This window comes from Pectinophora gossypiella, chromosome 8 (assembly GCF_024362695.1).
Source record: "Pectinophora gossypiella chromosome 8, ilPecGoss1.1, whole genome shotgun sequence".
In the NCBI taxonomy this organism is placed as follows: Eukaryota; Metazoa; Arthropoda; class Insecta; order Lepidoptera; family Gelechiidae; genus Pectinophora; species Pectinophora gossypiella.
In genome coordinates, this window is record NC_065411.1 from 3,082,191 (window position 1) to 3,226,369 (window position 144,179).

At 38.4% G+C, this 144,179-nt stretch overlaps 3 protein-coding genes across 6 annotated transcripts; 1 reads left to right on the plus strand and 2 right to left on the minus strand.

Moving 5' to 3' along the window:
* Positions 1-7,375: 7,375 nt before the first annotated feature.
* On the plus strand, positions 7,376-24,781 carry LOC126368889 (nucleolin-like). Of its 2 annotated transcripts, XM_050013100.1 has the most exons (8): positions 7,376-7,476; positions 7,640-7,869; positions 8,996-9,097; positions 9,178-9,609; positions 15,676-15,877; positions 20,597-21,077; positions 21,921-22,055; positions 24,123-24,781. In XM_050013100.1, the coding sequence occupies exons 2-8, from the start codon at positions 7,647-7,649 to the stop codon at positions 24,258-24,260; spliced, it is 1,713 nt and encodes a 570-aa protein (XP_049869057.1). In that variant the 5' UTR covers positions 7,376-7,476; positions 7,640-7,646; the 3' UTR covers positions 24,261-24,781. The 2 variants fall into 2 exon arrangements, with proteins under 2 accessions (XP_049869057.1, XP_049869058.1); XM_050013101.1 differs by lacking the exon at positions 8,996-9,097 and having other exon boundaries at positions 9,184-9,609.
* Positions 23,907-76,794, minus strand: LOC126368881 (sodium-independent sulfate anion transporter-like). Of its 3 annotated transcripts, XR_007566640.1 has the most exons (16): positions 76,637-76,794; positions 52,930-53,144; positions 50,310-50,505; positions 45,494-45,633; positions 41,832-41,912; positions 40,766-40,932; positions 38,443-38,597; positions 37,558-37,719; positions 35,892-36,004; positions 33,150-33,323; positions 32,474-32,624; positions 30,229-30,402; positions 29,452-29,636; positions 29,013-29,167; positions 24,105-24,254; positions 23,907-23,961 (listed from the first exon to the last, which is right to left on the minus strand). XR_007566640.1 is itself a non-coding variant. In XM_050013085.1 (14 exons), the coding sequence occupies exons 2-14, from the start codon at positions 53,128-53,130 to the stop codon at positions 29,132-29,134; spliced, it is 1,935 nt and encodes a 644-aa protein (XP_049869042.1). In that variant the 5' UTR covers positions 53,131-53,144; positions 76,637-76,794; the 3' UTR covers positions 26,266-29,131. The 3 variants fall into 3 exon arrangements, 2 of the variants coding, with proteins under 2 accessions (XP_049869042.1, XP_049869043.1); XM_050013085.1 differs by lacking the exons at positions 23,907-23,961; positions 24,105-24,254 and having other exon boundaries at positions 26,266-29,167; XM_050013086.1 differs by lacking the exons at positions 23,907-23,961; positions 24,105-24,254; positions 76,637-76,794 and adding an exon at positions 70,881-71,000 and having other exon boundaries at positions 26,266-29,167.
* A 9,745-nt stretch (positions 76,795-86,539) lies between these two features.
* On the minus strand, positions 86,540-107,434 carry LOC126369098 (uncharacterized). Its single transcript, XM_050013390.1, has 2 exons — positions 105,910-107,434; positions 86,540-86,624 (listed from the first exon to the last, which is right to left on the minus strand). The coding sequence occupies exon 1, from the start codon at positions 107,432-107,434 to the stop codon at positions 105,917-105,919; it is 1,518 nt and encodes a 505-aa protein (XP_049869347.1). The 3' UTR covers positions 86,540-86,624; positions 105,910-105,916.
* Between the last annotated feature and the right edge of the window lie 36,745 nt (positions 107,435-144,179).

Below are 144,179 nucleotides of genomic sequence, written 5' to 3' on the forward strand. Positions count from 1 at the left end.
GATGGGTGACCACAAAAAAAAAATTCATCTCGAGCTCCTCCGTGCTTCGGAAGGCACGTTAAGCCGTTGGTCCCGGCTGCATTAGCAGTCGTTAATAACCATCAATCCGCACTGGGCCCGCGTGATGGTTTAAGGCCCGTTCTCCCTATCCATCCATAGGGAAGGCCCGTGCCCCAGCAGTGGGGACGTTAATGGGCTGATGATGATGATGTTATATTGACATTATGTGTTTGTTGTTTTGTTGATTTGCCACAATGTAAGTCATGTGTTTCGTTTGTAAATACACGTATGTATGTAGAAAGAATATGGAAGAAAAGCAAATAAACAGTGATAATTTATTAACACAGGTGTCTTATAATAAGTAGGTAGTGTTACCTGAGAATTGACTGTTGACATGGGTTACATGACAAACAGTCTGTAACAGTTATAACTGCGTGTGATTGACAGAACTGTGCACCGGAATTATGACCCACATGCATACACTAACATTTCGCGCCGTCGCTATGTCATTCGCTCACTAGGTCCGATGGCGGTGGTGGATGGTAGCGGTGAAGGAAAACATCGTGAGGAAACCCACATACCCGATAAATGCATTTTCGGAGGTATGTGACCTAACCTGTATTGGGCTGGTTTTCCTTTCGCGGGTTGGAAGGTCAGACAGGCAGTCGCTTCTGTAAAAAAATCGGACCTGTCAAATCTTCAGGTTAGGTAAGAAGACCATGTGAAAAACGGGATAATGTTAGAGAGATGATGTGGTACGATGGTGTATAGTAGGTTGGATTGCGGAGTACAGGAGTCCTAGTACGGCTTTGAAATAGACTAAACTGGGCGCCAACCCACTCGCGTCAGATAGAGTACAGCGGGGCGGAAGGCAAGAGGGAAACCACTGCGCTATTTTTCGCTAAAAAGTAGCATGGATAATGTTACACCGACAAGAGCGTGGCATTTAAATCAGTGATGATGATTTTTAAAATTAAAAAAAGAAAAATAAATAAAAGTAAAAGAAAAAGAAGTAAGTAAGTAACAAGAAGTAAGTAAGTAGTAAGTATATAAAGTATATTTGATTTGATTTGAAATAAAATAGACACAAAGATTATGATAAACACACGCATCTAGCGTGTCGAATGTAACCGTGAATGGTTTTTTGTTTACATTTCTATCTACTCGTGATTTACATGAATAGTTATGATCATTTGTTACTACTGTTACTTTTTATATGCGTCCGATTGACGCTATCATGCTTTATATTTATCAGTCGTAGATATAGTCTGTGAGATCCAAACAATGTATAAAACTCATACAACGCTATATGTTACAGCTATGGGATCTACAGATAAGCTCTCTGGAATTTATTGATACACGAGCATTGTATGGAAAGCACAGTGAGACGTGGGTACTTAGTTCATCTTGCAATGGATGTTCCCCTGACTATGTTAGAATAAGTCACGTCCAAAAAATAAGGTAAATCCAAGCCAAGCAAGTTGCGAAAAAGGTGGTAGTGGTGTGGTAAGCAAGGTGTTGAGTGTACTGTATCTTTCGTCCATGTGTGTAAAACTTGTATTGTATGTTATGTGCAATAAAGTATATTTGTATTGTATTGTATAAATCCCTTTTTTATCAGCAAAAACATCGCGCAAACAAAATGAAAACGCCTCAGTCAATCAATGCGATTTAAATCGATTAATTGATCGAGTTTCAATTCTTTCCACAAATTCTCAATCATTAACCAAAACTCTAAACGGTGTTACTTTCTTTTTCAATACCTGCTGTTTTACATAATTAGCTGACAACATTTTGAGCTTTTTTAGTCCTTTCCTTTTAAGCAGTGAGCGCGCAAGACAGTTGTAATTTGTCACAACCAATTCAAAAGCTTACGGGCATTTCCAAAAGTTATGCAATGACTATACTTTCAGACGTTTCGCTTTTACTTCTTCTGTCGTGTGGGTTGTGACGTCATTACCGACCTTCTCAACCCTGGTGTCAGGGTTGCGATAGAGCTGCCATAGGTCCCTGACGCGGCTCATGTAATGACTACATACTCACTTAGGTAAATTAGTTGCCAGGACCGACGGCTTAACATTTTACTTTAAGCCCGCTGAGTGAACCAAACTCAAAATCATAAAGTGATTTTTGTGATATGTCCCCACCGGGAATTGAACTCGGAATCTCTGGATCGTTAGCCTAACGCTCAACCACGGGACTACAGAGGTTCGCTTTTACTCAGAACGGGCGATTAAGTTTCGACTTTGGGTGGTAGCGAGAAAGTCCACCTTGAGTCTAAGGAGGTCTAGCACAAATATTCAGTGGATCTGTGCCGAGTTGCGAATACATTGACCTTAAGACAAGTGCCGCGATTTGGGCGCGTTTCTGTTGACAGTGCGCTAGTGTTGATGTAGGCTGCGCTGTGAGGCCTTTGGAGAAATGACTGGAGATTAGGTGCTTTTATACCGCACTTGTATATACGTATTGTACCTACTTGTATACTCATAAATGTGGACTCGATACCAACCCAGCTGGCGTGCTCGAATATTTCTCTCATTGAGAGCTTATAGTTATATAAGCCCATTATTTTTTTTAATATAATTCCCTCACACGACGTCTTTTACGCCCAACTGGGCAGGCCTGTTATGTCTTCAATTTTGAACCGTTAGAAAGCCATCGGCGCTCCCCATTTGTCCGGCCAAGTAGTTAATACCATATGCGGCAAATACGGTGATGTACGGTGATGCGCGTCTATAACATAAAGGGATATTCGCAAGAAAACACGAATTTTCACTTTGGTAAAATACGAGTTGCTCTTCATCTGATTCAGCAATTATTATTCAAGCAAGGAAGAATTCACCGAAAAGATTGTTACTAATCAATTGGTAATACTTTTACTCTTGCTCGTAAGCAGTACTTGTAACTTATTCCGATATAATAATCACCATTTATTTAAGAGCCACGCTCTTGTAGGTGGAGCATTCTCCATTCTTGTCTATCAAAGGCCAATTCTTTGACTTCTATATTCGTTCCATGTAAGCTCTTTTTCGTTCTTGGTCTTTTTAGTTGGTTGTTTTTCGATAAACATTCCAATTTTAAAAATAATAACATTAATTTAACTCTCTACATACAATTTATTACATAATAGTATTTAAAAAAATTGAAACTGATATCTTACAAGGCATTATTTGTCGAACTAGCAGCAACATAAGCATGGATGCGTGTGTATGTGTGAGCGTGCGCGTGCGCCGGTGTGAGTGTTAGAGTCGGTCGAGAGAAAGTCCTCGAGGCCCATTCACAGGCCGCATACAAATATTTGTGGACACTTACAATACCAAAAACAGGTTTAGACCTTTCTTGGGTTGGACACTTGCTCATCGCCCCTAAGTAACTAGCTAACGGCCTCGGTGGTTCAGTGGTTAAGCGTTGGGTTCACGATTCGAGGGTCCCGCGTTCGAATCCCAGTGAGGACATATCACAAAAATCACTTGATCCTTAATTTGGTTAGGACATTCCAGGCTGCTCATCCGATTACCATAAAAAAAATATTTATTTATAAAAGAGTATTTTCCATACTCCCTTCGGTTGTTCAGGGGAGTATCCACTAGTATCCAGTAGTGGGACATATATAGGCTGTTTGTGTGTTTGTTAAATACTAAAGAATAAAGAAAACAAGCATTTTTCGCTGAAAAACTTCCAACTATGTCTACCGGCATTGCGCTTGCGCTTGTTAACATGTAAACATGCGTGACAGATCGTATTGTGGTTACACACCAGTATATTTACAAGGGGAAAAGGGAAATTTGTCGTAAGAGTTATGTGCAAGAGTTGGGTGTTTTGTAGCAGTAATAACTTTGGAAATACAGAGAGGATAAACTTGGGAATACCTACTGTATTTTGAAGGCGGTATAGGTACTTACATAATAACACATATAACGTAGCCAAATACTGGGAGTCTGAAAGCCATCGGCTCGAAAAGAAGAAGAAGAACATAATCATTACTAATTTAAGAGCCACGCTCTTTTCAGTGTAGCATTCACCATTCTTGTCTATCAAAGACCAATTCCTTCACCTCCTTATAAGACACGACGTTCGCCTTCTCTTTAATCTGTTCCATGTAAGTTCTTCTTGGTCTTTCCCTTCCTCTCTTTCATTGTAGCTTCCCTTCTATGATGTTTTTAATAAACAACATAGAATATAAGAAAAAAACATAACAACAACATAGATATCACGCCTGTATTCTCGATGGGATTGGGTGAGGTGGGTATATACACCCACTTCTCACCAGCTACGTTTAACCCCCATGTCATAGAGGGCGAACCTATTGCCAATTGCCGCTTATTCTTCTATCGTGTGGGTTGTGAGGTGGATTACCAACCCCATCAACCCTAGTGTCAGTACCTCTATTTAGTCGCCAACGGCCCCTGACATGGCTCATGTAACGACTACGTACATACATCAGTAAGTAGTAACCGGGACCATCGGCTTAACGTGCCTGCCGAAGCACGGGTCTTCTTACTTTCGGACAATCAGGTGATCAGCCTGTAATGTCCTAACCATACTAGGGATCACAGAGTGATTTGTGATTTGTCCCCACCTTGATTCGAACCCGGGACCTCCGGATCGTGAGCCCAACGCTCAACCACTAGACCACGGAGGCCGTTAATAACAGTCAGTAATTGGTTTGGATGAGACGTCTCGGAACAAATATATTTTTATAAGAATCTGAGAAGTAGAATTTCAATAGACTCATATAAAGCTGCTTTTCTCAGAAGGTCTAAAAAGACCACATTGAGACAATTCCTCAAAGAGTAATATTATTGATGACTCGTACAGTGATGTGTCGTTCCAAGGAATGTTTCTCAAGTGGGAATGTTCCCATTGTAAGAGGGAAGTCATGAATTTTGCGACGAAAATTCCACTTGATATTAACTCAGAATCGTGGTCTGAATCATCCCTCTCAGTATTCGTTACGATGTCACTAACACTGTATATGATCCAAATATGAATTCGAACTTATAAAGTCGAATACACGGTGGGATACTTATATTACTAGATTGCCCTCTAAAGGCATTATGCAAAGGTATTATATACGTTATTACGTTGTAGGTAAGTAGTTAAGTATATTATGTGTACCTATATGCAAAACAGGGACAACGGATCAAAAGAGGTTTTGATATTTTATATATCGTCGAATTTAAAGCTCATGTGAAGCTTACTTTATGTAAAAAAGCTTATTATAAGATTAATGCTTAATAAAAATGCCTGGTATTAAATGTGTTTTTCTAGTTATTAAATAACTTGTAATGTATATATACATTGATTTAAAAGATGTGTTGCTGTTGCAGTGTCTTGTCATTTCTTCTCCTCAGCCATAACACCTTGCGAAATAGAAAAAAGGTAATAGAAATATTGATGAGCGAATAATACTTACTTCAAATTAAACCAATAAAAAAAGTCTTGAAACGTAGGTCCTTACACTTTTTTGTTTATGTGTTTTTGTATAAGTTTGTTAGCATAAATAATAATAAAAAGAAACATAGTATTGATTTGGTTCTATGATTGAATAAAGTTACTATGTAAGTATTTATTAATTAGAAATGCTTTAAATTACATTTAGGTAAAGCACTGTCCGGAAGGACTGGCCGGAGTACGCACAGGACCACGAAAAATATTAGGTAAATCACTTAATAATCATCTAATCTAAACTATGTATGTAACGTAAAGCACATTTATTCAATAAAATACAATACTTACTACGTTTATTAAATAAAATTAAATAAAATGTTTACTTACTTCAAAATTATAAATACAAATAAATATGAATAATGAATATAAACAGCAATCAATGGGGTTTTCCTTATCATATTGCAGTATTTGGAAGCTGGGTACATTTTAAACGAGGTGTTTTGAAACGATTCTTGTGAATTAAATAGTGTCATCTGCGTTTATGAAAAACCAAAAACATGTTAATAAATATGATGAAATCTAAGAGGTTTTACTTTAGGAGTCGCGGTAGCCCAGGTGAGGTCGCAGGTTTGTTCCCAACACAGGGCTAAACCAATGATTTTCGAATTGATGTTTGGATCATAAACGATTAACCTAACCTAACCATAACTTGGTTTTCCTTTTAAATTGGAAAGCCAGACAGGCAGTCATTTTTGTAAAATTCCGGACTGTCAAACGCTCCGGTTAGGTAAGCAGACTGTGAAAAACGGGATAACGCTAGTTGATGAAATATGATAAAAACTTTATATAGCTGCAAGGCTAAGGGTAATTATTTATTATGTTAAAATGCACTAACCCTCTACTACTATTATATTTGTAATTTCTTTCCTGTACCCAAAGGTTGCCTGGAAGAAATTGCTGCATGAGCAATAAAGGCGCCTGTTGTCCTTTTCTGTATATGTTGTCCTTATCTCTGTATTTTATGTCGATTGTGGTCAATAAAGTATTTTATCTATCTATCTATCTAAGATACATATTTAGGATAACTTAAAGAAAGTGACAGCGGTTCGCTCGCGTTCCTTCACTTATAATAATAACGCAATTTCATTATCGACTGTCTTCGTTTTACGTCACGTTATCGCTTGCTTTGGGCAAATTTACATACATAACCTCTAGTGAAAGTATGGGGCTAGTGCTCACATACTAATGCTCAAAATGTTTAAAGATTCAGGCTTACTACCGCTGGCCATACATTTCTCCGACGGCATATGCCGCGACGGTAAATATGTAGAATAAATTAATCAATCGAACCTAACCAACCCCTCTTCGACTGTCATAGATTAAGAATAAATAAAACCGGACGATATTTATCTCCATTTTTTATTTTATCTATTATTAAAGAGTTAGAGGATACACTCTACTAGGTTGATAACGATTTATGTTGCGTTTATGCTGTGTTATTGTGTTGATTTATGTTGTTGTTGGTAATAAATGTTGAATATCTCTCTCTTCACATCATCACCACCTCCACCTCTTCGTCTCATTTTCATAAACTTGGGATCAGCCGTCGAATTAATATTGAGTCCAGGAGTAAAAAGAAACTGTGTTGTTAAAGTGTGTCTTCTCTTTCTTCTTCTCAGCCATAATAAGAAGGTTGTAGATTACTAGATAGAACTAAACTAGAATTTTATACTTGTCTGTTTTTGTATCTTTGCTTTCCTGTGGGTGTGCGTGCAATAAAATATTTATAATGTTATATTCTCTGTAGATCCTATATTGGAAAAGAAGGAATCTTGATTTATTTAGGAAGCGCGCGCGAGTCGCTTCTGCGCGTCGGTGATCTGTGCCAGCGGCGACTGCCATCACTACTTTCCTTCCCTGCGTGTGTGACGTAACTCTATAAAAGAGAGCGCGGTGAAGACGCCGCCGCTATACCGTTTCCGCTCGCCAGGCCCGGCATAGCGTCCCTAACGACCGGCAACGAAGGACGCGAGCGGAACCTCTTCCGCTGGAGCCACACGGACTCAGTGACTAGTTCAACTAAAGGTGAAGTGTCAAGGATACCAGTGCACGTGCTCTAGTGTTCGTGATAGTGTTGTGATGTCGTGATAGCAACAGTGGCCACGTGATAACTAGTGTTGGATCGGGATTGGCACTGTCGCGATCGCGGTGTTGTGGCGGTGGTACTAAAGGCCTCTGTTTGTTTCAGATACGAGATGAGGTCGTTATTCTTGTTAGCGGCGCTGTGCTGCTTAGTGTTGTCGGCATGCGGGGGTCCCATCGCGCGACCTGAGGAGACCGAGGTCAAGGAGGTCTCGGAGGGTAGGCAGCAGGCGCCGGCCGCGGCAGCCCCGGCTGCTGCTGACGACGATGACGACGACGACGACGACGACGATGATGATGATGATGACGACGTAGACCTTGGAGACCCTCTCACAGGTACGAGAAAAAAACATTTGTAATCATACAAAGATTTCTAGCAGACGTCACGATTCGGGGGTCGTCAAAGTCTAAGAATTATCTCGATTCACATTATCCAAATCATATCAACAGTTGAGTGATAGAACGTTAACCTACCTTGGAAAGTACACACAACTGAATTATGTTATGAATGTATAAGTCCTACTTTGATGTGCAGTTCTAGTTACAACTGGGGATAGTAACCTATTGATGTGTTTTACCGTTCGGATGATCGACTCTAACGGTAGATTTAACACCTATGTGTCGTGGGATCTTCGCCTATCAATATGTTTGCTATTTTGCGTCTAACGTCTATCAGCTAACTCAATATGTAAAGAGTCTATTGCGTTGCAAGGACCAGGGTAATTACATCGCATAAGGCAATGGATGATGATCCACATTCCGCGTCGATGATTTACGACATTTTTCTCATCGATTTGCATCATAAATAAGATGTAATAACTCTGGTATTACATTTATTGCTACGGATCAATAGATCAATGAAGATAATAAGAACGTTTTATGTCATATTACAGTCCATTTAAGTTGGAATTAGGTCTTAGGAACTTAAAGTACTTATCGTGTTTGTCAAAAAAAAGTTTGAGATAGTTTGAGATTGAAAAACTTTCTATACCTGAAACAGAATCTAAGTGTAGTGCGCCATAATTAAAGATATTAAAGAAACTTAACTCGTGTTGGCCGACGAAAGTGTTACGTTTCATCGATAAAAATTCCTAAGAATCAGGACGCGGGCGGAATGTGAGGCGGCCAGCGTGACAGCGCTCTCAATCGCTAATTAATTCAAACAGAAAGACTCAATCAGAGAAATTGACGCTCCCCTGCTTTCTACCGGCGCCGGCGGCTCCGTCACGCACGGCCAGCAACTCTGATTAACTGTTTGTCGTACGGTTTATTTGCGTTTACTCGATAATCGTGCTAATAACTTCCATATTCAAAACCAGTTTACTCAGATCCATCTCCACAAAAGTAGGTCGCGAGCATAAATCCAACCAGTAAAATAACCGTCACTTATTAGCAGGTTACACCATTGTGTAAGATGACGGCAATTGTAGATAAAGAAGTTAAATTATAGGGGTTTTTGCAGATGATGATGACGATGACGACGATGACGACGACGATGATGAGGAAGAAGGTGATGACGACGATGACGACTACCTGGAGAGGTTCTTGGATGACATCCTTGGAGGTAAGAACAGTTTCAAAAGCAGAGAAGTCTATAGCTTGTCGGAGAATAAGCGAGTATTAGAATGATATTTTTTTGTTCAGGAGGAGATGATGATGACGATGATGACGGGCCATCAGCCGTGCAACCTGTGGTCGCGCCCGCTGACACTGTTGCCGCTGCCGCTGCTCCGGCCGCGCCCGCCGCCGCTGCCGCCTCTGAGGAACAAGTGGCCGCTGCTTCCGAAGAAGTTGCCGAAGCGGCTGAAGGCGAAGCCGCTGTTGACGGAGAAGAGCCCGAAGCCGGACAGAAAGAGCCCGCGAGCGCTGAAGTGGAGACCGCGGCGGTGGCCAGCCAGGAGGCGGCGGCGCCCGCTGAGGCCGAGGACGACGAGGATGAGGATGACGACATCACAGATGCGCTCGACCCCGAGGAGGACGACGACGAGGAGGACGAGGACGACGAGGAGGAGGACGACGACGATGACGACGACATCACCGACGCGCTCGGCAGGAACATCTCCGCCAAGCACTCACGTGAGTCAAAAAAGCTGAAGGCGAGCGTGGCGCACGCGAAAAAGACCGGCAAAAAAGCAAACTACATCGGCAAAATAAAGAAAACCAAAGCGACATCCGCCGCGGCAGCCGTCCCTGAACACAAAAAGTTCAGATAGTGAGATGGCGGCCCCTGGCCGGCCCGCCAGCCAGCTGCCTGCTACCCTCCGTCCACCTGAGAGACCTCCGAGGTCCCCCCTCCTTTAGCTTAACTATTTATTGACTATTTATTTATTTAATTTTATTTAATTTATTTTTATTTATTAAGTGAGTGTGTTTGATGTGTGAAAGTGTAAGTATGGAACCGAGAGAGTTAAAGTTAAATTAATGTCTAGATCATGTCACACCGGTCTCGTGGCAATTTATTTGAAATAAATCTGTTGTTCTAAATTGTTGTGTGAAATTTATTGTCTCACCTTTAAGATGATTTGTGCGTATCTAGCAATTTGTCGTCTGTAAGTCGAAATACAGCTGTTAGATCGGTCAGAACTCTAGTTGACTCAAACTTCGCCCCACCTCTATCTGGTAATTGAGTGACATTATCTAGTGATATTAATTTAATTTTACTTGTAACAATAAAAGTGTACTAGTCAACATCAAGTATTTATGAAATCCTTCTTATCCTTAACCCGTCAGTATTAAGTACGTATATATATGTCTGTAGATGAATGTTTTACTATACTTATTATTCATATAATCTATAAATTCCCATATATTTCTATAGTACAGTTACGTAACAGTATTGTTTATGTAGAGATTAAACCGTAGATATAATTATAACTAGCTTTTTGACCGATTTATCTATGTAATCTAACGCACAAACCATTCTGATCCCTTTCCCCACATCCTGTGTCGGGCCGCGTATGGTTCGGAGCGAGATTCCACTCGTGCGCCGGGAGTGGTGCCGCGAGCGAGCAGGCGGCGGCGCAGGCGCGGCTCTTGAGGAGGAACTAGTTTGTCGCGATGTATGTCAAGGGGTCGGCCGGCCGCGGCGGCGTCCGCTTACTTTCCCAACTGGCAGTGCGATGAACCCACCGCACGATTTCTTCTCCAGCCTTGACACTTTCTTTGACCTTGCTCGCCCCCCACCAGGACCGACCTTGACGCTTCTCGCTCTTCCGACACCAACGATAGAAAGTAAATCGCACCAAATATTTACTCTCACTAAAGACAAAATCACCGCGAATTTTGCGCGAGTCCGGTGTCCGGCTCAGTGAAAACGAGATAATTAGATGCGAAAAGAGAAATTTTAAATGTTTGCCGTCGTGAAATGTTGGGAGAGTAGCGAGGAGTCACTCGACCCAAATGGAACTTGTTTGGTGCCGGCACGCCTACCGCTACACCTGGCTCTCGCCGCTTCCTTTCACGGATACCAAACATTTTTATGGACATAACAGGTCCGAAAATTTCGCAGTGAAATGGCTCTAGTGCAATAATAGAATATTCATGTGGATCTTCGAACTGCCGTTGCGTAACGATGACATGAAAACAAATCGTGGGATGATACGGTGAAGGTTATTTACGAGCGTTTAGATGTCCAACATCCGTTTACCGATAGTGATCGCATATCTAAGTAATTGGGACTGGGTTGTTTCTGTCCACTATGTATGCCGCAATTAGATTTCTTCGAATGTGCGCTGCCCGGCACGCAGTTTCTTTTACGTGTGGAAAATAGAAAATCCACCGTTGAGTGGTCGTATTAATTGTAACCGGCCATTAGAATTCAACGGGGGCCCGCGGTGTCCGATACAGTTAGGCGATCGCGTGCTCGCACATCGTGATTAGAATTAGGTGTATTTGCCACATGAATTATGTACCAATTGAATAATTATGATGTGCCATACGATATAAGTGCGTGATGTTATGTAAATAAGCCATTTGAGAAGTAAACATTTGCGTATGCGACTAACGAGAATAGCATCTGTTGAAAGAGAAATTGTTTGTCAATGAAGTTTCTACCGAAGTTTTGTGACCTCAATCTTCGAGTTTCAAAAAGTCGATAAAAGATTTTATTGGCCATGCATTCATAGCTTAGGACGCACAATCGACGCGTTTTCCCATTCATCAAGAATTGAATTGAATCGACGCGTTTTCGGACGAACCCAACTTATGTATAATATACGTACGAACTCTAATGGTTTATGACAACCAACTCGCATGCAATGTATAAGCAAAATGCTTGGAAGGTCGGAATCGTTTCTGCGTGTTCATGAATCGAATTCGAATCGAATCGAATTCGTACGAAAAAGAGTCCAGAATGGACAGCCTTACAATATGAATTCAACAAGTTCAGTTCAATTAGTGAATGGATGTAAACACGCCATTTTAACATAAAAGCGTACAGGCAATGTTGCATGGGTATAATGTAACAAAAAATCTCGTTAAAAACAAAAATAGCTGCACAATATTAACGTGGATACATGAACCTGTGCTATGATACTAGGAAGCAGACAGTGACAGTGAAATCGTGGGTTCGAGATGGAAAGAAAACCTGACAATTAATCAAGTCTCTTATTAATCCATTGCCTCCCTAATATTATCCCGTTTTCATAAGGTCCGATTACCTAACGTGAAGGTTTGACAAGTTCTTTTTACAGCAGCGACTTCTTGGCTGACTTTCCAACCTGAAGGGAAAACCAACCTAATACAAGTTACGTTACACGTCTTAAGTTAGGTTATTAATCCATATCACTGAATATAAATGCACGTGTTTCTAGGCGCCTATAAGAGGTAATAACACAATGGCATGCTGTGCTGTGTAGATAAAGCGAGGATAACTACTAGAAGCTCAAATGTAGGCGGCAGCACTGTTGAGTGTTCTTAAATTTTGACAGTTCTCCATACTGTCCAGCTAAAAGTCGTGATAAATTGCTATAAAATATGAAGCAACGTGGATCCCGTCTGCAGGATGAGTTACGAAAAAGAAAAACCATCAGTTGGAAAAGGGCAGTCTTTTGAAAAGAAGTTTACCTAAGTTTTCTTTTCCGATCTTTAGGAAATGGTTTAACACTATGATTTTGCAGTTGAACGCCGCGCAAAGGGCTATAGCCCTTTGTAAAAATATAACCAAAACAATTATGTTTGTTTACTCAAATAATATGGGAAACTGTCAAAAGAACACTAAACAGTAGCGACACCTGATGGGGGAAAGAAGCTGTTTTTATCATCATTACACCACTTTTTAAATACAAACCAACAGTTACAAGATTCCTTCTGATGATACAATAGCGTACATCGTTTCTCAATCTTTTTAGTGTTGTCTGAAAGTTAAGTGAAAGACTTGGGGATCCTCACTTCACCACAATTTGACGTTTACTTCAATAGCCAATAATAATTAGAAAAAACCTATCATCTTCAACTTCAACTTTGTGGTTGTATGGCAACCAGTCGTCATAAACTATCATCTATTTGCTTGTCTATTAAGTGACGAATTGTAAATGACGGCTCTAATTTTCAAATTTTTAAATGCAGATCCTAGTTTAAAAAACCATGGTTTTTATTCAACCTGTCAATTTTCTTCAGTTTGTTATCTGATCACTTCGATACTGGCAGAACAGTCGCATTTCTAAGCGACCCATTGCTGTAATCTAAAAAAAAAACATGGTTTGGAAGACATGAATATCACGGTCGTTTCAAAAATAGCTTTCTCGTTAGGCAGGCCACCGTACATTTCATCATAGCCAACGATAGTGAATCAAACAGATGTAAATGAAAGTCGTTAACCTATACATCGACAGTCCTATTACATGGTCAATGACTCGATCAACCTTAACATTGAGAAGACGCATAGCGCGGCAGTGGAACCAATTTCATAGTGCTGTACTTTAATATGATTTCTTAATTATTTATGTTGCTTTTTGTGGACGAAGCAAGAGAAGTGTGTCAGGATCGAAGCAAATGTAATTCCATAGTCTCTGCTTACTCCGGTGAGAAATAGGCGTGAGTTTTTATCCTTTTTTATCCTTTTTTACCTTTGATGGGTATATTAGATCTTGTGAAAGAACATTAGATAGTTTTTATATTATCTATTAAAAGTAACTCTAACCATCTTCCGACATCCTTCAGTATACAAAATAATGGTTACGAGCTTCCGTAGTTACTTACGATCACGAGTTTATTGATGGGATTGTTCTTGGCCCCAGACTTGCCCGAAGGCATTGACGAGGCCTAAGATGGAGCGAGCTCGCCCAGAAGGTGCCTGTTCACTTTAGCCTTAAAAGCACCCGGGTTATATGCATTCGGAAATATAGAAGACGGCAGAGAATTTCAATCCCTAGCAGTGCGCATAATGAAGGACGATGCGAAGCGCTTTGTGCGAATAGTTGGGATATCCACCAAATAGGAATGGAACCCGGCCGTACGTGTGGAAGTCCGAAAATAAAAGGGGGATGGTGGAATGAGCCCTATTAATGTTATAAATGCGAAAGTAACTCTGTTATTTATTCTAAATACTACTTAAATAACATATATTATGATATCTGAATTCGCACCACATTTAAAGCAAATAAAGAATTCATCCATTCCTTCACTCTTTCACGTTAAAATGGCAAAACCGATTATGATGTGGTACAGAGATATATTAGACCTTGTGAAAGAACATTCGATAGTTTTTATATTATCTATTAAAAGTAACTAGCCATCTTCCGACATCCTTCAGTACTTATACAAAATAATAGTCACGAGCTTCCGTAGTTACGATCACGATTTTTTGTTAATACTTAGTTAATCTTAGATTCGAGACAGTTAATTAAAGATAATTGTGCAAAACGAATGATTTTGAAATACACGACTTTAGCTGTTAGAAGCTAATGCGAAAAATAAATTAACATTGATTGAAAATATTTAAATAGAGTGAAATAATTATTTATATTCTCGCAGTGTTCTTACCGCTTGAATAAATGCGGCAATTTACTGTTATGATGCTAACTACTACCATAGAAAAAGGAATAATACTAATAAGTAGTGGAGTCAATAAAACCGAATTTTTTTTTCATTTTTTTTTGATCGAAATATTTATGATATAAAAATATAAAAACCTTCCCCTACAAAAGAAAAAAATTCATAATCGGACCTGTCCGTGGCATGTTAGAAGTGAAACCCTTCCATTGATTTTACTAAACGTACCTACTATTACATCATAATAAATGAGCGAAACTAATTTTGACTAGGTTTAAAGATAATAAATATTATAATAATAGAACATACGTGTCCCTTCTATATAATACGTAGTATTATTGTTTAGTCTTTGACCGCAATGTCTACTTAGGCTACTTGACAACCTAGTCATATGAGATACTTTTTGCGAAACGTCAAAACGAAAGTTTTCTTCGGAGTTTATATGCAAATAATGTCCTGTGACGTCGTCAATGAAAGTGGTTTTTTTTTGACGTGACTTATTGTAGATTTGCCGCAGATGGCATTAACTACTTGGCCGAAAATGAAAGTGGTCAAATGTCGTACTTATTGTTACTAAATTTATAAATAAAATTCGGCAATAAGTCGAAAAGTAAGATGAGAATGATTTTTGATCTTCTCAGACTGGTTGCTATTTCTAAATTAGCATTTTATAATTTATCTTTGAATCAGTCAAATATCATATTTAAGAGATGGGTTGACAACATGTTGCCTCACGGTTCATCATGTCTATCTTCCCAGGATAATCACACTAGAGATACAGGCGTAAAGACAATTATGTAACAGACAGATCAGAGAGGTAAAAACCCCACATCGGAGCAATTCGCCTAAAAAAGCAATATTGCTATTTGACATTTGTTGACTTTACGCACTTATTTTTATATGCGCAAATATCAAATCGCAATACTGCTTTTTAGATGAATTGCTTTGAAGTGGCCTTACAATTAGAGATTATATTTCAATGAAGATAACATTTTACAATAGCCTCAATGCGCGATAATAATGACATCTGTCAAAGTACAGAAGCTAGTGTTGTGACGTCCACTAGCATAGTGATGAATCAATCGAGATTAGGCTGATCGATTCTTTTCTATCTAACAGTGTGCATTAATAACATAAAGATATTAAACATAGGTGCTCTGGAGGAGCCAGCGAAGAAGCCTCCGGTACCAGCGGTCTACATCATCAAGTACAACCGGTTCGTGGACAATATCTTGGAGAAGATGAACGACGTCCTACGCCGCTCATACGATCCTGTCAGCGTGAAGTTGCAGCCTATTGATGCCAGCAAGAAGAGTACCAAGCCAAAGAAGAATAAGACGAAGTCTAACAAGAGGTAAGATCACTATGTATTATCATTAGATATTATATACCCCTTTCAACGTACCACGAAAAGTGCGACATATCTCTCGTCTTTTTCGTACTAAGCTGTACACCGTTAGTGTGAAAGAGACATTATATCTCATATCTTTTGCTCTAGTAGTACATCACTGTCCTACTATCATTCTAATCAAGTTAACTAGTTTATAATTTGGGTAATCTGGGAACGAATAGAAAACAGAACGCGTTCAGCTACTTATCTTGCCTGTACTCTCCTCAACTCTGTTCTTGCGTCCGCACCACATTGCGACTTGTTTGGAAGTGCGATTGTATGTTTGTTGAGTGAATGTGTAAAAGTATTTGAACCTTTGATGCCTGTTAGTACTGTCCAATAATATATCGTCACTGGAAAGGCAAAATTACGTAAGCGCCAAAAGGCCATTTCGAGAAAAAGCCGTTTAAAGTTTCATTTTTTCGTTTTTTTATCATAACTTTTTACCCAATTATCCAATTTAGATGATGTCAAAGTAAGGTTACATTGTTTTTTAATTTTCTTTGTCCAGCAATACATATTATAACTGTTGGATTGCTATTTTAGGATATAGTGGCGCTTACGTAAAAATGACTTCAGTTTACAGTAAAGCAAATTTACTTAACCGCCATCTGGTTAAAATATTATTTGGAAGCAAAATTACTTACAGCTCTTACGACAATGCATACGAGAACGACAATATTTCTTTAAATATAATAATACTGTAATGTTAGCGGAGTAAAAGTTACTGTAACGACTTTTACACATCTGCTCTCATTATGTAAAAATTGCCTACAAAGTGATCGATTGATTATGTCAGTTCACCAAAAATTCTTTAAAGTAAGTTTTTGTAATATCTTACATGGGTAAAAAGACGTAAGAGACAAATAATTATTCTTAATGCCTCTTTAAACTACTTATTACTTCAATTGATTTATAAAAATGGCTATTAAAATACTGAAGTGCCAGAAATAAAGTTTCATAAAATATAAATAATAGCGTACAACCCGTTATCTGTTTGTAAAAGTTTCTTTTTAACACTTTCAAAGACAGAACGTATACGGACGTTCCGATTCCAAGGTGCCATACTACCTATTATGAACCACCAATGACCCATGGTCTCTGTCCGTGAAAGGGTTAAACGGTTTTATTTAGCTAAACCCGTACGGTATATTTGTATCAAAATTAGATATTGCAATTTAAGTACCTTCCTGTTGTCAGATTGATCTGAAATTTGGTACGCACCTTTAATTCCGATGTCAATACAATATAGTAAAATCAATAACATTATAAATCTAAGATGGCAGCCGGTACATAATGGGGGATTACATATTTTTCCACAACACCTTCAATATGGGTATCAAAGATAGGACTACACTAGTAGAATACTGTCATTATGTCAAAATTTCAAATCCAAGATGGACGATATTACGACTGAAAGAAGGATGTTGCCCTTAATTTTGTCATTGTCATCCACCGTCCATAATATGCAGGGCAGCACAGTGGATCGCTGGGTGGGGTCGCTCCGCGAAGCCTGTGAAATCCCCAGGAGGCTTCTGAGCTTCTGGAAGGAGATAGGTTGGCTTACGTAGTCAACAATTACACGCATAATGGGCCACCTTAGAGTCTAAATGCGGAAAACAGAGCCCACTAACATAACATAACATATGCAGGGCAGCACAGTCGACCATGCAGTAGTATATTTGGGCTCAAAATTGTTTGAATTAGGACAAGCATACGTGGCTCTAAGTCGAGTCAAGTCTCTGGAAGGGTCAAGTCTTTTTAATTCCTCAATAATTCCCCTTATTGTTTTTAAGAGTATTTACCACGAAGTTTAATACACTTTTCCATTCGCTCGAACCAGGTATTATTTAACATTTATTCCACTCCAAAGTAGAAGTGTTCAAAATGGCTGACTTGAAAGCGTTGGCCGCTTCTTCACCGCACTGGAACCTTTGACCGCGAAGAGTTTCTTTTTTAATTTTAGGAAATGTAAAGAAATCATTGGAGCTTAGGTCAGGACTGTATGGAGGATGGTCAAGAATTTCTACGTTTTCCTGCTTCAAATATACGTATACATCTTTGCGATAATATTTGTCTATGTACACTCTAATTCTATTAAAATAATTTGGTATATATTATAATGTATATTTTTGAATTGAATTTGAATATACACACCATTAACACATGTTTATGGAATACGATGTTCGTGCGTCACCTAACAGGGTCCACATAATACCAGCGTCGTGGTTCACGCCGCGACTTGTGCTGAGTGAGGCCCTTTTATCTCAGGACGTCCACCACCACCTTATGGTCATTTCGACAAACATCCGTCTTGCTTTTTTGTAATTGTTTTAGTGGAAATTTGATATGATGTTGTTGACTTTTTTTTGTGTGTGGCGTCCTTTTATAATAAACTTTTTCTATTCTATTCTATTCTATTCTATTCTATTCTATAAATAATCGTTTGACGAGCGGTGTGTGAGCTTGCGTTGTCATGGTGCAGCATCCTGCACTCCTGCGCATCATCATGCGTCGCTTTGGGTTAGATTTTCGAAGTTCGGCGATGACTTGTGGTAAACAAATTGTGGTATACCAATCTGCATTAACCGTCCTACGATCTTCAAGTGCAATTGTCGCAACATGACCGATTTTCTCCACGAAGGTAGCCACCATCTTCTTTGAAGTGCTTCGAGAGCGAACAACTTTAGTCGGCTTTGACTCGTTTTGGAAGACCCAAACTGTGGATTGTTGTTTGGAATCAGGATAATAGCATAAATCCAAGATTCGTCACCACTGATGATGTCGTACACGTGATTTGACTCTCCTCGGTTGAACCTCTGAAGAGTTTTCTTACACCATCTGACGCGGGCTACCTTATGATCGTCAGAAAATGCGGGATGCAACGGCAAACTAGTTTTCTCACACCAAGTGCCTCATTCAATATCGTTTAAATGGTTGTCCCTGAAATGCCTAATAACGCCTCTATTCTCGGTATGTCACATGACGATTTTTGAGGATTAGTTGTCTCACAGCAACGATATTATCTTCAGTGAAGGCGGATATCCACGCTCGAATTCTAAATACCAGCGTTCGATGGCTCGCAGACATGGCACTTCATCGTGGAATAGAGATTTTAACTGTTTGAAACACTGAAGTCGCAGTAGGCCTCTTCGAAAGTTATAGAAAATTTTTCTTTGTAAGATTCATTTTCGGACATGATCTGACAGATTCAAACCAACGCTGTGACTAAACAATTGCATTAATCCTAATGCTTTCAATTGTTTTGATATTCGAAATTCCAACAAATTTGAATTTAGAGTTCTCAATTCAAAATTGGCGCTAAATATGCAAACGACTGAACTTAAAAAGTATAACAAAGTCGCTTTTTCTGTCCCTATATCCCTATGTACGCTTAAATCTTTAAAATTGCGCAACGGATTTTTGATGCAATTTTCTTTAGTAGATAGAGTGATTCAAGAGGAAAGTTTATAGGTATGTATAATAACATCCAATAAATAGTGTATAAATACTGTTATTTTTGAGGATTTTAATGTGATGTCGTAAATAATTTCATTTTTCCTCAGCATTGCATCCGAGCGAAGCCGGGTCGCTAATAAATTATAAAATCAATTCTAAATAAAATAGTTTTACTTTTAGATCTATTGTTAAAAAATAACTTCCTGGGAAACTTACTGCTAGCCCACAAACTTGCTTAATAACAGCATAAAAATGCGAAGGCAAATTTACGTACACGCCTTACTTATTCTAAATACTGTAAGTCAAAATTACTTATTCGCCATTCACTGCATAAACATGCTAAGACATTTTTTTCTTATACGCCTTACTTATTTTAAAAGCTGTAAATAAAAATGACTTATACATAGTCAATTTTTTATTTTCAGTAGTCCAAAATTACTAATAAAATGATACTTTTCAAACTATAGAATGCCAAATTTACTTAAAGTTAATATGTAGTTATTATATAGGACCACAATATTACTTATACACCAGTCACGAAAAAAACACCAAAATCTTGTCGTTTAAGAAACTGGAATTGAAAAAAGTCGACTATTTTCAAATTTACGTAAGCGCCAAAAAAGTGCTCGTATCGCAATGCTACCCAGACAGATCGACGCAGAATGAAACGCTGATTCCGAATATATAAAAAACCCAAAATACCTATTTTGGCGCTTACGTAATTTTGCCTTTCCAGTGACGATATAATAATATAAATATTAATCTGTAGTAGTTTTAAGTTCTTGTGATATGAATATTGTTTGTAACGCAATGGATATATATCTGTAATGTTGCAAATGTAGTGTAATATTAAATAAATAAATAAATAAATAAATCTTCCCGGGGATGTCGTAAAAACCGACATAGGGATGTGTCGTTTATAATGTCATGAAGCCTTATTGGATGATGACCTGATCCATTGTCGCTATACGGTTCATTACTGTACTTCGTATCTGCAAGTTGTCTTTAGTACTCAGGCTGTCTCCTTCTCGCATCCCATCGAAGTATGGCAGCCACGTTATGTACTCTATCACGCACATACTCGTTGTATTGCCCGTCATGTATGATGACCAGGATAAAAAAAAAGAAAATACGATGAGGACGAGAGCGTTCAAGATTATTCTTTTGGGCTTTTTGTGTAGTAGAGTAGCAATCTTCTTTTCTAATCTTACGAAACTGTCTCAGGAAAACATCGACTAAAAAGAAGAACACCGCTCGAGGCAGCTCTGACAAACCCAAGGACCAACTCAAAGACCAGCCCGCATCCACTGAGATCCCGGACAAAATCAACAAGATCGAAGACACCAAACCAGTAGAAGAGAAACCTGTTGCAGCAGAGCAGGTCCAAAACGAGGCTTCACAATCTAGAGCGTTGAAAGAGAAAGCTGACAGCGGCAAGGCTAAGCCACCGACTAAGCCCAAACCTACAAAAACCACCAAGCCTAAGCCAAAACCACCAACCAAAACCACGACGAAGAAACCTGTGGTTACTAAGAACAAGGTGAAGACTTCGAGTGAGAAGAGCAAACCCAGAGCTAAAGGAACGTTGTACGGGCTGTCGTCTTTGAGGAGGGTTGGTGATGTCGCTGTCAACATTATGACTGATCATACTACAATCAAGAGCAATTTTGCTGTTGGACCTTTGATTTTGAGAGTGGAGAAAGAGGTACGTACTTACAACACACACACGCACGCACGCACGCACGCACCCACACACACACACACACCTCGCAGCTACCACGCGGACGCATTAGCGAGCAGATAGCTAGTAAAGACATATTTTTTTAACAAATAGATTCACTTACCATCTGATGGTATGTGAAGATAGGGTCTAAGAATAATGACTATTTACTGTAACTTTGAAGATTCTAAAAGTTCGATTGGAGATAATTTTACTATACTTAGTCCTTTGTTAGCAGGAACGCTAGTTTAAATTAGCTGATAGGAGTAGAAAGTGGTTAAAGTTAGTTTCTAGTTGGTCACCGTTACTGCAATTAATTGGTTCCATTGTAGTCAATAAGACCAAACAATACTATTCATTCTACACTCTTTAGACATTGTATAGAAAATAACAGATTAAAGTAACAGACTTATAATACTCTCTTTATTTTGGTGTTACATAACAGATTGCTTCTTTTTTTCTGACATGACTTATTGTAGATTTGCCCTACCGGCCAGCATGTCAGTTGGAACAGCTGAACACTATCTCTAATACACACCCTCATACAAAACAATACACACATCTCTGAATCAACACATACACATCTCAGGAAAGTTTGTGCCCATGTAAAATCTACATCAATCATACATGATCCGTGCTTCGGAAGACTGGTTAAGCTGTTGGTCCCGGTTACTACTTACTGATGTATGTAAGTAGTCGTTACATGAGCCATGTCAGGGGCCTTTAGCGGCTCAATAATAACCTTGACACTAGGGTTGATGAAGTTGATAATCCACCTCTTAACCCACACGATAAGAAAAAGATCAATCATATTATTATATGTTTCAGGTCGGTCGTGGAGCTAAGAAGGAGATCAAATCGGCGACAGCGACTACAGCTGAGATGACTGGGAAGATCAGCCTGCGTGTAAACAACCAGGGTGTCGCCACTTTACATTCTATCAAGGTTCTACAGCCTAAACAGGTAAGCTGGTTCTAACAAGAGAATTAAAAATATACTTACGTCTCATCACTAAAATCGAGACACTTCCAAATTATTGTTCAACAACAACATACATAAACTCATGCCTATTTCCCAAGAGGTAAGCAGAGACTATGGAATTCCATTTGCGTCGATCCTGACACACTTCTCTTGCTTCCTCCACATTCATCAATCGTTTCATACACGCACGCCGGTTCAGAGTAGATCGTACTAAACTTTTTCTAAGGACATCATCAATTTGGTCAATGTACGTCCTTCTAGATAGGTATTGCTCAACAAAACACGACTTTAATACATATAGAATGATAAACTTGAACTTGGAACATTTGACTTATAAGAATTCAAATTTAAGTACAGTTCCGTGGTCACTGCCTACCCCTATGGGAAACAAGCGGGATCCTATGTATATAAATAGAAGCTACAAATATGCAATCGGATTTACTTACCTAACTTCATATCTCGTACTGGCTGTCTGTCTTCAATAGTTTTATTTTTCTTTTCGAATATCTAGAACAAAATTATTGCAAGCGCGTCAAAGTGCAATGAAGAAAGAAAATGTAATAAAAAAATAATTACCTTCTCTTTTCTCTCTTCTTTTCTCTTATTTATCACGACGAAGATTCAGCTGCGTCGCAGCGAGTGTGCTCGTGAGGTAGTTACTACTCCTTTTCTATGCTCGCGGAGGCTCGAGTGCTTGGAGCAATATTACATCTTTCAATCATTCGTCAATCATAACTTACGATTTAAAGAAAAATCGACCTTATTATTACTTTACCGTGATCGTTATTTGTAGGGTCATGATAATATACTGTTTGTCAAAATATTGACCACTAACCAAGGTTTTTTGGCAAACAAAATATAGGCCGTTCAAATTATGATCGTTGTAAGTAGTAATAATAAGGTCGATTTTTTTAAACTAATTCTGTGAGCACTAATTCTGTCGGTAGTTTGTGGTCAATATTTTGTCAATCTTCTGACAAACAGTATATGACCCTACAAATAACGATCACAGTACAGTATAAAAAGGTCGATTTTTGTTTGAATAAAAAGTATTAATCATTCGTCATGATTGACGAATGATTGGTGGATAGATGTAATACCCCTCTTACAATGATACGTTGTGGGTGAAACTACCCTCACTTCGCTGTTATTTTTGTCGGATGCCGGCACACATGCACAACACCCACAGATACGTCAGACCAGGGTTTCCCAAACTATAGGTCGCGACCCGCTGGTGGATCGGAAGCCAATGTAGACTGGACCCTGTATGTAGAACGACAAGCGAATCGACCAAGCCAACTGCGAGTATGTTTGTTATTTGGAAAGTTCTTTATACGTATCGGTAACGATAAAATTTCCTAGAGGTGGGTCCAGAGTTTGTAAACTTGTATTAAATGGGTCGTAGCTAAGAAAACTTTGGGAATCACTGCGTAGACGTTAAAGCACGGGATTATATTATAAGGATTTGAATTAATAGTCACTGGATTCCATGCTGCCGAAAATTAAATGCAGATTGCTCATTGTTTTTTTGTGCTTTGTAAAATATATAGGCCATTTAGTTTTACCATCGGACTATTGGCTCATCGGGAGAAAAAATCCCTACGGTGTACCATTTACCAAGCGATTGTACCACGGGTCGCGCAGGGCGGTACGACTTTTGGTACGTCGTCGAGTTGTTGCAACGAGTTGTACGGTCACGAGCATTAATATGTATACAGTTTGGTACCATGTCACAATAACTTTTTTGGCAAATTGAACTGTAAATCTCACTAAATGTCAAATAGTTAGTGCGACAGAGTCCTTAAGTGGGTACATTATATTGCTTATGACTGTACGTTGGGAGTACTATTACTGTTTAGTACGGGTAGAACAATTTGTACCGTGAGATCTGAAAAGAAAGGTGAATTAAGATTAACATAACAAAGGGCTACAGAACAGGACTCCCACCTGTCACATTGTGCACTTAGTTCATACCCCTACCTCTGACTACCCCAAAAATATTATAGTCTATTTACATAGCAATAAGTTTACTTATTGCATTTTGTCCAGGTTCGCGTTGACAGTAACCACGAGCGTACCAGGGAGCTGGTGTGGCGACGTAGCGCCAGGATCGCCCACGTGGTGTCTGAGAAGCTGCTCTCTGCATCCAAGCCCATGTTCCACCAGCAAACTGTCGATAAGCTGTAAGTCCAAGGTATTGGAATAGAAATGCATTTGAAAGGTATATTTTTAGTGCGGTGGTTGTGAACCGAGTCATCTGCCCTCATCATCTTCCTAGCGTTATCCCGTTTTTCACAGGGTCCGTTTACCTAACCTGAAGATTTGACAGGTCCGGTCTTTTGCTTTTATGTTTTTAAAGCACATTTTTGTTAACATGCCATTTTAGAGCAAGAGACAAGAATGGTAACATAACATAAACATAAACAGCCTATATACGTCCCACTGCTGGGCACAGGCCTCCCCTCAATCAACCAACAACAAGAATACAATAATGGTAATTCTTACTTATTAAAACTAGTAAAAATAGTTTTATTTTTGGGCTGATTTAGAATTATTTTGTAACTGAAACGAAACGAATGAAGCACAAATGATTTCTGCAGATTCAGATTTATTTCTTTAAGCTTATGATTTAGTTTCGAAAACTGCAGTAAGTACGTATTTGAATGCATTTCTATTTATAATAAAGCACGCCTTTATAGGCCGACTGATTGTAGTTTACTTACATAAAACATAATAATCAAAGAAAAACGAATAGCAAAAAGTATTAAATATTCAGTTTTCGGATTTTTTATGAAAGTTATTGATTAAATTATTGTATTGTTAACGATAACAGAATGTTGCATTTATACTGGTTAAGGTGTTATGATACTCATTAAATAATTAGTCAGAAAGTGCATTTATTATGTGTAATTTTATGGTGCTATAGTATTTTATGCAACAGTTGTATAAGAAGGGTCAAAAAATGCGAGTGGCGTGAGTTGCGATGTGAGCCTTGGCGAACATCGCAATAAGAGACGCCACGAGCATTTTTTGACCTAGTTATACAACGTTGCATACAATACTTTTTCTACGACGACATAATTTTAAATGAAACAAAAATTATACAAAGAAAAATTTTATTTATAAAAATGAAGATGTAAATTTTGAATGGTATGGGAAAATGGCGGCAAATGTATACTTTTTTTTTATAGTATGCACCAAACAAAGTAAAGGTGCCAGTTTCCAGGTCAAAAAAAAAAAACAACAACAATGCTTTTTTGGCGACATTATAGTACAGTTACACTTTGTAAACAATGCTTTTATAGGCCATAGAGCGTACACTTTTTCAAAGAGTTTAATTATGTATGTACTTATATTAGACTTTTTGGTTATTTAAATGCCAGATTAAAGTAGAGGAGTAGAAAAAGATATTTAGATATTAGTTTTATTCTGTAGATGTAAGGAATATGTTTACTTGAAGGAAAATAAATATTTTTCATTAAATTACATGTTCATTATTGCTTCCCAATGCGTTTATTTTCGGACTTCTCTATATATTTTTTACGTAAGCGGCACTTACGTACATATTTATGATCTATACACACACAATGAAAGCAAGTGTGTCGGGATCAAAGAAGATGGTATTCCTTAGTATCTGCTTACCCTGGTGGGTAATAGGTTACGGCCAAGTTGTTAATGCCATCTGCGGCATATCGAAAAAAAAAAGAATATAGGCGTGAGTTTATGAACACATTATGTATTGACACACAGAATATAGATTATGATATAAAAAATTGCGCCATTCAAGAAAAAAAAAGTATATTTGCGTGTTGGCGTCAGATCTGGCAACCCCCATTGCCTAGGTATGTTGATTATATGGCGTAAAGCAACGTCTGTGATAAGTTACTTCTTCTTAATATTTTTCTTTCTCTTTATTAATATTAGGTTATGTTCGCTAACATTATGTATACACATATACATTAATAAAAATAAACGAAACATTTTTCGATGATGTAGTGTGTACCTCCACACCCATATTATATACAAGTGCTCTATATCTCTCTATGTTACCCAGACAGACAATAAACGACCGTTTTAGAAGTGACACACTCTCTTATTTAACTACACAACTCCGGCGTTCCACAGTGCAATGATATATTTGGTTAAAACCAACACGAATTACCATTTATCAAATGAAATAAAAACACTGAAATGTCATTCACAAATCGTGCAGTTTTAATATAAAATAAGCACTTAAGGTAATAGGTAACATTTCAACTTAATATTTAATGCTTAAGAAATAATATTGGGCTTCTATTCACCGTGTACTTTCCACGGCATATTTGAGATTTTCTTTTCAATACAAGTTTTAGACCTGACAGAGGGCAGTAGAAAAAGTCAGTACTATACAGATGCGGAGGACAGGAGTCCTAGTACGGCTTTGAAATAGACTAACCTGGGCGCTATCCCATTCGCATCACGCTGAGTACTGTGGGGCGGAAGGCAGGATCAACCACTGCCTAATTTTTCCCTAAAAAAGTAGCATGGATAATAATGCTACACCGACAAGAGCGTGGTTCTTAAATTAGAGATGACATGTTTTAGAGTTGTCATGTGGGAAACCTTTATAAATATTATAATTAGGCCGCCTATTCTGCTTATTTTATCCGTTTGAATTGTCCTAGCGTTGTCCCGTTTTCACGGGTAGACCTGTAGATTTGACAGGTCCGGTTTGGTACAGAAGCGACTGCCTGTCTGACCTTCCAACCGCGAAGAAAAGGGAAATAATGCCAGCTCAATACAGGTTAGATCACAGACATACCTCCAAAGCACATTGTCTTATAATGTTATATGTGCAATAAATAATTATTAATTGATTAGTTGACAACTTATTGATCAAAAATGTGCGTTGATGTCTTAAGATAGTATATATTTTTGTCTAATCTTGTGCTAGCTTCATAAGTTTCTGACTATTGACTGTCTTAATGCTTAAACAAAGTGTCATTCTCTCATATATAAAATAAATAATAACAATACGTACAGGGACACTTCTAACGGCCTCCATGGCCCAGTGGTTTAGCGTTCGGCTCACAATTCAGAGGTCCCGGGTTCAAATCCCGGTGGGGATATATCACAAAAATCACTTTGTGATCCCTAGTATTGTTAGGACATTACAGGCTGATCATCTGATTGTTCGAAAGTAATATAATATGATCCGTGCTTCCGAAGGCACGTTAAGCCGTTGATCCCGGTTACTACTTACTGGTGCAAGTTATTAGCCTTTACGGGTCAATAGTAACCCTGACACCAGGGTTGATGGGGTTGGTAATCCACCTCACAACCCACACGATAGAAGAAGGGACACTCCGCCTATAACTCTGGTCCGTGCCGATACGAGCTTGGCGCGCGCTTGATTCACCTCAACCAATCATGAGTATTCCATAAATTTTATGCCTGTCGATTGCCCGTCTCTTTCCTTATCGGCGGGTAAGAAAATGACAGATATAACTTAAAATAAAATTAGATGGTATGTACTCCATATATGTAATCCATCAGCACCAATATGCAGTTTAATTTTAAAATGTTTCTAATTTCCGGTACCGGACTTGCACCAATGAGTTATTAATTCACTAACACAGTTAGCACGACGATTATAGACGGCGATACGGCTCACCTATTCACGTTGGTCTAACTGAAACTGAAAGCTCGGTGAGGTGTGGGTACCTAGTTCATTCTTCAAAGTTGGTCCGGTTTCATTGAAATCGAACTATAAGATCTATTGTATTTTGAGAAAATCCATACTAAAGATGTACCTCTGCCTACCTCAATTGGGACATAGTCGTGAGCTTATACAGAATGTTAGTGACATCGTAACGAAAACTTGAGGGATGATTTAGGCCATGATTCTGACTTGATATCAAGTGGAATTTTCCGTCGCATAAGTATGGAACGGAAATTTAAAAAGCACAAAAAAAATCAGGAGTTATGTCCTGAACCATCCCCTTTAGTATTCGTTACGATGTGACCAACACCCTGTATTATGTTCTTAAATCCAATTACCTATATTATGTTATATATAAGCTACATCACACGTACCACTAACCACATTTATTTTTATCTTTGCACAAGAAAAATGTCGACAAGAATTATTTTAGTTCATATTTAGCAATTATTTTTTATCTAATTACTGCCCATCACTTGAACAGTATATAGAGAAAATACCATCGGAGACATATTCGTCATATAGGGAAAACAGTAAGCGTCTTTCTAAAATTCAGGACTTTCCAGAATAAGTTCCTCAAAATCAATATAGATGGCGCTGTACTTCGTTTCTATTTCTTCGTTTAACCTTCTAATGTCATGGATAACACACATATGCAATTTTATCTTTGTTTTTGGATATAAATGATGATCCTTTTTTATTACACCCAGGCACAATTACATCTTCCACCAATTATTATTCTGATCAAAATAAAGAGAAGCGACATAGGTAGCAACTTAGTTAATAATATATAATAATACTAGATTTCGCGTGGTTCGCTCGCTGCTGAAGCTTTGTATGGCGGCCATCTTGTTTGTCCGCCATTTTGTTTTTTATTACCGGCGATCGAATTTGACCAAGACTTGAATAGGTCTTGTGAAAACAAAAAAGTTCCAGGTGCGATAAATAATAATCTGCCTAAAACGACGTGACTGACGTAATTGACGGGTCGATCACCCGCCCCTTACCTTCTCGGCGGATAAGTAAATGACAGATCTAACTTTAAATAAACATTATTGTGTGTACTGGAATCAGAAAAATTGTGTATCGTCCTTTTTAAAGAGAAATAATTTCTTTCTTTAAATGTTTCTGTTGGAATGTGAGCCTCTTTTATAGTATGGCGAGTATTGGCGAGGGATGCTCTGTTTACATAGTATGTAATAGCGTAACACCATTATATAAGTAGGAATGGTACTTACCTATCATGGTATAAGAAAACCAGGTATGCTCAAAAGTGACAGCTAACACTTCAAAGTTGTTGTTGTAACATTCTAGCTGACGTCATTCCACCCAGCGTTGCCATTTCGTAAAAAATAATTCACCCACGACCAATGTTTTTAATGTTTAATTTACTCTGCAAGGAAATTTTGAACTTTTTGTAAAAGATTTACTTATAATTTTAATGATATTTACGTATGTGACATGTTACAGTGTTAATAATTTTCAATAATTTACGTCCTTAGAATGTTGGAGAAACCAATTTAATGGTAACACTTACGTCATCAAAGAGGTACTTGGTTTTGTTATACCGTGGTACCTACAACGTACAGTCTCTATAAACTAGTCAAGCGACAGTACAGTCAAATAATACAAATTCCTAATAACCTAAATCAGATCTAGTTACTAAGTGTCATTGACCTCGGTCGAGAGAGATTTTGACAGTCCATTTTTACAGCTATGGTTCAGCAGAGGCTGCCTGTTCGGTTCCTCGGCTATGACGACTTCTGGTACGTCGTCGAGTTGTTGTAACGAGTCGTAAGTTGGGGGCGGTGTGCCGTTACCTTTGCTATTTAGTACTGGCAGGGCAATTTGTCCCGTGAGATCTGGAAAGAAAAATGAATTAAGATTAACATACATAAACCTGGGCCAGGCTACCTTACGTATATAGGCTACGTAGGGTTGCCAGGCCTTAAAATCACCTATCGTGTGGGTTGCGAGGTGGATTACCAACCTCATTAACCCTGGTGTCAGGGTTATTATTTAGCCGCCGAAGGCCCCTGGCATGGCTAATGTAACGACTACTTACTTACATCAGTAAGTAGTAACCGAGACCAACGGCTTACGTGCCTTCCGAAGCACGGATTATCTTACTTTTTGGACAATCAGGTGATCAGCCTGTAATGTCCTAATCAAACTAGGGATCACAAAGTGATTTTTGTGATTATAGACATATGCGCGAGGCGGTGTCAGCTGTCACACAGTGTGACTAGGGATCGACGATCCGACGGTGTAACGTTGGAAGTTGTATATATGCGTCGCGCTGTGTAAACTTCGATAGCGCGTTTCAGGCCATCTGCGTAGCATGATTAACGTCATTTGTGTAATATGGAATATGGAGCAAAGAAATCTGCGCTAGGCGGTATCAGCTGGTCTGTGTACATTAGGCTTAAGTGCTAAATTGAGTAATCTATATACCTTGTAGTGTGGTGTCGAGATCGCTCGCAGAGAGCACGATGACGACACTGGAGCCGGCTCCACTGAACACTGACGTCACACTGTCGCGCGGAGCGAGCAAGACGAGCGGCTGTCCACGGGATGATAGCGAGTTGGACAACGCGCAAATGCCTTTCGCTGCTGTGAAGTCTGCGCCTGGATGGACGATAAAAAATATGAAGAATGAGATAAGCTGCTACCAAACCTGAAGATTGAACACAACCGGTTTTTTACAGAAGCGACTGCCTGTCCGACCTTCTAACTCGCAAAGGGAAGCCAGCCCAATACAGGTTAGGTCACATACCTCCGAAAATGCATTTCTCGGGAATGTGGGTTTCCCCAGGATGTTTTCCTTCACCGCCGAGCACGTGATAATCATTTATGATCCAAACATGAATTCAAAAACAAATTCGTCATTGCAACTTTTGCCTGCAACCTTTAAGAGAGAGGCAAGCGTTGGTAGAAACCAACTGGGCTTCAACTGGGCTGGAATTTTATTAAAACCTTTTGTAAAATACTGCTCATAAAAGTATTGCTTTGATAAATAGCCGATCATAAGGTTTCAGCTTTCCTGTGACAAGGAGGAATTTCCTTGCATGATAGTCGACATTTGATTATTTGCCTTGCAGGTTATAATGCATAAGACGCCCTTTTAATATATTATCGCACAGCTCCGTGAGTCGTAAAGTTTGCGGACGAGCAAAATGTACAGTTGAAGTATAAATAGTTTGCTCCGTTTGCTCATACTTATATGGTGCGCATTTCTCGCGCACTTCGCCCTTCCAACCTCTTTCTTCTTTTCCGTGATCATAACATAGCATCATACGTGACAGTACAGTAGTACACGTGAGACCAAATATCTATGATCCGAAGATAAATTAAAACTCAATGTTGAGTTTTCCCATTAACGTCCCCACTGCTGGGGCACGGGCCTTCCCTATGGATGGATAGGGAGATCGGGCCTTAAACCATCACGCGGGCCCAGTGCGGATTGATGGTTATTAACGACTGCTAATGCAGCCGGGACCAACGGCTTAACGTGCCTTCCGAAGCACGGGGGAGCTCGAGATGAAAACTTTTTTTTTTGTGGTCACCCATCCTATGACCGGCCTTTGCGAAAGTTGCTTAACTGCAACAATCGCAGACCAAGCGCGTTAACCGCTACGCCACCGAGCTCCTCCTGAAACGACTACAAAAAATATATAATACTTAATAAAAATATAATAAAATTATAATGAAAAATATTGTAATTATATTTATTTGGTGTTGTTTTCAGGCATCTGGCCTAACTAGCAGGCTGGTTTTCCTTACGGTTTGGTACAGTCGCTTCTTGAAAAAACGGAGGTGTAGCTAAGCGGATTCCGTGATAAACGGAACAAACGCCTGAGATATGACGACGCCTACTTAGGCGACCCGCCTACTTGGCGGGTCTCAATAATCGTAATGCACGTGGCAATATTGATTACTTACGAGAAATAATCTAATCTGTTTTGACTCACAAATGTACTGGGGTTGATTATAACGATAATATCAAAGTTCACAATCTCGTAAAATGATATTGAATGTCAGGACGCGTGAACTAAATGAATGAAGATAAAATTCATGAAAACAGTTCGATAAACGATATCAATTCAATGCAGTATCAAGACGCTAAACGTAATATTATTTTAGGAATAGAACAAAGAGATTGAGAAGCTTTTGTTTTTGTGACTTATTGTAGATTTGCCGCAGACGGCATTAACTAATTGGCCGGACAAATGGGGAGCGCTGAAGGCTCTCACCCGGTACAACGTTTAAGACAACAGGCCTGAGGGTACCCAGTTGGGCGCGAACCTCGGCTCAGGTCGTCATTTGAGAGGAAAAATATTTGAAAGAGGTAATTGACCCTAGTGGGTCGGTAGCGATAAGCACTGATTGAGGGAAATCGTCGACCATGCCGGCGGGGTCGGTATCGGAGTCCTGAAGTGTAGATTGAGAAGCCCTAACGCGCATTTTGTAAGAGAACCGCTGTCGCCGGTTCACCCCCCTCTATTTTACTACTACTCCTGCAATCAGATAACTTCGATAGCTCTACTGCTTCTCGGATTCCATAGCCAATTTACCACCAATGTATATTTTATATAATAGGCTGCAATTTTATCATAATCTTTTGTAAAATACTGCATACAATTTTTTTTTTTTTTTTGATAAATAGCCGATCATACTAAAAGTGTATTGTATAACTCACCAAGTACATATCGGCAATCGATGACGACGGGCATACTGCAGCCGCCTTGCTTCTTGGCAGCTCTCTCCACATATTGCCTGATGTACTCCACCCCTGGGAAGTACAGGCTGTTGCCCACCGTCACTAGGAGATAGCTGAAGCCTGAGCTCGTCTGAAACGTTAGTGACTATTTAAAGTATTTATTAACCCTTTCACGGACAGAAACCATGGGTCATTGATGGTTCATAATAGGTAGTAAGAGAGTATGACAACTTGGAATCGGAACTTCATTAGACGTTCTGTACTTGAAAGTGTTAAGACGGGGAAACTGCCCGTGAAAGGGTTAATGTAGACTAAAGTAGGACCCAGAGGGGATGAGATATATATAGTTCGGCAGCGGAGAGTTAATCTCTATTCTGTGATGTCCATAGAAAAGGTTTCGTACGATCTACTCTGAACCGGCGTGCGAGTATGAAACGATGAATGTGCAGGAAGCAAGAAAAGTATGTCAGGATCGAAACAAATGGAATTCCATAGTCTCTGCTCACCCCGGTGGGAAATAGGCGTGAGTATATGCATGTACCTGACGTTAAATAACATCCACATAAATAAAATATATAAACGATATAACCGGAATCCACGCAAAAGAACTCGCGTAAAGTTAATGTAAAATAAAATACAGAAGGAAGTTACTTACCGTGACTGTCTCAGCATCAAGTTGGGGCCTTGCACTGGGGTACAGCAGCAGTATGACGTTGACAGCGACCCCTGCAAGGATGCCTAGCTCGACGCCCACGATGAGGCATGTCGCGAACGTAGCGAACGCCGGGACAAGATCGGCGCGGCGGGACCGCCACATTGGTTTTACCACCTGAAAATTTGATATGGAAGTTTTAATCTTCTCTTCTTCTATCGTGTGGGTTGTGAGGTGTAGTACCAACCTCATCAACCCTGGTGTCAGGGTCACTATTGAGCCGCCAAAGGCCCCTGACATGGCTCATGTAACGACTACTTACATCAGTAAGTAGTAATCGGGACCAACGACTTAACGTGCCTTCCGAAGCACGGATCATCTTACTTTTTGGACGATCAGGTGATCAGCCTGTAATGTCCTAACCAAACTAGGGATCACAAAGTGATTTTTGTGATATGTCCCCACCGGGATTCCACTGGGAAGTTTTAATTACGGGATAGAAGAAAGAGGTTGGAAGCGAGCGATAGATAGATAAAATCTTTATTTAGGTTTAAGAAGTTACATCAACTTCGTAATATTAAAATTTTAAACTAAAAAGGGTAAATAGTACCAGCTCGGCAAAGGGTACTAGAGAGAAACGCGCGCCATACAAGTATGAGCAAATAATTCATACTTTAACTCTGCACTCGTCTGCAAACTTAACGGCCCACGGAGCTCCGCCATAGTATATTAAAAGGTCGTCTTGTGCATTATAACCTGCAGGGATAAAATCTAATATCGACTATCATGCAAGGAGATCCCTCCTTATCACGGGAAAGCTAAAAATCTTAGTCATCATCATCATCAGCCCATTAACGTCCCCACTGCTGGGGCACGGGCCTTCCCTATGGATGGATAGGGAGATCGGGCCTTAAACCATCACGCGGACCCAGTGCGGATTGATGGTTATTAACGACTGCTAATGCAGCCGGGACCAACTGCTTAACGTGCCTTCCGAAGCACGGAGGAGCTCGAGATGAAAACTTTTTTTTTGTGGTCACCCATCCTATGACCGGCCTTTGCGAAAGTTGCTTTACTTCAACAATCGCAGGCCGAGCGCGTCAACCGCTGCGCCACCGAGCTCAAAATCTTAGTATGATCGGCTATTTATCAAATAAATACTTTTGTATGCACTATCTGTTTATGATCAAGTCAACCATAAATATTTTTATACTACAATAGTTTTGATAGTCTATGGTTAGTTAAGAAAAACTCAATGTAAAAAATGGTGTAAGTTTTTTCGAGCCACAAAATAAATATCGTGATTCTATAAATCCGCCTTTTTTCTATGTTGCCCTCATCAAGCTACTCGAAGGACTTAAAATTATATATTATGTAGGGCACAGTATCTAACCAAAAGTAATGATAAAATTGCAGTTTATCACATAAAATATTCATTACTTCTTAGCAACTTATGGCCATTTAAGAAAATAGTAAAACCCAGAGGGGGAATGGAGGGTGAATCGGCGCCCGATACGTTTTAGTGCGGGGCGATGAGTTACCTACCGTTCTATGCGTAGTATTTTATTTTATATTCATTATTTTATGCCTACGTGCGCGAGTTAATTATCATTAAGAATTTTCGGAACACAGATTCTGGGTATCAAAGTCCAAGCCAAGATTCCAACCCGTGACCCTACAGTTACATGCAAAGTTACGTATGATGTTAATGTCATGTTATCAAGTCTGCGGAATGTATGACGTAATACGTCTACACTACGGTAGAGTACGCTAATCTACAGAACATCTGGACAAATATTTGTCACATTTTTAGTATTATATTATGTACCAATATTTAATAAGTTATTTATTTAGTTATTTATTTTATATCAATAAGTTATTAATTTATTTTAAGCATAGTTTCACAGTTGACCATTATACACGGCGATACAGCTCACCACATATTACGTTGGTCTAATAGAAAGCTCGGTGAGGCGTGGGTACTTAGTTCATCTTGCGATGGAGGTACAATCAAAGAGCAAAAGGTCAGTCACTGAGCCCAGCGAATTATTTGTAAACAGTGGTGAAATTATGAACCATTAGTGGTCATAATTATAAAATTATTGTTTTTGGTATATTACAGAAACGACGTGTAACCAGGAGGTCTTACGTGCAACCAGTTAATTTATTACTTTGCAAGAAACTGATTGGACTTTTGCAGCTTATCGTACCTCTGACTACATTGGAATAAAGCCTTGAGCTACACAGAAACTGCCGCCTATTGTGCTTATGTTTTATTCGTATGTTTATGTCCTTTGTATATGTTGTTGTGCAATAAAGTATTATTGATTGATTGATTGATTGAAACTGAATGTTCGGCGCATCTCTAATGTACAAACAAAATATAACATAATATAACATAAATAGCCTATATACGTCCCACTGCTGGGCACAGGCCTCCCCTCAATCAACCGGAGGGGGTATGGAGCATACTCCACCACGCTGCTCCACTGCGGGTTGGTGGAGGTTTTTTACGGCAAATAGCCGGGGCTTAACGTGCCCTCCGAAGCACGGAATCAACTTACTATTTTCAGGTGATTCAAGCCTGAAAAGTCCTTACCAAACATAGGACAGTCTCACAAAGTGATTTCGACAATGTCTACATCGGGAATCGAACCCGGACCTCCAGATCGTGAGCCTAACGCTCTTACCACTAGACCACGGAGGCTGTTGACAAACAAAATATACAAATAGAATGATACTCACTTCATATTCTATCATAAATATCACAGCACAAATGACGACGGCGGCGAGCGACGCCTTCGGAATGAAGTAGAAGTATGGAGTGAGAAGACTTAGGGCTAATATCACTAGAATTCCTGGAAATAAAATTAATAGTATATTAGTCTAGTATATAAGTCTATATAGTAATATATTCGATGAACCGGCGAACTTAGTATCACCCTTTTCTACATTTTCTCAGCGTTTAAACCCTCCCTTGTTGTTCTCGAGTTTTAGCAAGATTACCGAACAGAAATTCATTTTTATATACACATAGATAGATAAGATTTATAATGTTCGTGTTGCGGCACGATGGGTGGTGAGGATGGTATCCCAACGTGCCGGCAGAGTAGTGGGATGATTGGTGGTAACGATGACAAAATACAGGCAAGCAGCAAGCAGGAATATATAGTGTTACTACAAAACAAAGACTAAAATATAAACTATGTTTAAAATATATATACGGATTACCGTATACGAAAGAAGTCCCGAAAGCCGCGGCGCTACTGTCGCAGATTCTGCATAGAATTATTATGACTTGTCAAGTTACTTTCATTAAAATCCGCCGACTTCTTTTGTGGCGCGAAATACTATTTCAAACCTAGTTTATTTTTAGTTTGTGTTTTGTAGTAACACTGATATAGTTTATTAATAACATTTCACAAACAAATGCAGAATTAGACGGCCAGATCTAAACAGTATAAACAGTACTTATGTTGTTCTTGTAAAGGTCGGGGACGCAATGAGTCAGCGTAAAATGAAAGGAAATGCGGAACGGATTGAGAATTTCGTAATTTAAAATGATTGACGGTCAGAACGAAAGGCCAGTATGTGCAGAGTTTGTACTCTGCTACAGTGTAAGTGGTAGAGTTGGAAGAGGAAGGCCTACGTTCATGCCGATCACATCCAGGATGTCTTAAAGAAAGGCCAGGTCAAGAGGCTCTAAACCGGCGAACATACATGAAGTCTTTGATGAGAGTAAAGAAGAAAGATGAGGTGAAGAAGCGAAATTGGTCTGTCAGGATCGTCTCTCTCTCCTTGGCATTCATTATTCCCATCCGATGGTGGGGTCTGCCTTCTTCATATTTTTCTTCCACTTCGCTCTATCGGACGTGTCGTTGTCGGAGATATTGCACGAGCACAGGTCCTTTTTGATCATATCCGCCCATCTTGTTTTTGGTCATCCTCTTGTTCTAAGCCCTGATGTATTTAGATTGGCTGTACCATTACCCACATAATTACTATTACCCAAACCAACGGCCTGTCAAGATCATAGTAAGTGGAATTCCGTGCTGTTTGACTAAACTAACTTGACTAAATTTAGCTTAGAGATCTCTTTCTATTTATACATCTACTCAGCCTGTATCTACCCACTGCTGGGTAAAGGCCTCCTCCCTTTCACGCCATCCTTACCGGTCCTGTGCAAGTCACATCCATTGCTTTCCGACGTACCTCACAATGTCATCCGACCACAGGGTTGGTGATCTGCCTCGATATCGCATACCATCACTTGGCCACCATTACACTTTAGACCATCTACTGTCTTACCGTCTTGCCAAGTGTCCTGCCCATCTCCACTTAAGCCTACCTACATCTCCCTGCTACATTGTTTTTTGTCTAATATAAACTAATAATAAACGTATCATATTACCTGTGTAAACGTTCCCGAATTGCGTAGCTACCCCGCTGGCGTGGTTCACAGCACTACGGGAGAATGACCCTGTGATCGGCATCGCGCCTACGAAAGACCCCAGGATGTTGGCGAAAGATAGCGTGATCAGCTCTTGAGTTGCGTCTACTGACTCTCCGCTGGCTGCAACATGTAACGTAAGCAAGCATGAGCCACATCAGGGCCGTTGGCGGTTCAATAATAACCGTGACATCAAGGTTGATAAGTTCGGTTATTCTTCTTCTGTCGTGCATGTCGTGAGATCAATGAGCAACCTCATCAACCTTGGTGTTAGGGTTACTATTGAGCCGGATTATATAGTAACCAGGACCGACTGCTTAACGTCCGATTCACAAATCATCTTACTTTCGGACAATATGGTGATCAGCCTGCAATGTTCTAACCAAACTGGGGATTACATAAACATAACATTAACAGCCTATATACGCTCCACAGCTGGGCACAGGCCTCCTCTCAATCAACCGGAAGGGGTATGGAGCGTACCTCCACCACGCTGCTCCCCTGCAGGTTGGTGGAGGTGTTTTAACGGCTAATACCCGGGACCAACGGCTTAACGTGCCCTCCGAAGTACGGAAACGTCTTATTTTTTCAGACAATCAGGTGATTCAAGTCTGTAAAGTCCTTACCAAATAAAGGACAGTGGACACTTACAAAGTGATTTTGACAATGTCCCTAATCGGGTATCGTACCCGGACCTCCAGATCGTGAGCCTAACGTGAAACTGGGGATTAAAAAGTGTTTTTTTTTGTGATTATGTCCCCACCGGGATTCGGACCCAGGAGCTCCTCGCGCTCCAACGCACAACTACTGGACCACGGAGTCCGTTACAAAATATGAATAACTTACCAAAAGCCTTGGCAATGGCCACGTTTCCCAAAACCCCGATGATAGGGACCAGGACTATGGAGGAGCCGAGGTCCGAGCACATCTGTAGGAATGACACTGGCTTGTTATCTATTTGAGTTCCAAAAGGCGGAGCGGTCCAGGACGGAAGACCTTGTCTGGAAAATAAACATTTTTTTTTATTTATTTGCCACACCAACAGTTAATACAATCATCATCAACATCATTATCAGCCGTATGACGCCCACTGCTGGGCATAGGTCTAAGGATCTCCACGACGATCGGTCCTGCGCTGCGCGCATCCAGCGGCTTCCCGCGACCTTCACCAGATCGTCGGTCCACCTTGTAGCGGGCCTACCCACTGAGCGTCGTCCGATACGTGGTCGTGGAAAAAAATAATAAAAAAATATCATTCATAATATAAAAGTAAGATTTTTTTTCTGTAGCCTATTTGATGTTCCACTGCTGGGCAAAGGGCTCCCCTTTTTCTGAAACACGACACTGCGGTCGAGAACTCAAGTAGCAGATGTTGGCGAAAAATCCGCTAAACTGAAGTGAGAATGGGCGGGACATGTCTGCTGTATGCATCCGGAAAAGTGGGCCAAAAATTAGATCTGATTGGTCGTCACAAGGTCGTCGATAGCAGACCACGGAGACGATAGAGGGACGAGTTAGACGCCTTCCGAAGCATCTGGTAAAACGATGCCTAAGACAGGGAGGGTTGGAAAGAGAAGAATAATACACGCTTAAATGCTGACGGTGACGGGAACCAAAAAATTAAAAAAATAAAATTAAATTAAATGATGGGAATGTACTATACTGGATGTTAGTGCCACCGTACCGAATACTGAGGGGAATTATTCAGCTCGTGATTCTGAGTTAATATCAAGTGAAATTTTCCGTCGCAAAAGTATGGCAATGAAAATAATTTAACACATTAACATTTTCATGAGTTTTGCTATGGAAAATCCCACTTGATATTAACCCAGAATAACGGTCTGAATCATCATCACTCTCAGTATTCGTCAAGTCACTAACACCCATACGCACCCGTATGGTAACTTAAAGAGGGTGTAAGTGGCATCGTAACGAATGCTGAAGCGAATTATTTAACTCGTGATTCTAAGTTAATATCAAGTGGAAATTTCCGTCGCAAAACTATGGAATTGAAAATAAATTAAAAAAATAAAATAAATATAAAGATTTTTGCGAAGGATAATTCAACTTGATATCAACTCAGAATCATGGTCTGAATCATACCTCAAAATTTTCGTTACAGTGTCACTAACACCCTGTATTTATTGTAAACTTTTCCATTAGCTTATTTAACAATTAATTCCATTCAAATTGCTTATAATCCTTTATCAAATTTACAGTACGAAGTTGAAAGCCTATCAGTCAGTTTTTGAGGACAGTAGTCAATTCCCTTTCAGATTGTAGAGTTTAGCGTCTTGTGTATTAAGTTTGACAAGGTTGCGACGGCAAGGGCTAGTAAAAATACCTAAAGCGACGATGATTCATCGCCAATTTAAATAATAAATCGACTTAAGACAATATAATATAAGTTAATAATAGAATTATGTTTCAGGATTCTTTTGATTGCTCAGCGAACAAGCAATTGAGTGCGTAACTAGGATTTAAAACATAGAGATGGTCGGAGAGAGTAGACTATAACATAAAAAGAGTCGGATATCTCCGACTATCACATCTCACTGAGCTTTCTGTTAGACTAACGTGATAGGTGGTGAGTCGTATCGCTATCTATAATGGTTGAGCCAACTGTGTTAGTAAAAACTTAAAAACACACATACATACATAAACAGCCTATATACGTCCCACTGCTGGGCACAGGCCTCCCTTCAATCAACCGGAGGGGCAAAACTAATAATTCATTGGTACAGTCATCCGTGCTTCGGAAGGCACGTTAAGCCGTTGGTCCCGGCTGCATTAGCAGTCGTTAATAACCATCAATCCGCACTGGGTCCGCGTGATGGTTTAAGGCCCGATCTCCCTATCCATCCATAGCGAAGGCCCGTGCCCCAGTAGTGGGGACGTTAATGGGCTGATGATGTGATGTGGTACAGTCATGAGCAATATAATGTACCCACTTTAGGACTCTGTCGCACTAACATATTTGACATTTAGTGAGACTTACAGTGCAATTTGTCAAAAAAGTTAATGTGAGATGGTACCAAAGTGTAAACATATTAATGCTCGTGACCGCACAAGTCCGGTACGTAAGTTCGTACCGGCGCACCCCGTATGAGAAGCATACCACAGGACCATAGTGACATCATTAAATGCAAACAAACTATACAAATCTTACCTGACAGTGCCTGTTAATTTGAACGGCGACTCGGCGTAATATTTCTCGCACACAAACGCTATTACGGAGCATATTATCACTATAATGGCGTTTCTCGAGGTTGATAATAGCCAAAGAGTCTTTTTCAGTCCCTTCTGGCTCACTGGCAAGTTCAAGTCTTTCATTTTCTGCAAGAAATACATGCAGGATCAAAATCATTTATTCAGCGTAATTATCATGGACAAACTCGCGCGGCGGGATTCGTTCTTCTATCGTGTCGTGTCGCTTCCCTAGTGTAAGTTAAACATACTGAATTAACTTTTAGATACCTATCTTAGATCTCATCAGCTGGCCTATATGCGTACCGACGTATTGTAATCAGAGATTCATTTCCGTTTCGTGATTAGAAAGCCGTGGTCTCTGCGGCTGTCACGGGCACGCTCGACTTACTAGTGATCCCGGGAACTTGGTAATTACTTAGGAACGTTACGGTATCTCAATGTGACACTATGCACGCCGTATGACGATTCAAATTCAGTTGGTAACAATAGTTACACTTTGAAGCGTCATTTTTTATATAACGAACGTCTCATCCGCCTAAAACTACTGCAGTTTATCACAACCTGTAAAGCCGACGAAAAGTAGGCGCAAGAAAAATCTCGGCACAGGGCCCTAGATGTTCTTTAAAAACCATAAAATATTGTTATACATCCAGTAATTTGGCTGTCTAATATAGGTTCCCACACAGTTAATCAAATGCATTCATATTTTCTAACACATCGTACGATTCGGAGGTCGATTCGAATCTCACAATCGCCAATAACTTTGCGATCCATAGTTTGGTTAGAGCATTGCTGGCTGAAATCACCTGATGATTTCGTGAATTTTCGAGATTCGGAGGGCACGGTAAACAGTCGGTCCCGGCCGGCTACTATTTATATTATTTACTGAAATAAATATGTAGTCGTTAGACGAGCCACGTCAGGAGACTGCGGCTCATGAATAATCCTGTTATCAGGGTTGATGCGATCGGCGATCGACCATCGACATCCGTAACACAGAAGTATAAACACGTGTGTACACTTACCCGTAATAGCAATAACGTAATAATACATGTTACGCCCAACACACTGTCGGCTAGTTTTGCATTTGGCACGTTTATTATCACCTGAAAAAAAAAACCCCATTAATTAAAGGAAAACTATTTTTATCATGTCCGTAACTTTATTTTAATGTGCATTGTGTAGCACTTAATGTATGTAGGACGCAAATGACAGGTTCTTTTGTGACTGAATTTTATCATAACTAAATCTTATGTTATATTGTGCCATTTTTAATGACGCATTAATCCTCAAACGAATGTAAAGTGTATGTGTGTGTGTGCGTATGTGCGTAGTGAGTGAATTCGTTAGGCCAGCTTTATTGTGTGCCGTGTGACCGGACCTTCAAGTCGAAGTTCGGTTTTGCCAGCCACATCAGAACCCACCACAACAACGACCCGGGATAGATATTTAGGAGTCGCCGTCGCCGGATACGGTTTGGACGACATGATGATGATGATGTGCGTAGTGTCTCAGGATCGAAGTAAATGGAATTCCATAGTCTCTGCTTACCTACAGTGGGAAATAGTCGTGAGTTTACGTATGTATGTAAAGTGTAAATCGATGGAAAGTATCACGTCATGACGCAGCAAATCCCAGTCATTCCACACGTATACTGGGCTGTGAAAGTGCGAAGTCACATTATCCTATATTCCTGGAAGATAGGGTTTTATCCAATAGGACATTGAAGGCTGATGACCCTATTATCCGAAAGAAAGTAGATACCTACGTTAAGCAGTCGGACCTGGCTACTATTTACTCATGGTATAAGAAAACCAGGTATGTTCATTTTTTTTTGGTTTTCCCCGAAGGGTAAGGCAAAGGGAACTATGCCCGTAGAGCGAAGTCTTACATATTTTTTTTTTCTTGATGATTAATGAAATGATGAAAGGTGATGATGAGTAATGATGAAACCTAAGCCCCTACCCTCGGAGCAGACTCCTACTCCGAACCCCCAAACGAATTAACTCAAAAGTCCGCATAAACTTTCGAGTTATGAAGCGGCTTGTTGGCACGAAGCGAAAATAGACAGATACACTTTGATTATTGAATATTCCGATACAATAACACTGTCGCGAATGTTTTCCTACTAACTTAATGCGATCATTAACCGTTCCCGCCAAAGAGCCCAGGTATGTTCTAAACTGACAGCGAACATTTCAAGGCTAGCTGACGTCATCCCGCCTTGAATTGCCATTGAAATTTTGAACTTTTAGTAAAAGATTTAGGTACTTAAAGTTTTAATGATTCTTACACATGTGACAAGCAATAATATAATTAAATACATTAGTCAGTGATTCACTTAATTTTCAATGATATAATTTACGTCTTTGGAATGTTGGAGATTTAATGGTAACACAGTGAAAAAAACAACTATTTAGTATTAATGACGAATATGTTGGTGTAATCCTCATCACCATTAATTTAAGAGTCTTGTCGGTGCAGCATTCTCTGTGCTACTTTTTAGGAAAAAATAGAGCAGTGGTTTCCCTCTTGCCTCCCGCCCCGCAGTACTCTGTCTGACGCAAGTGAGATGGCGCCCAGAGTAGTCTATTACAAAGCCATACTAGGACTCCTGTCCTCCGCCTCTGAATAGTACTGACAGTTACTGCTGCCCTCTGTCAGGTTCCAGGTTACAGTCCCTGTGACTTGTCCCTTCCATCCTGCATTGCCGTACCGATGGCTTCCATCTTCGCCTCTGCAACCGTTGAGGTCTTCACCCGTATCCCTGGGCAAGGGTTCTACGTTATACCCCGTAGGTCGTATAATCCTACTAAATTAATATTCACAAGGAAGCCACAACGTCTACTCCTAGCACAGAGTAAACAAAAGTGAAGGTAGATGGCGTCTCGATAGTACATTATTACTCGATTTCATTATAGAATTGACAACATACAATTAGGCGATTCTCACACTGCCCGGCATGATGCAGCGTAGCGCGTGGATGCGTGTACTGCCAGGTCTAACACACAGAAAATGCATCCGCATGAACGCGTGTGTATGCATTTTCTGTGTGTTAGACTGTGCGTGTTTTCTATACAACCGGAGATACTTATAAGCAACAGAAGAACACGCAGCCACGCGCTACGCTGCACCATGCGGGGTAGTGTGAGAACCGCCTTAAATCGATTTTTGTATTTTTATTTAAATAAAACCAACATTAGGTGGAGTATGTTTTAAAGCGTACTGTTTCAGGTGACTAGCAATGAATGAAGGAAGGTAACTATAATGTTTATTTGTAACACAGGTGTTGTACATTTGAAGGCCACAAAATTCAAATTGGTCGTAGGTACCTACTGTAGCAATGTGACCTCTTCAAGGCACGTTCGATCCGTCTATTAGGCATAATTTCTAAATTAGTTAATTTTGAATACAATACGTAAATTCGTCTTGTTCTGGTGTCAGGGTTATTACTGAGCCTCCAAAGGCCCCTGACATGGCTTATGTAACGACAACATAAGTACAGATCATCTTACTTTTGAACAATCAGATGATCAGCCTGTAATGTCCTAACCAAACTAAGGATCACAAAGTGATTTTTGTGATTTGTCACCACCGGGATTCGAACCCGGATCGTGACCACAACGCTCAACCACTGGACCACGGAGGCTTATTAGTGTAGAGATAGTAATATTTGAGGGTTGTCATTGAATGTGTAGTGATTGTGTAGATTGCTACTTAGCAGCAAGGCCTCCTATTGTGTTTGTCAGTCCTGGCTACTATTTACTTAATTAAGTATGTAGTCGCTATATGAGCCATGTCAAGGGCCTTTGGCGGTTCTGTAGTAACCATGACACCAGTTGATGAGGTTGGTCAGTGACCTCACAACTCACACGAGAAGAGGATTGTGCTATTTATTCACATAACATAAGTTCACGACTATATCGCAATAGGCTAGTTTCCAATCAAAAAATCAAATCAAGTCAAATCAGTTACTTTTTACATGTATAACTTAAAATAAAATTAGATGGTGTTTACAGGAATCAGCACCATCATCACCAGCCCATTAACGTCCCCACTGCTGGGGCACGGGCCTTCCCTATGGATGGACAGGGAGATCGGGCCTTAAACCACCACGCGGGCCCAGTGCGGATTGGTGGTTATTAACGACTGCTAATGCAGCCGGGACCAACGGCTTAACGTGCCTTCCGAAGCACGGAGGAGCTCGAGAAGAAAACTTTTTTTTTTGTGGTCACCCATCCTATATAGCGAAAGTTGCTTAACTTCAACAATCGCAGACTGAGCGCGTTAACCGCTGCGCCACCGAGCTCCTCAATCAGCACCAATATGTATCTAATCTATGTATACCGGCGTGCGTGTATGAAGCGATTGATGAATGTGGAGGAAGCAAGAGAAGTGTGTCAGGATCAAAGCAAATGGAATTCCATATACCTAGAAATAGGCGTGAGTTTATGTACTCGTATGTATGCAGTTAATGTTTATTAGGTATGTAAGGTTAGGTTAGGTTGGCACCTATTCATATAATTTTCCACCTTCATATAGAAGAGCGGTGTCTCCTGCCACAGGCATTCTTTGCTTAAAAGGAGACCCCTGCATTTTAGCTTTAAGAGCATAATTTTGTAAAAGGAAAACTTTTTTTTATGCGTCTATGTAAAAGTGTAATGTAATAAGAAAAAAAAATAGGTACCTTTTTAAGAGTGTCGATGAACCCTCCGGATTTGAACTGCAGTCCCAGTAGGCCTTTGAGTTGGGACACTGCTATTATCACAGACGTCGCTGAAGTGAACCCCACAGTCACGGGTACCGATATGAAGTCTATCAACACTCCTGTGTACAACATTTATTACGTGTAAATACTTCTATATAACATAAATAGCCTACATAATGGCGCCTCAGAGAATACAACATAGGCCCCTTTTTTAAAAATTAAATTCCGATGTGATTTTCTTCAACAAAACCTCGATTTCTTTAAATAAAGAAATAATTTTTTGTTGTTTTTTTTTTTTTTGACGTGACTCATTGTAGATTTGCCGAAAATAGGATTAACTACTTGGCCGGACAAATGGGGAGCGCTGAAGGCTCTCACCCGGTACAACATTTACGACAACAGGCCGGCTCAGGGCGTCGTAAGAGAGGAAAATTCTTTTTAAAATTTATTTATAAAACTTCATAAATTGCATATAGATTGTTTTACAAACATTTGAAAGATTTAATCGACCCTAGTGGGTCGATAGCGATAAGCGCTGATTGAGGGAATTAATTATTAGAGGACGCCACACCTACAATACGAGGGGAGGTCAAAAAGTTCGCGGAATGGAGGGGTTGGAGGGGGTTGGTTTGCTCGTACAGGTAGCCGCTAGTTGCACACCTCATTAACAGTATATGTACCAAGTTTGAAGCAAATCGGGTCATTAACGTTTGAACTACCGACCAGCAAACAAGTGAATCGGGAAGAACTCAGCGAATATGGAGAAAATTGAACACCGCGCCGTCATTAAGTTCCTCACCAAGCAAGGAAAATCCGCTCAGACGATTTTTTAAGAGCTGTTAGCAGTTTACGCGGACTCTGCCCCTGGTAAAACCATGGTTTACAAGTGGCATAGTCTTTTCAAGCAAGGAAGAGAGTCGATTGAAGATGACCCCCGCTCCGGACGGCCCATTGAGGCCACCACACCGGAAATCATCGAAAAAGTAGAGAAACTTGTATTAGAAGATACCCGCTTGAAGAAGAAGCAGCTTGCAGCAATGGTCGGTGTATCCGAAACAAGTATTTTAAATATCCTACATCAACATCTTGGGATGACTAAGGTCAGCGCAAGATGGGTTCCAAGAATGCTCACGCCACTTCAAAAAAGCGAGCGTGTCGAGTGTTCTCGCCAGTTTTTAGAGCTCTGTGGAGAGAATAAGGAAGAAGTTATGGCCCGGATTGTTACTGGAGATGAAACCTGGGTTCACCACTATGAACCTGAGTCGAAGCAAGAGTCGATGCAGTGGCATAAAAAAGGCACACCTCCTCCAAAGAAGTTTAAGGTGTCACAATCGGCCGGAAAGATCATGGCCACTATTTTTTGGGATACAGAAGGTATTTTGCTGATTGATTATAAAGATCGTGGTGTGACTATAACGGGACATTACTACGCTTCTTTACTGGATAGATTGAAAGAGGCTATCAAGGAAAAAAGAAGAGGAAAGCTGTCAAGAGGTGTGCTCCTTTTGCACGACAACGCACCCGTCCACACGTGCCATGTTGCGACGGCTGCCATTCACCGATGCGGGTTCGAAAAATTAAACCACCCGCCTTACAGTCCAGACTTGGCCCCCAGCGATTATTATTTGTTCTCAAAAATGAAAAAGGAACTGCGTGGACGAAAATTTGGCGATGATGAAGAAGTCAAGTCTGCAATTTCGGCCTATTTTGACAGCAAAGAGAAATCTTTTTTTTACGATGGAATAAACAAATTATTTGATAGATCCGGAAAATGTGTTAAGGTTAAGGGAGAATATATTGAAAAGGAAAAATAGTTTCGTGTTTAATTTCGACCCCCTTCCCCCTCATTCCGCGAACTTTTTGACCTCCCCTCGTACAATAATATCAAATATATACAGATGACATCGTAACGAACACTGAGGGAGATGATTCAGATCATGATTCGAATGCAAACATGAATTCAAATTCATAAAGTCGAATTCAGTGGTTTGAAGCCCGAACCGAGATTCAAACCCGGGACGCTAAGATGTATGTCACGTCTCCAAACAGCTATCACGGATTCGCGGATCACATCTATCTTATCATGATAAACTTATTTACAGTTTGCGCATTATTTATACCTTTTACAAACTCCCTAGACACTTCCCGTCAACTTACCGACTTGAAAGTTTTACAACGATAATAGATGTTGAGAACTGTCAAGCGAAAATGTAGCTTAAACCGAACAACATTGACAACTATTCAGAATTCTTTGTCTCCAAAACTAAATATAACGCAACAAAACATGAAGAACCGACTGAAAGTGTAACAAATAACATTTTGTGTACAACCAAAATCTGCCAAGTTAAAACAAAGGCACAAAGTTGAAAGGAAGAAAGTAACAAAGTAGCTAAACACAAATAACTATTCCTTCTGACTCCGGCGAAGAAAGAATAGTGGCGCGGTACTAAACGTTAAAACTTTTGATTTCCTGTTCTGTATCTTGCATCTCAGCTGCTTTTACGATTTGTAAAAGATATTTTTCCTTAAAACCTTAAGGAGTCAACAAAGTAATTTAAACAGGGATTTTATACCTAATTATTGTAAGTAATAAAAACAAGCTCGGTGGCGCAGCGGTTAACGCGCTCGGTCTGCGATTGTTGAAGTAAAGCAACTTTCGCAAAGGCCGGTCATAGGATGGGTGACCACAAAAAAGAAGTTTTCATCTCGAGCTCCTCCGTGCTTCGGAAGGCACGTTAAGCCGTTGGTCCCGGCTGCATTAGCAGTCGTTAATAACCATCAATCGGCACTGGGCCCGCGTGATTGTTTTAAGGCCCGATCTCCCTATCCATCCATAGGGAATGCTCGTGCCCCAGCAGTGGGGACGTTAATGGGCTGATGATGATGATGATGAATAAAACAAAACTTTAATGTTTCGAGGTTTTGTTGTAGGTACATACTTCTGGCGGAATTCTATGTCATCGCCTTACGGAGAAAATCTCGTAAGCGTAAGCTCCTTTTTAAAAAATCTTATTCTCAAGTGGTTTCATGTCATTTCATTCATGTTATGTGACCACGAAATAGAAGAAAGAGGATGGAAAGGTTCTAACGCGCATTGTGTATTGAGAACCGCTGTCGCCGGTTCAACCCCACTTTTTTTTACTACTACTCCTGCAAACAGATAACTATGATAGCTCTACCGCTTCTGAAATTCCATAGCCACTTTACCGGCAATGTATATTTTATGTCAAACGCTGCAATTTTACCATTATTTTTCGTTAGATACTGCATACAAAAGTATTTTTTGATAGATATAGATAGCTGAGCATACTAAAATTTTAGCGTTCATGTGAGGAGGTATCTCCTTGCATGATAGTCGATATTTGATTTTTTGCCATCATCATCATTAACCCATTAACGTCCCCACTGCTGGGGCACGAGCTTTCCCCGTCCATAGGGAAAGTGGGTAGGGAGAACGGGCCTTAAGCCATCACGCGGGCCCAGTGCGGATTGATGGTTATTAACGACTGCTAATGCAGCCGGGACCAACGGCTTAACGTGCCTTCCGAAGTTCGGACTTTTTTTTTGTGGTCACCCATCCTATGACCGGTCTTTGCGAAAGTTGCTTAACTTCAACAATCGCAGACCGAGCGCGTTTACCGCTGCGCCCTGCAGGTTATAATGCACAAATTGTCCTTTTATTAATATGTTATCGCGGAGCTCCGTGTGTTGTGAAGTTTGCGGATGAGTGGATTGCACAGTTGAAGTATGAACTTTTTGCTCATACTTGTATGGCGCGCTCACTTGGCCCTTCCAACCTCTCTTCTATTCCGTGCATGTGACATTCTCATGATATTTTGATTAACAAAACCTTGATTAACCCCTTTTTTTCACTCATTCTTCTTCTCATTTAATGTTAGATTAATGTGACATACCTATACCTGCCTCTTTATCAGCGCGTAACTCTTTATCTATTTGTGGAGATTTCTCATTAGCATTGTCTACATCTATCGTCTAGATCTATAGTTATTATTTGACTGTTAATCTTCCTAAGAAAATAAAATAAAATAAATAAAATTAAAAATTAGTGGTCTCAGTTTTTACTTGGAGTGAAAGTAACGAGTCCGTTTCGAGGTTTTGTTGAAGAAAATCACATTAGAATACGATTTTATAAATTGCGTTTAATACATTTTCACTATAGAGATCCGGGCCCACTACTCTGTATCAAACCAGGACCATATCCGTCCCGGTACAGGCAAATAAAAAAAAAAATATATTCTTTGTATGAATTTCTATGGCGCAACGCCCACTAGATCATTCCGTTACCGACCAACACCGTAGCGTGCGATGCACGGACCGGCCAAAATTCCCGGTACATACGGGTATAGAACGGGATTGCTCCGTTGCAGTGGGCATAGTAGCGTCCGGCACGTGCCGGTCCGTGCCTGACACAGTCTTAGCGCGGTCCTAGTATGATACGGTATAGTGGGCACAAACCTTAAGACGACAATGGGTATAAAATTTTGGTATTAACCCTTTGCTGGCCACGCATTATCATAAAAGTCACGACCAAAAAAAAATTACTGAAAAAATACATAAATAGCTAGGCAGGTATCATAGGAATCTGCAAGTAAAATATAAACAGCCCATATACGTCCCACTTGGCACAGGCCTCTTCAAAAAACAAAACAAAAAATAAACTAATTTACAGTTACTATACCATACATAAGTACGAAAATGGTTGTCGCATATTGAAAGGGAAAAGCAATTAAATATCTTCAAGTATACTTAATACTAGTATTCATCAAGTACTCACCTAAATGCAATATCCCCATGATAAGCTGGACAACTCCAGTAAGGAAGCACAATAGAACGGCGTAGTCGAAGTTTCTGCCTTGAATCTGTTGATACGTCATCAGAGCTAATAAAGCAGTCGGTCCCAGTGTGATGTCTTTACACGACCCGAATATCATGTAAACGAAGCATCCCATGAAAGAGGAATACAGCCCATACTGGAAACAAAAACTGTTATTAGACGCAAGAAATGGCTTTAAGTTTACTCGACTTAACAAAAAGGTGGTAGATTTCGGCCGCATCCCGGACACTTCATACAAAACACCTCGCTTTACACAGACGTCACACATTGACGGTATCGTACACGCGCATCTGTGTGTGTGACGTCTGACGCCACACGTATGTTCGGGGTGAGGGGGGGGGGGGGGGGGGGGGGGGGGTAAACCTACCTCAGACTCTGGTGGGGAGTGGAGAGTTGCCGTTCTATACGTAGTATTATTTCTTATTCTATGCCTGTATCTTGGGAAACCGTAAAAAATATACCAATATGTTATATTAGCCCATACGACTGAAGACTAAAGTAAGACCGCGGGCGGACCAGGGGTCTGTTTAATAAAACTTACAATTGTAAATTACAATGACAATTTGATGTATATTGCGGAGTGGGTGATCACGAATATTTTGCAGTTTCATATTAGCTACGTAATGGACACCAAATTGTCGTTGTAATTTACAATTGTAAGTTTTATTAAACAGACCCTTGTTGTTTTAAATTTTGTACCGGGTGAGAGCCCTCTGCGCTCCCTATTTGTCCGACCAACTAGTTAATGCCGTTTGCGGAAAATCTACAATAAGTCACGTTAAATAAAAAATCATAACTAGAGTGAATAGGTATTTACTAGGTAATCGTGTACCACTTTAGGCCACGCCACCACTTAGACTGTGGTCAAACGTAATCTAATTTTTAATTTAAAAAGATCACGCACTCTTGTGTTTGAAGTCGGAAGAGGAAATCCTAGGTGAATGTAACACGATCGATCGGTGTATGGTGTTATAATCAAAGGAGTACTCTATACCGGCGAGCATGTATGATAATTTTGAAGAGTGGAAGAAGCGAGAGTGTCAGGATGGTAACGAGTGGAATTCTGCAGTCTGTACCAACCTCCCTGGGAAATATTCTTATGTTTATGAAAAATTGCCTCCGTGGTCTAGTGGTTAGAACGTTAGGCTCACGATCTGGAGGTCCGGGTTCGATTCCCGATGGGGACATTGTCGAAATCACTTTGTGACACTGTCCTTTGTTTGGTAAGGACTTTTCAGGCTTGAATCACCTGATCGTCCGAAAAAGTAAGATGATTCCGTTCTTCGGAAGGCACGTTAAGCCGTTGGTCCCGGCTATTAGCCGTAAAAACACCTCCACCAACCCGCATTGGAGAGCGTGGTGGAGTATGCTCCATACCCCCTCCGGTTGATTGAGGTGAGGCCTGTGCCCAGCAGTGGGACGTATATAGGCTGTTTATGGTATGAAAAACAAGCGGCAGGGAATGTTAGAAAGAAACACACGCACATTCACAGAACCGGACAGGATTTGAGTATTTTTATGGATACGTGAAACACATAACAGACAATGTACTGTAGCGAGAAACTTACGCAAATAAAAACTTACAAGTGTAATTCTAGGGGCCAAAGTACCCTGAAGTACAGCATTGTTCTCATTCTACGACTTTAGGGATTTTATATGAAACTAGCCTTCGACCCGCGACTCTGCCATTGCGCGAATTTTTTATCCTTCCCCTTCCTTTTCGTCCCCTTAAGAGTTGATTTCCCGGATAAAAACTATCCTATGTTCTTTCCTAGCTCCTAAACTACCTCTAAGCTAAATTTACTAAATATTTGTTTGTTCTAGTGTTGCCTGATAATCGACTGAATATCGATTATTTGCTAAGCCCCCATCGAGAATGTCCGTATGGTACTCCGAAATACCCTTCACCGAATAGGAGGATTATGATGAGTATGGATACTGAAAATTCTAAATATGTATATTTAAAAAAAAAAAAACATCTAGATATCGAAAACTCTTGGCGATTACTGCACCGACAAGAGCGCAGCTCTTAAATAAAGAGAGAGAGAGATTGAAAACTCTACAATTATATCGATTACAATCGAATCGATTAATTGACACTACACGTTGACGTTATCCTACACGCGAAGTCTGACGCCCATACGTTTAAAAGGTGAGGTAAACCTAGCTCAGCTGCTGGTGGGGAACGGAGAGTCGCTGTTCTATAATGTAGTATTATTCCTTATTCTATGCTTCAGAAGAGATTGTGGTCAATATTATGTAAATATAAGATCTGCACCTATGCAGAGATAGCGCGCCGACGCTTTCCTGCAAGGCTGGACGGAGGAAGCACTGGAGAGAAAATCCTGGAAGAAATAGAAGCCTTTGCTCCAATTTAGTATGGACAAAAGTCTCTCTCACAATAGAAACATGTTTAGTGTGAGTAGTACTATGTTAAGTTTGACTGTAATTGTGAGTGAGAAATTAACTTATTTTTATTATTATTTGAATAATTTTTTTTAAGGATACCTCAGGCTACACAAGACAAGGCTAAAGTGAAAAAGGTCCATTTAAGTCTTACCTGGGGATGCAATCCAGCTAATGTGGCGTACGCTAGTGCTTGAGGTATGACTGTGAGACCTACAGTGATTCCAGCTATGAAATCTGCTAATGCTTTCTCTGAGTTGTATTCCGGCAGCCATTTTGTTACTGGCAACCTTTTATGGAGCAGCCTCTTGCACCAAGTCTGCCTCTTATAACGGTGTTTTGATGGCGATGACATGTTTCAGGATGCACCTGGTGAAAAAGCAACGAATCAATAAAATGTTTAGGAAACATAACTCGAGAACATTTTGTTGACGAATGACTCAACTTCAGGTGTCACAATTGTAAGTTAATTTGATTTTTATTGGCATATTTTAAATATCTGACAAAAGCATTGGCTTCAATATACGTACGAGGTGGATACTATGTCTTTAAGTGTTTGTTTTTGAACATAGTCCTAAGATTTTGATGAACCATAAATGCTATCTGATGTGACTGAACGCTTTCTATACTTCGCTCTTATGCTGTCTCTATCTTTGTATGACAATTACCGCTAATGGTTCTCTAGGAACATCATCATCAGCCAGAAATCGTTCCCTGCCGGACATAGGTCTCCCCCTAGTCTCGCCACAATGACCGATCTGCTGTCCGCATCCAGCTCTTTAGCATTCCCGCAACCTTCAGAAGGTCATCGGTCCACTTTGTTCAGGTCTTCCCACACTCGAGGTCTTTACAGCTCCATCAACCACCCGTTCTAGGAATATAATATATTTTATTGGCAGAATATATTTCTTATAATCCTTGCCAGTAAGCAGCCGCTAACGCGAGATATCTACTAAATTCGCACAGGTTAGTTAGTAAAGAAGATAATAAAAGTTTATTTTTATGATCGCTACAGCTAGTTAGAGCCATTATAATGCTGCAGATTTAGCATAAGGTATAATTAAAATAAGGTATTATTATATTACACTATGTCTCTAAGTAAAAGATAAAGTAAATGGTTACAACGAACTTTTCGCATCTAGCCAATGGAAGATTAAAGTACCTAATTACGCTTAATTACTTACTGATGTCTGGATGAGATATACGAGTATATTTATTTGTTATAATGACTTATATGCATGATAGATAGCATGTTAGTTATATTCGCACGGAAACTTGCATCAGTAAAGGCTCACAGACGATCTGAATGTCAATTATACGTTGCTCTGTTAGCCAGGAATGGTAGCAAAACTGTTGCATATAATAATAAATGTATGTTAACAAAAACTGTTCCCAGCATGACACTGTAGTCGGCGACAGTCGACGTGATTTCTTGTAAAAGTAAAACAATAAATTAAATGGCAAAGTCAACAACAACCGCTCCTCTCGTTTTTGTTTCAAAAGAAACTTTACGTTCAGCAGCACATTATGGCAGAGCAGGTTTGAAATACTTCCCTATAGTTAATTTACTCGAATATGGACGTGGAGCGGAAACTTTTGAAAGCGGGCGAACGTGTTTTTCGTGGAAATTGCTCTGAATGCGGTCCGTTTTAGCTAAATACTCCATTTGTGTGCTCGCTAACCATACTCAGTCAATATGAACTCGATAGGGCGGCGACGGGGTAATGCGTCCCACCTTCCTACGACCTACTACGCCCTCCTGTAGGGAATATTGGGGCAGTTGATTTAATTTAAGGCCCTTTGTGTCGCACACTCCCAATTTCCTAATAAACGCTACGCAGCTAAACAGGGTCGGCGAAAAACAAAGGCACAAAGGTTAGTTCTTACACATAAAAGGGTCACAATCGATGTTCACTCTGTATAAATAACAAATATTACGTTAAATTGCGGTTCTAGAGGTCGCCCCACTATTTAAGCTTTTGTGGAGATAATGAATGAAAAGGAAAAGGGTAACCATTTGCCACCATATGCGGATGAAAATGATAACATCAGGTTTTATTATACGGTCGTGTAATCCGCGTTTCGAACAGTAAAACCTATTGATAATTGGTTCTTTTTGTGAATTTTTAAAGTGCTCCCTAGACGACAATTGAGTGTCGACTGAGAGCAACAAAGTTACGGTTGTCAACATCCAATTATACTCACAGAGTGAACGAAACGTCCAAGAATACAATTTGAAGAAACAAAGAATAAGCTTTACTTTTAAACTAAAAGGACTTTCAAAGAGGGCTCGCTTACGCAAGAAATCAATTACCTATACCGTCGATATGTCTGTCAAAGTAACACCTAATTTACTGTTGCTCCACTGCGTTTTGGTGGAGGTGTTTTACGGCTAACAGCCGGGACCAAAGGCTTAATGCGCCCTCCGAATCACGGAGTCATCTTACTTTTTCAGACAATCAGGTGATTCAAGCATGAAAAGTCCTTAACAAACAAAGAACACACGAAGTGATTTCAACAATGTCTCCATCGGGAATCGAACGCGGACCTCCAAATCGTGAGCTAACACTAGACCACGGAGGCTGTTTTTGTTCGGAGGCATTCTGATGTGATTTTAATCAATTAATTTCAGTCCGGATAAAATTTGTGACCACATGTTTATACCTGGATGAATGCGATATTTCAAAAAGGTGGTATGTACACGTGGTTTTCACTGTAAGGCCACGATAAAGGCTATTTACGTTAAGTTAAAGCTTGAGCACGTTTCTGATGATGTTGTGGTATGTTGTGTCAATTTGCTAGGAGACGTCAGTCCTGCTAATAACCCTGTGACGAACAATGCCGTCCGCCTTTGTTGTCTATCAGGTAGGGCTAACCAATTATTTGCCAGGATTAGATTGGGGATTCCCATTAACCTCTGGTTTGTATTGCTACATCTTACACGTCGCCGATTTCACTAACAGTTTGTGTTGCCAATGAATTCCAGATTTGACCTTTGATAGATCCTTCGGTGGATTAATTTAACAAGGGTACGAAGGGTTGACTATTGAAATGGAGTCATTTATTATCGGCACCTTATGTGCCTATCGTTACCCAAGTACCAACAACGGCATTATGTTGAACAAAGTGACATATTGCTTTACTTTGAAGTGCTTTGAAAAAAAAAGGTACGACAAGACGTTTCTTCAAAGATCACTTATTGAAAGTGATATTTCTAATGGAACATTCCAGGCTACGATCTCCAAAAACAATATAGATGGAGTTGTACAGCTTTAACGTGATAATGGTGCTAATTCCTGTAAATACCATCTAATTTTATTTTAGGTTATATCTGTCATTTTCTTATCCGCCGAAAAGGAAAGGGACGGGTAATCGACAAGCATAAAATTTATGGAACACACGTCAATTTTAAGCACAAATCTAAAACAACCGTCTAAAAATTCGCCCGGGTTATTCATTTATTTACTCATTCTTCCTAAAATTAAGAGCTGTCAATCATCCGTCCCTTTCCTTTTCGGCGGATAAGAAAATGACAGGTATAACTTAAAGTAAAATTAAGAGATGTCTGCAGGAATCGGGGCCAATTACCTATTTTCTCATTACTCGAGTACATAATTATTCCAAAATACAATGTAATGGCAGAAACATATATAAAAATAATTGTTGTTTGATATTTGGATCACATTATGAATAAAATATATTGCTTCTCTTTATTTTGATCTGAATAATAATGGGTGGAAGATGTAATAGTGCCTGGGTGTGATAAAAAAGGTCATTAACCCAAAAACAAAGATAAAAGATGTATACGTCTGTTATCCATGAAATTAGAAGGTTAAACGAAGGGAAATGAGTACAGCTTTTTTTTTGACGTGACTTATTGTAGATTTATACATTGTTTTAAGTTTACGCGGTTATTAATTATCATAATTTAAACACATAATAACGGGTTCTTACCGCGTTTAATGGGGATATGAGACTCCCGATATTTCGACACTGTTGCAAGTGCCATGATCACGGGACGACTGATGAGATTGGAGTGGAGTAGGTAGATCCATATCGGGAGTCTCATATCCCCATTTAAACGCGGTAAGAACCCGTTATTATGTGTTTTAATTATTGTAGATTTGCCGCAGATGGCATTAACCACTTGGCCGGACAAATGGGGAGCGCTGAAGGCTCTCACCCGGTAATGAGTACAGCGCCATCTATATTGTTTTTGGGGAACGTAGTCTAGAAAGTCTCTTATTGGATACACTTACGAGACATTCTCTATGGACACATGCCTTTTCTGTAGTTGACTTTGGCAGTAATGGTCGTCTACTCTAACGACCGGTTGCCATAAAGTCGAAGTTGATATTTCTATTTTAATTTTATCAATGCCTGTGTATTGTGTGAAGTTAATCTTTGAAAATGACTACGATTTCGTATTTTGAGAGATGGCGCGACGCGCTGAATTAGTTTCTGGTACGGTGGCGCGAACAGGCTGGGGACAGGGAGGAGTAGCTAAGAAAGTTGCGTTGCGTTTGCCCTGCAATAATAATAATACCCTTTCCAACGTAGCAACGTAGTAATACCCTTTTCATACGTAATAATAGTGACATCTAAATATATAAAAGGAGAAACTGACTGACTGACATATCAACGCACAGCGCCAATATCACATGTACCCATTTTTTACGGTTTCCCAAGATACAGGCTCCGCCTAGTTTGGGAACCTCTGTTCATTTGGATATATTTTTATGTACTCATCCTATTTTATGTGCCTCATTTGTATTGTTTTCTGGTAATAAAAACATTTTTCATTTTCATTTCATTTTCAAACGGCTAAACGTAGGCACTGGAAATTTGGAAGGGATGTAGCTTGGGTACCGTAGAGGTGCATTAAGAAAGGAATTCCCGGAATTCCCACGGGAACGGGAATTAGCGGAAAAATCCTTTTGTATGAAAAATCTAAACTGCTTAAGTTAGATGCTTGAATTTTGATAGGCACTCCCACACACACAAAAATCTTTCTTTTATAACACGCCAAGCGGACGAAGTCGCGGGCAAAAGCTAGTATAGTATACACTTTCGGTACACCCGGACACTTCATACAAACATCCTCGTTTTACACAGACGTCACACATTAACGTTATCGTGCACGCGCATTTGTGTGTGTGACGTCTGACGCCATACGATTCAAGTCTAAACAGTGTTCGAGAGGGGCTGAGGTAAATCTATCTCAGACGCTGGCGGGGAGCGGAGCGGAGAGTTGCGTTCTATATGTAGTATTTTCCTTATTGTATGCTTTCGTACTAAGCTGTTCACTATTAGTGCGAAAGAGATATGTCTTCGGATTCTCTCGTCTTTCACTCTAGAAGATTTACTATATCTCTGTCCTGCTGTCATTCTAATCATGCTGAGTTAAAAGGTGTATTTATAGTCCATCATATCCGAAAGGACATAATGCCTGTAATAATTATTGTAGGTAATATAGTTAATATAACAATACATGGAGTGCTGGCGACCCCTTAGAGGTTGCATTTCGCAAAATCCCGTCCTAGTGAACACCTACGTCCTAAAAGGAACCCCCACGCAAAATTTGAGCCTTCAAGCATATAAAGCTTCTGAGAGTTCGTGATGAGTGAGTCAGTCAATGACCTTTCGTCTTTATTATTATTATAGATGGAGTATATTATATGCGTCAATATTCTCATAATAACTCACACCTGCGTATACATTTACAACAGCTGTTACTATACTTTTCGTCGGAAAGATGAATAAAGGTTTTTTCATAGCACTCACCCGAGCTTAAGGAAACTCATAGGTAAACTCAAGATGACACCTTAGCTAATTTTAATTTGTTTTTTTTTAATCCTTTAAAAAATAACTAAGGTGTCTTTAAGATAAATAGAAATCTACATGTACAGTCATGAGCAATATCAAGTACCCACTTTAGAACCCTTGAGATTTACGGTTGAATTTGTCAAAAAAGTTAATGTGACATGGTATCAAATTGTATACATATTAGTACTCGTGACCGTAACTGTAGACTTACCGGTCTAAGAAATATTAGTACTTAATATTCTAGATAGATGGCGTCGGCGTTGGCTTCATGACGATACATACTCATATATCGAAGAAATTCGCATGGACAGGAGAAGGACCCGGTGGTGTAATGGTTAACACACTCGTCCAGGCTTGACAAGAGTTGCGGGTTCGAGTCTCATTCGAGTCAGAATTTTTTCCGATTTAATTTTCTCTGTGTAGAATTAAATAAAATACTATTTTTTTGTCTTACATTACTTAGTACGTCATCCCATATTAGATTTCGTGCCAAATTACCTTGAGTATCACAAAGCATTGTGCATTACTCCTAATTTACCGCAACGACGGTTTATATAAGCAATGTCATTAATTTGTTTGCATGATTCCACTTGACTACGATGGGGCCTTGGTTAAGCATCGTTATAACAAGAGTTCTCAATAGTTTTACTATGTCTATAAAATACTTACGGCGGTCCGTAGCATGCAAATTACCTAATAACAACACAAAATTGATAGCGCCTAAGATATTACACAAAACTATAATAATAAAACACTACAAAAAAAATACACCACAATATACCATACAATACAATACACAAATACAATACACTATATAATTTATATGGTTGCGTGGATATTAAAAAAACATGTAAAAAAGTAAAAATATACGTAGTTTTTATTCTGTAACTAGAGTTTACCAATAAACAATAAACAAGCGATGCACGTGTGTTTAAGTATTTCACAGACAAGCAATGTTCAATCGAATTATTTGATATTTGGATTCAATTTTGGTTGTCAAATATATACGTTCACTGTTTATTTTTTATTGGTAAGGCGGTTATAAAGTATGGATCAGAGTCCCAATAATGGAAAGTATATCGCTAGTGTAATTTCTCGCTATCGCATTAGATAGGAAACTCGTGTAACCCTTGCAAGGTGAGAGCAATAGTGGAATTCGTCGAGATGACGATCTATCATTGCTGGGGATGTTAGCTACGTAATTCGGCGATCAATCCGCCGACCTGCGTGCGTTATCCGTCAACGTCCCGGTGACGGATGCGTCGTCTACACCCCATACTAAAATGATAATCCATAAAATATTCTCATAGGGGCACCTTTGTAACGTCATGGTAATATGGGTAGGCGATGTTTTACGAAGGAATCAAGGGTGTTTGCCTAACCCTATTTCTATCTTGATAGATCCTATCTTGTGATTGGCTGATATTGTAATGAATCGACGGCAGTTGTCATTTTCTTGCGATGTTTTACGAAGGAAGGGTGTTTGTTACCCAACTCTATTTCCTTGATAGATCCCTGTCCTATCTTATAATTGGCTGATATTGTAATGAATTGACAGCAGTCATCATCTCCCTAGCGTTATCCCGTTTTTCACAGGGTCCGCTTACCTAACCTGAAGATTTGACAGGTCCGGTTATTTTTTAGAAGCGACTGCCTGTCTGACCTTCCAACCCGCGAAGGGAAAACCAGCCCAATACAGGTTAGGTCAAATACCTCCGAAAATGCATTTCTCGGGAATGTGGGTTTCCTCACGAAGTTTTCCTTCACCGTTGAGCACGTGATAATCATTTATGATCCAAACATGAATTCGAAAACAAATTCGGCAAACATTGGTTTAGGCATGTGCTGGATTTGAACCTGCGACCTCAAAGTGAGAGGCAAGCGTTCTGCCAACTGGGCTACCACGACTTCGATGGATGTACCTCTGACTATCTTAATTGGGTTATAATCGTGAGCTTATGTTCTGTGAATGATTTACAGTAATAATTACGCAGTGACATAGTGATAAGGTAAGAAATTGCTTAACGTAAGTTGGATGTGTCATACGGCGTGGCTGACTTAGCTAACTGATGTATCTTATTGACAATTGTACAAGGTGCAAATCAGTTTCGCCAAATTGTGCAGATACGTCAGTTAGCGACACCAGGAACGACGTGATTAAGGGAGCTATGATCGGTCGCGGAATAGAGTTATTTCCACTGTGGACCTAACCTTCCTCACAGCAAGATCCAATGTCGCATTGATTTGCGATATTAGGGAAGATTGTTAGTATTGGACCACATGAAATAAAATGTTTGACTGTAAAATATAAATGTTTTGATGACATCGTAATATTTCAGAAACGTTTCGTAAAACTAAAAACTGTACCTGGGTTGTCATCTACCCTATATTAAAATTGTCGATTGTTTTGAAACCGCATGAACCGCGTCGCAAAATGATTATTCATCGAACTCTTAGTTTTTGGTATGACGCTGGCGACTTTATCCTATTACCGCAGATCAATGCGACATTGAATCGCGCTGTGAGAGTCGCTAACTTGAGCACTCCACTAGAGTGAAATCACGAGTAATAAAACAGACGCAATGCGGACATTTCTTCATATAATTTGTCGGCGTTAGACTAGCAGCGACGCGTGGTTGGGCCAACTGGAAACTTTCAAGTTTTCGTAAACTTTCTTACGGCTTAGAGTTGTACGCCAAGAACAAGAATGGTTAACTTTGTTACTTTAATTTTATAGAACTTTACAACTACGTTGCTTCCGACTGTGCTTCAAAGATAACAAATAGCTCAGATTTACATAAAGGTTGATGTATTTGCCCTCACATATCAAGAACCACACTAAAAACAGAGGGGCGACCGAACTTTCATTCCCCTTCAGTCCCTTCTCCGAAAATATAGTCATAAATTTTTCATCCCCATGTATTGCTGTGCTGCTCCTATGAAAACCCTAAACGGTGCTGATGACAAACGGCTAGTGTGGGACATTTTTTTCGAGAAAAATTGTTAGAATGCGCGCTGTTCGATTACGAGACATCGATTTGTTTCGTTCGTCGTCGCAGGCGCGGCACGTCGGCACGTTCCAGTCATTAATACGGACCCTCGCTTTTTCCATCCTCTGGTAAGGCCTGCGAGATACACACATGAGGAAACAGATATTGTCTTATTTTCTTACGTTATACAATTACGAGTACATTACGCCTGCTAGACACGTGGACGGACTTAAGAGCACTCGTATTATGAAAACATGAATCTTGTTATGGCGTGTGCCTACAGGGCTAATGTGCGTACTGTGTCAGAAAATTTGATCCAGTTTACGTTTTAAGAACATTTCTGCAATAACGTCTTAATGGTATTATCATGTTGCGAACAAATGGTAAATGCGTGTATACAACAAGGTATACAAATGACCTTTAGAACGTTCTCGATAATTCTAAAAGCCGACCACGGAAGCACTTGCAAATAAAACTATAAAATAAATAGAGCGGATCAGTTGGAATCGTGATCATGTAAACCGATCCAACATTTACTGAATCAATTTATTCAAACAAAGAGATTCCGTTCTATTGACCCCTCGGTTTGGATAATGCCTTCGCATTTATCCCGTAGGATTAATATTGCAATCACGGACTTATAAATACGAGTATATGCTGTTGTCCTTCAATCGTGTGGGTTGTGAGGTGAATTACCAACCTCATCAACCCTGGTGTCAGGGTTATTATTGAGCCGCCAAAGGCCCCTGATGGCTCATGTAACGACTACTTACTTGCATCAGTAAGTAGTAACCGGGACCAACGGCTTAACGTGCCTTCCGAAGCACGGATCATCTTACTTTTGGACAATCAGGTGATCAGCCTGTAATGTTCTAACAATACTAGGGATCACAAAGTGATTTTCGTGATATGTCCTCACGGGAATTCGAATCCGGGACCACCGGATCGTGAGTCCAACGCTCAACCACTGGACCACGGAGGCCGTTATATGCTGTTTGTATTTGTATTGTTAATATAGAGTACTCTAAACCGACGACCGTGCTTGAAGCCTTTGATGACAGTGGAAGAAGCAAAAGTTGTGTGTCGCAGTCTCTGTCTGCATGAGGCGTAATTTATGTATGTATTTGGTCCAAAAAAACCTATGTTCTATTGATGATAGTGCACATTTGAAGGGTTGGCTCCGTCCCCGGGTTCTCCTTACAAATTACGGGATCCGTGTTAGTCCAACGATTACAAGTCGTCGATTCATCAAGTCAGGGAGCAGCGAGGCACGTACTACGGCCATCCATTCGACCCGTCCGAGGCGCGATCACTCAACGCTATCGGAACCTACAACGCCTTCAATGGACAACAAAATTAATTTCAAGAAATACCAAAGGTCCCGTTACATCGGAACAGTGATTAAGCGAATTCAGCTTTGTCTTGGCAACGTGCTCTATTTTAATAAAGATTGAACATAATGTAGCATCACGCTGTATCCCCAAACAGCAACAGCAACAAGCGGAATTTTCCGTGGCAATATTCGTTTTTTAGTTTTTTTTTACAGGTATTTGTATACAGAATTCAAACTAATAAAGCCGAATTTCGTGGTTTACAGCCCGCGTCGGGATTCGAACTTGTGATACTACGATATAGGTAAGTTGCGCTTTATCCGAACATTGCTATTACGGAATTAATTTTACTCTACCTAATACCGTCCTAACACATAAAGGTTTGGTTGAATGTCATCTACGTAGACAGAATGCGAAATCAATCTCAGATTACCGACTGACGACCCAAAGTTCTACATAGAACCGGTAAGAATTTAAAGATGGGACTGGATTCGAATCGAGAAACTATAAATAAGCAATCGAAAAGCAATAGCAGACGAGGGGGTCATAAATCCGAGATAGTTCCTTGTGAAATTCTTCGCATCGGTTGCATCAAACTCTTCCGGACGTATTGGGGAGCTTGTGCGCGGTTTTCGACAATTCCCCGTTTCCATACGTACCTAACTTGTATTGTGAAACTCGTAAAACTGGCTGAGTGACTCGCGACGAATGCTGCGCCCGGGTTTTGTTCTGCATGTACGATTTCATTGCATCGAAACGATGACATTTCGTGGAAAATTATCCTTGCGATAAATCTGTTTCGTTCTACGCTGGATAAATCGTCTATCTCTGAGAAGACCAATTGTTTCATGTAATAAATAGGTAGCGTAAAACATAACGTGTGCAATTAGTGATTATACATTGAAATATTTCAATGTAGATAATGTTTTACAATAGCTTCAATGCGCGCTACGAGTAAAATCTGTCAAAGCCAGTGTTGTGACGCGCTTAGTGATGTATCAGTCTAGATTATGTTCTATATAACAGTAGGTACATATAATTTAGAATTTTAGCGTGGTCACGATTATGGTAATGAAAAGCAATTAGCGGTTGAAATGCTAAATACAAGAACGTCTAAGTTCCGACACCTGCCGAGGGCCGAAACAATTCAATCTTCGCCTACTGTCCGTAATTAAGGGGGGACCAACCCCGCCCGTTGCAAACAAAAACACTTCCCGATTATTAGGGCCTTCAAACGTAATGGGTTTAATGTCCCTGTTTCTTTCTTCGGGTTAGGTGGCAAGACCACTTTGTATCAGTCCAGCGGGCGAGTTTACATTTTCGACATTTTTTGTTGTCTACTCGCCCGAATGGTTTCATGACACTGGGCCAGTTTAATCCGATCAAAGAATGGGTTAGGTGGCTAGTCGTCCACTTAATATTAGGTTGCAGGTGTGTTTACACTTTTATATTTTTGTTGTCTACTCGCCCGAATGGTTTCATGAGACTGAGCCAGTTTACTCCCAACGAAGAATAGAAGGGTACCTAATAAGTTTGGAGTTTTGGCAACGGTGGTAAGAGAGAAAATATTTAAGGTTGCCTTCAATCCTTTCCAGTATAGAAGAATCCGGTGCAAAGCAGTGTTACGAAGTTGGTCGAAAGGAATTTATTACGTGAATGAATGTAGATATCAGTCGTATCATGATACCTTGTAATATTCTTCAGAGCAGTGACGTGTGAACAAAAGGTGATATCCGATCACCGATCGCTGGCCAATTGAATTCCGAACACTTTTATTGAACGTCAAAGGATTTATTTCTTACCGACTTCAAAAAAGGTTATATTCCTTTCGGTTCAACGTTTTATTCTAACACAAAATCCTAGACGCAATGTCGGGAGCGGTCAGACGTTGGATGAGTGACCGCGTAACTTTAATTTCGGTCTTCGTGCTTCGGGAGCCACGTTAAGTCATTGGTATCGGTTATCTATACTTATCTGGTAGGCAGAACCACAAGTAATCAAAATATAAGTTTATAAACTAAAACCCGCCTACGGGAAAATCACGCTTTAAAAAGTATGAAACAAGAAAATAGGTAAATATATTTCTCTATTATTCTTCCGAATAGTGATGGTTAGGAGGTAGCCGTGATCGTATGCCGTGGTAAGCGAACTCTTAAGACAAATTGACATATTATGACCACGGTCATCTTCTAAACATCTACTTATACTTTTTATAGTTTTCAAACATCCTACCTAACTTTTTTTATGAACTAGACAAGATCACTTAATTTATGTTACTAAGTCTCTTGTTGACTATAAGTACTAACATAGTTTTTAAGTGTAAACTATTTACTATTTTGGATCTATTTTTGTCCGTTAATAAGGAATTATTATTATTATTGATGTAAGCTGGAAAAATACGAATTTATAAACTGTATAACGTAATGTATACCGTTTTATAAGAGATGTTCTTAGAAAAGGTTTAATACGATCTACTCTGAACTGAGGAAGCAAGAGAAGTGTGTCAGGATCGAAGCAAATGGAATTCTATAGTCTCTGCTTACCCCGGTGGGAAATAGGGGCGAGTTTGTGTATGTATGTATAAAATTTATATCTTTCTTATATAAATACTCCTTCTCTACGACCTAAATGCTTATAGTTATGCAATGAATATTAGTGAATGAAAGTGGCATTCCAATGTTGTTAATAAGGAAGGCAGAATTTCTCGAGGTTGCTGAACTTTATATCAACTTTCAGTGTAATCTCGCTCACGCCTGTATCCCCAAGGGGTTGGCACAGGTGTATATGTATATTATACACTATATACGCCCACTTCTTGCCAGCTGTTTGATACCTATGTAATAGTGAGCGTGGTATTTCTTAACTATATAATTGTCTATCTATACATAGGTATTATAAGTTTACGCGATTATTATCATAATTAAAACACACACACATCATCACACACTCACGGCACGGCACTTGCAACAGTGTCAACATATCGGGAGTCTCATAACCCTACTTTAAACGTGGTAAGAACCCGTTATTATGTGTTTTATAATGTAACAATAATAATTGATAAATAATTATTAGAATGTAACCTATGATAAAAAACGAAACACGTAAAAAAACGGGATAAATTTAAGTGAATTTCTACTAGAAACGTAGGTACTAACAATTCTAACAAAAATAATTTATCGATAAATGAATAAAAATGCTGATAAAATTTAAATTATCAACCGCACGTTATCAATACGGTAACTGTTCAAAGTCGTGGTAATGAATAATATCGATAAACAAACGTTACGTGTTATACGTTGTGTCATGTATCTTCCCCCACCCCTCACCCCGTCCCCCTCCATTGGTAGTAGTCTTCTTATCGTGTGGGTTGTGATGTGAGGTAGAATACCAACCTCATTAACCCTGGTGTCAGGGTTATAATTGAGCCGCCAAAAGCCCCTGACATGGCTCATGTAACGATTACTCACTTACATCAGTAAATAGTAACCGGGACCAACGGCTTAACGTGCCTTCCGAAGCACGGATCATCTTACTTTCGGACAATCAGGTGATCAGCCTGTAATGTCCTAACCAAACTAGGGATCACAAAGTGATTTTTGTGATATGCCCCCACCGGGATTCGAAGCCGGGGCCTCCGGATCGTGAGTCCAACGCTCAACCACTGGACCACGGAGGCCGTTATTGGTAGTAGTAGTGTAGTTGTACTTTGTGCAAACATACATAACGTAAACAGCCTATATGCGTCCCACTGCTGGGCACAGGCCTCCCCTCAATCAACCGGGGGGTACTTTGTGCAAAATCTATAGGAAATTCATACTTATTTATGAAGGGAAATGTACCTCTTGTCTACATCTTGTCTGTTACATTTCCACGCCTGAATCCCCTGGACCGACTTAGATGGAAATAGAAAACAACTTATATGAAACAGATATCTACGACTGGTAAAACTGGATGCGCAGAACCGAAGACAGGGTTCATTGACGCGCCTTGGGAGAGGTCTATTTCCAGCAATGAACTAATTTGACTGATAATTGACAAATTTGTCTACAAAAGTATAAGTTAACACTAAGCGATCGCAAGTTCAGCCGCGGAGATCTTTATACAAATGATCAATAGATAATATTGGCATCGTTTTGAACACAAGAGGTCAAAAGGGTGAAATCATTAAAACAATAAGTATTGGATTGAAAATATCCAGTGATCGTAAAAAAAGTTGAGAAGTGTCTCAAAATCGTGTAAATTATCAACACTGAAAGTTTTCTGGGGCCAAATAAAAGGGTATTGAGGCAAACCATCTTAAAATGCAATATGATTATTTGCATATAAAAATAAGTACAGTCATGAGCAATATCATGTAACCACTTTAGAACCCTGTCGCACTATCATATTTGACATTTAATGAGACTTACGGTTTAATTTGTCAAAAAAGTTAATGTGACATGGTTACAAAGTGTATGTACATATTAGTACTCGTGACCGTACAATATCACCAAATGTCAACTAGCAATATTATTTGTATATTAAATTCTGATGTCTTAAAAAACCTATCTATCTACTACTTACGCGTTTTGTTTTCTCAACCTATTTTTATCAGATTATTTTCCAATCACTGATACTAGCAGATATGGTTGTAGGATTATGCGACCCATTGCCTATACCTAAAAAAGTCCCGTTTATATAAATGGTCAACGTACACTAACCTAAAGCATTTATTAGCATCAATCAAGCATTTGTTAGAGATAAAAATACGCGAACTCGCAGCATTCCTAGCATTTTATCGCCTAACTTGTTTGTTGTGGTAACACGAGTTCAAGACATGCAAATCCATGTAGGTATATACATATATAACGGATTGTAGATGTTCACCGTAATGTCAATGATTTCACTAACGCTTTAGAATTCCATATCGAAAGTTTTCTCATGATTGTTTACTTTTACGAAAAAAAAAAAGTTCTATATTGTGCATTATTGGCTTCGCCATTTATTAGTTAAGAAATCTGTAGACATATTTAAAATTTCGACAAATTAAATATGAATATAATTACTTTTTTATAGGATGTATTACTATTTTTTTTATTTTCTTTTCTGCATAATTTTACAATTTTAATGCACCGTCGATTATTTTAAAACGCTTTTTACACTACCCAACCTACCTAAGTAAGTAATTATGGATAAATTAGGTATTGTAATTGGCAGCCCTCAGACGTCACACACACAGTTGCGCGTGTACGATAATGTCAATGTGTAGTGTCTGTGTAAAACGAGGTTCTTTGAAGTGTCCGGGGTGTGTTTTTGATACGAAGTCGTATAGAATTGAACTGTATCTACGAATACAATATCAAGCTGTCGATTTTATCGCATACCCTGTTAGTTGTTATATCGAGATCAAAACATTATGCAAATTCTTATAATAATGTAAACAAAACGAATTATTATTCCGATATTACCTATGAAAGGGCCGTTGTTTGCATTTACAATGAGTGATATATTGCGAAACAAAAACTATTATCCGTTTATGTTAAACTAGCTGTGCGCGCGACTTAATGCGCGTTCGAACTTAAAAAGTAGCAAAGTTTCTTACCCATTTTTTAACCTTCAGACCCCGGACACTTCAAACAAACAACCTCGTTTTACACAGACACCACACATTGACGTTATCGTACACACGCATCTGTGTGTGTGACGTCTGACGCCATACGATTTAAGTGTAAACTATGTTCGAGGGGGTGAGGTAAACCTAGCTCAGACGCTGGTGGGGGGCGGAGAGTTGCCATTCTATACGTAGTCTGTATTCCTTATTTTATGTCTTGAGGCTTTAATATCGCAAAATCCCGCGTTAGTGAACAACGAACAGCAATTCATTTTTAATATACATAACATGTAAATAATCGATAAATATAGATTTTCAATGAATGACTAATTTGTCACGATTGTCTTCGTTAATAATATATTTGCAACAATAAGTTTCTTACAAATAAGATGAATGACATTCATTTAGTCAATCGTATCGAACAGTAAAATCCCATCAAAAACATAAATGTGAAAAAAGAATCGTTCACTTCAACGACAAAAGCAGTGAGATCTAAATGGGTGCCAAGTTCAATGGTCAGTCCTGAATTTGTTTCTTATAACTTAAAATAATATTATATTGTAACTTTTTTCTGATGCCGGGCAGCAGCGGTATCAGTACTGGTTGGAGGCCGAGGAAATGGATTCTGGTAGGGCTCTAGCAAGATTATCACCGATTGAGAAATTGGTCGGTGTACTGCGGAACGGAAGGCAATTGGGGCAACCACCGTTCTACACGCCCTATCTATGGAGTAATGGCGATTACTCCACCGACAAGAGCGCAGCTCTTAAATAAAGAGAGAACTTTTTTCTAAACATCAAAACACGAAATTACTATGGAATTTGTATGAAATAGCAACCTGTGATCAACCTCACGATCTGGAGGTCCGGGTTCGATTCCCGATGGGGATATTGTCGAAATCACTTTGTAAGGCTGTCTTTTGTTTGGTAAGGACTTTGCAGTCTTAAATCACCTGATTGTCCGAAAAGTAAGATGATTCCTTGCTTTCGAGGGCACGTTAAGCCGTTGGTCCGTACTATTAGCCGTAAAATACTCCCACCAACCCATAGTGGAGCAGCGTGGTGTAGTATACTCCATACCCCCTCTGGTTGATTGAGGGGAGGCCTGTGCCCAGTGTGGGACGTATATAGGCTGTTTATGCTATTTTTGTATTTCCCAAGGAAACATTATCCAATAGTGATGTAAATAAGATTTTGTCTCAAAAATAAACAACACAAAAATAAACCAAGCTTAGCTGGATTTATGTCAAGGTTTCAAATGTTTGTGTATTGGTAATATGGGTTATTTAGATGGATGCAAAGTATGTGGGAATCTACCTATTGTATTTTTTATAAGTAAATTAAAAAAAATATATATTTACCAAATTAAAAAATCTCCCTATCAATATCCCGTTTTTCGGTCCGCTTACCTAACCTGACGATTTGACAGGTCTGGTTTTTTACAGAAGCGACTGCCTGTCTGACCTTCCAACCCGCGAAGGGAAAACCAGCCCAATACAGGTTAGGTCACATACCCCCGAAAATGCATTTCTCGGGAATGCGGGTTTCCTCACGATGTTTTCACCGCTGAGCACGTGCAAAAACAAATTCAACAATCATTGGTTTAGGCTTGTGCTGGATTCGAACCTGTGACCTCAAAGTGAGAGACAAGCGTTCTACCGACTGGGGTACAACTGGGTAACTAGGCTGCCTATGATAATACAATTTTTGCTGAAGATAGTATACAAAGTCTGGTGGATACTAGGGTAAACAATAATTAATATGTAGCTGCCTATAGCCATCTGGAGGTCCGGGTTCGGTTCCCGATGGGTATATTGTCGAAATCACTTTGTGAGACTGTCCTTTGTGTGGTAAGGACATTGCAAGCTTGAATCACCTGATTGTCCGAAAAAGTAAGATGATTCCGTGTTTCGCAGATCACGTTAACCGTTTAACCTCCACCAACCCGCATTGGAGCAGCGTGGTGAAGTATGCTCCATACCCGGATAAGAGAGGACGCCTGTGCCCAGCAGTAGGACGTATATACGTAGGCTGTTTATGTTATGTTATGCAGGTATAAATTAGGAATATTTTACCTAGAGACAATTGTGGGTAGCAGTTGCTTTGACACATTCTTCAAAAGTTTAATTTTTACATATGTGTTATTTTATTACAGTGTCTGTATAATATATTAATCAATGACCATATTGAGAAAAAAACCATTTTTAAATGTAGTTAATAACATTTTCTTTACCTCTACTTAAGTACATAAACGTGAAAACAGTTGGTTCAAGGGTACAATTAAAACTAATCTTAATAATCGTTAACAGAGATATTCACGCAAATTAATAAACTACTTACTAACTTAATTATTCCCACAATAAACTTACCGATAAAATATCCAATATTAATAATCCTCTGTTATAAACAAACTTTATAGATAAAAAATTAAAAAAGAATTTAAAAATAGAAAACGCGTTCGCTCCGTTTCACGCGTATGTCATAATGCGTTCAACCGGCGACTGAATGTGGCGCGCGAGTCGATTGACTATTAACTCACAACTCGCTATTAACCAACGATAAATGAAAGATATAATACTGAATGTTTCATTGCATCAGAGCTACCAATAGCAATGAATGACTGTGCGATTTACATGCCTATCAGGGCATGTAGGGTATAATTGAATGCCACATTGTTTGCGATACCATACAGGGATACAGGTTTTCACTTTGGTACGTATTAGGGGGGTGGGCGTCTCTTATTTCAGTAGCCCGGAGTGAGGTGGTGGCTGAGTTGGGATAGGGACCCAGATAACTAAAAAAGATAGGAACTCACGTTTATACTCCAATCGGGATAGTCAGAGATACACCCATTAAGTACCCACGCCCCACCGAGCTATCTGTTAGACCAACGCCTAACACCCCGGACACTTCATACGAAAAACCTCGTTTTACACAGACACTACACATTGATGTTATCGTGCACGCGCATCTGTGTGTATGACGTTTGACGCCTATACGATTGGAAATTTTTGGGAGTGGGCGCCTCTTACTTCAATAGGCCGGAGTGAAATGGTGGCTGAGTTCGAATTGGGACGCAGACTTGCGGGGTATAACATAGAACCCTTGCCCATACGGGTGAAGACCTCAACGGTTGCAGAGGCGGAGATGGGAGCCATCGGTACGGCAATGCAGGACGGAAGGGGCGCATCACAGGAACTATAACCTGGAACCTGACAGAGGGCAGCAGTAACTGTCAGTATTATTCAGACGCGGAGGACAGGAGTCCTAGTATGGCTTTGAAATAGACTTCTCTGGGCGCCATCCTACTCGCGTCAGACAGAGTACTGCGGGGCGGAAGGCAAGAGGGAAACCACTGCCCTATTTTTCCCTAAAAAGTAGCAAGAAGAATGCTACACCGACAAGAGTGTGGCTCTTAAATTAGTGATGATGACGTATTAGCGAATTATCGCGACATTACTATCTGGCCAAATAGATAATTCCATTAGCGGCAAATCTACAACACTAATCGAAAATTCTTTATTCACAAAACATTAGAAAACAATCTACATACAATAAGTCCTGGCAAAAAAAACGCGACATTACTTGCATGAAACTTGTGTAATTTATTAATTTCCTATACCTAAAGGTTGCCTGGCAGAGATTGCTACTTTAGCAATAAGGCCGCCTGTTGTACTACCAATCTAATTATAATAATGTATTTTTAATATTTGTTTTTGCTTTCGTTTTTATGTTTATATAGTTGTTACATGAGTCATGTCAGGGGCCTTTGGCGGCTCAATAGTAACCCTGACACGAGGGTTGATTGGGTTGGTAATCCACCTCACAACCCACACGAGAGAAGAAGAATATTTGTTTTAAGTGGAATAACGCGTTTTGTATTAGTAATTTGTATCACAAGTGTAAGATCTTGTTATCCATGTTAGGACGGCTACAGACGTTTTTGAAACGAATTTTGAACAACAGTAACATAGCTCTTTTACATTCTTTTATTTTCACTTTGGTTGGATCATGTTAGCAGCCCTGCGTAAGCATGCTTACTATTAAAAAGGGCGTGCACACCCCGGACCTCCATATAAAAATCTTAATATTACCATGTGGACTGATGCCAGTACCGTGTTTATGAAAACTTACAAGTCTACGTGTTCACAAGCTACAAGTTACTCACAAGTATGCTTACTTATGTTTTTTAATATACCGGGATTGTAAAATAATATTGACACTTGTAACATGTAATTTACATGTGTAGTTTTAATAAACACATTCTTAATTTAAAATTAATGTATGTAACATATTTTGAAGGTTTATATTTTTAAATGAAACGGTACGCTATTATAAAATACTATCTTGAATATTTTCTGCTTTTCATGCAGTTGTTAAGGTGATCCGTTTCAGTCAGCTAGGTAACGCTGCGTCAGCAGATGGCGTTACTTCTGCAGTTTTCGTATTTTTTTCCATTTATTCATTTAGTGTTGAGTTCTGACCCAGTGAAATGTTAGGTGGCGAAATCTTACATACATTATCTTTAAGTTAAGCTACAATTTTGAAGTATTTACTGCAGATATCATATTGAAACATTGCATCAAAAGTTGGTGTCATTTCAATTTGTGTACAAACACGAAGCTGTCACACACACATGCGAACTAGGTTAGCTATTAAAAGAGATGCATAATTTGAAGTTTACTTCTAACTTCTAAATGGCGCATTTGGTAAAGCAGTCGCCGCCATTCTTAAGTTTCACGGTTCAAACCCAAGTGCATGTTTTAATTGTTTTTACTTTTTGTATTTTTTTTTTACAATTGAATTTGGCGAACCCGTCTATTTGTTACGGAATTTTCAAAAAGTATCACTTTTACCAATAATATATTATAATTATACAATAATGTACTTTGCACTAAAGTACCTTCCGTAATTTCCGTATTTTTTATTTTGTAAAATTCGCATCAGTGAACATGCGGCTAACTAAAAAACTACTGAACGGATTTTCATACGGTTTTCACCAATGAATAGAGTGATTCATGGGCGTGCTTTAGGGTATATGTATAATTTATACAAGTATTTTTTTTTTGTATAAAATAGTTCAAAAATGATGATGAATGTCAAACATAATTATCGTTACAAATATAGCCGACTTGGAGCTTTCGGCGAAAACACTGCCTGAGCCCATTGAGATATAACAAAACAACGTATGGTTGAATTGTTCCTTTTTTGTAGGTCTACCGAAAAGTCCACAATGTCATAATAATTATATTGTGTATAAAGAATTGTGTATATGTATTGTATGATTTTACAAATAACGATCACAGTACAGTAATAATAAGGTAGATTTTTCCTAAATTGCGTCGGTTCAAACTTTGTCGCATCGCGTTTGAAAGATGTAATAGCGCTTCAGGACGTCCCGCAAGCACGGCGCTGATGTCGCAGTATCCGCATATAATTATTATGACTTGTCATTTAGTTCCAATAAAATCCGCGGGACTTCATACGTATGTCAGTGACAGCTGGTGATAGCATGCGGGACACTTAGCAGCTATGTTGTTTTCGCGCCCAGTCCAGACGACTTGCAGCGCATTTCTGGACTTATATTTACGCGTGGTGTTTATTGTTTGGTTAGTTAGTTCAGGTTAGGACGTCTTTTTTTAACGAGGACGTTAAAAAAAGACGAGGCTGGGACGTATTGAAGTAGTATTTCCATATATACGCGGCCTGAAATGGGCTGTTTCGGGGACCTGAACTGGTTGCTGTCGAACTTATTATCACGTTTTCTTGATTAAAATTCATAAATAAGTCAAATAGAAAAAAAAAAAAGATTTTCGTTAGCTTTAGATCTGTCATGATGTCTGTGATGTTTGTTTATTATACATAAGAATTTCAAAATTTATCTTATTTTTTTTCCCAAAGGGCAAGGCAAAGGGAACTATTCCCATACAGCCATGTCTTGTGTTTTTTTTCTTGATGATGATTAATGAAATGATGAAACCTAAGCCCCCACCCTCGGAGCAGACTCCTACTCCGAACCCCAAACGAAGTAAGCGGCTTGTTGGCGCAAAGCGAAAATAGATAGGTACACTTTGTTTATTGAATATTCCGATTTAATAATACTATCGGGAATGTTTTCCGACTAAATTAATGTGATCATTAACCACAAAACACCACTTCATTATTTAGATTATTCAATCTTTGTATTCAATGAAGAAAGCAACCTTCCCGTTCCCGTTCCCACCAAAAAGTCCGCGGCAAAGAGAATATAAATAAATCTGTATGTTGGATGGAAAAACAATTAATTATAAATGACTACTATTTAGGCCGGCAAATGCAACAACTTTTTTTTTGATTTGGTTTTCCCCGAAGGGTAAGGCAAAGGGAACTATGCTCATACAGCCATTTCATTTTATGTATTGATTTTTTATTATAATATATGTTCTCTTTTAAAACACGGTACTTACCCATTATTTAAAAATGTTTAAATAATATGCGTTAAAACAAAAATATTTTTCCAATATTCCTTTTCTCAGATTGTAATATTTTGAGTTTTTTATTTATATTTATTCTCTTCATACAAAATCTCTTTAAAAATTGTCACTGACATTCTATTAAACTTGTCAAGTAGTCAAAGCCTTTAGGCTTTTTGGCGGGAAACGGGAACGGGACAGTTGCTTTCTTCATTGAATAATCTAAATAATTAATACGAAGTGGTGTTTTGTGGTTAATGATCGCATTAAGTTAGTCGGAAGACATTCGCGAGTGTTATTATATAGGAGTATTCAATAAACAAAGTGTATCTGCCTATTTTCGCTTCGTGCCAGGAAGCCGCTTCATAACTCGAAAGTTTATGCGGACTTTTGAGTTAATTCGTTTGGGGTTCGGAGTAGGAGTCTACTCCGAGGGTGGGGGCTTAGGTTTCATCATCATCACCTTTCATCATTTCATTATTCATCAAGAAAAAAAATACGTAAGACATGGCTGTATGGGCATAGTTCCCTTTGCCTTACCCTTCGGGGAAAACCAAAACAAAAAAAAAAATCAAAGCCTTTAGAGAAAAAAAAACTATCACGCACACAAACTAACATTGACACCTCTACACGCTCAGCAAATACACTGTAATCTGCACCACTACAAATGTAGAATTGATCAAAATTGAGGGTCTGAAATATGGTACTTCTCGTATTTGGACCCTAAATTTTTGTTAGTTTGCGAAAATAATACACCAAAATATTACTATTTATCGGTTTTATAACAATATTCCTGTAACCGTTTTCCTGTAGCATTGCATCAACTTTTGTATGGAAAACGAATCACCTTAATTTCTAACATTTTTGTTAAATATCTCATAAAGTAGGCTGAATGACGTTTATACCTTTGTCTTTGCTAGGTTTGTATTAAAATTTTAATTTTGTTAGGTTAATGTGCCCAAACTGTGGGAGGTCCTACGAGTACTTTAGATCAATAAGATAGATGGAAATAACTTTTTTTTATTTATTTCTTTAATTAAGTTTGTATAGTTTAATGCTTCTAATAAACATGATAGGGATTAGTGATAGTGGTAATTTATTATTGAAGTTATTTCATTAAGTAGGTTAACCGCAGACTCATAAGATACCTTACCCTAGTGATGACCACAGATTATATTAAATTTTATTTATTGGAAATGGTATTTGGCAATGGCAATTTGGGTAAACTGACTACCTTTAGAGATCACATGATAAATACATGATTATTACTAAAATAAACACCATCTGGATTATTTGTGAGCTAAAAATAGAGAAATAAAGCTAATAATGACGAAATCTGGAAATGGTTTTGGCTCTGGTAACAAGTATGCCCTTTAGTAAGTAGGTGGACATATGTAGAAGTTGATTTGAGATTAATTTACTATTATTTGAATACTTAATCGTTTCCTCAAAACATTTCATATTGATTCAACATACTTAGAAAGTATTTTAAAACATTCTTATTTAAAAAGCTTTAGTTTTGTAAATAGAACAATATTTCGCAACGCAGGCAAGACGTTACACAATAAACTAGACGGGAAATTATTTGGGACAACGTATTTTTAATAGAACAGCTGTGAACAACCGCAAATTCAATGCAGTAACAATTTGATGCAAAATTATCGTATTCTCACCTTCGCAGGAAATGTGGTCACCAAAAAACACTACAGTAATATTTATATTGTAGTAATACAGTCGTGGCACATTTTTATATATTCAAACACATCACTTTTAATAGAAAAATCGATAATTCGGTGCAATTTCAGGAAGTAAACATTCACTTTCGCTCTGCTCAGCTCTTCACTGACACTGACAGCTGTCATTTTTTTGTCGTCTACGCGCAGTACAGACAACGGTTCTTTACAATTCCGCCTTTGTTTAAGTTCTCTTTACACAAAAAAAAAACAAAGTTTTTCTTTTATTCTTAGGAACAGAAATTAATAATCTTCTAAACATCACTATTCGGAAAAAAATTTTAGAGATACTTAAAAAAAAAAGGGCTTTTTGGCGGGAGGCGGGAACGGGACAGTTGCTTTCTTCATTGAATAATCTAAATAATTAATACGAAGTGGTGTTTTGTGGTTAATGATCGCATTAAGTTAGTCAGAAGACATTCGCGAGTGTTATTATATTGGAGTATTCAATAAACAAAGTGTATCTGCCTATTTTCGCTTCGTGTCAGGAAGCCGCTTCATAACTCAAAAGTTTATGCGGACTTTTGAGTTAATTCGTTTGGGGTTCGGAGTAGGAGTCTACTCCGATGGTGGGGGCTTAGGTTTCATCATCATCACCTTTCATCATTTCATTAATCATCAAGAAAAAAAATACGTCAGACATGGCTGTATGGGCATAGTTCCCTTTGCCTTACCCTTCGGGGAAAACCAAACCAAAAAAAAAAAAAAAAACTTAAAAAAAAATCGTCTTTCATTCTTTTTAGAGCGTGATTTTTCGTAGTCGGATTTTTTATTATTATTTATTAAGATAACGTGCTTCTGATATGTGTTTTATGCAAGATTTGGAGATAAAACCTATCCGGCAGACGTCTGAGGAGTCATGTTATCAATTCAACAATTTTCGGAAGGTACAATTACGAAAAAACCCAGCTCCAAACCCAGTAAAAACTATGTACCAAAAGATACTGCAATAAACTTTTTTATTTTTTTATTTATTTATTTTATTATTCAACGTAATTATGTAGTAAATGCAAGGAAACCAAAGAAGGAAACCCACAAAGAAAAGCTAGTAATATGTACATATTTCAAACGTGCATATTAAGCCCTTTGAGTTGATACCATTCCACAATTGCATTCCAAAAAAAAAACCTACCACCGTTGGTCTAACAGAAAAGGCGGTGAGGTGTGGATACCTATAATAAAGAATAATAATAACTTTATTGCACAAAATAAGAGAAATACAAATAATATTATATGTTTACCTACTTGAAACTAAAAATGTGCTTATACCTATTCTAAATAGATTTCAGGAGTTGTACAGGGGTCCCCAAATTAGGCAATGCCTGAATCTTGGGGAACCAGTTAATGTTTTTTTTAAAAACAACTATCCTTAATATTACTTGCAATGTAAAATTATAAAATAAAAAGAAAATAAAACAAAGATAAGCATTACAAAATAAACTGTAGCATAGGTATAAATTGAGGAAGAGGTATGTAGAAAATTTATTTTACGAGGTCTTTAGTAGTTGAAGAGTCCAGGGTGAGTAACCAGTCTGTTAACACGGACTTTGCTACTGGAATAGAGCAGTCTATAATAATACAGCTGGACTTAGTTCCTGCATTGTAAGTGCGAGATCTCACAAACTCTCCAAATCTACTCGTGAATGCCGTGTTAACAGTCGGCAAAGGCACGCGGTAAATGCGTTTTTAAGCTAGTGATATGTATGGTATTTGAAATGTGCAAATTAAGCCCTTTGAGTTGATACCAATCCACAATACCTTTCCAAAAAAACCTACCACCGTTGGTCTAACAGAAAGCGCGGTGAGGTGTGAATACCTATAAGTACGTAGTATCATTCCTTATTCTAATACAATTTATAGCAATCCAGAATATGGTCGTGAGCTTATGTTATTTTATATTTAAGTATCGCTTAAATAAGGTATATATATTAAGACATTAGGCGTGAAAAGTTTCCTTCTGTTCTTGTACCGTACCCACGTAGTTTTCCCCAACTTGCGTCGATACGTTATGTCGGGCTATGTCAATATTCACGCATGGTCCGTTTCTTTTGAAGAGTTCTCTAGACGATTGGCCGACTCGTTTCCACTATTTTACGGTTCGATTCACTTGCCAACATGTTGCTGTTTGTTATTCATACTTATCTACGTACTCGCTGACAGAATTTATATTATTTTTTTATGAGCCGAGAAAGTTTATTGAGATGTTCTTTTTTATGTTTTTGGAAATAGGTTTACATCACAGTTTCGCTCTTATTTATTGATGGTGTAACATTTTACAATGAATGTTATCTTTCATTTTGTCGATCAATAACAAGATTTCCTGATGATAATATTTTGCAAACACCGAGTTGAAGTTAAAATCTACCTGCTTTATCATTCTAGTAGGCGTTTTTTTTTTAAATTTTAATTTGATCAAATTCAATCCCATTTAACTTTTTGACTTATTTCACAGCGAAAACCACGCTTAGAAGTGATATTTGATAACAAAACCTTGCTAGAAAAAGGTACGCTAATTTCAATCCTGGTAAAAATTTGCGGCCTCAATTTTTACTCGGATTTAAATTAATTGAAAAAAATCGAGGTTATGTTGAAGATAATCACACCAATCATTTTTCAAAACCGCGCTTACATGGTTTTCAATATAAGGCGATGTATAGACTCTTCGACGACGTCACAGTGTTTTGTTTTCTCGTTTATGTTTTGTTCTGTTTTGCTTTCACAAAGCCTATCTAAATTATGAATGTTATTTAGTAAAAAGCTTGCGAGGTTTGTAGTACTTAACGTTAGTCTCATATATTCCGGTGGGAAATGTTTCTTGTTATGAAGATATATTGCAGGTTCGCTTATTTTAAAAGTACCATTGCCTCTATAAATCTTCTAGGAGTGCAACAGCCCACTGAATTTATGTTGCTCTTACAAGCAAAACTTGAACTTTGTGCCTGTTTTCTGTGTATAATTTTGTATCGGGTTACAGGGTGTTAGTGACACGGTAACGTAAACTTTGAGGGATGATTCTGACCATGAGTCTGAGTCGATATCAAAGAAAATTGTATAATTAATGAAGAGACTAAAATTTTCATACATTTTTGCACTAAACGGTAGAAAGCCGAGTTCATAGTCAAGCGCCCACCATAAAGCATTTTTTATCTTTTTATTCTATCGTGGGACCCTTCAGTTTTCATCATGATTATTTCGTAGTTTACTGACGACTCAGATATGTATTGCAAACCAGCTGGGAATCCTCAGGCTTGTTGTTTTAAATTTTGTACCGGGTGCGAGCTTTCGAGCCCGGTGGTCGGATGACGTTGTGAGGTACGTCGGAGAGCAATGGATGAGACTTGCACAGGACCGAAAAGGATGGCGTGAAAGAGAGGAGGCCTATTCTCAGCAGTGAGTGCATACAGGCTGAGTAGTTAAAACACATAATACCGGGTTCATACCGCGTTAAAATCAGGGATATAAGAATCTGGCATTATGAGTTTTAATCGTGATAATGGTGCTAATTCCTGTAAATACCATCTAATTTTATTTTAAGTTATATCTGTCATTTTCTTATCCGCCGAAAAGGAAAGGGACGGGTAATCGACAAGCATAAAATTTATGGAACACACGTCAATTTTAAGCACAAATCTAAACCAACCGTCTAAAAATTTTACGTCAGTCAATAACCCGACACATTAATTTACTCATTCTTCCTAAAATTAAGAGCTGTGAATCATCCGTCCCTTTCCTTTTCGACGGATATGAAAATGACGGATATAACTTAAAATAAAATTAGGCGGTGTCTGCAGGAATCGGGGCCAATAACCGCGTAAACCTCAAACCAGTAGTTAATGCCACAATGACCGACATATCTACAAAAGTCACCTCAAAAGAAGGTATTTCAAAACATATACTTGAGTTGCTAATAGGTAATTAGAACATTGTTAAATGCTCAATATCTACCTTAGAACTTTATATCAAAAGTCCGCCTAAATTGGCCCTGAAAGGCGCCTGAGGATATCCACAAAAAGTGGCAGCAAATTGTCTTCGGATTACCAACCTCCAAGTACTTACTTGTTACGTTTCCAACTTTACTTTTAAACGCGTGTTTTTATTAAAGGATAGCGAAAGGGGTCAGAGGAACATCCAGTAGCCAACCTCACCAAGCTTTCTGTTAGACCAACGTGATAGGTGGTGAGTCGTATCGCCATCTATAATGGTAGAGACAACTGTGTTAGTGAAAACTGAATTAATTAATAAGTCATTCGTGCTGATCCGGTTACGGGGTTCAAACTGGCGTTCGCCGAGAAGCAAGCCGATCTACCACAGGACCGCATGTTTTTATGTGTGTAAGGAAATTCTAATAAAGCACGAATTTGTATGGATAAAAATAACTCTTTTGTCATGATGAACAACTTAGGTTTCCATGTGAAGGAAACGGAAAACCCGCGGGGTGTCGTGTGCGTCCGTGGGAGGATCATAATTATTACGGGATTGGATATTCTAGTGAGATTATTATCCGTCCTTTTATCTACCTCGAATCTTTTGCCAAGTAACTCCATATTATTAACCATATAATTGGGTCGTGTATTATTATTATTATTACTAAATAAAGGCAGATCTAAAAATACTTAGTGAAAAACATTTTCTATTTAACTTATTTATGAGTTTTAATTAAAAAAAACTTATTTATAAGTCCGACATTTTATCACGTTTTTCTATGACGTCACAGTGTGCTTTTTGGTACAAATTCCATAGTAATTTCGTGTTTTGCCGTTTAGTAAAAAATAACTGCTTCGACAAGTTGGAAGCTAGTCTATCATTCAAGTATTGTGTTGTGTGCAATAAAGTATATTTGATTTGATTTGATTTGTACAGAGCTATGAGTAATCTGTAGACTTGCAGGCTTTTGATGAGATGTATAAAGATGAAGGGGGAGCGCAAGTCCGAAACCTGGTACAGGACTTGCACTAATGAGTTACCAATTTATCTTAAGTGCAGTTTTCACTAACACAGTTGGCTGGACCGTTGTAGAACGGCAATTCTTCGCTTCCCAGCCGCTGAGCTAGGTTTATTTCACCCCGTCGGCCTTACTTTAGTCTTCAATTGTCATCATCACCAATTTGAGAGCCACGCTCTTGTCGGTGCAGCATTTTCCATGCTACTTTGGGAAAAAATAGGGCAGTGGTTTCCCTCTCGCCTTCCGCCCCGCAGTACTCTGTCTGACGCAAGTGGGATGGCGCCCAGAGTAGTCTATTACAAAGCCATACTAGGACTCCTGTCCTCCGTCTCTGAATAGTACTGACAGTTACTGCTGCCCTCTGTCAGGTTCCAGGTTACAGTCCCTGTGACTTGCCTCTTCCGTCCTGCATTGCCGCACCGATGGCTCCCATCTTCGCCTCTGCAACCGTTGAGGTCATCGCCCGTATTCCTGGGCAAGGGTTCTACGTTATACCCCGTAGAACTGCGTCCCAATTCGAACTCAGCCACCATTTCACTCCGGCCTATTGAAGTAAGAGGCGCCCACTCCCAAAAATTTCCAATCGTATAGGCGTCAAACGTCATACACACAGATGCGCGTGCACGATAACATCAATGTGTAGTGTCTGTGTAAAACTAGGTTTTTTGTATGAAATGTCCAGGGTGTTGGACGTTGGTCTAACAGATAGCTCGGTGGGGCGTGGGTACTTAATGGGTGTACCTCTGACTACCCCGATTGGAGTATAAACGTGAGTTTATGTAATGTTATGATGATGAATGTTTCGTCAAAGCCCACCCTGGACAATACTCGACTCGTTATAATATCTGGGAGTCTTCAAGGCTAGAGTGAATGAGCATTTGGGAGATGTCACTAACAACCTATCTATAAGTTGACGACAGGTCGACATGGCAATCGGGGCATGAGGTGAGCCGCGGAGGCGGGGTCGCCCCGCACAGTCCCCGCGGCGTCTTAGTCTTAGTGTCGCACGAGTCCGTATCGACCGCGTTTATCGATTATAATCTCGTCCACATAATTTATTACTATTGTGTTTTAAAAATGGCTACGATTGCATCTTCGTCGCGTGTTTGACTTCGATTTGTGTTTGACAAAGCTTAAAGAGATAACAACGAATGCATTTTTTTCAGTCACGGCAGAAAACTGGAGCAATTTCGAAAAACATGTCCAGAACCTTGAAAATGAATATTGGGAAAAAGACATGGGAATGGAAAATGAAATGGAAGATTTTATTATAAAAGTCGGAGATACCAGTGACGAAGATTCTTTAAGTTTTTGTAGCTATACGTTAGATGATTCAGATGAATAAATATTAACTTAAATGAAAACGTGGTATCATTTTATTCACAGTTTGTTACATACATAATAAAAATATATCGATATTGAAAACGTCACGTCACTAGAGAATTGCCATGTCGACCTGTCGTCTACTATACAGTCATGAGCAATATAATGTACCCACTTTAGGACTGTGTCGCACTAACATATTTGACATAGACTACAGACTTACAGTTCAATTTGTCAAAAAAGTTAATATGACATGGTACCAAAGTGTATACATATTACGTGACCGTACTTGTATGTAAGTACTTGCATAGGGTGTAAGTGACGTCGTAACAAATACTGAGGGGGATGATTCATCATTATTCCGAGTTAATATCAAGTATCTATTATTAAAAATACTTAATATAAAAAAAATGAGTTTTGCGACGAAAAATTCCACTTGATATTAACTCAGAATCATAGTCTGAATCATCTCTCTTAGTATTCGTTACCATGTCACTAATACTCTGTATATTCCATGGTCGTAAGGAAAACACTATTGATTTCATATAGAAACGGCCCCAAAAACAAAACAATACTTACAAAGTCTTACCTTATCAATCAAACAATAAAGTAACTTCTCCGCTCACAGGTCGTGGGAATACTTTTCTATTAGTAGGTATAACTGTATATTATATCCAGAGACGTTCCCGAAAATGTTCCCACTTTGGGAATGCCACAATACATATTTTTTTATGCAACGTCACACAGTCCTTTCCACTGGACAAAGCAAGTGTTTTACTCTGAGTTTAGCTCAGGTAAACGGAAACCGGGAGGACAATACCTGCGTTACAGGGATGTCTTGAAACGTCATCTGACTGCTATTGGCACGTCTAGTGAATCGTGGGAGAAGCTTGCCACTCAGAGATCGGACTGGCGATCTGCTGTCGAATCGGGATTAAAAAACTTTGAACGAACCCGTCTTGAAGATCTTGACGCCAAACGCCAGATCCGAAAAACTCGACCCAAGCCCTCCTACCACTACACTTATAACTCAATTGGACTCTCTATTGTGTTTCTTGCAACAGGACTTTCAAAACTAAATTTGGTTTTGCTAGTCACGCCCGCGCCCTTGCAAGAGCCCAGGCTAACACTAGCTAAGGGTGTCGCCGTCGACGGATACGTCTGGGAGGACATCATCATCATCATCATCATCATCCATTGGACAATCGAGACGCTTCCAATGACACCTCATTTGTTAAATAGGGTAGTTTCCAACTAGTCAAAACAGTTACTTTTTACTAAACGTCAAAACACGAAATTACTATAGAATTTGTATGAAAAAGCACACTGTGACGTCATAGAAAGACGTGATTACATTTCAGCCATATTATTGCGTTTTTCTTGATTAAAATTAATTAAATAAGTTTAAGGTTCAGGCTGATCACCTGATTGTCCAAAAAGTAAAAAGATCCGTTTGTTTATACATTGTTTAACGCGATAAAAACCCGTTATTATGTGTTTTAAAAAGATCCGTGTTTCGGAAGGTACGTTAAGCCTTTGGTCCCGGTTATTACTTACTGATGTAAGTATGTAGTCGTGACATGAGCCATGTCAGGGGCCTATGGCGGCTCAGTAATAACCCTGACACCAGGGTTGATGGGGTTGGTAATTCACCTCACAATCCACACGATAGAAGAAAAAGAAGATTAAATAAGTTAAATAGAAATAAGGAAAATGTTTTTCGTTAGTTTTAGATCTGTCGTTATTTAGTAGGTTATTAGAATTTCATAGTTTATCTTGAAACTAGTATACGACTCAATTCTGACAGGTGATTTGACAGACGAGCATACATACTACGTCATACGTAGCGGACAACACATAACCATCCTTTTTGCTTCGCCGCCGGGTAAAAAGAGTTTTATTACCTAACCTCCATATAAGGCTAGAGTACAAAAAAGAACTATTTGAAAAACAAAAGCAGCCAGTGTCCTTACTGTTAGAGTTTTTTACGATGGGAACATTCCTTTTTGGAAACATTCTCGGGAACGGCACATCGCTGATTATAACATAATTATAAGTTGCGGTAGTGAATAAACGGGTCACGGATTTGAACGTGGTGAGGTTGTATACGTATTTACACGTTTATATAATGAGATTTACGTCTACACATTTATATTATTATACATAAACTCACGCCTATTTCCCATCGGAAAAAGACTACAAAATTCAATTTTCTTCGATCCTGACAATCTTCTCCTGCTTTCTCCAAATTCATCAATCGTTTCATACACGCACGCCGGTTCAGAGTAGATCGTACTCAACCAAATTAAAACACATAACACCAGGTTCTTACCACGTTATTGTCAGATATATGAGACTTCCGGTATTTCAATACCGTTGCTAGAAATAATTTCATGGTTCGTTGAACTAACGTAGGTTAATTTATTAACATAATATTATGTATACACTGTTTGTACTTAATTTTTGAAATAAAAAAAATAAAAAAAAATAAATAAAAAAAAATGTATATAGGATGTATGAAAGTTCGAGTAAAAGAGTAAGAATTGTTAGTGACATCGTAACGAAAACTTTGAGAGATGATTCAGACCATGATTCTTAGTTAATATTCAGTGGAATTTTCCATCGCAAAAGTATAGAATTTAAAATAATTATAAAAAAAATGTCATGAATTTATTTTGCAACGGAAAACAGATGAACAGAATCATCCCCCTCAGTATTAGTTACGATGTCACTAACACTTCTTACTCTTTTAATCACACTTTAATACATTCCACATACATACATACATAATATGTTACTACCTACATTAGTTCAAGGTTCAACCTTAAAATTATTGCGGGTGATAAAAATATAAGCCTGTTAGAGCAACTAATCTTTCAATTCCATTCGGGCAAACTTTCAATATGTAAATACATAAACATAAAAAGTATTTTATTCCGATGATATTAGGATGTAGGAGCCTTATTTTACGACCTAAGTTAACTGGGTCCGCCTACATAAACATAATTGCTTTTTTAGTCCTAAATATATTCGTATTAAAGAGTAGAAATTGTTTATTATAAAAGAACGCCACACACAAAAACAAGACAATAACATCATTTAAAAATTTTCACAAAACAATTACAAAAACCATAGAGAATGTTCATTAGAATGATCATAAGGTGGTGAAGGACGCTCTGAGATAAAAGGGCCTCACTCAGCACAAGTCGCGGCGTGAACCACGACGCTGGTATTATGTGGATCCTGCTGGGTGAGGCACGAACGTCGTGTTCCATAAATATGCGTTAATAATATTCGTACACAGATTGAATATTACAAAAATACATAAACAACTATTATCACAAAAGTGTATAATTATATATTCGTAGGAAGACGTTTTGAGGAAACTTAGGAAAAAGTTTACCCCCTCTGGTTGATTGAGGGGTTAGAGGGGTGGCCTGTGCCCAGCAGTGGGACGTATATAGGCTGTTTATGTATGGCTGGCTGAATAAATAGATAGGAATTTTTTTAACGTCACTGATTACCTGTAGACTTTTTCAAAAATAAAATAGGTGCCTTGTGGAAAAATAAATAAAGAGAAAATTTGAATATTTTAATGCAATAAGTAATTAATTATTGTCGGTCTTCATTGCGGCTGGGGTCCGCTGTCCGCCCCCGTGGTGCCTGTAACAAAAAGTTGCACATAAATTCTCGAAATGAAACCCTTGCCTCTTCAATACGAACATAACTTGCGTTGGTTCATAAAATAATTACGCAATTAAATACAAAAAAGGAAAATTGATTACGAGGAGAGATGGACGTTACTATTTGATACTAATAGAACCTTCTTGATTTATTAGTGCATGCAATTTAATAACACAGAAGTCAATATACCTCTAGACCTTTACGCCACTGGTAGCAAAACCTACCAAAACGACGTTCATGGCAGCAACACATAGTAATCATTTTAATATCCCTCTATTTATTGTCGAATACTTGGAATTTAGAAGTGGATTTTTTTTACAATCCGCCACTTTCTCTTATTATTACAAAAAGATGTTTCCTATTTTTGATTTCTAATGTATTTAATTCCATTCTGCGCAAACTCTTCTTTGTTTCAGTTTCTCTGTAGATTCTATACTCTCGTTAAAATAAGTAAATGAAATCTGACCCGCGCGCGGCCCCGGATTTCTCCTTGGCATCGTCTTTTTAACGTGTAACATATTATTATGAGGCGGGTAAACAGAGCCGACATTTTTAACACTTTCAAGGACAGAACGTCTAATGACGTTCCGATTCCAAGGAGTCATACTACCTATTATGAACCGTCGATGACCCATGGTCTCTGCCCGTGAAAGGATTAAAGTTAGGTTAGGTGAGGACTATGAACGAACTTTACGCCGACGGGCAGCTAGTGTCCAATGAATAGACCTTAGTATGTAAATTATGAAGCCTTTGATTAACTGCGGAACGTATCCGAACGAGCCAAAGCAATTCACGAACCACCGTACTCTTCAATAGCGGTCAGTGGGGCGTTTGTTAAAATGTGCCCGCCATACCGCCATACCATACATATGGATGTGGGTTGAATCTCGTGTGAGATAAATCACAGCACAGCCGTTATGCACATAACTCTTAGGGCACGGACCACTTGACATTAGCAAGGTCTTGTCCAGACACACGGATAATCCCTGCTGGATATGTCCATACATACTGATTAGGACGCATAGATACGTTACGTAAATAGGTTAGTCAAAATATGTCTTTGTATCTTTTGATATTAAACATCTCCTATACTCAAAGGGTGCTCGGAAGAGATTGCCCCGACGACCCGATTACTCTAGCCATAGAGGCGGCCAATCAGCTCGCGACACCAAACACTTCAGGACCCCGATACCGACCCCGCCAGCGTGGTCGACGAATTCCCTCAATCAGCGCTTATCGCTATCGACCCGCTAGGGTCGATTAATTCTTTCAAATATTTTTCCTCTCAGACGACGCCCTGAGCCGAGGTTCACGCCCAACTGGGCACCCTCAGGCCTGTTGTCTTAAACGTTGTACCGGGTGAGAGCTTTCAGCGCTCCCCATTTGTCCGGCCAAGTAGTTAATGCCATCCGCGGCAAATCTACAATAAGTCACGACAAAACAAAAAAATAAAGGAAGAGATTGCCGCCTATTGTGCTCTTTTTATTTCTCTTTTGTTTTTTTTTTTTTCTGTGTGTGCAGTAAAGTATTTGTTATGTTATCTTTCATCCTACAATTGATCATTGATTACTCTATGTCAATTCATGAGATTGGTATTATGGCAGGTGAGAACAAAACTGAATAAAAACATTTTTGAGTTTGAATTTGAGTTTAGTCTATTTAGCAGCATGCGCGAGAGAAGTCATCTTTCCAGGCTTGACTCCCATTTAATTTATAGCCGAGGTAGAAAACACGATCTACATTCAAAATCAAGATATCCAATACAGCTGACCATATGTCCTGTGCAGAGACAAATGCACGACGAAATTCCACGTGTGTGCATATGTAAATTGCGTTTTGGGATCTGCAGTGTCAGTTTTTGTCCAAGCCTAGAACCGGAACTAAATGAACACCTAATTTGAATATAAACCGTAGCGGCAAGCGATAAACTGTGTTTGTTGGCTTATTTCACGCAACACAGCCGTGTACCAAATTAAGGTTGTAAGCGTAAAAGGAAATTCATTTTCACGTGCGTACATACTAGTTTCATAATAAATACATGACCCAAAAATAGTTCTACTAACTACCGGGTTGTGTGTCGTAGTTAAACTTGACTTACAAACTTATTTTATAATTTATAATATTATTATTAGTTAGCGATTGCGTATTTTAAAAAACAAATCGTGTGGGGCGGTGGCGCCATTTTGCGGCTCTTTGCGGCATCATTCACGCAAATTAGTTTAAATATATACATGTTTCTGTTACGAACATTTTGTTACATGTTACGATATAAATTACCACTTTTTATACAGTTTTTAAAATGCTATTTTAAAAACTGTATAAAAAACTGAACACTGTCTCTCAAGATACAGGTCCCCTAGTTTGAGAGATAGAGCCGCCATCAAAATAATATAAACTGTCAATGTATTTGTCAATAATATGTAAATTAATTGTTGTGTGTGGAAATTTTATTTTATTATTATTTACAGCATTAAGCAGTTGTCGTTTAAGGGAGAAAGACGCGATGGAGAAAAAATAATTACAAGGGAGTTCAACGGAGATTATTGTGTTAACGACAGTACTATAAATGAATGAATATTATTGTGAATGAGATAAAGTATTTATAACTGGTGAAGAGCCATTTCTTTCATATTTAAGTGCTTTGTTTCTACATACATACATAAGTCACATGTATCTCCCATTGTGGTACGCAGATACCACGGAATTCCACTTATTACGAACCTGACACACTTGTCGTGAACCGTACATAATCATGTAAGGTCACGAATTATCTGAATTCTGAATCATATTCCAATACTGAATATGTGCATTAGATAGATATGCACATGCATCTGACTACACCATGTCTCTGCAGTGCTCTTAACTACTACAATAATTGATGGAATCAACAAATTGTTTAACTATCTGAATATGGGGTAGAACCCCGCGAATGGCCTCCAACCGCCCCTTACAGCCATCCCTGTCCACCTGAATGAATTGACATGTTCAACTGATTGCCTGATAGAATCACCACAGCGATATTACCTACTGAATGCTTTACTGTTTACTGTCTGTTGTTCTATTTGGTAGTAACATTTCTGTATCAGCTAACACACATATAGCATAAGTGATAATTAGTAAAATATAACCAGGAAAACTGTATTAAAAGACTTACTGATAATTCTCCTTCCCCAACACACTAATATTGCTTATAAAACAGAACTATTCTTCTGGTTTTAACTACTGTAAATTATATCCTTTTGTTATATTCGTAAACACCGCCGGCCATCTTCCATAGAGTCATCGCATTCCCTTTTTTCTGGTGTCAGTGTTGTCATGTCATAAATGACACTACAAATCGATTACTCATTCGAGTAAATATAAAATCGATTGGATGCTTTTATTATGACAAATTATTATGAATTCGATTATTTAAATCGAGAACTGATTAAAGTTCGAGACACTGCCCGCCGCGAAAGTTATGAAATAATATAACAAAATTAGTTTGACATTTAGCTTTAATATTCGAAAATTAAAGAAATAACAAATAAAAATGGTAGTAGCATACTTGAATCATTGAATTGTGAATAGTAGTAATTAAATGTTTCTTTCCCTTTTACAAAATTATACTGATCAGCTGTTGCGTCCACTGTTTGACTTTCTCTCTAGCTCTCTGGGCAGCTTCTCTCTTCGTCCCAGTTTTAATCTTGTCAACTTGTTCAGTAGAATCTGTGCGACCTGATATGTCTAGTCCTGATACGTCATGTGTCGGGGTGTCTCGATATACAGTAGGTGTTGTTGGTGTTTCTGAATCTGTTTTTGCTGTAATATGAACTCCGTCTGCATTGTCATCTTCACTGTCTTCGAACTCGAGGGGATATAAATGCCCGATTGATCGGGTCAAAGTTTCTCCATTAGGCATAGTTACTTTCACAACTCTGATTTGACCGTCCGAACCCTGGATTACCATTGAGATACGCCCAACTTTCCAAAATGCTCTACTCTTATCGTTTTTAATTTGTACTCTATCTCCAATATGAGGAATCTTGTTTACAACAACTCGTGATTGTTTATGAGTGTTTCCTCTCTCACGCAAGCTGGTTAAATATTGTGAAATAAACATGTTAATATATTCTTTTAAAATCATCTGACCTCTTTTCCATCCTTGAATTAAGTTATCCTTAGTCACTGTCGCGTTGTCTAAAAATTCTGTTTCCGATATATCTGTCAACTGTGGACCACCAACTTTTAAGAAATCAGCTGGAGTTAAAATTTGTTCAAATTCTTGTCCAACTGTAGTAAGAGGTCTGTTGTTTACCACTGCCTCTACTTCTTTTATAGTTGTACACAATTGGCTGTGGTTAAGCAGATGTTTATCAATTGTCCTTTTCAGGCAATTTTTAACTATACCAATCAAGCGTTCATAAAAGCCCCCAAACCAAGGCGCTAGTTCGGGAATAAAACGCCATGCAATTTTATTTTTGATGCAAAATTCTGAGGTTAATACGTTTGAAGTCAACTTAAACTGAGTGGCATTATCTGATGTGATAACTTGTGGAAGTCCTCTTACAGCGACAAATCTTCTAATAGCCATTAAACATTCCTCGGCCGATAAATCTCTAATTACCTCCATATGTATAGCACGGACCGCTAGACAAGTAAACAAGCAAACCCATCGTTTTTCTGCAATATCCTCCTGAATTTTAAGAGGACCAAAATAGTCTAATCCCGTAAACGTAAATGGAACTGAATATCGTACTCGTTCTGCTGGTAAAGGTGGCATTAACGGCATTTTGTAAGGCCCTCCCCCATATTTCCGACATTGCATACAATTACGTAAAACTCTTTGAACTTGTGAGCGACCTTGCAAAATCCAGTACTTATTCCTGACTGTGGCCAAAGTATGTCCTACTCCAACATGGTAATTATTTTTATGTATATCCTCTATAATTTTGTCTGTGAATTTAGAATTTTTAGGGAGAAGTATTGGGTTCTTCTTATCATCACTCCAATTTGCGTTTCCAAATCTGCCACCACATCTTAAAATACCTTTATCGTCTTTAAATAAGTCAAGTGACCTGGATAAATCTGTTTTGCAACCTTGTGTTTCTTTAGGGAAGTATTCTTTTTGCAATTTAATAATTTCAACAGATTTTGCGGTTTCTTCATTTTTTAAATTATTGCTTGCTTCTCTCATTTCTACATCTTCCTCTGTCATTTCCTCTACATCTTCATCTGCAACTACGTTTATTTTTTCTGTGGTCTTTTCTTTATTTTTATCTGTTATATTTGATGACTGATTGTTTTCCTGTATCTGTGTATTTATATTTGTATTTTTAGAAGATTCTCCGTTAAGCGAAGAAGTTTGAACCTGAACCTGATCGATATTGTGATCGTTTTTGAATAATTTAGGCCATTTTTCTGTTGATAATGTTAAAAATTTAGGGCCTGTCAGCCAATATTTGTTACTAACTTCTGCATTTATTGGTCTGGTAGCTCCATCTGCTGGATTTAATTCGCCAGGAACATAACGCACGTGCAGGGTTTTATTCTGTTTTAATTCCTTTATTCTTCGTGCAATAAAATGCGGCAACAATTTATTAGAATTGAACCAACTTAATACAATCTCGCTGTCAACCCACAAGAAATGATTTTCTATATGCAGTCGTAAGAATTTGGCGACATATTGAATCAATCGGTTTCCGATTACGGCACCTAACAATTCTAATCTTGGTATTTGCAATTCTTTCTGATCTTTTATAGGGGCAACTCTGGATTTTCCCATTACAAAGGTCGTGTAGGCTTTCCTTTTATTATTACTGTATACACGTAAATATACGACAGCTGCATAAGCTTGCATCGATGCATCTGCAAAACAGTGTAGCTCATAAACCATCTTATCATCATTTTTATTGGCAACGGTGTCAATGAGTGGTCGAGGAATATGCATGTCATTTATGCAATTGAACGTAGTCTGTATAGTTTTCCACTTTTTTGATATTTTTTCAGGTAATGTCTCGTCCCAATGTAGTTTCTGTTTCCAGAGTTCCTGAAGCAACAATTTCGCAGGTAATATTATCGGAGCAATAAACCCACATGGATCATAAATAGCTGCAGTTACTTTAAGTACTCCTCTTTTTGTGTTTATATTTGTCGCAAGTTCATAATTGGGCTTTAATCTTAATTCATCTCTACTTGTGTTCCATTCAATACCAAGAATTTTAATCACTTCATTGTGATCACGGTCATCTATAGGAATTTGATCAACAAATTCTTTTGAATTTGAGTTCCATTGGCAAAGATTCATAGACAGATCTTTAAAAGTGTCCTTTGCTGTTTTATATAATGTTAAGGCTTGTTCCGTGGTACAGCTACCAGAAACCACATTATCAACATATATATCTTCAGCAATTTGTTTGTTAATTGTGCTATCTGATTTAATCAAATGAAATCGAAGCGTCGCATTCAACAAAAAGGGACTGGAAATTACACCAAACGGAACACGACAAAACCGTAAATGTAAAAGATTGTCTGATGTCGCTTCTTTGCTGAGATCTTTAAGCCATAAAAATCGAGTGACGTCGCGATCATTCTGTTGTAGCCCGATTTGCAAGAACGCCTTTTCTACATCAGCTACAATACCAATTTTATGTTCCCTGAATCTAATCAAAAGTCCCGTTAACTCCTCTAATAAAAGAGGTCCTTTGTGTAGACACTCATTGAGACTGCTATTGTTTTTAATTTTAGCAGAAGCGTCGTATACAATTCTTAATTTAGTTGTTTTATCTTCTTGTTTGATGCAATGATGTGGCAGGTAATGTACAGGATGATCGTCAGGTAATGAATGATCATTAATATCTTCAATAATACCTTTGCTCAATTGATCTTTTAAAACATCGTCATATTGTTTGATGGTAACAGGATCAAGACGTTTAAGTAAATTTGTTAACCTACCCAAGGCTAAACCAAAATTCACTGGCAAATTTGCAGGTGGGTACTCCGTCCACGGCCATTGCACATAATAGCGGTTTTCAATATATTCAGTTGTCTCGTTGAACCTTTTTATGGCTTCTTCTTCCCTTGTAGTTTTAGGGGAATCTACTATTCCAATTGATTCTAAATCCCATAACTGTTTTAGATTATCATTTTGAAGGGGCAAATCAGGTTCGTAAAAAGGAGTCATGGTATCTATGCTGGATTGAAAATATGTTAATACTGATAGGAGATCCTTTTCATGTTTGGACATTAGACACTGTCCTGACCACATCCAACCAAAATCTGTTTTAACCAAATATAAGTTTTCGTCAACTTTGACTCTTTTATTAGCCATAAATGAGTAATAGTAATCATTCCCCAATAGAATGTCCACTTGATCATCTCTAGAACCATCGTCAGCCAAAATTATATCTTCATCATGTATCAACTCCTCTACATTTCGTATATTGTCGTAAGGACACGGAACTCTATTTGTTATTAGCGGTACAATATTTGCATGAATAGTTGTTCTGGTGTTTGTCCGAGTCACGATATCAAAGGCTACTAATGGACTGTCAATCTCTTTAGGCGTTTGTGCACCGAAGGTAAATACTGTTAATTGATTTTCCTCTATAACTGGTAAATTCAATTCCTTTGCGACCTTGCTGGTTACGTAAGAGCGTTGACTTCCACAATCTAACAATATACGACAGTTAACATAGCTTGAGTTATCTCCTACTCTGTGAATATGCGCTGTGCTGGTTTGTAAAACTGTAATCGATTTAGGCGTATTAACATGAAGCGTGTTAATATGACTCAGACTAGGAACAATACTGGGGCATAGAGCACGATTATGTATTCCGTACTTATCACAGTGTCTACAATTTCTCTTTGCTTTGCAATCACTTCCTTTATGTCCTTTTCCAAAACAGTTAAAACAATGACCCTTTAACTTTCCTTTTCTGTCCTGTAGTGTTTTGAATGTAGAACATTCATCGTTAAAATGATCTTTCTCACAAAAAATGCAAACAAGTTTATTCCTTTTTGGTGCTGATGATTCGTACTGAGTTGGTTTAGTATTGTCATAGGGCCGTTTTTTATTGAAGGGTCTATCAAATTTCTTGTTGTCAAACCTTTTATAGCTTTCTGTTTTATTTTGTACATTGTATTGTCGTCGTCCTTGAAATCTCTTTCTGCTATTATTCTCTGTTTTTACGTGAAGTGTTTCAATAGTAATGTTTTCTCCTACATCCTTTTCAGTTTTTCTTTTAATTCTATTTGAAGTCTCTCTGGCTGATATAATGTATTCTAAATTCTTTCTAATATTCTCAATCGAATCTTCATCTGAGCCTAATTTAACCCTAAGCTCATAAATCAAGTCTTCGGGAAATTTCTCCATAATCATCACTCTTAGGTGATTATGATTTACATCTTCGCCTAGAGATTTCAAAACTCTTAAGTGACTTTCGACTTCACTGAATACGTTTCGACACTCTTTAACTGAACTACCTGCTGTGGGAATACGATACAGTGCAACGTAATGAGCATCAATAATTACGTTTGGTTTGCCATAACGTTCTTTAAGAGTTTCAATAGCAATTTTGTAGTTCTTGCTTGTGGTATCCAAGCCTTCAATAGCTTGTTTAGCTTCACCTCCTAAGACGGATTGTAAGTATAACAATTTGTCAACGTCATTGATATTACGACTGTCTACGTTTGACGCAAATTGATCCCAAAACTGGTGCCATTTAAGTACATCGCCATTGAATTTGGCTAGCTCCATTTTAGGTAACTGGCAAGTAACATTAATACCAGAATTTTCTCCAATTGATGTTGGTGAGTTTGGTTTCAGTTGTGTACGGACATCTAGCTCAGCTACGATTTCATCTGCTTGAATTTGGAGTGATGTATACTGAGATAAGTCATCTGCTGAAGGCACTTGTACTAATTTGTAGTAATTGTACATTTCTGACACAAAACGCTCGTTCATAGTTTTAAGTTTATTATTCGTAATACACGCCTCTTCAATAGTAATACTTTTATCGCGTAATTTTACTAGAGCATCTTGAGCATCGATTAGTAATTTTTCTACTGAATCGTTTATGAATTTTAGACGGGTTCGGACTACTTCCTCCATCTTAATCAAACACCGTATGTACGCAAACGAGAATGTTAAAAAACCACCGACACAAGACTATGTTGACAGTAAGTATTTCTCTCTGTAACAATATCAATTAATATTGTTAAAAACATTGATGAATTAAGAAAAAAAATCTAATTATATATTTGATTTGATAAATTCTACTTTTTGTATATCCCTTTTTTTTGATATTTTTATCTATTTATTTATTGAATTTATATTCAACTATTCCTGTTACACTAGCAAGACATTTAAATTACAAACAAACGACAATCATAATATTTTACTCTGAAATACATGCATACTGATGATTTACTACCTAACATTATGATGTATATAATATGCGTATTAAAGACAATAAAGTAAAAGATAAATAAAAATATAGCCAAATAACACAATTTTTTCAATAAAAATATTTTTAGAATCGATTAAAAAAAATCGATTTTTATTTTATTTTTTACTAAACTTTCGAATAGGCTGACTATGAATGATTTCATTGCTTGTCCAGGATTTGTGAATATAACTTATGGCGGTAAAAACGTTTCCCGCCTACCAAATAAAATTGTTATTATGATGTTATTGTAGAATCAACAATAATCATTCAACGCTTACAAATGAACTGAATTATTCAGAGATGTTGATCTCTGCTGACCAAGTATTGATTAAGCACCTATTATGTATCTGCTGACTTTGTACTGGGTTATAACACTAAATTACATATTTAATCAAAGATCCCAGCACCTCCACCATGTCGTGAACCGTACATAATCATGTAAGGTCACGAATTATCTGAATTCTGAATCATATTCCAATACTGAATATGTGCATTAGATAGATATGCACATGCATCTGACTACACCATGTCTCTGCAGTGCTCTTACCTACTACAATAATTGATGGAATCAACAAGTTGTTTAACTATCTGAATATGGGGTAGAACCCCGCGAATGGCCTCCAACCGCCCCTTACAGCCATCCCTGTCCACCTGAATGAATTGACATGTTCAACTGATTGCCTGATAGAATCACCACAGCGATATTACCTACTGAATGCTTTACTGTTTACTGTCTGTTGTTCTATTTGGTAGTAACATTTCTGTATCAGCTAACACACATATAGCATAAGTGATAATTAGTAAAATATAACCAGGAAAACTGTATTAAAAGACTTACTGATAATTCTCCTTCCCCAACACACTAATATTGCTTATAGAACAGAACTATTCTTCTGGTTTTAACTACTGTAAATTATATCCTTTTGTTATATTCGTAAACACCGCCGGCCATCTTCCATAGAGTCATCGCCTTCCATTTTTTCTGGTGTCAGTGTTGTCATGTCATAAATGACACTACAAATCGATTACTCATTCGAATAAATATAAAATCGATTGGATGCTTTTATTATGACAAATTATTATGAATTCGATTATTTAAATCGAGAACTGATTAAAGTTCGAGACAACACTCTTATCGTCCTCCTGACACACGTCTTCCACTCTTATCAAAGACTTCATGCGTATTCTATTATTTCTTTAAGTATAGGAATGATTCAGACCATGATTCTGAGTGATACCAAGTGGAATTTCCTGTCAGAAAATTCAAGAAAACTTAAGTGTTTTTTTAAATTATTTTCAGTTTCATGGTTTTGTGACGGAAAATTCCACTTAATATCAACTCAGAATCATGGTCTGGATCATTCCTCAAAGTTTTCGTTACGATGTCACTAACAGCCTGTATAACAATAGAAGATCGAATGTGTAATAATGGTGATATTGAGATGCCTATTGGTTGTTTTTGTAAGGCTTTTGACATTGCCCTTAGATAATACAAACTAAAAAAATTATAAAACCCCTTTTTTCTTCTTTCTTTTGATTTTAGTTTAGTTTCAGTGTCTAGTGATGTATAGGTAACTTTAAAAATTACTAAAAGTCAGAGATTGTATTCCAAAGTAAAACATTCTACACTAAAATAAATAATTGTCAGTTATCAGTTTCCAAATATGAATTAAAAACTTTGATAGTTTAATAGACATTTAATATTAATATTGCTTGCTAAAAACTCGTTTTCTTTGAGACAATTTAATGAATTCAAAGTAGCTAGACTTAATCGCAACTAAAGGTCAATATAGATGTTAAATATAATTAAATGAAACTTTACTTTTCATTAATTTACTAAAGAATAGATTTTGTAAACATCGTTAAATGACTTTTATTGTTTTCGTTTATTGTCCAGCAGTTATTAGTTGAACCCATGAACCCTTGCCCAGGGATACCGGTGAAGACTCCACGGTTGCAGAGGCGGAGATGGGAGCCATCGGTACGGCAGTGCTGGGCGGTGGGGGCAAGTCACAGGGACTGTAACCTGGAACCTTACAGAGGGCAACAGTAACTGTCAGTACTATACAGAGGCGGAGGACAGGAGTCCTAGTATGGCTTTGAAGTAGTCTAATCTGGGTGCCATCCAACTCGCGTCAGACAGAGTACTGCGGGTCGGAAGGCAAGAGGGAAACCACTGCTCTATTATTCCCTAAAAAAAGTAGCATGGAGAATGCTACATCGCCAAGAGTGTCGCTCTTAAATTAGTGATGTGATGAGTTATTACTTGACTTTTCAGTAGAGTTTTAAGGCTGATCTTCCAGGTGAGACCCCTTAGTCTTATCCATCCAAGTAGATAAAGTATATTTTTAATTTATATTTTGCAGATAATGCCGGAGGCAAACCCATAATAAAAAATCACTTAAAAAGCCTGATGAAATTATTAAGTGCGATCGGACTCACGGAATAGTTAAAAAAAAAGTAAAGTATATTTGATTTGATTGGAATACTTCAAAGTGAACATAGCCTGGAAAGTTCTTCATTAGCTACGTAATTTTGTCTTCTCTATCTACGAGTATTCGTTGTGTTCTAAACTTGGGTGTTTACAGGCGTCGCGAGAGCTTGTCGTCGTGAGAGCTTCTCTTTGTTTCCAAACCTATGTACGTCTCGGGCCTCATTCCACGGAATAGCATTTTGTTTGCTATGTCGTAAGCGTAAACCTGGAGAGACACCGCCTTGTGCGAATGGAACTATCAGATACATCCAGTGCCGCATTTGGGGTCTGTGGACCTTTTTTTTACGTGACATATTGTAGATTTGCCGCAGATGGCATTAACTACTTGGTCGGACAAACTCTGTGGACCCTTAGCACACCCCGGACACTTCACAAACAAAAAAACCTCGTTTCACACGGACACTACACATTGATGTTATCGTACACGCGCATCTGTGTGTGTGATGTCAGACGCCCATACGATTGAGGACTATATAAAAATCTTCATACATCATAATAGATTATTTTGACCTGAACTACACACTGGACACTCCATACAATATTTTTTTTCTCAGCGTGTTCGATCTAACGCGTAAGTGTGAGAGAGATGCAATCCGCGCGCTCTTTACTCCTTAGCGACTTACGGCTATTTGACTAAAGTCACACCCCGAACACTTCATACAAAATACCTCGTTTTACACAGACACTACACATTGACGCTATCGTACACGCGCATCTGGGTGTGTGACGTCTGACGGCAATATGATTGAAGACTAAATTTAGACCGAGGGAGTGAGTCTCAGCCGCTGGTGGGGAGCAGAGAGTTACCGTTCTATTATGTAGTATTATTCCTTGTTCTATGCGTGGGATACGGGCCCCATTTTTACATTTTTATTTTCAGTAAGTAATAATTGTTCTTTGAATATAAAGAATTTCCGGTCATGGCGTCAATGTTGTTAGTAATAAAATATCCGACACATTGGTAGAAAATTTTATTCAGACTTTTCCCTAGTTCATTTTGTAACCAATTGTGCCCATTTTCTAGGCCCCTGAGCTATAACCTATATGCTTAAATGCGGTGCCGGCTACAGCTCTAAATAGACTAGTATATAGGCATTTAAAATTTATCGTAACTGCGATTTTCACTAACATATTTTAGCTATTGAACATTACGGAGGGCGATACGGCTCACCACCTACAACGTTTAGCTAACAAAAAGTTCGGTGAAGCGTGGGTACTTAGTTTGTATTCAGAAATTATAGAGGATTACTAGCAGTCACTCTTGATATGAAGTCCTGAGATGGATACGATGAATCGTAACCGTATGGTGATAAGCGATCATCCAGTTTCTTCCTTGTCTATACCATAAATGGAACGTACCTACGCGAAGAAATGAATTGTAGCGTTGACAGCGACTTTCCGAACGGTGACCCTCGCTACGGCGAGTCTCTATACGGCGAGTGGCCTTATTTTCCCTCTACGTCGAGCGAGTTTTGATGTTATAGTACAGTTATGGTAAAAACTGTTTTGCTGTTTTGCCTTTTAACAATAAGGTCGCGCAAAGATATTCCCTTCTTCGGAACTTAAATCTTTATCTTTGCAAGTATAACTTAAAATAAAATTAGGAGATGTCTGCAGGAATCAGGGCTACTTACGTGGAACATCTAAACAAAGATTCCTGTTAAATAAACGTCCCCACAACCCTTCTAGGGGTCGTATATCCAGGATAAAGCCTTGTACCCGAGATTGTGCCGAGAGGTTATCAGTGGGACCTAATTTAATTCATTACAGGCTTGTGTCGACCCTTCCGACAACGCGAAAACGACCTTACATTAAATTCTTCGATGGGTAGGTGCGTGTATTATTAATGTGGTCCCACAATCCGTTTTCCTTGGGATTTTGACACTTTGTATATTTTAATTAAGTTTGTTTGAGCCACTTGTTCTGTCTTTTTATTTCTGTTAATACGCCTAGCTACCCAAGGGAAACACACCAAAAAGACTTTATGCATTTAAAAAAAAAACAAATAAGTAAGTAATTAAAAACTTTTTACTTTCGCGCGTGTTAACCCCGATGGTGATAGTGTAATGTTTTGTTCGTGACTTTTGTTTCGACGTGGCTTTTTTAACCTTCTTGTCCTTCATTATGGAGAAATTAATTGAATGTGAGATGAGATGATCCGTGCTTCGGAAGGCAAGTTAAGCCGTTGGTCCCGGTTACTACGTACTGGTGTAAGTGAGTAATCGTTACATGAGCTATGTCAGGGGCCTTTGGCGGTTCAATAATAACTCTGACACCACGGTTGCTCAGGTTGGTAATCCACCTCACAACCCACACGATAGTAGAAGAAGAAGAATGTCATAGACCAATATATTATCCATATCTTAAATAAAAAAATACATATTGAAAAGAAAGTATATGTATAAAAAACCTCGACGATAACAACCCGTTAGGTAGAACATCTTTTTGTCGTTAAACTCTTTTCCGAAGCGTTATAATTATCGCTTGCTCATCGCTGTGACCCAGATTCAACAAGGGCCATCAACAATGCATTTCAGGTCAAATACCTATTGAAACAAGGCGGGATTCAATTTGTATACTTATTTAGCTTTAATAGTCTAAAGGCATGTTCTACTCGCTAGAAAGGTCTTGTAGACTATCGAGGACGTATCCTACTATTACATGTTTATCGCTATGTATGTATGTCAGTAGGTTTGTTTGCACGTCTGGGGTGTTAAAAAGCCCAAAGCAAATCACACACACACACACACATCAAAGCAATTCATCTAGAAAAGCAATACTGCTAGTTTCAAATTCAAATTATTTATAATAATAATAATAATAAAAACACTTTATTGCACACAAATACACAAAACATTTACAGGATAAACTTATTCTAAGGTGGGCAAAGGCGGCCTTATTTCAAATTACTATCCATATTATAAGTACAGTAGATTAGATAAATTAAATTATAATAAAATCAAATAAAATTAAAAACTATCAACGTCCTAATAAATAAAATAAAATTAATATTATTAATAAAAATGAAAAATACATCATATCAGAAATACATTGGTGCCCATTCGGATGCACACAAACTTAACCCAATTTTAGTTCGACAGCTCTTAAATGAGCGCCGTCCTGCACCTACAATAAGTGCAAGAAAGGGATAGAGCTAATTTTAGTCCTGTCAAACCAATCCTCCTATCCTGTATATCCTGTATGTCTGTGTATCCTGTTATTTCAGTTTATCATCGACACGATAAGAAGAAGAAGTAGTAAGTATTGAGTACTGTATTTTTTGGCAGTTTACATGATGGATAGTGATTGGAAACCGTGATTAAGAACGCTTGACTCTCACTGCGAGTTCGCAGGTTCGAATCCGCTCGGGCCTAAACCAATGATTTTCGAAGTTGTTTTCGATAGATAAATGATTATTACGTGCTCAGCGGTGAATAAAAACTCTGGAATCTCACATTCCCGAGAAATGCTTTTCGCAGGTAAGGAACCTAACCTTAATTGGGCTGGTCCCTATGTGAGTTGGAAGGTCAGACAGGCAGTCGTTTCTGTAAAAGAAACCGGATCTGTCAAATTTTCAGATCAGGTAAGCGGACGCTGTGAAAACGGGAACCCTACTGATGAAAACATAGCAGACATCATTAGCGATGGCTAGATGATTGGATCAAAGCTCGGTGAAGCGTGGAGTAGTTCATCTTGCGATTAATGTACCTCTAACTACCTCATCAAAGGCAAAGTAGTATTTCTCAAAGTAATATCGACTCTTTTAACCAAATGTTGCCTGGAAGAGATTCTTACTTAGCAATAACGCCGTCTATTCTCTTGTACTTGTCTTTCGTTTGCAATTTTGTATTTCTCGTGTGTGCAATAAAGTATTCGTTACGTTATGTACTTATGTTACTTCGTCCCTACTTAAGCTTCTTTATGCAAACCTCTAGTTATGTTCCAGTGAAGGTTCCGTTTTGTATTTAAAGCATAAGAACAGTAGCGAAACCTACACATGAATAAATATGTCTACATTAATAAGCTTAGTGCTCATTTCGTATTCATTAACTGTGCCCTGGTTAGTTTCTTACACTAACAGTGCTAGCTTGATTAAAATTTACAAATTTCAATGTCGCGAGGAAGTCAAGCGGAGTCGGTATTACATCATACATATTTTTTTTTGTATAGAAATGAAAATAATTTGAAAAATCTAAAAAAAAACATGAATTTTGCGACGGAAAATTCCACTTGATATTAACTCAGAATTATGGTCTGAATCATCTCCCTCAGTATTCGTTATTCGTAACTAACACCCATACCCACTTGTGGTTATCTGTATGTACTTGTACGGGATGTAAGAGACATCGTAACGAATACTGAGGGAAAAAAAATAAAAAAAAAATAAGAAAAAAATAAGAAAAAAACTATAAACACTATGAAAAAACTACTAGTTACGAATAACGAATACTGAGAGGGATGATTCAGTCCATGATTCTGAGTTAATATCAAGTGGAATTTTCCGTCGCAAAATTCATGTCATTTTTTTAGTTTTTTTAAATTATTTTCAATTATATACTTTTGCGATGGAAAATTCCACTTGATATTAACTCAGAATAATCAGCTAAATCATCCCTCTCAGTATTCGTTACGATGTCACTTACACCCCATACAAGTACATACAGTAGCCATACAAGTAAGTATGGGTGTTAGTGACACTGTAACGAATACTGAAGGGGATGATTTAGACCATGATTCTGAGTCGATATCAAGTGGAATTTCCTGTCGGAGAAGTCATGAAAATTTTAGAGCTTATTTAAATTATTTTCCGTTTCATACTTTTGCGACGGAAAATTCCACTTGATATAAACTCAGAATCATGGCCTGAATCATCCCTCAAAGTTTTCGTTACGATGTCACTAACACTCTGTATAAACATCCTGCGATAGCCGTGTTCGGAGAACGCGTGACTTACGGTCACGCACGAGCATTAATATGTATACACTTTAGTACCATGTCACATTAACTTTTTTAACGAATTAAACTGTAAGTCTTATTAAATGTCAAATATGATAGTGCGACAGGGTTCTAAAGTGGGTACATGATATTGCTCATGACTGTACATCGTAGTGTCACTGGTTCGAACCCCAGATCGAGCTCTAAAACACTGAATTCGACTTCATGAGTTTGAGATCATGTTTGGACCACAGATAACTGATATCACGTGGTTTACAGGATTTGTGTCCGGTTAATGGCGATAGGCTCGCCTCCTATTACATGTAACTTGGACATAGCTGGCGAGATGTGGGTATATACTATTCAGTGTGTAAGTGACATCGTAACAAATACTGAAGGGGATGATTCAGACTATGGTTCTGAGTAGTTGTCAAGTGGAATTTTCCGTCGCAAACGTAAAGAACTGAAAATAATTTAAAAAAAAAACAATTAATTTTCCGAGAGGAAATTCGTCTTGATATCAACTCAAAATAATGGTCTGAATCATCCCCCTCAGTATTCGTTACGGCGTCACTAACACCCATACCCACTTGTGGTTATCTGTACGGGATGTAAGTGACATCGTAACGAATACTGAGGAAAAAAAATAAAAAATAAATAAAAAAAAAACTATAAACACTATGAAAAAACTACTATGAAAATGTATATGGCCGTAAGTCTTCCTCAAAATAAATAAATAAATAAATACTGAAGGGAATGTTTCAGCTCATTATTTTGAGATATTATCAAGTGGAATTTTTTATCGCAAAAGTATAGAAATGGTAATAAACCTTAAACCTTAACATAATATTAACTCAGAATCATGGTCTGAATCATCTAAGAATACTAAGGGTAGCTAGTATTCGATACGATTTCACTAACACCCTGTATAAGGCGACGGTAGGTAAGCGTAATAATTATTATGATATTATAATATTATGTATCTATACCTACTCCGTACCCACATTTTGGGGTTATATTATAAAATTATTTATATACGTATGCTTATGTACTTAGATGATTGATCTCTAATGCTGTGTACTCCTATATGTAAACACAACTGTCAAATGCAGGCTAATAGGCCGTAGCTTGAAAGGTTATACAGGTATTACAGTGTCAAAACATGTCCAAACACGTTTAACATTATAAGTGACGGAAACATACAAACAAAAATTGTCGCAGGCAAAGACGGCAAAACAATTTGGAAGCTAGTTACGAAAATATTTTGCTAAGCGAAAAACTTCTGGACAATTTCCCGTTTATCCCAAGTTCAGCTTACCTAACCTGAAGAAATTGACAGACAACGGAAAAACTGCTGAACATGTCTCCTACTTAGTACCTACCTAGGTAGCTATATCCTATTTCTGTAATCCATATAGACAACTTTGTCTCGTTTATCTTACCACTTGCGACTTTGTCCGCGTGGACCTTGTTTATTCCCATTTCATCCCTGTAGAAGGCGATTTCTGGAATAAAAGCTAACCTATACTTTCCTTCCTAGGTCTCAAACTATCTTCATAATAAATGTTATCTTCATAGCATTTGGTGTTCTGAATTTACGTTGAAAGTTGTAACAAATAACACTCAAATACGGATACAAGTTCTTGGCGTATGTTCGCCAAGACACGAACTTTGCATAATGTACGGAGGTGCGAAATGCACTCACCTGTTGTCCAACTGTGGGTTGGTTCTTTCAAACACAATTCATTCTACGACGCCTGAGTCTATGTAGGTGCCTGGGTCCTTCACTCGGACCTGTCGCCTTAAATTTTGGACCAGGTGGGTTAAAATAGCCGCATCGAAGCAATTCATCTACGAAAGCAATATTGCAATTTGACATTTACGCATATAATGCAAACAAACGTCAAACAGAAATATTGCTTTGAAGTGGCCATTTTAACCCCCCAGGTTCTGACCTCCGTTTTCTGTTAGACTAACATAATGACTGATGAGCCGCCAAGCTGTTTATAATGGTATTAAAGTAATATCTTAAGTAATACTTAAGATAAATTAGTAACTCATTGATGTAAGATTAAAATTATATTATGTGTATTATTATTATTTAGTTTATCTTTGATTTTATTTTTATATGTACGAGTATTCCTGTGCTGCACTAACCCGCTATACGATATTATTATAATATTAAATATCTCTTACTACTTAAAGGTTGCCTGGAATAGATTGCTACTTAGCAATAAGGCCGCTTTTTGTACTTTTTCTATTTCTTTTTTGTTTTGTAATTCCTGTTTGTGCAATAAAGTATTTGTTATGTTCGGTATTTCGAACCGTCGCTCTTTGATTGACAAGCAAGCCGGCCAATAATGCCAATATGAAATGTGAGTTATAAGTCAAATTAAAAATGACTCACCTACTGTTTACTCCAGTTTCCCCCATCCGTTGTCTTCAGGGGCTGCCTCCTCAGGCTGATCGGCAAACTGATTGATTCCAAAAGTTCCTGATAAGCTCATATCAGACCCTGAATTCAACGCATTAATATCTTTCAAATTCTGTACGAAATACTCATAATGTTTCTTACGGTCTTCCTCATCTTTGTATTTTTTGTTGAAGTCCTTTATGAAATTCTCGAACAGTTTTGGAGCTTCATTTAAATCGTAGTAAGGTTTAGGATCTGTATCCTCTTTAAATTCTTCTGGTGTTATATCAAATGTTGGTACGCTTCGTTTTTTACGGCCTGATAGTAGGATTTTCTGGCGTACTGATGGGTTTACGCTTCTTTTTTTATTGAGGGTGGCTATCACATCTCCAGGTAATCTTCCGCTTCTTGCTTCACGGGTAAAAGTGCTTTCGACTTGCTCTGTATCCTCTTTTAACGCTTCTGGTGTTATATCAAACGCTGGTACGCTTCGTTTTCTACGGCCTAAAAGGTCGGATTTCTGGCCTACTGGTGGGTTTACGCTTCTTTTTCTATTGAGGGTGGCTATCACATCTCCAGGTAATCTTCCACTTCTTCCTTTACGGGTAAGAGTGCTTCCGACTTGCTGAGTATCATCTTTTAACGCTTCTGATGTTAGAGCAAATGCAGGTATGTTTCGTTTTCTACGGCCTAAAAGGTCGGATTTCTGGCCTACTGGTGGGTTTACGCTTCTTTTTCTATTGAGGGTGGCTATCACATCTCCAGGTAATCTACCGCTCCTTTCTTTACGGGCTAGGGTGCTTTCGACTTGCTCTGTATCGTCTTTTAACGCTTCTGGTGTTATATCAAACGCTAGTACGCTTCGTTTTCTACGGCCTAAAAGGTCGGATTTCTGGCCTACTGGTGGGTTTACGCTTCTTTTTTTATTGAGGGTGGCTATCACCTCTCCAGGTAATCTTCCGCTTCTTCCTTTACGGGCTAGGGTGCTTTCGACTTGCTCTGTATCTTCTTTTAACGCTTCTGGTGTTATATCAAACGCTGGTACGCTTCGTTTTTTACGGCCTAAAAGATCGGATTTCTGGCCTACTGGTGGGTTTACGCTTCTTTTTCTATTGAGGGTGGCTATCACATCTCCAGGTAATCTTCCGCTTCTTCCTTTACGGGCTAGGGTGCTTTCGACTTGCACTGTATCATCTTCTAACGCCTCTGGTGTTATATCAAACGCTGGTATGTTTCGTTTTCTACGACCTAAAAGGTCGGATCTCTGGCCTGCTGGTGGGTTTACGCTTCTTTTTTTATTAAGGGTGGCTATCACCTCTCCAGGTAATCTTCCGCTTCTTCCTTTACGGGCTAGGGTACTTTCGACTTGCTCTGTATCATCTTTTAAGGCTTCTGGTGTTATAGGAGATGCTGGTTCGCTTCTTACGCCTAGATGTGCAATAACTTCAGCGGGTACTTTCCCCGGATAAGCGAAGTTTAAATAGTACACTAACAATATCACTGTTGTAAAAATCTTCATTTTGTCTTACGGACGTTGACGCTACACAGCTTGTGCGAGGCATCTGTCGATAGCCTCCAATGATATTACGTTATAGTCTACGATTAATTCTCTAAACTTGACCTTCAAAACCAGTTTATAATGCTATAGGTTGTTATGCACACTGTTTTGATACTACAGTGATTCTACAAAGTGTATTATTTGTGACCGATTATTCTAAATATAATATTTTGCTTGCACAACCGGATCTCTGTGAATAACAAGAGAATGTCAACATGTAGGTTAATAATTAGGTACTTATTAACCTAAAATGTATAAATTATTCTTTATTGCACATACATAATAATATTATGAAGTTGGAATATATAAAAGAAATATTACACACACTTCGAATAGCGGTCTTATTACCTACAGCAATTAATTTCAGGAGCCCATTAGCAGGAAATTGTTACAATTAAAAAATATCACACTTAAAAAACGATCCCCTTAGCGTGATCTTGTGTTCACGGGGTCCGCTTACCTAATCTGAAGGTTTAACAGGTACGGATTTTAGAAGCGACTGCCAGTCTGACCTTCCAACTCGCAGAGGGAAAACCAGCCCAATACAGATAAGGTCATATGTATACATCCGAAACACATTTCTCGGGAATGTTTTCTCATGATTGTTTTCCTTCATCGCTGAGCACGTGATAATCATGTATGATCATATATGATTTATGATGATGGATTCGAAAACAAATTCGAAAATCATTGGTTTACAACAAAGATTAAAAAACGAATTAGTATTATTATTAGGTTCAGATACAAACTAATAATAATAATTAATTGAATAATAAAACTGATCGATTATCTTCTTCTATGGTGTTGGTTGTGAGGTGGATTACCAACTCCATCAACTCTGGTGTCAGGGTTACTACTAAGCCGTCAAAGGCCCCTGACATGGCTCATGTAACGACTAATAACTTGCATCAGTAAGTAGTAACCGGGACCAACGGCTTAACGTGCCTTCCGAAGCACGGATCATCTTACTTTCGAACAATCTGGTGATCAGCCTGTAATGTCCTAACCAAACTAGAGATCACAAAGTGATTTTCGTGATATGTCCCCACCGGGATTTGAACCCAGGACCTCCTGGCCGTGAGGCGAACGCTCAAACCACTGGACTACGGAGGCCGTATTATTATTATTATTGGATATTCGCAAGTAAATGCATTCAACTGAATGTTATTAGTATTGAGGTAAAGACGTATGTGAGTTACAAGAAATATTCGCATAAGTTTTCCCCGTACAGATATTTCCTTTGTCTATGCACTGAGAACATTGCTTTACGTTAAATCGTTTGAAAGGAATCTTTGAAGAGCTGCTTGTGTGTCTATGGACATTGAACATATTTTATATGTTCTTTTATAGATTCCAATTACCGTTCATTGCTGCTTTCATTCATAATAATATCGGGCAAATTTCAACCTTTCCAACGAAAAAGGAAACATCGTCGTCAACATTGGAACATCCTCTGTTTAGTGTTACAGTTCAGGAAAGCGATTATTTCGTCAACATTATAAAAAAAAATCTATGATTATTTACGGATGCCAAAACGAATATTTGACGAACTATTACAATTGATTGTGTTGTGCATTGTACTTGTACGCATAAAAAGTTTAACTGGCGTTGCGGCTACGCGACGCCAGCGCCGCGCACGCTCGGCGTTCGGCAGCCGGCCAGCGCTGCGTCGCTGGTCGCGTCGCCGCGGCGTCGACGTCGCGTGGACGTTGCACGGACGCGCGGAGAGGCGCTAGTGTGGGGGGTCTCTAAAAGCTTTGAGCGTTAAATGGTATGTCTCCAACCCCGGCCATCCTGACCTCAGTACCACCGGTGTAAATATTTCTACATCTCGTTAACAGCTACAACTATCAGTCTGAAACCAATGCCAATATTTAGTACGCATTTGTATTTCAGAATGCACACAACATCCAATCAAAATATCATCGGGGTACACGACAAAATAAAAAACACACTTCGTATGGGCAAACTTAAACGTTCACAAAATATCAACGAGATGCAAATGTAAATTTTAAAACGACAAATAAGTTTGATGAACATAGAGTTGAGAATGCCAGAAGAGAACGAAAGTAAGTAAAGATCGTATCTGCACGGTAACAAAAGGAAACACTTTAAGAGGGAGTATAACATTTTTAATTTAAGTGACGTCATCGCTGGCGAGAGGGAGATAGCGGACAAAGGTTTATCAGTGCGCTCTAGGCACGTAGAATGCAAAGCCGCAGAATTACGCCGCGGCTTGGCTGTGCCTTATCTGTCAACGAAACATCTACCTGTAAGGGGCTGTACTCATTGCAATGACAAAATAATAGTTTAAGATTATGGGTGGTATTAATAAACTAATCTCTAAGACTATCAATGTGACAGATCTTATATAAAAATAGGGTCTTAAAGGGCAGTCGCAGCTGAGATTCGTTTATTAATACCTCCCTATGTGTGTAGCTCTTGAGGCGGTAGCTAAAGAGCTTTCTTCTATCGTGTGGCTTGTGATGTCAATGACCAACCTCATCAACCCTGATTTGATTGATGAATGTGGAGGACTCAAGAGTAGTGTGTCAGGATCGAAGCAAATGGGATTCCATAGTGAGAAATAGGCGTGAGTTTTTCTATGTACGCGTCAACCCTGATGTTAGGGTTAATATTGAGTCGCCAAAGGCCCCTGTCATGGCTCATGTAACGACTACGTACTTACATCAGTAAGTAGTAACTGGGGTTACTACTACAGTTTAACGTGTCTTCCGAAGCGCGGATCATCTTACGGACGATCGTGTGTTCAGTTTGTAATGTCTTAAGCCGGACACGATTACGGAGATCCTTTTTTAAAGTGTGTCAACAAACAACATAACGTTTTATAGTTCATCTTGTTTATATATTGACCAGTTGAATAACAGACGAACAAAAAAGATTTATTTTTAACTTAAAATATCAAAGAATACCTGTTTGATGTTATCTTGGTGGCATTTGATATAAAAATAATAATATGAAACGTAATAAACAAAATTAAATTAAATGTGGAACTTATGCATTGAATTATTAATATATTAATTGGGTATTTTCCTAGGTCAAAGATAAATTATGAAATTCTGATTACTAAATAAAGATAGATCTAAAGCTGATAAAAAGTTTCTTTTTCTATTTAAGTAACTTATTTATGAAGAGTTTTTGTATTTGTTTTTGTATAATGTAATAATAAGTGGGACATTTAGTCACATTTTTCTATGATGTCAGAGGTTGCTTTTTCATACAAATTCCATAGAAATTTCGTGTTTGACGTTTAGAAAAAAGTAACTGAATTTAAAAGAAAAGTAACTGAATTGGAAACTACCATACAATTGAAATTTTACTACAATTATTAAATTGTTTTAAGTTTACGCAGTTACTACCATAATTAAAACACATAATAACGGGTTCTTATTGCGTTTAAAGCAGGGATATGAGACTGTCAGTCATCCCGTGATCATGGCACTTGCAAGAGTATCGAAATATCGGGAGTCTCATATCCCTGCTTTAAACGCGGTAAGAACCCGTTATTATGTATTTTAATTATTAGATTGTTCGTAGAACGCGTGATTTACATCGCAGTGTCACGGGTTTGAATCCCGACTTGGGCTCTAAACCACTCGTATGAGTTTAAATTCATATTTGGATCATAGATAATTGATATCACGTAGTTTCCAGGATTTGTGTCCGATTAATGGCAATAGCCTTGCCCCCTATTACATGGTACTTTGACAGCTGGCCAAGAGTGGGTGCACTTCACACTACCTACCCTTCAGGGATACAGGCGTGAAGCGAAATAGTCTTTTCGTGCTAAGGAATTTATGTTAGGCAGCCTTAACATGAGTCATGAGGATCACTGTAATGTGGGTCGGTATAGACATCGCCTAAGACGTTTGTAGGGACGCAAGCGCAAGTGATAATTTAGCGTTAAGATGTTTCTTTACAACCGAAGATAGTCCGCTACAAGATAACGTTTATTTTATTTATTTGGTTCGCCAACAATGAGTACAATACACATTACAAAAATAATATACAAAATATATGCTTAAATATAATTGCCTCGTTACTTAGAGGAGAACACTGAATGAATGAATTATAGAATGAATGAGTAATTATTCACATAGCAATTACAAAAATTGTGTTAGAAATATTGAAATGGAATGGTAAAACATAAGTTTAGCAGGTGGTGAATCATTGAAAATACTACCATTATTAGTGACGTGTAATGATGATCACTGATCACTGACGATCAGGGTTTATCCGGGTAAACGGTTTGTGATCGTAAACAATGATAGAGATACGCGGTATCATTAAAACGATCGATCGAAGTTACTGTTGATACTTAGATTTAAAATGATAATGCACACTGTATCTATTGCGTGAGAAAATTTACTTCACGAGGGCAATTTATAGTGTTTTGTAACTAAAACAAAATTCCTAAAAATTCTGAAAAAGTCGTTTTTGTGATATTTTCCATTGTAAAATGATTCCGTGCTTTGGAGGGCTTGTTAAGCCTTTGGTCCCGGCTATTATCCGTAAAAAAACACATCCACCAACCCACAGCGGAGCAGCGTGGTGGAGTATGCTTCATACCCCTTCCGGTTGATTGAGGGGAGGCCTGTGCCCAGCAGTGAGGCGTATATAGGCTGTTTATGTTAACATATACTTAAGTTAACATATATTTTCTTTTAATTATGACAAAAATTTAAAAGAATAAAAAAATAAATAGTCACAAAATCAAGTCATAAGTAACGCTAAAACTTTGGTCACATCACCGTCAAAAGTAAATAGAATATAAAAAATGGCCTTTTTTTTTTTTTTTTTTTTTTTTTTTGACGTGACTTATTGTAGATTTGCCGCAGATGGCATTAACTACTAAAAAATGGCCATATAACATTGCAAGGTATTGAAAAGTGTTGTTTCTAAAACGGGGAGCGCCGGTTTGTACCCCAGTACTGGACTTGCACTAATTAGTTATTCATTTATCTTAATTGCAGTTTTCACTAACACGGTTGGCTCGACAGAAAGCTCGATAAGTTAGTACTTAGTTAATCTTGCGATGGATGCACCTCTGATAACACTATATTATGTAAGTACTTATATCCAACGGGGTAACGCTGCTAGCGTGATGGGCACATTCGGTCGAGAGGTGGTAAAAGGGAGCATTTTTAATTGAGCCTACTTGCGTGTACTTTTGTTTTTAGTTTTAGTAGTCTAGTTTTCCATATTTGTAATTTTAAGATTTTTTTTGTTTTTTTTTTACAGATAAATTAGTTAATATTGATAAGCACGAAATTACATAAATAATTAACAAAAATAATGCTATTTACTGCACTCGTCAAAAAGCCCACCCCTGACTAATCCGGGCGCGAAGGTGCCCATTACACTAGCATTTCCTCGCTGTACAGCAATGGACAACCTTTGCGCCAAGAACAATCCGGCACGGGGGTCATCTCCACTCTCTTAAACGACGTCCGATTTCCGCTATAAATTTTTTAGCATCGCTACCCCAACAACCCGACGTCTCAACAGCAAGCGGATTTTAAGATTAATATTAGTTGTATTTATAAATATATACTATGGTACCTATGTCCGGAGAGTGCCGGAGGAAAAGTCCCAATTCCACGTTCAGAAAGCACTAAACATATACGACGTTGTAACACTAAGCTGGAAATGGACGATTGTGGCGTTGTTCTTTTCGGACATCCCCGAGCGCATCCGATGAATACTTAAAGCGGCATCTGGCAAGTAAGCATACACGACATGACCCACTCCTATCTTTGCATTGCATGCAACTGAAACATTGCTCCCAATAGTCCGTAGCGTAAGAGCGCGTTCACATTATAGCTGCTTTCGTCGCGCGACTGCAGCGCGACTTAGGGCCATAATCTCACTTGCGCCACCAACAAGATATAATGACGCAATTAAAACACATAATAACGGGTTCTTACCGCGTTTAAATGGGGATATGAGACTCCCGATATTTCGACACTGAACCCGTTATAATGTGTTTTAATTATGATAATAACCGCGTAAACTTAAAACAATGTATAATGACGCAGTTGTTGACACCTGTAGGGCTAACATGCGCAGCGTGATAAAACCTGTGACGTCATTAAAAAACGTGACAAAAAATTCATAAATAGTTTAATAGAAAAAAGAAAACGTTTTTGACACCTTTAGATCTGTCTTTATTTAGTAATCAGAATTTAATACATTATCTTTGACCTAGGAAACTACCCAATTAATAAATTAATAATTCAATGCAGACGTTCCACATTTAAATTTGTTTCTTACGTTTCATATTATTATTTTTATATCAAATGCCACCAGATAACGTCAAACAGATATTCGTTTAATATTTGATATATCAATTATTTATTTAATTTGTATTTTAGACTTTTAAGTTAAAAATAAACTTTTTGTCAGTCTGTGATACAACTGATAAAGATATAAACAATTTGTCAATTTATCTTTGACCTAAGCAACTACCCAATTACATACATTTTAGTCACTTTTATAGAATCACGCACTTTAGACGTAGTAAAATATAATATTAACATTTCATCACGTATTGATTTTAACAGGTCGACCTTATATCGGCTAATACATCCCTATGCTAATAAACGTCACAAAGTGCTGTGAGTGTATGTAGCAGATCTAATTCTTACCACGCATTGAGGCTATAGTAAAATGTGATGTTTATTGAAATATAATCACTAAATGTACTGAACTGGCCATTCTGTGAGCTATACAGGACGTTAATGACATAACGAATACTAAGGGGGATGATTTAGACCATGTTTCTGAGTTAATATCAAGTGGAAATTTCCGTCGCAAAATTCATGATATTTTTTTAGTTTTTCTTTTTTATTTGCGGTGGAGAATGATTGTGAGATGATATCAAGTGGGATTTCCTGTCAGAAATTTCATGAAATTTTTCGCGACGGAAATTTCCACTTGATATTAACTCAGAATCATGACCTGAATCATCCCTCAAAGTTCTTGTTACGATGTCACTAACACCCTGTATTTTTGCGTTCTAGCATGAGCGTTTGAGCAAGACTGAAATATAGTGTACAGCCTATTACATGAACTATTCTGACAGCTGTGCTACGCAACATACTATAGCCCGAATAGTCGTGGCGGATATACCATCTTATGACAGTCGCTATCACCAGTTTCGCGACTTTACCGCGCTGCTGTAAAACTGTCTTACGATAGTGCAGCGTTTGTCGCGCGACTAAAACGCCTATGTGAAAGCGCTCTTACACTAAGGCAAGAGTTAGTACTCCAATTCGCTCACACGATGACTTCGGGTATAACCGTGAAAGTTTATGTAAATGCGTCTCTGGCAGGGCATCCGTCCGTCTATTGCACAAGTTGACTAATAAATTAGTGAGTTGCTCTTGTTGTCAAGAGATAAGTGGGGTAGACAAAGGATTACCTTGTTTTTGGCGAGTCACGACGGAACTTGTAAAATGAGTTTGCGGCGCGGTAGGTCACGTCGGTCTATCTGCCGGAATACGCTGGGCGGTGGAAGATAAAAACTTTATCAGCTCTCTCACGCGTAAAGGGTTCTGAAGGGAATTCTACTATTTATTTTTTATATACGTATGATGAGAAAAGATTACTGGTGCAGACACAATTTTGATATGTTGCCCATTTTAATATATAGTAATTTGCTCCGTCAATTATAGTTATCCACTTTTTTCCTGTGGTTTGTGAGACCATAGATCGATTCTTCAGCCTTGGTGTCAGGCTTACAATTAAGGTACCAAAGGTCCCTGACATGCGTACTGATTTAAGTAAAAATTAAAGGATACGAAACTGGATGAAGTTTTCACGTTTTTTTCCACGTTTTTTTTCTTAAGAACCCCATCTTCTCTAAGAACCACTAGCTGAAAGAATAAAAATAACCAAAACAAACACAAATAAAAGTTATTGGAAGCCAAAGTGAGAATTCGCCCAAAGAAGTTACTGTTGTTAAAACTTCGCTGAACAATAATGCACACATGGGGTTGTCATTCAAACGTAGATATATTTTTGTCTCTACGAGTATTTTGTGTTACCTAAGTAACATATTTAACAGATTACTCTCGTGAGAGCTCGGATCCACTTAATTTGAATAACGCGAGATCTTCTGAAGCCCGTTTACGGAAATCGTGAAAAATGGAATTTAGTTCCGCAGATATTTGTGACATAATGATGGATGGAAATAAGGTAGTCGCAATCAATAGCTCAACGATTTTTTCAAATGTGTGCCTTCTTACTTAAATTAAAAAAATAAGTTTAATAAAAACTTACAAGTCTATCTTAATAGAGATTAAAATACATTAATTAATGTACGTAAGTACAGTCATGAGCAATATAATGTACCCACTTTAGGACTCTGTCGCACTAACATATTTGACATTTAGTGAGACTTACAGATCAATTTGTCAAAAAAGTTAATGTGACATGGTACCAAAGTGTATACTTATTAATGCTCGTGACCACACAAGTAAGTAAAATATAAATGTTAATGAAAAGTATCCCCTTTCGCGTCACTGATCTGACGCACGAGGGCTTCAGACGATATCAGTCCGTTTACAAGTCCACGGGTAAATAATATACTGAGTGACAAACGTCGCGTCCTCTTTATTCCGGGTCACCCCTGAACCGAATAAATTGCGAGCAATTTTCGGGGTCGTTTACCACGCTCCGGGATGCCAATGATACGCTTCTCAAACTTCCCGCGGCTCAACCTGATATACGTGCACCTAACGTATACTTGCGATATCCCTACAAATTGCTTGATATTGCAATTTATTTCTCGCCTCATTCGACCTCTCCCGAGTTAGTTAATTCTTCTCTTATTTAAATACTAGGAAGCGAGCGCGGCTCTCGAGGGGGGGATTGTGTCGCTGCGGTGTTTTTGTCAACAGTCACGTCTCGAACGGTTGCTTAATCATGAATGACACGTTTATGTATTCAGGAGGTTTGCCCCTCCCGCTAACGAGAAGACGAGATAAGTGTACAAACGTCGTCGTGCTGAATTCCCGAAGGCGTTCAGTCTCGTTGATTATCCGGGATTTGAAATTAACATATTAGATATGTTCTCAGCTACAGTAGATACGATGTAAGGCGGAATGTACCTACGTGTTTGTTTGAATAGCGGATTGAGCTCTGACGTCTTTCTCTTACGGCAGCCTCATAAACAATGGGTGCCTTGTATCTGCTCCCCGGTGGGGCGCTGTTTGTGTTGCGAGCAACACTGTTTGCCTCTCTGCAGATAGTATTTAATTAAACCCAACCATGAAAACGATTAACTTTAATACCACTGCGATAGCTCCGCCGCTCAGAGCGGGAACTATAAATCTATAATATTGTAGCTGTTTACTGTTTAAACTCTTGTCTTTCCCGCAAGACGAGGGTTCGTAAATCTTGTAAGAACAATTTATCGGTAATAGCGAAATTGTATAGCGGGTGTAGTACAAGTGATTCAAGGCGGGGTAAATGAATCATTAGTCCTAAACTAATATTAACCTGTGTTGTTCAAACAAAGAGTTTGGGGTGTAATATCATCAGCGTGGCAGCGCCAGTAACGCGACTCTTGTTTCGCCGGTTCAAGCAACCGTTCTTTCATTTTCTAATGGATCGGCGCTCGGGGAATATTTGTTGGCAAACTTTCACCAGACACAGATATTTACATGACAAAGAAAAGGGGTAAGGGATCCGAGTGTCCCTGAAAACGTATTCTTGTCAGGAATCTGGATTTTGTAAAGGATTTGTCGGTCAATTTCGCGTCACTACGTTTTTGTTATACTAAATTCTGTGCATAATCAGAACACGGATTTAGTGGGGCATGTATCTACTTTAATAAACAGCGGGGGTGCTTGCTTACCGGGAATTTTATATGGAACATTTTACGAGGAAAGAACGTGTATAAACGTGATGGTCTTTATTAATACAACACATATACAAAAACTCACGCCTATTTCCCAGCACCGGGGCATGCAGAGACTATGGAATTCCATTTGCTTCGATCCTGACATACCTCTCTTCCTTCCTCCACGTTCATCAATCGTTTCATACACGCACGCCGGTTCAGAGTAGATCATACTACAATAAGTTATCTGATATTGTATATAATATTGTGTACTTAATTAAAGACGACGATACGTGGGCGACAGCGATAATAACGTGCGATTATTTCGTTAGATGTTTCGCTTAGATGCAGTGAACTGTAATAAGTAGCTTATTCAGTATTGGCACGTGATATCAGACGTACTCGTTGATCAGACGAAATAGATTTATTTTATTGAACTTTCTTGTCATCATATCGCGGTGAGCCCTAAGGGAAAATAGGATCCTTTGACAATGTTATCGAGATGTCTTCACAAACAAAGAGAGAACAAAGTTGTACGCGTCAGTCTCGTGTCAGTCCTAGATAAGGTTTTAAAGGGTGGCTTTCTCGGGCTTTCTACTCGATTGCGCTTGGTTTGCCGGTGAGCAACATGTTTATTGTATGAAGTGCCTTGCTAGAAATTGACAAGTGTTCTAAGACAGTAGACTTGCGTCACTCAATCGTCCTTGCCTTTTTACCTGACTACTGCAAAGCAAAAAGAGGGTTAGGTTAAGTTATGTCTGTTTTTATGGGTATACAGATGCACATACATACAGGGTATTAGTGACATTGTAACAAATACTGAGGGGGATGGTTCAGACCATGATTCTGAGTTAATATCAAGTGAAATTTTCCGTCGTAAAATTCATGTTTTTTTTTAGTTTCTTTAAAATATTTTCAATTTTATACTTTTGCGATGGGAAATTCCACTGGATATTAACTCAGAATAATGAGCTGAATCATCCCTCTCAGTATTCGTTACGACGTTATTTACACTCCGTACAAGTAGCCATACAAATAGTAGATAGGGTGTTAGTGACATCATAACTAATACTAAGGGGGATGATTCAGACCATGATTCTGAGTTGAAGTGGATTTTCCTGTCGGAAAATTCATGAAAATTTTAATGTTTTTTTAAATTATTTTCCGTTCCATAATTCCACTTGATATCAATTCAGAATCATGGCCTGAATGGCCTGAAATATCCCTCAAAGTTTTCGTTACGATGTTACTAACACCTGTATGTATTTATATCTATTTCCTACATAAACAGCCTATATACGTCCCACTGCTGGGCACAGGCCTCCCCACAATCAACCGGAGGGTGTACATCTATTTCCTATTACATAATTTCTTAACCACTTGCGTTTGAAAAATGCGTTTCATCATATCCATCGAAGGACTTCGTATTAAGAGTGGCTTCGAGTTGTCTCTATTTATTACTTGTCGCTGTGCGCGTTCCATTAATGATTACTAGCGTGACTTCACACGAGCATACGTGGGTAGAAAGAAATATTTTAGAACAAAATCGCTTAAAAGGTAACAAACGTAGTTAGGGCCGAGTGTAAAACGAAATATAAATACATTAAAACAAACTCGACGTGAGGTGGTTTCGAAAATGTTATCATATAACCGAAACTTTCCCGGGTTGAGCCGCCGGCATTTACAACTCTGGCTATGAGTTGAAATGTCATTTTGACACAGTCCCATTTTGCCGACTGCACTGTGCAGATACCTAAACGAGGGAACTTTGCCAAAGCAACAACTTGACGTGTTAACTACGGCTTTATAAATAAAGGGGCGATTTTAAATGGTCCTCGAAGCTCTGAAACAAAACGGGACAACAAAATGCAAACAGCGTCAGTTACGCACCTAATTAAAATTAAAACTTCTAGGATTATCGTGCGCGGAAACAAGGTTAATTAAAAGTTATAATATTAAAGGTACCTATTATGATACCATACCTGCCTACCTGGAAGTCTCTAAATAGACTTCGGACTCAGGTGGGCTGAAGTAAGGACAATTTGTTCAGGTGGGGTTTCTCGGATGACTCGGACTTAAAGTGCAAGTGCGGCACTGTTCCCCAAACGATGGAACATCTTACGTCGTGTCCTGCGTGCCCGAACACCTGCACGCAGGAGGATCTGATGAGCGCTGCAGATAGCGCCATACTTGTTGCCAAGTTTAAATTTTGGGCCGATACTATTTAGTTTGCCATCGACACGATAAGAAGATAATACCATAGACTAACAAACAAGTTCGTCGCCTTATAGGTAGACAAACACATAGCTTTTTTTAAAAAAAAACACATTTGGATGTAATTTTTAATAGACAAGCTAGTTTCTAAATTTTCACCACGATGGACTCTTCAGGCTAAGTTCCTCAAAAACAACATAGATAGCGCTGTTAAGATTTTTTTTTAAACGTTGGGAAATGCATTACGCATACCACGCCGCCCGGGGACGACGACGTGGTTATGTGGGACTCCCCGGGTGTCGCCATCCGGTATACCCACTAAAACCCAACGGTGTTCCTCCTTGCCGCCCTGTGGCGGGGATACGGGAACGCAATTGCACACAACCGCGTCCCCGCCGGCGGATGCCCTTTGGGGCCCAGCGCCCATGGGAGCGCGTCAAGCGCCTCCCCCTCCGCCGAGGGCTGCCCGGAACACTTGGGGAGCCCTATGTTAAGATTTTCCTTCGTTTAACCTTCTAATTTCATGGATAACAGACATGCATCTTTATCTTTGTTTTTGCTTATAAATGATGACCCTTTTTATTAGGCACAATTTCATCCATTATTATTCTGATCAAAATAAAGAGAAGCAATATAGATGGCAACATAATTGTATACTTATGTGTAAAATTAATTGTTGCTTGATATTTGGATATTAATTTGGATAACATTGTTGCAACAATAAATTTTGTATAGGTGTGCTTCTGCAATTACATTGTATTTTTGAATAATTATGTACCCGAGTAATGAGAAAATAGACCAGGTAATTATCACGTCAAATCTAGACAACTTCGTCTATATTATTAAAAGTGCCCTGGAAAATCACTCATTGAAATAAATTGAAAAAAATAGAGGTTTTGTTCACGAAAATCATACCAGAATATGATTTTTCAAAAAGGCGAATGTATCATAATACCAGATGGTAAGACTTGCGTATTGAATAGGTATCACATTAAATATATTTAATGAGAGCTTTATATAATGTTTAAAATCAGTTGTCAGTAAAGAGCGACGGCGAATTCATAAAAGTATTAATTCCGAATTAAACCCAATTGGCACGTTAAAGGCTTAACGGCATTTACGATGCATTCAGTTATTTGCTTTACGTGATGTCGCCGCGCTGGCAGCCTTTTCATTTTGTGATATTTTACAATGCGACAGTATTATTTCCATTCGCAGTCTGTGATTTCAGGAAGATTTTATTCGTGTATTGCCGTGACACGCTCAAAAGCATTCGGCGTAAAACATGCGAGTGATCCAAAAATTACCTTCGACATCTGTGCTCTTCATTCTTCGATGCGGCGACCTGATAAATTTAATAAAAGCGAAAGGGGCGTAAAAGGAAATTAATACCTTCCCAAAATAAGTAAGCACAGCGTCTCCAAAAGAGTTTATCAAATGGGCTTAGTCGAAGAAATGGAGGGAATGTTCGCGGCGGAAACGTTGAAATTTTGACAAATTACACTTGAGGATTACTGCGCGGAAATATGGAGAAAACCACGCATTCGCCCAAATTACTTGCTCGTGACAAATACGCTGGTAGATGACCCGCCATTTATACGGCTCCCGGCTAAATCTAGTTAATGACTAAAGCCCAAAACATAATATTATTTGAGGGAGAATGATACGTTTGTTCTAATTACTGATACTACCTTGGTGGGTTAAACTTTTGTACGTGGTTGAGTCACCATTTTGTTAAAATTTATGCCCCCTTAGGTGCAAATTGTGTGACCACCTGGGAAATGCTACGTTAGGTTCAATTAATTGAGGGCGGGTACGCTCTGCGTCATCATTATTATGTTGAAAACGCATACCTACTCTGCTGATTCTTAAGAACCGTACGCGCAGTCAGAACTCTCAGTCTTGTATAGAATTATAGTCACTTTGTATGACTTTGTACGTTTGAATTTATGCTTGGATCATTACTTACATTACTATAAATATTGATAGCATGTGGTTTCCAGTATTTGTGACCGGTTAGGGTTCAGCCCCTATTACATAACACTTGAAAGCAGATGAGGAGTGGTTGTATAATGCTGTACACCTTTGCCTATCCCTTTGAGGAGACATGCCTAGCGCTGTGTAGTAATAGTTCCTAGCACAGAACAGATAAGATCGATTTTGGTATTGTTAATTTGGAATAAAATGTGACGTCATCAGAATAATTGGGCGCGTAATATCTGTAATAGTGATTATAATCCCGGTGGGGACATATCACAAAAATCACTTTGTGATCCCTAGTTTGGCTAGGACATTACAGGCTGACCACCTGATTGTCCGAAAGTAAAATGATCCGTGCTTCGGAAGGCACGTTAAGCCGTTGGTCCCGGTTACTACTTATTGATGTAAGTAAGTAGTCGTTACATGAGCCATATCAGGAGCCTTTGGCGGCTCAATAGTAACCCTGATACCAGGGTTGATGAGGCTGATATTCCCTCACAACCCACACGATAAGAAGAAGAAGATCGCATATAAGATTGGTTATTAGTAAAGTTACCTATCACTTTAGTCTAACAGAAAGCTCTATGAGGTGAGGGTATATACTTCATCTTCTGATGGATGTACACTGTACAGTCATGAGCAATATCATGTACCCACTTTAGAACCCTGTCACACTATCATATTTGACATTTAATGAGACTTACGGTTTAATTTGTTAAAAAAGTTAATGTGACATGGTTTCAAAGTGTATTATATTAGTACACGTGACGGTACTTCTATTAGTCGTGAGCTTATGTTATGTTAAAATTGGTCATCATCATTATCACCAGCCAATTACCGTCCCCACTGCTGGGGCACGGGCCTTCCCTATGGATGGATAGGGAGATCGGGCCTTAAACCACCACGCGGGCCCAGTGCGAATTGGTGGTTATTAACGATTGCTAATTCAGCCGGGACCATCGCCTTAACGTGCCTTCCGAAGCACGGAGGAGCTCGAGATGAAAACTTTTTTTTTTGTGGTCACCCATCCTATGACCGGCCTTTGCGAAAGTTGCTTAACTTCAACAATCGCAGACCGAGCGCGTTTACCGCTGCGCCACCGAGCTCCTGAATAAAAAAAAAATTGGTTAAAATTGGTAATACATTATATTAAAGGATTTTACTGAGCGTTATCCTTAACACACGCAATTTCACATGAAGCCATAATACAAATGATTCTTCTTGGCGATATTTTACTGTAACCAATGATATTATTTAGTGTCAAAGGCGAACACGTCTATCGTCTATATTTTATAACCGACGTAACTACAGCTGCAAGGTTCATAGCTCCTATATTGCCCTATTCCCAAGACTTGTCAATTTATTTTGTTGTGTTATAAAACGGGGATTTACTGCATTATCATCTAAAAAGCGCAGACACGTTACATATCCCGAAAGGAGATAAATATTTTATGTCATAATTCATCTGAGCTATAAAAAGGGTGGGCGAGACACGGGCGCGAAATGATTTTTCCCTTATTCGCAAGGGAGAGGGTAGTCTTCGCGATTGTTGATCTTCTTCTAAATCTTCCTTACGAAAATATACAGGGATATATACCGCATGCATATAGCTTCAAATAAAACTATAGGGGGGTAAAGTTGGCTTTGTTTTCGAGCCGAGAAATCATAAAGACGCTGAAAAGGGACAGAAAGTTACTGTATTTGTAAAGATTATCCTTAAATAACCAGCAATCTGATGTTTGAGAACCGTGGCTGCTCAGTTGGTAGAACGTTTGCCTCTCACTTTGAGGTCGCAGGTTCATATCCAGCACAGGCCTAAACCAATGCTTGTCGAATTTGTTTTCGAATTCATGTTTGTATCATAATATCACGTGTTCAGCGGTAAAGGAAACTTACATTCTTGAGAAATGCATTTTACACATAGGTATGTGACCTAACCTGTATTGGGCTGGTTTTCCCGTCGCGGATTGGAAATTAAAGACAGACAGTCGCTTCTATAAAAAACCGGACTTGTCAAATCTTCAGGTAAGCAGACCCTGTGAGAACGGGATAATGCTAGGGGCATGATGAACTAGCAGTATGACGTTTGGTTTATTTTGGCTAGTTTTAAGCAATTTTTTCATACTCAGTATAATATAAGTACAGTCATGAGCAATATAATGTACCCACTTTAGGACTCTGTGGCGCTAACATATTTGACATTTAGTGAGACTTACAATTCAATTTGTCAAAAAAGTTAATGTGACATGGTACCAAAGTGTATAGATATTAATGCTCGTGACCGTACATAATAATTAGTTATATATTAGTTGTCTGCGTTTTTCACAGTTTTTACTCGGCAAAGAAAAACAAAGAGTTATGTGTAGAAACAATTCATAAAATTAAATTTGAAAGAATGGAAGAAAATAATTTATTATTTGAGGACGCCACAGTAACAATACGAGATAACATTATCTAAAATGACATAAAAATAAAAACAATGAATCAAACAAAGAAGAAAAAGAAATCAATAAATATCATACAAAAAACAAAATTGCGCGAGTACGTTCTTCAGATGGGTTCGTCTCAGATTCAATTCAAATTCTATGAGGGGCTTTCCAGGCTATCTTCCCCAAAAACATATAGATGGCTTTGTACAACGTTGTACCTACAACCTTCTAATTTCATGGATAACAGACATTAAATGCATTTTTTATCTTTGTGTTTTGGTACAAATGATGATCCTTTTTATTACACCCAGGCACAAAACATCTTCCATCCATTATTATTCTGATCAAAATAAACGGAAGCAATATAATCTGATCTAAATATCATAATACTTACAATACAATACAATACTAAAACGCTTTATTGCACATATAAACACAACAATAAAAACAATTACAAATGTGATGGAGATGTATGGTTCTGCCATTACAGTAAGTATATTTTTTGACGGCCTCTGTGGTCCAGTTGTTGAGCGTTGTGCTCACGATCCGGAGGTTCCGGGTTTGAATCCCGGCGGGTACAAATCACAAAAATAACTTTGTGATCCCTAGTTTGGTTGGAACATTACAGACTGATCACCTGATTGTCCAAAAGAAAGATGATCCGTGCTTCGGAAGGCACGTTAAGCCGTTTGTCCCGGTTACATCTTACTGATGTAAGTATGCAGTCGTTAGATGAGCCATGTCAGGTGCCTTTGGCGGCTCAGTAAAAACCCTGACACCACGGTTGGTGAGGTTGGTAATCCACCACACAACCCACATGATAGAAGTATATTGAATAGTTATGTAGGAGTATTGAGAAAATATATTTTTTGGAGACGTAGCCTGGAAAGTCCTTTATTAAAAGTGTCCGTCTAATAGGCTACTTGACAACCTATTTAAATATGATGCATTTTACGAAACCTCAAAACGTAAGTTTCATTTGGATTTGATCGGGACCGTTGATCTGGTTACTACTTACTGATGTAAGTAAGTAGTCGTTACATGAGCCATGTCCATAATTTACCTCACCTCACCTCACAACCCACACGGTAGAAGAAGATTTGGATTTTATATGGAAATACTGTCCTGTGACGTCATTAATATCGACTATTGTAGACGGCGATACCTCTGACCTATAACGTTGGTCTAATAGAAAGCTCGGTGACGCGTGGATATGTGATAGCTATCCACCTCTGACTACTCCAATTGGGATTTAGTCGTGAGCGTTTGTTACGTTATGTGTTAGGTACTACCTATTCACATAATCATTCGATAAAATTTAATTAGAAGTCAAGTAAATAGTTGGCGAATTCGAGCGGTTTCACGATTGTCCTCCAGTGGCAGGCAGAGGTCAGATACTCAATTAGATCGTATTTCAATGTAATGGTATTGAGAAGTCGTTCGCTACCGTTAACTGCAATTTTATAGTTCTTCCTTTCCCACCCTCCGTTTTGTCGTCAAAACTTTTCCAATTATACGATAGAATTACTGAAAATTTCTTAAAGTGAGTAACATTATCTTCAAGAATGCCTTTTATGACTCAGTTTATAACTTATCTTCTTTTATATTATCTTAAATACGAAGTTCCTTTGGAGTTTAAAAGCGATCCCGCGTTCACTCTACATATAACTTGACAAGTTGCCATAAAAAATAAGTTTGAAAACTAAGACTGAAACCCGACTACGGAAAATCGCACTCTAAAAATAATGGATCAAGAAAATATTTCTTCGAAATTCTTACCTACAAACATAAAAAAACTCTAACGTATGTAGGTAATAAGTAGACAAGTCATTTATTTTACACGTCAACGCCATCTATCCAAAATATTGAGTATTAATACTTTTCGAAAAGTAATATACGATATCTTTTTTACCTGAACACTTAAATGCTGCCCGTGTTATACGTTTGTGAGCAGTACATACATACATACATAAACTCACGCCCGTAATCCCAAATGGGGTGGGCAGAGCCACAAGTAATCAAAGACAACTTGCAGCCACTGTTTGTGAGCAGTAAGTGGATAGAAATTTGCGGCTCATAAATTTTACCGAATCTTGGCCCCTATAGCCATAAACACGCCGAGTGACCGGCCATCTTGACTACAGAACCGCCGGTCACCTTTAAATGTTATTTTATATCTAAAATACGTTGGATGCATATTGGTGATAGGCACTAGGCGGCATCAAAAGGGCAGCCATTATTGAGCACCATTTCAACTTAAATACTCCGACAAAATACTAGTGACCTGCGATTCTGACGTTTTATCCACTGGGACAAAGTAGCTTTTTAATGTCATATTCGGATTTGTCGTAATAGAATGCAAGGGAACATAAGCATACAGCCTGATCTGACTACTTTGTTTTTTGACGTGAATTATCTTAGATTTACCTTACATAAACAGCCTATACTATACGTCCCACTGCTGGACTCAATCAACCGGAGGGGGTATGGAGCATACTCCACCACGCTGCTCCAATGCGGGTTGGTGGAAGTGTTTTTACGGCTAATAGCCGGGACCAACGGCTTAACGTGCCCTCCGAAGCACGGAATCATCTTACTTTTTCGGACAATCAGGTGATTCGAGCCTGAAACATCCTTACCAAACAAAGGACAGACTCACAAAGTGATTTCGACAATGTCCCCATCGGGAATCGAACCCGGCCATGGCAATAACTATTGGCCAGACAAATGGGGAGCGCTGAGAGCTGTCACTTGGACACTACATACAAAAATCTTATTTTTATCTTTTGCCGCCTTTCCGCTTAAGTACGAGTGACATAAACGGTCCGCGCACGCTTCCCGTTAGGTACTCCTTCCCGGCTCACGTTCGGTGAGGAATATGTAGCTCGGCGCTTGGCGAATTGGTGCGGGGCAGGGAGTTACCGTCCTATACGTAGTTTTATTCTTTGTCTCTTTTCTACTCCATCTAAGGGAGGGTATGGAGTGTACTTTACCACGCTCCGCGCATTGCACCGCGTTTCCACTTCGGAGTCAGTCACGAACAATAAAATAATCAGCTTCAGGCCACCTTTAGGCTTCTCTATTGAACTTTCTCTCTGTCTAGTCTATCTATATAGTACCTATTTTTTGTTTTTATAAAAAGCTTTACGCTGTATATTATGAAAGGCAAAACTAATAAAGAGCACAAGACTGAAAGCAGCACCTGTCACGGATACCGTGTGAGCTTTGCGAATATATTTAGATGTAAAGTAGATAGATCAAGTTTCGTTCAAGCGAGACCGTATATGGCCAATATAATCTTATTTATATTCTGGAGTTAGAACGAATAAAAACAGACTAAGTTCAGCTATTTCATGTCGTATAAACTAACCTTACTCCAGAAGTAATCAGAATACAACTTACTTGAAGCCACATCTTCTATCGTGTCCGTTGTGAGCTGGATTGCCAACCTCAGTAAATCTAGTGTCAGGATTATTTTATCGAACCACCAAAGGGTACTTGGATTATTGTATCGATGACACATTTACATCTGTAAGTTGTAACAGGACCAACGGCTTTTCTTACTTTCGGATAATCAGGTGATCAGCCTGTAATATCCCAACCAAACTGGGATCACAAATTTCGGTGATGTGTCCTCACCGGATCTGAATCTGGGACCTCTGGATCGTGTTTATACCACTGGACCACGGAAGTCTTAAGATGGATTATAATGAGCCGCATGGTGACAGATGGTCAGCTCTAGAAAGGACACGATTCCTTTGTCGGTTTATACGAAATGAAAAGAACAACATGAGTTTTTATTTACTGTCCATATCTTGCCAGCACCATATTATAGGAGCTCAATAAATTTTAAAATAGCAATCGTCTGATGGCGAGCGTACCTAAGTATAGATTGAATCGCCACTCGTGCAACGCCCTCTGATCTCCACACAATACACTAGATAAGTTGACGGATAAAATTATTTGTATCTACTTGGTCCTACTTTTGACGCTGTACATCAACTTTACTGATGGCAACCAAATAAATTTATTTTTTACTAATATTTTTACAATGACAAATAGCAATTTTAGGCCTCCCTGCTAAGAACTATAATAATGACCTTTTGTGTGTTCCTCAATACACCTAATTGGGTAGTTTCCTAGGTCAAAATTAATTATGAAATTCTTGTTCTTCTATCGTGTGGGTTGTGAGGTGGAGTACCATTATGAAATCCTGATTACTAAAGACAGATAAGGGTGACAAAAATCTTATTTGTGAATTATTAATAAGTGCGACATTTTATGACTTGTTTGTAAGACGTCACAGTTTGCTTTTTCATACAAATTCCATAGTAATTTTGTGTTTTGACGTTTAGTAAAAAGTAACCTGATTTAACTGGTTGGAAACTACCCTAAAAATCAGTGCATATATTTACAGTAGTGCATTTGTGGACCCACAATAACGCTACTGAACACTTTGTACCGAACATCAACAATAAGCAGAAAGTTGAAAATGTAGTTATACACCTTATATGTATATCAAGACGTTTCGCTGGAATTAGCTTGATACAAAATTGCAAAGAATTTCGCTAGTAGCGCTGCGCTTCTCATACCTACAAACATATACATACGTGCGCTTTTTTTTTTAATAATAATAATAATTTATTCATGTACAACAGTTACAGATTTCATCGACATTAAGCGGTGAAAGAGGGAGAACGTCCATGCTCTCGTGGAATGAGAGTTCCTCAGGCAGGATAGCAACTCCAGCGTATTGTATAGAGATCAGCGCCGCTCGAGCTGCGCCGTAAATCTGTCCCGGGGAGCTTGCGCCGCTATGGATCTTTTGTCACTTGCCCACAACGTCTCTAGCGCAGGGGATATACTGTTAGTGCATCAACTGGGTACGTCGTGTTGTGTAATAAATCAAGGATCTATACCTATAATGAAATTGTAATTTTTACGAGCATGTTCGCGCATCATGCAATATCGACTGGAGTGATTCAAATTAAGTTTTGCAGTTTTGTACATTAGACGCTCGATCAACATCTGCAACACAAATCATCACAGAGTCGCGGGAAATAGCTACATATTTAAAAATAAAAACAAATTCATGTAGCCAGAGAATAAGCAATAATCTATTTTAGTCCTATTTAGGAACTCCATGGTGTCCTATTCAGTCCTAATCTCATACTATATTTTTGCACAAGTAAAGTGTTATTATTATTTAACACACTATTTTGCCAGTACTATTCAGAGGCGGAGGACAAGAGTCCCAGTAAAGCTTTGAAATATATTACACTAGGTCCCATACCACTCGCGCCTGACAGAGTACTGCGGGGCGGAAGGCAAGAGGGAAATTGCTGTCCTATTTTTCCCTAAAAAATAAATACGACAAGAGCGTGGCTCTTAAATTACTTAAATCATCATGATTATTTAACCCGACGTTACCTATGTACTCTTTCTATTTCTCTTTTGTTTTGTATTTCCTATGTGTGCAATAAAGTATTTGTTATGTTTATGTTGGCATAAATATCTCTATTAGATATTTATCTGTGGCTAGCTGTGACACTGTTGATATATAATCGCGTCTGCGGTATGCGAAATATTTTGTTAATGGCTGTACACAAATTCCTACAGATGAGAATAAGCTGTCCCCAGATTAACTCAAGCTGTGTTTATAAGCTGTGTTAGCTCAGTATATACGTACAGTACTTTTATAGGTATGTTGAAGTGAGAGTGAAAAGACGAAGGTTGCATTCAGCTGCTTACCGTCTCATTCAGATTTTGTTTTTTATGCATGGTAAGCAAGCATTTGTACCTGTATTGGGCTGTTCGCAAGTCACTGGTTCAAATCCAGCACGGGACTAAACCCGAAATTGTTTTCAAATTCATGTTTGCAACTTTACGCTCAACGGTGAAGAAAATGCGATTCCGAGGTATGTGACCTAACCTAGGGCTGGTTTTCCCGCGGGTTGGAAGATCAGACAGGCAGTCGCTTCTGTAAAAAATCGGACCTGTCAAATCTTCAGGTTAGGTAAGCGGACCCTGTGCGTTAGGCAGATGATGATAGGCAAGCATTTAATCACACCTGATGATTGTAAATGCTGACGAATTGATGTCATTTCTAAGACGTGGATCCATTAAGGGGTGATTCAGGTGATTCATCAGAAAGAAAGAAAGAAACGTTTATTATAAAGGGACACCACAGTAACAAATATATAACACATTTTTAACAATTTTTTTTTATAAGTAAGTAATAGTAATTAAATATTAATATTATTTAATTGTAAATATTAATATACATTTTTTGATTTAATATACTTATTGTAGACTTAACACATATGACATTAACTACTTGGCCGGACAAATGGGGAGCGCTGAGGGCTCTCTTCTGGTAAATTCATCATTACCAGCTTAGGACTTCACGTCAAAAGTGGCTGCTGATTGTTTTCTGGGGTATTCCATTCGGGCGATTTACAAATTGGGACCCAAGATGTCACTTAGAAATAAATTTAAAGAAATTAATATTTTAACTTTGGCATCACAATATATCTTTGAAAACTTAATATATGTAAAAAAACATATAGGATTATTTGCAAAAAATAGCGATCGGCACATTGTTAATACCCGGAATAAAAATAAACTTGCTTTACAAGTCAGTCGATTACATAAGATTACTAAATCTTTTAAGGGGCAATGTATACGTTTTTACAATAAGATTCCCATTGACATTCAGAATTTGCCTTTCAACTGCTTTAAGACAGTAGTTAAACAAAAACTTTACAAAAAAGGTTATTATAAAGTTAGTGATTATTTAGAAGATATGAATGCATGGGATTAACTGTCTGAGAACTGATATTAGGCAGCTAAATTACTCAATTGTATATCAATATTTTATGTTTATTTTTATTTTTTTTAAAGAACGTCTAGGGCCCTGTGCCGAGGTTTTTCTTGCAGCTTCTTTTCCCCGGCTATACAGGTTGTGAGAAGCTGCAGTAGTTTTAGGCGGATGAGACGTTCGTTATGTAAAAATTGACGATTCAAAGTGTAACTATGTTACCTACTGAATAAAGATATTTTTGAATTTGAATTTGATTTTGAATTAAAAATCATCTAAAAAGCAATATTGCAATTCACATTTGCGCATATAAAAGTATCAAAAGTCAACGCAAGTCCAGTCGTTTGGAACTCTTGACGGGAGGTAAAATGTTTAAAACAGAAAGTATTTCAATATATCAAGTGAACTGAAAGTTAAAATTGTCTTTAAAATATTAGTGTAGCTTGTAAGTTGTCCATAATAAATAAATAAAAAATAAAAATAAAATAAAAATTAGTCTAAGTATTATTATCATACTGCAAGTTGTTTCTGGGGGTCTAAAAAAGGTAAATTGAAGCGGTTTACCTTAAAAATCAATATTTTAATTTGACATTAGCGCATATAAAATAAGTAGAATACCACCACATGTCAAATAGCAATATTGCTTTTTTTTGGTTATGGCAATGGGTCGCTTAGGAGTATGACCATTCTGCCAGTGTCGAAGTGATCAGAAAACAAACTGAAAAAAATTGACAGGTTGAATAATTATAAACTGCAGGTAGAAAGCTAAACCTCGAATTAACCTGCAACAAGCCAAAAGCAATATTGCTTTTCTAGATGAATTGATTCAATATGGCCTTTTTAACCTCCCTGAGTATACTCAGGGAGAATACTTGTGGCTCTATAAATGCGTCCCCCGTTTCGTTATTGCATGAGTTTGTTGTTAGAGTTAGAGAATGTTGTTTTCAAATCATAATACTCATAAAATAAATGTTTACGAAGCCACGCTGAAGAGATCAGAACTTTTGAACTTTGTCGTTTAAATAACTTAATATTATTTCCTATCTGGAAACTGAAGATCCTTTAAACCTTTGTGATTGAAACCGAATTCGATTTCGGTGAGTGTACTTCATACCATACCAACATAAATTAGGAAAATAATGGTGCTAATTCCTGTAAATACCATCTAATTTTATTTTAAGTTATATCTGTCATTTTCTTGTCCGCCAAAAAGGAAAGGGACGGGTAATCGACAAGCATAAAATTTATGGAACACACGTCAATTTTAAGCACAAATCTAAACCAACCGTCTAAAAATTTTACATCCGTCAATAACCCGACACAGTTAAGTAGACAGCACGTCAAACGGATTGCATACGAGCGACGTACCTTTTGATTCGCCCGGGTTATTCATTCATTTACTCATTCTTTCTAAAATTAAGAGCTGTGAATCATCCGTCCCTTTCCTTTTCGACGGATATGAAAATGACGGATATAACTTAAAATAAAATTAGGCGGTGTCTGCAGGAATCGGGGCCAATGAAATACTAACATAAATAAATTACGAAATACTTATTAGAACATAAACAAAATGTTGTTCCTAATTTTCAATCACGGTCATATACATAATATAAGATGACGCCTATTTCCCGTTGGGCTAAGCAGAGACCACGGAATTCCACTTACTGCCCTGACATACCACTTTCACTTCATCCATTCACATCAAAGTCTTCATTCTTCGCCAGGTTTAGGGTATCTATACTTTCAATCAATCAATAAGTACCTCTTTACACATAATACAACATCTACATTATAATATAACATTGGGTCACGATCGGGGACTAGTTTCAAGATAAATTATAAAATTCTGATTAATAAATAAAGACAGATGTAAAACTAACGAAAATAATTTTCTTTTTTCTATTTAACTTATTTATGAAATTAAATCTAGAATAATAAGTCCGAAATTTTATCACGTTTTTCTGTGACTTTACAGTGTGTTTTTTTCATACAAATTCCATTGTTATTTCGTATTTTGACGTTTAGTAAAATGTAACTGATTTGATTAGTTGCCTACTACTATTACAAATAAACCACTACTAGGTACTACTATTACTATTATTTTAATTATTTGTATGTTTTTCCCCGGGTCTATGGAGTCGCGGACTTTTGGAAGGCGTGTGTGGGGCCGAAGCCAACACGTAGAGGCCTTAAGACAATTTAATCTAAATGTGTTTTGACACCAACTTGCGATTATCCCTGTATATTATTATTACTTTTTTATCTGTCTATTTCTATTCTTTTCTTCTATTCTACGAATAGACTATAGAAGTTTAATCGGCGGCATGATTTTTTCCAAGCATTCCTTGGGTGAAAAAACAATATTCACCCGAGCGAATTTAAATAAGGCAATGGTTAAACGACGCGAAAATTTCCTTGAGGTGAACCTATTCATTGGCTGATTAAAAACAAGGGGTAATCGCCTCCCCGGCGATCTGTGTTATTGATCTTCCATTTTGGCCGAAAATATTTACTAGCCATCACTGGGCGGTTACATTGAACCGCGTCTGTGGAGCTAAGAACAGCCGTGAGGAGTTAGCTTAAGAAATTGGTGAAGCGAAAGTGGTCCGTCAGGATTATAGAGTAATTAGGTAAGAAATATATTTTTTATAGCACCAGAGTGTTATCTGTTTGTGAGTGTCTAAGGTTCTGCGAGGTGATAAATCATGCGGGAAAATTAAATATGTTTTAATATTGGTGCTAATTCCTGCAGACGCCACCTAATTTGAAGTTATACGTGTCATTTTCTTATCCGTTGAGCGCACCCCTGATGCCGGGCAGCAGCGGTATCAGTACTGGTTTGAGGCCGAGGAAATGAATTCTGGTAGGGCTCTAGCTAGAATATCACCGATTGAGAAATTGGTCGGTGTACTGCGGAACGGAAGGCGTTTGGGGCAACCACCGTTCTACACGCCCTATCTATGGAGTAATGGCGATTACTCCACTGACAAGAGTGCAGCTCTTAAATAAAGAGAGAGAGAGAGGTGATCAGCCTATAATGTCCTAACTAAACTAGGGATCACAAAGTAATTTTTGTTATATAAATATGTCCCCACCGGCATTTCTGGCTGGGACCTCCGGATCGGGAACGCTCAAACCACTAGACCACGGAGGCCGTTAGTATATACTCGAATATAGAAACGTAATCCCTAACACAGGTTTAAAAACAGAACGGAAATACTAAATCCATCATTTGTTTTCTTTCATCAGTGTCTCGGAGGCATGTGCGAAATTCGTTAATCAGTGCCAGCGCCGGCCCGCCAATCGCGCCCACCTTTCAGCGATGGCAGCGTCGCTCAACGTCGCTTTACGTCGTTTTTTTGGCTCGATCCCCTTTGCCACGAGCTCTGGATTCCGTTACATAGCTCCAACGCAGTTGACTCATGCGATTGCTGGGTTATTTTGTTCAAACCTGTATCGTCGAACCAAAAGATTAATCCGAAAAGACGACAAAACCCTTTGATTGCACTGTGCTGGTTTTGGCTTTGCATGGAAAAGAGGTCGGGCTTCCTGCATTTGATGCCTGGCGGGCACATCAAAAATAACTTTGCAGGATCTGCAAACGATATTGCAGGTTAAACTGTGAAATGAAAATGATGTTTGATTTTGTTCCTATTATGAATTTAAAACTAATAGAAGTGTACTGAACTTCAAATATACCGCGGATGTAGATTTTTCCTGAGGACTTGAAATTTCCCTTTCACCATCTATTAACTGATTCGAGAAACTTTTTTTTCTCTTCTTTTGTGTAGGTTGTTAAGTCAATAATCGACCTCGTCGACTCTGGTGTCTGGGGTTACTATTGAGCAACCGTCATGACCCATAGTAATGTAAATAGTAGCCGAAACCGACAGCGCAACTAGTCCTCTTCCTTCTATCGTGTGGGTTGCGAGGTGAATTACCAACCTCACGAACCCTGGTGTCAGGGTTATTAGTGAGACGTCAAAAGCCCCTGAAATGGCTCATGTAACGAGTACGTACTTACATCAGTAAGTAATAACCAGGATCAATGGCTAAAACAAGTAAGTCATAATTATTATTTATAGCTAAAAATATTTGAATACCAAAAAATATGTTGCCAACATAACGAAGTATCTGCGTAAGTGAGGATCGACCCTTTTGTGACCACTTTCAATACATTATCGGCGAAATACGATCATAAAACAAAAGAACAGTAAAACTGTATCTAATGGAGTCAATGGGCTTTAATCCTATTGGGGCTATTCCAGATATGGCGGCGAAGAATAATGGATTGGATGATCTTATCCAGAGGCGAAACGACGCAACTTCTGTCTTGACATAAAACTCGGATACTTTCCCTTGGGTGGGCCTAAAGTCTCATTACTTATACATCAAGGAGATCTTAATATCGGCTCAAATCTGTTTCGTGAACCGAAAGAGACTACTTTATAACATGAGTTTATTCTCAAAGGTGACCCATATGCGGTCATCAAAGCTAAATACATTATTGATGGCAGCGAATTCATATTTCATAACGGATTTCTAGTCTAGGGATCATGTTTCATCAATTTTAACATGATACTAGAGCCGTTTTAGTATTCGTATCATGTATGAATGAGGCTAAAAGGAAAATTTGGGATCTCTTAGACCGACACATTATTGATGAGGACTATATATAGACACTAATGCCAACGCGGGTGTATTATTTTGTGACTTATGATTTTTTATTATTGATAAAAACATGAACGTAATATCATAAACGCTAAGAAGCATTGCTAAACATCGAGATTGCTACCTTAGCAATAAGGCCGCCTGTTGTATTACCAATTTAATTATAATACTAATGTTTTTTTTAATGTGATTCAAGTGCAATAAAGAGTTTTTGTATTGTATTGTAAACCCGACATGGGTTTGTCTCAACGCAAAATATAATCTAAACTAAAACTGTTAGCACTCAGTTGTTCAACTTAACTTATAAAGGGTAGGTGACTTACAAAGAAGTAATAAATTGCAAACAATAACATCACACCATACTAGCTAGAAGTATTTATTTTATTAATTTGTGTTTGTTGCGTAGAGTATGCTCCATACTCCGGTTGATTGAGGGGAGGCCTGTGCCCAGCCGTGGGACATATATAGATTGTTTATGTTATATTATGTATTAATTTGTACGTATTTGTATTTGATTCTATGCTTCGGAAAGCCGTTGGTCCCGGGCTACTAGCCAAATGCCTCCAACAACCCGCAGTGGAGCGGCGTGGTGGAATATGCTCCATGCCTTCGGTTTGTGGGACGTACATAGGCTGTTTATGTTATATTATTTGTGTTCGTACAATCAAAGAGCAAAAGTTCACTGAGCCCAGCGAATTATTTGTAAACAGTAGTGAAATTATGAACCATTAATTAGTTGTCTATAAAATTTATGTTTTGTAGGTGGTTTTGGTCTGTCACAGAAGGCCTGTAAGCAGGAGCTCTTAAGTGCAACCAGTTAATTTATTACTTTGCAATAAACTGATTGGACTTTTGCAGCTTATCGTAAATTATGAATTATCTTTCACTAACACTTATCGACCATTACAGAAGGCGACACGGTTCAACACAATTTGTTGTTCTAATACCTATAGCTCGATGAAACGTTGTATCTTAGTCCATCATGCGATATATATACCCGTCGTAAGGTTGCCTGGAAGAGATTGCTACTTAGTAATAAGGCAGCCTTTCTATTTCTTTTGTTTTGTATTTCCCTGTTTGTGCAATAAAGTATTTATTATGTTATATACCTGTGACTATATAGATCGTTATATTTATATAATTTTGGCGGTTGCGTTCGTGAGTTTATTGCTAGAATATTGGCGACTCAAATTCCGCTCGGGAAAGCTTAAAAATCGAAGTTTAAAGCGATATTCTCGAAGTTATCCGGACCACAAGAATTGGAGCGTGTTGAAGTGAGTAACCGACTGCACAAACATTTCACTACAATTTAAATTACTCTGGAAAGTTCGTCTGTACGTTAGCAAACGTTAAATACGACGGCACAGAAATATCAAATGTGCAGAACTTTGGGTCGCGCTGAAACTTTTCCTAAATTGCACGTAATTTGCGTGGCTGCGCGAAAAGGAATCTGCTCGGAATCTACTAATGACCGAAGTCCTTACAATAAATACAAGCCTCGATACAAACCTCTTAAACAACACGTCCCAAACGAAAGTGGAAGTGGAAATTGAAGAAGGCAGACTCCACCATCAGAATAATAAATACCAAGGAGAGAGGCGGATATACATATCATAAGCTCACGACTGTATTCCTTATTGGCTACTTGATAGTTTTTGGATAAGTATTTTAATACATTGTTTTAGGTTTACGCGGTTATTATCATAATTAAAACACATAATAACGGGTTCTTACCGCGTTTAAATCAGGGATATGAGGGAGTCTCATATAAAAAAGCAGCTCGGGAAACCAGCTGGGTTACGTGGGACTCTCACCCACTAAAACCTAAAAAAATAATAATTAAAAAATATTTATTTTTCAAAATTGGCTTACAAAGTTAGCGCTTTTTGAACGTCAAAAATTTAAATTACCTAATGTAAATAGCTGTAAAACTACTACCACATCGGAATCTGTAACGCTGAGGGAAAGACGTGGCCAGAAAACCTCCCAGCACCCCTGTGCTGCACCCTAGTCCTACTGTTTCATGTTTTCCTTTCTTTTCTTTTTTTTTTAATCCAGTTTGTATTACATAATTTATAGACTTAAATACAATGGTATTCCAATTATAGTCGGTGGAAGGAAAGTGAAAAATAAAGAGCTTATGTGACTTTATCACAGAAACAGTGTTTTATGAGCTCCCTGACAAAATCAAGCCTGTCCACATACGCAGCACCCGATCACGAGTTGACGCGAAAGCCAGCCATCGCTCCCTTCGCACATTTTTGAGGGAAAGGTGCGACCCGACTTCCGGACGCCACCGTGTACACGAACATTTCGAGGCGAGCATGCACCACTTATATAAAGAAGCTCAGAATCCTCTGCCTGGATAAAAAAATAAAAAGTACTCTACTGTTCAAATATCATCAAGTGTTTCACAATCCTTTTTAATCCACTAACAAAGTTATTTCAAATTCAGTATTTTAGGGCTAAGGTAGTAGTGTAATGTTCACTAAGTAGAAATAGCTAATGGGATACTCCATCCTACTCAGCTAAGTGGTGGGAAATGAGTAACATGTGTGTTCTGGTCCTCGCAATACCGGTTAGGTCACATAGGTACGTCTGAAAATGCATTTCACGGGAATGTGGGTTTCTTCACGATGTTTTTCTTCACCGCTGAGCACGTGATAATTATATAATAATAATAACCAAACATAAGTTAGTAAACAAATTCGTAAACCATTTTAGTTTATATATAGGTACCTAAGTATTATAACACTGACCTTACCTTTTCGCTTTTGGAGGAAAAGTCTGTCTGCACTCACGACGAATATAGACGATAAATGTGGGTCTTTTATAAATAAACTCAACAGAACAAGAACGCAGTCTAGCAATCAAGCGGATGGCAATAACATGACATGAATAAATTTTAACTACCAAAGTTCCAAGCGAGGGTTTCCTTGCAGAATTTACATTATTGGAGCTCCGTTCGTAGCAATATTCGTAGTCTAGCAAGTCCCGATGAATCATAAAAGGACAACGCTTCTATTTCAGTTTCAATTCTTTTTTCTCGTGAAAGAATATTTTGGAATTGTAACATAAGCACGACTATGTTCCTAATTGTAATCTAAGTTAAGATTTACTTTCTTTGTATTATTTCTTTTTTTTTTAATTATTTAATTTTTCACTCTTACTCTAACAGCCTCCGTGGTCTAGTGGTTAGAGCGTTAGGCTCACGATCTGGAGGTCCGGGTTCGATTCCCGTTAGGGACATTGTCGAAATCACTTTGTGAGACTGTCCTTTGTTTGGTAAGGACTTTTCAGGGTTGAATCACCTAATTGTCCGAAAAAGTAAGATGATTCCGTGCTTCGGAGGGCACGTTAAGCCGTTGGTCCCGGCTATTAGCCGTTAAAACACTTGCACCAACCCGCAGTGGAGCAGCGTGGTGGACTATGCTCCATACCCCCTCCGGTTTATTGAGGGGAGGCCTGTGCATAGCAGTGGGACGTATATAGGCTGTTTTTGTTTAAGTTATGTTATGTTTTTATTATTTAATTTTTCACTCTTACCCTGATAAACATTCACTTGTTACCACGGAAGAGCGTTGGCTCCTAACACAGACTCTTATGCTTAAAAGGAGTCATCAACCCTAACTTAGAAACACTATTGTAAAGTGAAATAAAATATTTTCATTTTTCAATTATGTTAGTCAAACTTACATCCATCGCAGGGTGAAATGAGCAACCATCTGTCAAATGAGCTTTCTGTTAGACCAACGTGATGGGCGGTGAGCCGTATCCCCGTCTATTAATAGTCGGGCTAAATACATACATACATAAACTCACGCCCGTAATCCCTAATGGGAGAGAGAGGGAGAGAGAGAGAGAGAGAGAGAGAGAGAGAAAATGTTTATTCAACAAATTGTGACACATTACATACGAAGTGTTACAAACAGAGTAAAAACAACAAAATATCATAAAACAATTTTTAAAATAAATTAATTCAATTTTGAATTATTTTTTTTTAATGTGGTGGGCAGAGCCACAAGTAATCAAAGACAACTTGCCACTGTTGATACGAAATGCTGCTGCTGTCGGGCTAAATCTGTTATTGAAATTTTATTGCACTTATGACAAATGTATTCATTTGTCATAAGTGCAACTCCAGTACCACGGATCGAACCGACGCGTTTGAGAAGCAAGCTGTTAACACAAGGGCACAGTAACTTTGCAATTATTTCATGTTTTAAAAATCTTCTATGAAGGTATTGTAGAAAATATCACATACACTTCTGAGGACGAAAAACCATCATAGCTGAGAAACGTGTTTTCAGGGTTATGATCTAATCTGTAAGTAATTGGGTTTCTTTACCTACAGGCATAAAATAAGGAATAATATTTAGTATTGAACGGCAACTCTCCGTTCCCCACCAGCGGCTAAGCTTCGTTTACCTCACCCCCTCGGACATAGTTTAGACTTGAATCGTGAAGGATGCGCGCGGACCGTTCTTTTATTTTTTATCAGTTTAGTTTACATGTTTGAATTTGGAAATTGGACGCCGATGTTCTTTCGTTTGATTCCAATATTTTATCTCACAGTAATTGCCCGCGCCGGTGCGCCTATGTGGCGCGCATAAATATTTATTTTTCATTGAACCTGGGCTAAGTGCTTAATGTAAAAATAATTTGAATGCAATTAATTAGTTCAGTGATTTATTAAGTTAAATGTAAAGCCTATTTGTTTATATAGTGAACCTTTTTTGTTTGTCATTAAAATTTGTGTGGTAAATAAATAAATAGTAAGTGTTGATTTATGATGATTATGAGGTTGGTAATTCACCTCACAACCCACATTTTAGAAGAAGTGATGATTATAAAAGCTTCATTCGTAAGTAGTACTACCTACCTAAGTAATGATGTTTAAATTAGGTCGTTACACACACAGTTGCACGTGTACGATATTGTCTATGTGTAGTGTCTGTGTATAACGAAGTTGTTTGTATGAAGTGTCCGGGGTACGCTACAAGTCTGGAAAGTCTGAACTAGACCTGCCAAATTTTATGTAAAAATAACGTGGATGGAAGTATATTTGAGAATTGATTCTGATTTTTAACGTAATTATTGCTGTGATACACGTTCGAAGAACATGTTAATCGGCGCACGTTATCAGGCTTTGTCGTTTTAGGTATGTCGATTGATTCGAAAACTTCAATTATACCCGCGTCCTCACATATCACGCATAATATCGAGACTTCAGCAATTTTGATTTGCGAATTCTCGCTTCCAAAATTGTGTTTCAAATCAGTTGACCTAACAAGGATTGCTAATCGTTACTGCAGTCAATTGGTGTACTAAACAACGCAATCCAGGAGATAGTAATGTAAACACGTAACAACAGTACAGATGTTTCGTTGCAAGTGGTACAAATACTCCTGAGTTGCACATTGGCTACTGAAATGTGTGAAGTACCATGTGTGTGCCCATTAAGAGAACATGTCAGAACTTTGAGGTTCTAAACGACCTCTGTGGTCCAGTGGTTTGAGCGTTGGGCTCACGATCCGGAGATCCTGGGGGGACACATCACAAATTGGTTATAGGACATAACAGGCTGATCACCTCATTGTCCGAAAGGAAGAGAATCCGTGCTTCGTGGATAAGCCGTTGGTCCCGGTTACTATTTACTGATGTAAGTTAGTAGTTGTTACACGAGCCATGTCAGGGGCCTCTGGCGGCTCAATAGTAACCCTGACACCAGGGTTGATGGGGTTGGTAATCCACCTCAAAACTCATACGATAGAAGAAGAAGAGGTTCTAAAAGCACCAGGAGCTAGTTAAATACATTATGCTAAGTAAATTCATCCTAATATAAGTAAACCACATAATACTTAATACTACTTACTTGTGTTTAATTATGATAATAAGCGCGTAAACCTCAAACGATTGGGTAATGTACTAGGTTGAAGATAAATTATGAAATTCTGGCTACTAAATAAAGACAGAATTTAAAACCATCGAAAAATATTCTCTTTTTTCTATTAAAATTATTTATTTATATTAATCAAGAAAAATGTAATAATAAGTCTGACATTTTATCATGTTTTTCTATGACGCCACAGTTTATTTTTCATAGAAATTCCATAGTAATTACGCAATTACATTATTTATATAAATAAATAATTTTAATAGAAAAAGAGAATATTTTTCGATGGTTTTAGATCTGTCTTTATTTAGTAGCCAGAATTTCATAATTTATCTTCAACCTAGTACATTTTGACGTTTAGTAAAAAGTAAATGATTTGACTAGTTGGAAACTATCCTATTCATTCAATTATTAATGAAAGTATTATTAATCGGGTAGCAGATTCGTGTAAGTAGGCAACAACTTTACACTATAATGACACGGAAAGGACGCCGAATTGAGTTTACTGTTGCCCGTTCAAAGTTGGATAGCAACATAAACACCAATTTGATGATACAAGCATACCATATTAGCAGTTTCAGACAAAACGGACTTGTTTAAACAAAGGCAGTATCAACAGACAGTTTGATTTAGTGGCAGCGATCCAGCGGCACTGCCCGATATTTACGATGACCCTTGTTCAACAAATCGTTATGTTATGACACAAAAACTACGACTATGTAACTTTTTTGTTCGGCTAATTAGTTAATGCCAACGCATGTTAAAGCATAACACGCAACGCAACGCATGTTTCTTGTTGTTGTATTGTTGTTGGGTTTTTGTTGTGTTGTTGTTGGGTTGTCGTTATGTTGTTGTTGTTGTGTTGTTGATGTTGTTGTGTATGTTTGATGCGGCAAATGTACAATAAGCGTAAAAACATAGCATCACGCCTATATCCCCGAATGGGAGGTAGAATTATACACGCACTTCTCGCCATTTAATCTTTCGAACGCCGGAACGCGGATCTCGACCAGACACAATGTAAAATCTATTGTGTCTGGTATCTCGGCATATGAGAGGTTAAGTCTCATTTAATAGTTGGCGAGCCAGACATTTTTTTTAAGTCCGGAATAAGTCAGGATAATCTGCGTATATAAGTCACGTCAAAAAAAGTAACTCAACGTAACGGAATAACGCTAGGGAGATCAGTGTGTATCTTTTTCCTAAGTAAATAACGAACAATTTAAGTACTCGTTTTGAGTTCAGAAGTTCGCCATGTCTACTTTATAACACACATGGAAAGTTATTAAACTGCGTCATGCATATTAACCGTGCAAGTAAAGTATAAGAGAAACTTTCCATTGCCCTAAGCGGTAGAGAAAATAAGGCAGCAGAAAAGCTTTATTTTCATCCTGAAACATAACTTGAGTTGGCGGAGTTAATTGACTGTACAACCAAATAGACACCAATTCTCATTAAACGTAGCAAGAATAGAATGACAGCAGGTCAAATCGAGAAACTGTAAAAGGTATACTTACAATAGGTTCTGGTGTACCGGACTTGTACTAATGAGTTTATAAATTTATCTTAAGTACAGTTTTCTCTGACACAGTTGGCTCGACCATTATAGACGGCGGTACGGCTCACCACCTATCACTTTGGTCTAACAGAACGCTCGGTGAGGTGTAGGTACTTAGTTCATATTCCATTGAATGTACCTTTGACTACCCCTATTGGGATATAGTCGTGAGCTTATGTTATGATATGCATACTTAGAATATAACTACATAGACTTGGAAAAATAAGACTTTAAACAATGTAACTTAAATGTTATTGCATTTTGGCATCGAGAATTGATTCTGTCAACTGTCAAGATAAGGGAAGCCGGACGCTGCATTCTGATTGGCCCACTCAAGATCCGAGATACGTCGGAAGCATGGAACCATAAGGACAATTCATACAAAACACCTCCTTTTATATAGAGACTACACATTGATGTTATCATACACGCGCATCAACTGTCTGTCTCTGACGTCTGACGCCCATACGATTGAAGACTAAAGTAAGACGGTCTCGTAAACCTAGCTCAGTTGGGAGCGGAGAGTTGCCGTTCTATACTTACTGTTATTCCTTATTCTATGTCGAAGATTGTCGGTCGGTATAGGTTACTTATATCTGACCTTTTAGTCAGATATGTTAACATCACCTGTTCGTCTAATATTAGGAGTCTAGAAGTTGTATCGTCGAATTTCCGTTGCGGAGTTCCATTGGAATTCCTTGAAAATCTTTATGAAATAAGTAAGAATCACTCGCGGACCTGCCCGGGTTTGCAATCAGCTATACTCCGGATCATAGTGAGATATCGTGATGAAAATTCACAGAGCTCATTAGTCCTAAAACAACATTAACTTCGTTTAAACAAAGGGCAGTCGGAATCAGCAAGGGTCATCATGTTAAGTATTCGGAAAGTTGCTCCAACTCGGGACGTGGGTTCGATCTCGATGAGAAAACTCGATGACAGTTTAAACTTTGGAATAATGTGAATTTGGATACGAAGGCGACAGGAAAAGAAGCAGTTTTGCTAGAATTCCCCTTTACATTGATACATAGATATATAAACTCACACCTATTTCCCACCGGGGTAAGCAGATACTATATATAGAATTCCATTTGCTTCGATCCTGACACACTTCTCTTGCTTCCTCCACATTCATCAATAGCTTCATACACGCACGCCGGTTCAGATTAGATCGTACTATAACTTTTCTAAGGACATCTCCAAATTGGCCAAGGTCCTTCTACCTCTAGGTCTTCCACTGCCAACCCTACCATCAACTTTCGCTTTATAT

Excerpts from the sequence above, each read along its gene's own strand:
- LOC126368889 (XM_050013100.1), top strand. The coding sequence starts at position 7,647 with ATGAGGTCGTTATTCTTGTTAGCGGCGCTGTGCTGCTTAGTGTTGTCG. Across the intron at positions 9,098-9,177 it reads CTTGGATGACATCCTTGGAG|GAGGAGATGATGATGACGAT; the intron begins GTAAGAACAGTT and ends TTTTTTGTTCAG. Across the intron at positions 21,078-21,920 it reads TTTTGAGAGTGGAGAAAGAG|GTCGGTCGTGGAGCTAAGAA; the intron begins GTACGTACTTAC and ends TATATGTTTCAG.
- LOC126368881 (XM_050013085.1), bottom strand. The coding sequence starts at position 53,130 with ATGTCATCGCCATCAAAACACCGTTATAAGAGGCAGACTTGGTGCAAG. Across the intron at positions 32,625-33,149 it reads TTGATGCTGAGACAGTCACG|ACGAGCTCAGGCTTCAGCTA; the intron begins GTAAGTAACTTC and ends CTAACGTTTCAG. Across the intron at positions 29,168-29,451 it reads CAAAATCTCTCTCGACCGAG|AGTAAATTAAACATTAAAAA; the intron begins GTCAATGACACT and ends ATTTCCTTGCAG.
- LOC126369098 (XM_050013390.1), bottom strand. The coding sequence starts at position 107,434 with ATGAAGATTTTTACAACAGTGATATTGTTAGTGTACTATTTAAACTTC.